Source organism: Oncorhynchus mykiss, chromosome 26, assembly GCF_057628025.1.
Source record: "Oncorhynchus mykiss isolate SJ-2025 chromosome 26, ASM5762802v1, whole genome shotgun sequence".
In the NCBI taxonomy this organism is placed as follows: domain Eukaryota; kingdom Metazoa; phylum Chordata; class Actinopteri; order Salmoniformes; family Salmonidae; genus Oncorhynchus; species Oncorhynchus mykiss.
The window spans coordinates 36610603-36721623 of record NC_143047.1 but is presented as its reverse complement, the minus strand read 5'-3'; the positions used below and the strand labels follow the sequence as shown (position 1 = coordinate 36721623).

At 43.9% G+C, this 111021-nt stretch overlaps 4 protein-coding genes and 1 pseudogene across 8 annotated transcripts; 2 read left to right on the top strand and 3 right to left on the bottom strand.

Moving 5' to 3' along the window:
- The first annotated feature begins 12681 nt into the window (after positions 1 to 12681).
- Positions 12682 to 14838, top strand: LOC118944461 (uncharacterized). Its single transcript, XM_090222897.1, has 2 exons — positions 12682 to 12933; positions 13490 to 14838. Exons 1-2 carry the CDS (start codon positions 12855 to 12857, stop codon positions 14398 to 14400), a joined length of 990 nt encoding a protein of 329 aa, XP_090079023.1. The 5' UTR covers positions 12682 to 12854; the 3' UTR covers positions 14401 to 14838.
- Positions 14839 to 20928: 6090 nt separating this feature from the next.
- On the top strand, positions 20929 to 23302 carry LOC110506917 (uncharacterized). Its single transcript, XM_021586787.3, has 2 exons — positions 20929 to 21114; positions 21663 to 23302. The coding sequence occupies exons 1-2, from the start codon at positions 21036 to 21038 to the stop codon at positions 22571 to 22573; spliced, it is 990 nt and encodes a 329-aa protein (XP_021442462.3). The 5' UTR covers positions 20929 to 21035; the 3' UTR covers positions 22574 to 23302.
- Positions 23303 to 25914: 2612 nt separating this feature from the next.
- Positions 25915 to 84926, bottom strand: LOC110506186 (uncharacterized). 5 transcript variants are annotated; one of them, XM_090222892.1, is made up of 29 exons: positions 84695 to 84909; positions 82544 to 82606; positions 81183 to 81353; positions 79904 to 80059; positions 79627 to 79740; positions 75915 to 76085; positions 74545 to 74733; positions 73248 to 73370; positions 72770 to 72883; positions 71643 to 71940; positions 70889 to 71004; positions 70451 to 70568; positions 68619 to 68710; positions 62002 to 62152; positions 58828 to 58943; positions 58380 to 58512; positions 57476 to 57609; positions 56090 to 56137; positions 55498 to 55607; positions 55007 to 55175; positions 54817 to 54921; positions 42500 to 54583; positions 41795 to 41907; positions 38362 to 38566; positions 38056 to 38196; positions 37693 to 37793; positions 37226 to 37339; positions 31782 to 31896; positions 25915 to 29179 (listed from the first exon to the last, which is right to left on the bottom strand). In XM_090222892.1, exons 2-29 carry the CDS (start codon positions 82586 to 82588, stop codon positions 29021 to 29023), a joined length of 15705 nt encoding a protein of 5234 aa, XP_090079018.1. In that variant the 5' UTR covers positions 82589 to 82606; positions 84695 to 84909; the 3' UTR covers positions 25915 to 29020. The 5 variants fall into 5 exon arrangements, with proteins under 5 accessions (XP_090079018.1, XP_090079020.1, XP_090079022.1 ...); XM_090222894.1 differs by lacking the exon at positions 56090 to 56137 and having other exon boundaries at positions 58413 to 58512; positions 84695 to 84926; XM_090222896.1 differs by lacking the exon at positions 56090 to 56137 and having other exon boundaries at positions 49697 to 54583; positions 58413 to 58512; positions 84695 to 84926.
- Positions 84927 to 85602: 676 nt separating this feature from the next.
- Positions 85603 to 89358, bottom strand: LOC110506185 (guanylyl cyclase-activating protein 2-like; annotated as a pseudogene).
- A 14687-nt stretch (positions 89359 to 104045) lies between these two features.
- Positions 104046 to 108423, bottom strand: LOC110506183 (guanylyl cyclase-activating protein 2-like). Its single transcript, XM_021585592.3, has 4 exons — positions 108232 to 108423; positions 105924 to 106073; positions 104934 to 105030; positions 104046 to 104167 (listed from the first exon to the last, which is right to left on the bottom strand). The coding sequence occupies exons 1-4, from the start codon at positions 108421 to 108423 to the stop codon at positions 104046 to 104048; spliced, it is 561 nt and encodes a 186-aa protein (XP_021441267.2).
- Positions 108424 to 111021: the final 2598 nt, after the last annotated feature.

The window sequence follows — 111021 nt, the reverse complement described above, 5'->3', positions numbered from 1 at the left end:
AGGCGTCTCATCGTTGTCGGTGATCAGGCCTACCAGTGTTGTGTCACCAGCAAACTTAATGATTGTGTTTGAGTCGTGTTTGGCCACGCAGTCGTGGGTGAACAGGGAATACAGGATGGGACAAAGTACACACCCCTGAGAGGCCCCAGTGTTAAGGATCAGTGCTACAGACGTGGTGTTGCCTACTCTTACCACCTGGGGGCGGACCGTCAGGAAGTCCAGGATCCAGTTTACATGAGTTTTCCAGGTCACCAATGACCTACTGTATCATTTATCATCATGTCTCCTTCCTTTATGAGAAAAGTCAGGATTATCTACAATACTGTATCACTGAAGCCACAGGTCTTACATGTATGATGTATGTATGATGCCTTGCTGCAAATTTTATTCTGATAAAGTAACTTAAGTGATAATGCCCGAGAAGCAAGTGTTTGGAGGATATATTGGCACGGGCGTTGTTAGGCCCAAAACAAAGTGGAGGTTTATATATTTTCATAAAAAACATTATTTTAATGAATTTCTTCAAACTTACACTTCATAATGTCCTGAAACAAATCTATGGTTGCTACCAGAACTGGCTGGTCATTTGTATCGTTTTGGTTGCTGGAGACACAGCCCAGTCGTTTATTGTTCTGTATCTATGGACGTGACTCGGACGTTCGTTCTAAATGTTCCATTATCATACTGGCTGGCAACGTTCTTATCCCTTGCTTGCTAGCTAGCCAACTATGAATTTCCACGACAATGTAAACATCTGTATTTTTAGATAGCTAATGGTTTACATGAGATGTTTAGTAAAACACTTTAATGACAAAGCACAGCTCAATGTACCCATGAAATGGACCAAGGACCATGACAAGAAGTTTCAACTGTGAACTATAGCCAGTACAATGTCAGACATGTATTTTTCAAAGAACACTTTGGTCACAACAATAAAACAAATGGATTCTAAAGTTGGATTCTATTGTATGTGGCGTTTCGATGTCAGTTGTTGTTGTTGTTACTATGTACATCTGTCACTGGCAGAATGTAGTGTCAAAGGAGATCAAGGTCTCTTTTCCAACGGAGCACTGCTTATCACAATTCTACAACAATTCAACTAAATGGAAGGATAGTAGCATAGGAAATACACCAAAGAAAATCCCAAAATACAAAACCCAATCATGAAAAACAACCATTGGGAAATGTCATATAATATCTTAACAGTGCTCTCATCTGCATTGCTTCTAATAGATTCTCCCAAGTGGCGCAGTGGTCTAAGGCACTGCATCTCAGTGCTAGAGATATCACTACAGACCCTGGTTCAATTCTAGGCTGTGTCACAATCTGGCCATGAATGGGAGTCCCATAGGGCGGAGCACAATTGCAGAGCATCGTCTCGGGTAGGCTGTCATTGTAAACAATAATTTGTTCTTAACTGACTTGCCTAGTTAATTAAATAAACAATAATTAACACAATCCTGGTGGACATGTGTTTTGAGATTTCAACACCATCCCCTGAACTTCCAAGTAACCAAATGCACCCCAGCCAACTTTTTTAGAAGTCATGTTATCCAATATTTAATTAAAAACGTATCTGGCATGGATTCTGGTCATAAATAAACCCTTTGTTTGCTCAGGAGACATGAAACCTTTAACAAAGGACAAATATGAGGAAACAGGTCTTTGAAACTTTGCACTTACAGGAAATGCTCTCCCTCTTTCAGACCAACTGAATAGCTGAGGTTAAGAGAGAGTTCCCATGAAAGCTGACATAAGCTCTACGAAAGTACACATGTCTCTGATGTACACACACATACACACTCACCACTTTAGCACTAGACTAACTGTACAGACCAGGGTTAAGCAGTTCTTTTGAATATAACAGGTGAAAGGGGTCAAATCCAAACATTAGTCTGTTGGCCTACTCTGAAATAAATACATTTCATATGCTTTGGATTTAGAGTCTCTGTTATCTCCTATGCCTACTAATCATTGATTTTATGTATTACAATATGGTTGTATTCTTACATGTGAATGCAAAAATCAATATCAGGCTTTCTTTTGTCCCATATCAAATACATAATGTTTTCAGCAGAGATGGCATGTGTACACCACAATCCTTGTGACCAAGATTGTTTCACATGCACACGAAAGAGACCGAGAACCAAGTTGGCGACAATACAATCCCTTTTGATGGGAGTTTATGTAGGCCAATTGTACATGTATGAGGGGTGAGGAGAGGGGAGTGGGGTTAGGAGAAGGGGGTGGGGTGAGGGGAGGAGGAGGGGAGTGGGGTGAGGAGAGGGGTTGGGGTCAGGAGAGGAGGAGGGGAGTGGGGTGATGAGAGTAGAGGGGGGTGGGGTCAGGAGAGGAGGAGGGGAGTGGGGTCAGGAGAGTGGGGTGGGGTCCGGAGAGGAGAGGAGGAGGGGAGTGGGGTGAGGTGAGGGAGTGAGGAGAGGAGAGGGGGGTGGGGTCAGGAGAGGGGGAGGGGAGTGGGGTGACGAGAGAGGGTTGGGGTGGGGTCAAGAGAGGAGAGGGGGATGTGGTTCAGGAAGGGAGGAGAGGAAAGGTAACAGCCACACATCAAATCATATTTTATTTGTCACATGCGCCAAATTCTTACCAGCCCTTAACCAAAAATGCAGTTAAAGAAAAGACTTACTAAATAAACTAAAGTCAAAAAATAAATGAGCAACAATAAAATAACAATAACGAGGCTATATACAGGGGGTGCTGATATTGAGTCAATTTGCGGGGGTACAAGTTAGTTGAGGTAATTGAGGTAATATGTACATGTACAGTTGAAGTCGGAAGTTAACATACGCCTTAGCCAAATACATTTAAACTCAGTTTTTCACAATTCCTGACATTTAATCCGAGTAACAATTCCCTGTTTTAGGTCAGTTAGGATCACCACTTTATTTAAGAATGTGAAGTGTCAGAATAATATTAGAGAGAATGATTTATTTAATATTTTATTTCTTTCATCACATTCCCGGTTGGTCAGAAGTTTATATACACTCAATTAGTATTTGGTAGCATTGCATTTACATTGTTTCACTTGGGTTAAACGTTTCGGGTAGCCTTCCACAAGCTCCCCACAATAAGTCGGGTGAATTTTGGCCATTCCTCCTGACAGAGCTGGTGTAACTGAGGCAGGTTTGTAGGCCTCCTTGTTTGCACACGCTTTTTCTACCCACAAATGTACTATAGGATTGAGGTCAGTGATGGCCACTCCAATACCTTGACTTTGTAGTCCATATGCCATTTTGCCACAACTTTGGAAGTATGCTTGGGGTCATTGTCCATTTGGAGGGGTCATTGTCCATTTGGAAGACCCATTTGCGACCATGCTTTCACTTCCTGACTGATGCCTTGAGATGTTGCTTCAATATATCCACATAATGTTCCTTACTCATGATGTCGTCTATTTTGTGAAGTGCACCAGTCCCTCCTGCAGCAAAGCACCCCCACAACATGATGTTGTTACCTCCGTGCTTCATGGTTGGGATAGTGTTCTTGGACTTGCAAACCTCCCCCTTTTTCCTCCAAACATAACGATGGTCATTATGGCCAAACAGTTCTATTTTTGTTTCATCAGACCAGAGGAGATTTCTCCAAAAAGTACTATCGTTGTCCCCATGTGCAGTTGCAAACCGTAGTCTGGCTTTTTATGGCGGTTTTGGAGCAGTGGCTTCTTCCTTGCTGAGCGGCCTTTCGGGTTATGTCAATATATGCACTTTTCACACCAAAGTACGTTCATCTCTAGGACACAGAACGCGTCTCCTTCCTGAGCAGTATGACGGCTACGTGGTGCTATGGTGTTTATACTTGCATACTATTGTTTGTACAGATGAACATGGTACCTTCAGGCGTTTGGAAATTGCTCCAAAGGATGAATCAGACTTGTGCAGGTCTACATTTCAAGCAAAGAGCCACTGAGTTTGAAGGTAGGCCTTTAAATACATCCCCAGGTACACTTCCAATTGACTCAAATGATGTTAATTAGCCTATCAAAAGCTTCTAAAGCCATGACATAATTTTCTGGAATTTTCCAAGCTGTTTAAAGGCACAGTCAACTTAGTGTATGCAAACTTCTGACCCACAGGAATTGTGATACAGTCAATTATAAGTGATAATCTGTCTGTAAGCATTTGTTGGAAAAATTACTTGTGTCATGCACAAAGTAGATGTCTTAACCAACTTGACCCTTGGCATTTTTCCTATTTTGTTGCCTTACAACCTGGAATTAAAATATCATTTTTGTGGGTGTGTATCATTTTATTTACACAACATGCCTACCACTTTGAATATGCAAAATATTTTTTATTGTGAAACAAAAAATAAATAATACAAAAAAACAGAAAACTTGAGCATGCATAACTAACCCCCCAACGTCAATACTTTGTAGAGCCACCTTTTGCAGCAATTACAGCTGCAAGTCTCTTGGGGTATGTCTATAAGCTTGGCACATCTAGCCACTGGGATTTTTGCCCATTCTTCAAGGCAAAACTGCTCCAGCTCCTTCAAGTTGGATGGGTTCTGCTGGCGTACAGCAATCTTTAAGTCATACCACAGACTCTCAAATGGATTGAGGTCTGGGCTTTGACAAGGTCCTTCCAAGACATTTAAATGTTTCTCCTTAAACCACTCGAGTGTTTCTTTAGCAGTATGCTTGGGGTAATTGTCCTGCTGGAAGGTGAACCTCCGTCCCAGTCTCAAATCTCTGGAAGACTGAAACAGGTTTCCCTTAAGAATTTCCCTGTATTTGGCGCCATCCATCTTTCCTTCAATTCTGACCAGTTTCCCAGTCCCTGCGATGAAAAACATCCCAACAGCATGATGCTGCCACCACCATGTTTCACCTTGGGGATGTTGTTCTTGGGGTGATGAGAGGTGTTGGGTTTGCGCCAGAAATAGTGGTTTCCTTGAAGGCCAAAAATCTCTATTTTAGTCTCATCTGACCAGAGTACCTTCTTTCATATGTTTGGGGAGTCTCCCACATGCCCTTTGGCAAACACCAAACATGTTTGCTTCTTTTTTTCTATAACCCCACTCACTAACATTGAGTGGCTGCTGCCAACATACTGACTCAAATCTCTAGCCACTTTAATAATTCAAAATTGGATGTAATAAATGTATCCCTAGTCGCTTTAAACAATGGCACTTTATATAAAGTTTACATACACTACATTAGTCATCTCATATGTATATACTGTACTCTATACCATCTACTGCATCTTGCCTATGCCGTTTGGCCAACGCTCATCCATATATTTATATGTACATATTCTTATTCATTCCTTTACACTTGTGTGTATAAGGTAGTTGTTGTGAAATTGTTAGATTACTTGTTAGATATTACTACACGGTCGGAACTAGAAGCACAAGCATTTTGCTACACTCGCATTAACATCTGCTAACCATGTGTATGTGACCAATACAATTTGTTTTGCTTTGATTGATGACGGCCTCTGCAGAGAGCCATATCAGGGATTGATAATGATCTGAAAAAACATATCATATTGCTCTTTCCTCATCTACCATTGAGAAGGATTGGGTTCACAATACTTTCTCTGTCTCTCTCTCTCTCTCTGTCTGTTATTGCCCATGTGACCTCCCCTATCCTCAACATGAAACGGGTTCCATTTCCCCCTCTGTCTATCTGTTATTGCCCATGTGACCTCCCCTCTCCTCACTGGTCTCTCCTCTGTATGGAATGTTATTGTTATCCATGTTTGTCTGCCTGTTTCAACCAGATGCCTTCACGCAGTGCCTTTTTGCAGAACCAGTGTAATTTAGAAACCGTTTTCTGAACTGAATGTATGGCTGGCGTTGAGTGGACACAGCTCTTCTCTTTCTGATCTTTCTTTGATTAGTTTTGTGTAGAATCAGACACTCATGCACATCTCATGTCCACATTCTAAAGTCACCCATAAGTAGAGTTCAAACGCTCAGTTTGAATCAGATATTCATTTACAATATATATATATTTCTTGCTTTCCTCATGTGAGTTTGATCCCAATGTGCTTGTGTATATTTTCCCTTGTTTTCCCTCATTTGAATATATGTGAAATACGTGGAAGAGAGACAATGTTCACCCAGCAAACTTATCCAATAATGATAATACCTTTTGAATTTGAAAAAAATAACCAGAAACAAAGAAAAAAAAAGAACTATATTCTGGTAATCCGACCAGTTAAACATATGCTGTGGTACTTAATGAATATAATGTCAGTTCGGTTGTCATCTGAGACATTCTCATCAATGATAAGATGACATAAACTCTACAGTGGAAAGCCTCTCTGTTTTCCTCTCTCTCTCTATCTGTCTCTCTCTCTATCTGTCTCTCTCTCTATCTGTCTCTCTCTATCTGTCTCTCTCTCTATCTGTCTCTCTCTATCTGTCTCTCTCTATCTGTCTCTCTCTATCTGTCTCTCTCTATCTGTCTCTCTCTCTATCTGTCTCTCTCTATCTGTCTCTCTCACTGTCTTTCTCTCATGGTGGGAAAATACCACTTTGCTCTGATGTGTTTCACGACCATGCTCTTATTTTGGAGTCAGTCATCTCTTCTTAACGAGGACTCTAAAGTTACATTACACCACCTGTTCATTTACATTGAACATATGTCATTCCCACATCTAAAGACTTGTACTAATGAAAGATGAGTGTTTCTCTAACCAAGACAATAACCTTAGCAACCCACAGAGGAGTATGAAACAAAATCAATACATGAACAACAATTGATGAGGCAGAGGGTGTCGTCATATGTTAGTGCACAAAGGTCGAAACACTTCAGAAGAGTTGTGGTTAGATCACAATGTATATATAAGCATTGTAGAGGGATGCCAAGTATCTTAGCTCCATTTCAACTAAAAGACTGACTTCTGTTTTGTTGTCATCTCCAATGGCCCTGGGTATTCCATCCACTGACTGAGAGGTGATTTACCTTGTTATGTTCTTCAATGATAATTGAGAACTGAGTCAGATTCCCTTTTCCTGTGCTCAGCCATGTCTTCTACGTCTCATTTCAAGCAGTTTGAAAACATGATCTGATTGTAATATTGGACCACACATTAGGTACAATTGAAGTCAGTAGATTTAAAGAAGGGTGTTGATTTTCTCCAAAGACAAGGAGGTGCTGGTATTGTATATGAATAGTGAGTTGAGATCTGACACCATGTTTGGAGGAAATACACTTTTCAGAACAAGTGCCTCAAACTGTGATTATTGTGGCAACAAATAATGAACAAAATCATCAATCCAGTACTGTAGCCCTTTTCTTGGACACAGTAAAGTTGGACTGGGTTTAACACAACTGTAAATACACCACTAGTAAATAATGTGTTTCTAAACAGAAAGGAGAGAGGACACTTTAAACTCTGATGCAGTGATTAATAAGAGTTCTCTTTTCTTTAGCACCTGATACGAGTCAAATTAAATCATAAATTGGCCACAGAATCAACTCAGCAAATGTTACAGAATGTATGTATTGCACTGTAAAAATCTACATAAGTAACAGAGTGTCATATCTGTGTTCTACACAATACATTTCTACATTCTGTAATGTTTTTTTCTTCTAGTAATGATCACATGACAAAAACCAGGCTGACACTGACATTTTAGGACTGGAGTTGTGCATCTCTGGTTTAATGCACAAAATCCCCAGGATTGATTGGCACAAGGTCCTCTAGTAATTATAATGATACGATACTGTTACGTTGGACAGTGGTGGACTGGGACACTGTTAACTACATAGAGATTGGTTTGAACTTTGCAGACTGTTACGCACGCCTCTATGAAGAGGGAACGCAACACCCTGCTACAACTAAACTCTCTGAATTGAAAAAGGTATGGACTTTAGGTGCAAGTAAGAATGACAACAGACAGAATGTGGTACCGTTTACAAGGACTTTATTCCTTTACACGGTAATATGGGGAAAAGGGGCTGGACGGAACCAAAGCAAAGAAAGTAAATCTCAAAGCCCCCTCTCCTATCTTACCTGCCTACCCACTACTTACCTAATTTAGCACCACCTGGTGCCCTAACCAAAATACAGGGGGTGGTCCGCCCAGGTCTTACCTAGTGTGCCTAGACAGTGAATATACTACGGGTATATGTATGCCCGCGGGCCTCTTGCCTAAGCACTCCCAAGGTGCCTTCCCCTTCCCCCCTGGGAACAAATGAATGAAAATATTAAACAATTTCACAAACAAACTAAGAAACAAAGGACATCAAATAAGCTCTACCTGAGCAACAAACTCACAGAACATACCACTTCCCAGCAATGAACTCCCAGCAAAATCAACCTCTAGCAAAATCTCTCTATCACAAACAATCGCTCTGCAATGACCTCAGCAAAATCTCTCTAGCAAAATCTCTCTAGCAAAATCTCTCAGCAATCCCTACCTCCAAATCTCTCTCAGCAATCCCTACCTCCAAATCTCTCTCAGCAATCCCTACCTCCAAATCTCTCTCAGCAATCCCTACCTCCAAATCTCTCTCAGCAATCCCTACCTCCAAATCTCTCTCAGCAATCCCTACCTCCAAATCTCTCTCAGCAATCCCTACCTCCAAATCTCACTCTCCTGAACAGAACACTGGCTTTTATATAGCTTCAGAATGAATGTAACTGGAGACAGCTGTGTCTTGACGAGGGGGCGGGGTCAGCTCTCCAATTAGCCCTGGAGTCGACCAATCAGCTGCTTGAGGATTTCAGGAAGCCATTTCCTGAAATAAAACACATGCAAATACACAAACTACAACACAAACTGGGGAACGTAACACAGACCAAGGTGCTCTGTCAGTAGTGCATTCTTTTCATCATATTGTGAATGTCGATCCCAAAGAGTTTGATCTCCTCCTTGATTGTTGTACTTCAAATCTTTGTTTTTAACGAGAACCAGTTGAAATCATTTTATCCTATACAGTGGGGAGAACAAGTATTTGATACACTGCCGATTTTGCAGATTTTGCAGGTGTCTTTTATACAGGTAGAGTTCAAACAGGTGCAGTTAATACAGGTAATGAATGGAGAACAGGAGGGCTTCTTAAAGAAAAACTACCCGTTCTGTGAGAGCCGGAATGGTTGGTAGGTGATCGAATACTTATGTCATGCAATAAAATGCAAATTAATTACTTAAAAATCATACAATGTTATTTTCTGGATTTTTGTTTTAGATTCCGTCTCTCACAGTTGAAGTGTACCTATGATACAAATTACAGACCTCTACATGCTTTGTAAGTAGGAAAACCTGCAAAATTGTCAGTGTATCAAATACTTGTTCTCCCCACTGTAGGTGGGGAGAACAAGGACAACAGAAACAACATTGTAGACCTGCACCAGGCTGGGAAGACTGAATCTGCAATAGGTAAGTAGCTTGGTTTGAAGAAATCAACTGTGGGAGCAATTATTAGGAAATGGAAGACATACAAGACCACTGATAATCTCCCTCGATTATCAGTGCAAGATCTCACCCCGTGGGGTCAAAATGATCACAAGAATGATCACAAGAACGGTGGGCAAAAATCCCTGAACCACACGGGGGGATCTAGTGAATGACCTGCAGAGAGCTGGGACCAAAGTAACAAAGCCTACCATCAGTAACACTACACCGCCAGGGACTCAAATCCTGCAGTGCCAGACGTGTCCCCCTGCTTAAGCCAGTACATGTCCAGGCCCATCTGAAGTTTGCTAGAGAGCATTTGGATGATCCAGAAGAAGATTGGGAGAATGTCATATGGTCAGATGAAACCAAAATATAACTTTTTGGTAAAAACTCAACTCATCGTGTTTGGAGGACAAAGAATGCTGAGTTGCATCCACAGAACACCATACCTACTGTGAAGCATGGGGGTGGAAACATCATGCTTTGGGGCTGTTTTTCTGCAAAGGGACCAGGACAACTGATCAGTGTAAAGGAAAGAATGAATGGGGCCATGTATCGTGAGATTTTGAGTGAAAACCTCCTTCCATCAGCAAGGGCATTTAAGATGAAACGTGGCTGGGTCTTTCAGCATGACAATGATCCCAAACACACCACCCGGGCAACGAAGGAGTTGCTTCGTAAGAAGCATTTCAAGGTCCTGGAGTGGCCTAGCCAGTCTCCAGATCTCAACCCCATAGAAAATGTTTGGAGGGAGTTGAAAGTCCGTGTTGCCCAGCAACAGCCCCAAAACATCACTGCTCTAGAGGAGATCTGCATGGAGGAATGGGCCAAAATACCAGCAACAGTGTGTGAAAACCTTGTGAAGACTTACAGAAAACGTTTGACCTCTGTCATTGCCAACAAAGGGTATATAACAAAGTATTGAGATAAACTTTTTGTTATTGACCAAATACTTATTTTCCACCATAATTTGCAAATAAATTCATTAAAAATCCTACAATGTGATTTTCTGTTTTTTTTCTCATTTTGTCTGTCACAGTTGAAGTGTACCTATGATGAAAATTACAGGCCTCTCTCATCTTTTAAGTGGTAGAACTTGCACAATTGGTGGCTGACTAAATACTTTTTTTTGCCCCACTGTATATGTATGTTATGTTAACTGTTGCTGGACAGGAAGGTGAAAAGGTTAGGGCATCTCCCAGTCCTAAGTTTGGTCCTCTACATGGAGTCTGGCTTATATTCTATCATTCCCAGTGAGTGAACACACCTTGTCTGAAGGTTGCTCCTATTCAGTAGAGTATTCATACAGCGGATCTATGTATTATAATGGGTGGACATGGCATGCATGAGTCTACACATGGAACCCAAGACTGAGATGAGCCTGGTTTGATTATCTTTGATATGAGGAACTAGTGACAGGGGAAAGAGTGGCCTTTTTTTTTGTCACAGTAAACCAAAAGATGGGGGTTGGAGCATATCACCTCACACATCGTAGGTGGTATTGCAACACAACAATATACTTTTAATTCCCAAATTACTGTAATGCTAAGATGAAAGAGAAAGAGAACTGTTAAAATGAAGAGTTGTCTGGGAGATTAGGTTTTCTAGCCCGTCCATGTGTGTCTGAATGGAACTAGAAAATGAATGCTCTCTCTTACTGTAACTCCAAACCAGAACTCTTCTGTTCCCAGCATTTGTTTTGGTTGGATGGTTATGCTACCATTCAGACTAGGGGAGGACCGGGACAAAATATACACTTTGAGCTTTTTTCCTTATTACCCTGAGATTGATGGAGCAAGAGACAACATATTTTATAACAAACAACTTATATATGTCATATACCATTAGCAACTTTAATTTAATTTCTATGGTAAATAAGTTTAAATTAAATAGACCGAGAACAGAACTACTGCAATGTTACTTTGTACCTGCCGGTGGTGCTTGGGATAGAAGTAACAGCTGGCGAGAAGTGTACTATATCTGTCTTATCTCAATGATTCTAGTTTGTAATGCTTATTACTTTCAACAAATGCACTATCAGACATCCTTTCATGTTTCTGTCAATTTGAATAATTCATGATATAGGTTAAACATTTATGAAAATGAATCATTTGTCAAGATCTCAATGTTTCGAAATCAAAATGTTTTGCATTACAATATTAATTGGACTCAAATGGATCTCATAATAGCTGTATTAACCATCATTATCTCACCTAACTTTTATTTGATTGTAGTAGGAGATGTTTTTCACCATTTTCCATGACTATTCATGCTTAGTCCTACCAATCAGGTACGCTCCAGTCAGGTACGCTCCAGTCAGGTACGCTCCAGTCAGGTACGCTCCAGTCAGGTACGCTCCAGTCAGGTACGCTCCAGTCAGGTACGCTCCAGTCAGGTACGCTCCAGTCAGGTACGCTCCAGTCAGGTACGCTCCAGCTATACTTGTCTTGCGCCCTTCTCATGTCTCGGTAGGATAAAAGTATTTATTCTCGTCACAAACGGCAAAGCCAAGATGCTTATCGATAGCCGCGGGAACCACTACCTGGAGCTAACTCTGCAAATATCACTGCTGGTTGATTTAAAAGTCATAGTCAATCAATCAATAATATAATAATACATACTTTTAGCAAAATGTTTGTACATTAAAGATAATCTGTAGAAACTATGAGAATGGAAAGGTTCATAACCTTCATCAAACATCACAGCACAGTTGAAAAATATATGGCAAATAGAAATGAAAATGTGATGGTCTTCAGAGATAGATGAGAGGAGTTTTGAGTAGCTTAATGGTGGGACAAAAAGATAACTCATGTAAAATGTTTATATTATGTATAAGCTGGAAGTAGAGTTGTCCATTACTTTACTCCAATTTGGAGTGGGGTGGTAGGCTTAGGGGAAAATAATAAAGTCAGAAAATACAATAAACATATATATATGGGGTATTGGAAATGGTGCAGATAATTACATTGATAGAAGCCACAATCTCTCTGCAATATTAAATGAGATCTACCATCTAAAAGAAGATGTATATCTAAATAAAATAAATACATCATAGTACATACTCTCCAATTTTATTTTGTCTTTGTTGTTTGAATTCATGTCTTTGTTGTAAATCGCAAACTGAGGTGGCAGTTTCACCTCTATGGATGCCAACGTTCAGGTCAGGGTCAGAAGGAGACATGAACTGGGTACTGGACGGACAGGTTGAGACATGACTAGAGGAGGGGTGTGGTCTGTGGAGGAGGAAAGATACAGTTCCTAGTAATATGTATTCTGTAGAACTCTGATAGGTTAATAATTTTACACCTTAATAATGAACTGGGTACTGGATGGACAGGTTGAGACATGACTAGAGGAGGGGTGTGGTCTGTAGAGGAGAAAAGATACAGTTCCTAGTAATATTTATTCTGTAGAACTCTGATAGGTTAATCATTTGCCACCTTAACTGGACAAACTGTATAAAAGAGACACTCAGCTCTTTGATGTGTACACTTTCTCCCAGAGAAGACACTTTCTCCCAGAGAAGACACTCCAGAACAGAGGAAGAGCACAACATCACTGGTAACGAAATTACTTGCAATTAAGAGTCCTGATGTGAATATGAGTATGTCTGTGTGTTAGGTGGTGGTGGGATACATGGGTTGCACACTTGCTCCACTAGCACCATAACACCTGATTCAGATGATCAAATAATCATAGTCTTCAATTTAGATCATAATTGATGTAAAGCTGAGGAGCAAAACAAATATGTGGCCAATGCTGTCCTCTAGGGGGCGTTGTTACCGCTCCTGGTTTATGTGATTATGTGTTGTAGTGGTTCTTTTTCTTTTTCAGTTAACTTAGAAATTAATATTTGTATAATTATTCATTTGACTCAGCCGAGCCCATGTTTCTGTTTTAGTATCTGTTCAGGGCATTTTTCGTGCTTCCTTGAAGTTATCATTTTGACAAGCCATGTTTCCCCTTTAGAACAGCTGGAGACAATGCTTAAAAAAGCTAGCCGTTAATTCTTTCATACTTTATACTCATCAAATGTTCTGGTCTTTGGTGTATTTAGTGTTGTTTCTTGCATCATATGAGGTGTTGACCAATTTCACTATTGATTCTTACTTTACAGACACTTGTCTCCAACTACCCAAAATGGCTTCTAAATACATCACAGAAATTGAAATCTCCATTGACTCTAAAAAGGAAGAACAGCTTCGTGGCCAAGGCTTTCACATGATGGATGTAAACCTCAACCAAGGCAATTCATCCACCACTAGAGTTTACATGTGGTACAAAAAGGGCAATGAAGAACCCATCACCAGAGTCCAGTTCTCATTCACTGATGAAATGAAAGATGGCCCGAGGAGTGCAGGGTACACTGAGCTCCCAGAAAACATCAACTCTGGAGCAGAGGGAGATGTCATCCATCTGTGGTACTTTAGTGGTGCAAACCCTAAGTATGACATTCCCATTGTTGATGTCCTACTCACCACTAATGTGAATGCAGAGGCCGCTCAATTCAAATACGGCTGGGAAAGGCTACCATGTGATCTGAACCGCGGTAACTCAGGCGATCACATCAACCTCTGGGTGAAGAGAGAGAGTGAGACCTACATCTGTGACGTTGCTGCCACCACCTCATTCCAAGAAGACATCAACCTTTTCAACAAGGGCTACATCCGGATGGATGAAGATCTCAATAGAGGTGCTGAAGGAAACTGGATCTTCCTCTGGTACCGTCAATCCACCGATAACAAAAGCGGGGTCTTCAAGATGGATGTCTCCATCAACCATGAGCAGGATTTCAGCCTACAGCAGCGTGGTTTCTCCGTGGTGAATGTTAACCTCAACGAGGGAACATCCGGTCGGCCAGTGTTTGTCTGGCTCAATAAAGATGGATCTCTCCCTATCAAGGCCTTGACCGTTACATCCAACCACAAGGCAGACGGTCCTTATGAGGAGGCCGGCTTGGTTTCCATCGCGAAAAGTCTGAATACTGGCAACAACGGTGTCCCCCTCTTCCTCTGGTATGGCAAGTAAAAACCTGAGGTGGAGAGGAAGTGTCAGACTAAAAATGTGGAAGATGTTAGCTTGTGCATGGCAATTTCTCTGTCTATTTTCTGTTAAAAAATATCTTATCTTTCCCGTCAAAAAATAGAAATAATTAAATGACACTAAATGTTAGCATCATGTAATAAAGTCACTGTCATAGATCATTAAGGAACGTTAAGGTTGACTTTAATGTTCTTTCCAATCTATTCACAATTGAATTATGGTTTCAATTTTACTATAACATTTTAGCAGCAGATTTATATTTTTTCTGACTGTTTCAAGGGCTTATAAGGTATTATATCTCATTGTGCCAAATGTGATTTAGAACAACTTTAGTACAGTAATATGAATAAAGTCAAATGATGAATGATTTCTGTGTAACACTGAGAATCCCAGTCTGTTCATCAATAAAGAAAGCATTGCAAATCTTGTTGTACCTTTTTAAATAACTGCCCAGTGAAAATCTCACTTTTAAAAGTTCATTTTCTATTAACTCATGTGCAAATAATGTTGTTGACTCATCTTATACTAGTATTTGTGGCCAAAGAGAGGGGCTGTAAAATGGTGGGTGTCAAAGGTCACAAGAGTGGAAGGAAATGGGTCGATGTGTTAAGGAGTAGGGTGATGTTGACCCTAGACACTGATCTTTGGTCAGTTTTGCACTCATGATTGGGGAAGGGGAAGCTGATCCTAAATCTGTACCTAGGGGAAACTTCACCCCAGACAGTGTGTTCAGGAGGATGGGGGGGGGGGGGGGGGGGGGTCATCTGTTGGTTAGAATGGGATGCGTTGGTGGAGGGAATGGTGTTTAGAAGCACTTCCTGTGGACGATGGAGGATCCAGTCTCTGTGTATTCATCCTTACTGATATACATCTGCAAGAAGGTGGACAGGGAGACCACAGAGTACACTCACTGGGAGCAAGTATCTACACAGGGGGAGATGAGAGGTTCAGTATTTGTAGTATTTATTTTATACAGTATATTTTTCTCATCTTTATCGAGCGTGGCAATAATATTGGACCTAACTGTATATAAAAAAACATGAGCTGACGCACACCCAGAATAATAGTTTGTGTGGAGGTGCTGACTAATGGCCAATAAACTATTAACTATCAAAATAAATAAAGTTGCAAAGTCCATGTATAATCTCCCAACAATATAATGGGTACTTACCAAGTTTCAGCATCACTGTGCCTTTCTCAGGATAATGTCATGAATACTTGAACCAGGTTATGTAGACACACAGTGCAATTAGTGCAACCAATGACAGTAGTGAGGGGTGTGTCATAATGATTAAGTTAATTCAAATTAATTAGTGAAACTGTTAAAAAAAAAGTATATGGCATATATATTACGCTATTGTTATCATATAGAAACATATGGAATATTGTACATCATATTAGCATCAACATACGTTGTTTCATTCAATTTCACATTATAATGTCATATTTAATTTTTGGTCTGAATATTTGTCACGTCCAGACTAGGTGGTCTGAATATTTGTCACGTCCTGACCTTAGTTATCTTTGTTTTCTTTATTATTTTGGTTAGGTCAGGGTGTGACGAGGGTGGTTTGTTTAGTTTTGAATTGTCTAGGGGGTTTTGTATGTCTAGGGGTTTTTGTAAGTCTAGGTGTTTATATGTCTGTGGTTACCTAGATTGGTCCTCAATCAGAGGCAGCTGTTTATTGTTGTCTCTGATTGGGGACCATATTTAGGTAGTTTATGGGGTCTTAGTCTATGTTTAGTTGCCTGTCTGCACTAGCCATATTAGCTTCATGGTTAGTTTTGTTCAGTGTTTGTTCTTACAACGCTGCGCCTTGGTCTCCTCATTGACAATATTGACTTTGATCTCAGGCTCTTCTTATGAACACATTTTCCTTTAAGCTCAAGTCTGGTTTTCCAGCCCATCCAGTGTGTCTGAGTGTAAATAGGAGAGGAATACTCTCTCTTACTGTAACTGCAAACCAGAACTCTGTTGCTTTTCTGTTTCCAGCATCTCTTTTGCTGATGGACTGACAACACTCATGGTTGAGGATGGACGGTTATGTTACCATGTAGCTGCAGTATTGTAAAATGAAACCCTTTCTGTCTGTTCTGTAGATGCTGACCAGTTTTGTGATGAAATGAACACTTTTCACATGTGAATGCTGATACATCAGTCTGAAGAGAGAAACAGGATGGCAGATTATGTGATCTGAATCTTTGCAGATTAACTCAATAAAAGGGATGACAGATTGGCTGTTTGATGAAGAATGTGGTTTGTGACTTTAATATATTATTTATTTATGAACATAAATAGTTGTTAGTCAAGGTAATTCTGATACAATCATTATAGTTTTTTCCCTGATTTGAATCCTTCTCTTCTCAGTTGTTGGATGACAGATGTATGAAGGTTGTTTAGGAAGTAATCTATAATGGGAGGGAAAGAGAATCAATCAATTTATAAAAGTGTTGGCACTAATTTTCCATAGAGGTCTAACATTGTAATAGACAACAGCATCAGACGCCCCAAACTGTCTGTCTGTCACATAGACCTACTAGGTCTACAACACGAAACAGCGCGTTGGAAGTCAGATTGTCATATGAAAAAAATAGCACTGTATTTTACATCTCCCGTGATCTAAAGGCTCTCCCATCTGCTCTCCCAACTCCAACTCCATCATCAGGATAGCCAGCTCGTTGACTTCGTCCATTTCGCTCCTCCTGGCTACATGGATACCGGTCGGAGGACTAAACACCTCCAGAGGTTGGTAGTTGTTCACCAGTAGGATGCCCGTGTCAGGCCACCGCTCCGTGTCTCTAACAGGCTGCTGCTGCTTCTGCTGCGCATTGCAATGATTATGGTCCTGCAAAATGGAGGTCCAAATATCCCCGCATGCGTTGGACTGGTCATAGAGAGAGGGGAAGAATCTGGATTTGTTGGCATTCATCTTGTTTTCACTTTTCAGTAGGTCATGAAATCAGGTTTGTTTGGATTTGAAAGATTTATTTATATGTAAACACATGACATTAACACGTTCAAATGACTGAGGATCAGCGTCAACAACCCAGGAGGCCAAAGATATCATGTCACAATATTACTGTTGTAAAACACAGACATTCTTTGGAATTACACAGAAGGGAATTTCACATAACAAAAGAAGGTTCCTTTGAATCACTAATCAATAACTGTAGAATTGTTGGTTTAGATTCAAATGAATTGTGCAGTTCCAGCGAACCAGACCTGGCTGACTGGCCTTGTCACGTACATGAAAGATAAATGCAATCACCCACACACACACCATGTCATTAAACAGTAGGGCATGAATTCAGATGAAAGCCTGATATTGATTTTTGCATTCAAATGCAAGTAGAAAACCGTATTGTACTGGATCATATGAATGATTAGTAGGCATAGTAGATAACAGAAAGACTAAATCCAAAGCATATGGAACAATGTATTTATTTAAAGATTTGTAGGCCAACAGTAGGCCTAATATTTGTGTTTTACCCCTTTAATGTGTAATAATATAAATAATTGTTTAGTGGGGGGGGGGGGGGGGGGGGGGGGGGGGTCCTAGCAGATGTCCTTGCAACTTTATCTTAATCTCAAATATTGAGTAATGAAAGATAGTGAGGGCATTTCCTGTAAGTGTTAATTTTCAAAGACATGTTTTGTCATATTTGTCCGTTAAAGGAGCAATCTCTCCTGAACAAACACATTCATTTATTTGCCGGGATCCGAACCAGATACAGTGCCTTGCGAAAGTATTCGGCCCCCTTGAACTTTGCGACCTTTTGCCACATTTCAGGCTTCAAACATAAAGATATAAAACTGTATTTTTTTGTGAAGAATCAACAACAAGTGGGACACAATCATGAAGTGGAACGACATTTATTGGATATTTCAAACTTTTTTAACAAATCAAAAACTGAAAAATTGGGCGTGCAAAATTATTCAGCCCCTTTACTTTCAGTGCAGCAAACTCTCTCCAGAAGTTCAGTGAGGATCTCTGAATGATCCAATGTTGACCTAAATGACTAATGATGATAAATACAATCCACCTGTGTGTAATCAAGTCTCCGTATAAATGCACCTGCACTGTGATAGTCTCAGAGGTCCGTTAAAAGCGCAGAGAGCATCATGAAGAACAAGGAACACACCAGGCAGGTCCGATATACTGTTGTGAAGAAGTTTAAAGCCGGATTTGGATACAAAAAGATTTCCCAAGCTTTAAACATCCCAAGGAGCACTGTGCAAGCGATAATATTGAAATGGAAGGAGTATCAGACCACTGCAAATCTACCAAGACCTGGCCGTCCCTCTAAACTTTCAGCTCATACAAGGAGAAGACTGATCAGAGATGCAACCAAGAGGCCCATGATCACTCTGGATGAACTGCAGAGATCTACAGCTGAGGTGGGAGACTCTGTCCATAGGACAACAATCAGTTGTATATTGCACAAATCTGGCCTTTATGGAAGAGTGGCAAGAAGAAAGCCATTTCTTAAGATATCCATAAAAAGTGTCGATTAAAGTTTGCCACAAGCCACCTGGGAGACACACCAAACATGTGGAAGAAGGTGCTCTGGTCAGATGAAACCAAAATTGAACTTTTTGGCAACAATGCAAAACGTTATGTTTGGCGTAAAAGCAACACAGCTGAACACACCATCCCCACTGTCAAACATGGTGGTGGCAGCATCATGGTTTGGGCCTGCTTTTCTTCAGCAGGGACAGGGAAGATGGTTAAAATTGATGGGAAGATGGATGGAGCCAAATACAGGACCATTCTGGAAGAAAACCTGATGGAGTCTGCAAAAGACCTGAGACTGGGACGGAGATTTGTCTTCCAACAAGACAATGATCCAAAACATAAAGCAAAATCTACAATGGAATGGTTCAAAAATAAACATATCCAGGTGTTAGAATGGCCAAGTCAAAGTCCAGACCTGAATCCAATCGAGAATCTGTGGAAAGAACTGAAAACTGCTGTTCACAAATGCTCTCCATCCAACCTCACTGAGCTCGAGCTGTTTTGCAAGGAGGAATGGGAAAAAATGTCAGTCTCTCGATGTGCAAAACTGATAGAGACATACCCCAAGCGACTTACAGCTGTAATCGCAGCAAAAGGTGGCGCTACAAAGTATTAACTTAAGGGGGCTGAATAATTTTGCACGCCCAATTTTTCAGTTTTTGATTTGTTAAAAAAGTTTGACATATCCAATAAATGTTGTTCCACTTCATGATTGTGTCCCACTTGTTGTCGATTCTTCACAAAAAAATACAGTTTTATATCTTTATGTTTGAAGCCTGAAATGTGGCAAAAGGTCTAAGTTCAAGGGGGCCGAATACTTTCGCAAGGCACTGTAAGTTTGTAATCAAACATTGGATAACATTATGTATTTTGTCTCATCTAAAAAAGTTGTCTGGGGTGTACCGATTCCATGGAACATGGTTTATGAACTGATACATAAAATGACGCTGGATTAAACACTTTGAGTTTTTCAATTTAAATGATTATACAAAATTATTGCAAACAGTAGAGTGTTATATATATATATGGGGAATACAACCATCCCAGCTCTGCAGAATTTGCTGCGTAGAGACAATCATAATATAACTTATTTTTGGTACTGCCCATATGTAGCTTGTTTTTGGTCACAAGTTCAGGAATGGCTGAAGGTTTGCAACATTTACCTGGAGTTAACTCTGCAAATATCACTGCTGGTTGATTTAAAAGTCATAGTCAATCAATCAATAATATAATAATACATACTTTTAGCAAAATGTTTGTACATTAAAGATAATCTGTAGAAACTATGAGAATGGAAAGGTTCATAACCTTCATCAAACATCACAGCACAGTTGAAAAATATATGGCAAATAGAAATGAAAATGTGATGGTCTTCAGAGATAGATGAGAGGAGTTTTGAGTAGCTTAATGGTGGGACAAAAAGATAACTCATGTAAAATGTTTATATTATGTATAAGCTGGAAGTAGAGTTGTCCATTAGTTTACTCCAATTTGGAGTGGGGTGGTAGGCTTAGGGGAAAATAATAAAGTCAGAAAATACAATAAACATATATATATGGGGTATTGGAAATGGTGCAGATAATTACATTGATAGAAGCCACAATCTCTCTGCAATATTAAATGAGATCTACCATCTAAAAGAAGATGTATATCTAAATAAAATAAATACATCATAGTACATACTCTCCAATTTTATTTCGTCTTTGTTGTTTGAATTAACGTCTTTGTTGTAAATCGCAAACTGAGGTGGCAGTTTCACCTCTATGGATTCCAACGTTCAGGTCAGGGTCAGAAGGAGACATGAACTGGGTACTGGATGGACAGGTTGACACATTACTAGAGGAGGGGTGTGGTCTGTGGAGGAGGAAAGATACAGTTCCTAGTAATATGTATTCTGTAGAACTCTGATAGGTTAATAATTTTACACCTTAATAATGAACTGGGTACTGGATGGACAGGTTGAGACATGACTAGAGGAGGGGTGTGGTCTGTAGAGGAGAAAAGATACAGTTCCTAGTAATATTTATTCTGTAGAACTCTGATAGGTTAATAATTTGCCACCTTAACTGGACAAACTGTATAAAAGAGACACTCAGCTCTTTGATGTGTACACTTTCTCCCAGAGAAGACACTTTCTCCCAGAGAAGACACTCCAGAACAGAGGAAGAGCACAACATCACTGGTAACGAAATTACTTGCAATTAAGGGTCCTGATGTGAATATGAGTATGTCTGTGTGTTAGGTGGTGGTGGGATACATGGGATGCACACTTGCTCCACTAGCACCATAACACCTGATTCAGATGATCAAAGAATCATAGTCTTCAATTTAGATCATAATTGATGTAAAGCTGAGGAGCAAAACAAATATGTGGTCAATGCTGTCCTCTAGGGGGCGTTGTTACCGCTCCTGGTTTATGTGATTATGTGTTGTAGTGGTTCTTTTTCTTTTTCAGTTAACTTATAAATTAATATATTTGTATAATTATTAATTAGACTCAGCCGAGCCCATGTTTCTGTTTTAGTATCTGTTCAGGGCATTTTTCGTGCATCCTTGAAGTTATCATTTTGACAAGCCATGTTTCCCCTTTAGAACAGCTGGAGACAATGCTAGCCGTTAATTTTTTCATACTTTATACTCATCAAATGTCCTGGTCTTTGGTGTGTTTAGTGTTGTTTCTTGCATCATATGAGGTGTTGACCAATGCCACTATGTATTCGTACTTTACAGACGCTTGTCTCCAACTACATAAAATGGCTTCTAAATACATCACAGAAATTGAAATCTCCATTGACTCTAAAAAGGAAGAACAGCTTTGTGGCCAAGGCTTTCACATGATGGATGTAAACCTCAACCAAGGCAATTCATCCACCACCAGAGTTTACATGTGGTACAAAAAGGGCAATGAAGAACCCATCACCAGAGTCCAGTTCTCATTCAATGATGGAATGAAAGATGGCCCAAGGAGTGCAGGGTACACTGAGCTCCCAGAAAACATCAACTCTGGAGCAAAGGGAAATGTCATCCATCTGTGGTACTTTAGTGGTGCAAGCCCTAAGTATGACATTCCCATTGTAGATCTGCTACTCACCACTAATGTGAATGCAGAGGCCGCTCAATTCAAATACGGCTGGGAAAGGCTACCATGTGATCTGAACCGCGGTAACTCAGGAGATCACATCAACCTCTGGGTGAAGAGAGAGAGTGAGACCTACATCTGTGACGTTGCTGCCACCACCTCATTCCAAGAAGACATCAACCTTTTCAACAAGGGCTACATCCGGATGGATGAAGATCTCAATAGAGGTGCTGGAGGAAGCTGGATCTTCCTCTGGTATCGTCAATCCACTGATCAGGGCTGCGGGGTCACCAGGGTGAATGTCTCCATCAACCATGAGCAGGATTTCAGCCTACAGCAGCGTGGTTTCTCCGTGGTGAATGTTAACCTCAACGAGGGAACATCCGGTCGGCCAGTGTTTGTCTGGCTCAAGAAAGATGGATCTCTCCCTATCAAGGCCTTGACCATTACATCCAACCCCAAGGCAGACGGTCCTTATGAGGAGGCCGGCTTGGTCTTCATTGAAAAAAGTCTGAATTCTGGCAACAACGGTGTGCCCCTCTTCCTCTGGTATGGCAAGTAAAAACCTGAGGTGGAGAGGCAGTCACAGTAAAAATGTGCCAGATGCTAGCTTTTGCATGGCAATTTCTCTGTCTATTTTCTGTTTAATTTTGTATTATCGTTCTGAAAAAAATGTGTAATTAAATTAAACTGAATGTTAGCTTTTATGTCATCAACTCACTGTCATAGATCATTTAGAAATGTTTTAAAGTTGACTTTAATGTTCTTTCCAATTAATTCACAGTTGAATTATGGTATTACATTTTAGTATTGTCACAGCCGTCAAAGGAAGTGGACATGAGCGTACATATTCCTTTATTCAGGTGACGCCAACAAAAACAATAAACAAAGTTAACTTCCCACACAGAAAGGAGGGAAAAGGGCTACCTAAGTATGGTTCCCGATAGACAGCTGTCCCTGATTGAGAACCATACCAGGCCAAAACAAAGAAATACCAAAACATAGAAAATAGAACATAGAATGCCCACCCAAATCACACCCTGACCAAACCAAAATAGAGACATAAAAAGCTCTCTAAGGTCAGGGTGTGACAAGCATTACATTTTAGCAGGAGATGTATCTTTTTTCTGACTGTTTCAAGGGCTTATAAGGTATTATATCTCATTGTGTCAAATGTGATTTAGAACAACTTTAGTACAGTAATAGAAATAAAATCAAATGATGAATGATTTGTGTGTAACACTGAGAATCCCAGTCTGTTCATCAATAAAGAAAGCTTTACAAATCTGAATGTTGGACCTTTTTAAATAACTGCCCAGTCAAAATCTCACTTTTAAAAGTTCATTTTCTATTAACTCATGTCCAAATAATGTTGTTGACTCGTCTTATACTCGTATTTGTGGCCAAAGAGTGTGTTTTTAAGACGGTGGGTGTCAAGAGGTCACTAGAGTGGAAGGTCATGGGACGGTGTATTAAGGGGTAGGGTGTGCCCCTAGACACTGATCTTGGGTCAGTTTTGCACTTACGATTGGGGAAGGGGAAGCTGATCCTAGATCTGTAGCTAGGGGAAACTTCACACCTTCAGCAAAATGACCCCCTCTATCAGGAGGATGGTGGGGTCATATGCTGGTTGGAGTGGGATACAGGGGTGCAGGGAATGGTGGTTAGAAGCACTTCCTGTGGACGATGGAAGCTCTAGCCTCCTTGTATTCATCCTTACTGATCCACATTCGCTGGAAGGTGGACAGGGAGGAAAAGATGGATCCACCGACCCAGACTGAGCACTTATTCTCAGGGGGGGTCAATCATCTACACGAGGGGGAGGTTTAGAGAGCAGCGTTCCATATGTTTGAAAGTTCTCTCTATTTTACATGTCCTTTCTTCAGTTTCATTCTTTCATGTAGTTTTGTAATCATAAGAAATAGCTCAAATGTCAGGTCCTGTGCCCCCCCGTGTGTGTGTGTGTATCGTAGGCCTGTTCCCAGCCATTTACCTTGATTTTAATGGTGCTGGAGACCAGGGTACATGGTGGTACCACCATATAGAATGTTGTTGGAGTACAGGTCCTTACTGATGTCAGTGTCACTTCATGATGCTGTTGTATGTGGTCTCATGAATGCCACTGACTTCATACCTGGGAGGGAGCGGCACAGCTTCCTTATTTCAACACCATACCCACCACCGGTTTGCGTGGCCAAGGAGATAGATTTTAATGTTATCTGACCGTAACTCCGGTTCCAGTCCAAGTACCAATGCCGTTTAGCAAAATCCCTGTCAGCAAACGCTCTTGTATGACATGAAATAAATCTCTTTGTTCACGCACACCAGTGGTGGATTTGGTGTTGAAAGAAAGATGCATAAACAGAAAATAACCCCCTACTGTAAAGAAATGGTGGTGGATCAATATGTTTTGGGGCTATTCTGCTTCCACTGGTTTTGTGCTCTGGGCAATTCCATTGTTCCTTCTCAAGCCAAACAAATGTTAAGGAGTTGGCATGATGGCACAGACCGTCACTCAGGCTACATATTTCCTAGTGCAGAGCGGTAATAAACACACTTGTTATTAGTATGACATTCTCCATGCTAAATATGAAACAGCTAGTAGGTTTTTCTGACCATGCAACTTGACCAGGACAAAGTCTAGGTTCCAGTTATATCCTATTACTAGGGTCCAGATAGACCCTATTACTAGGGTCCAGTTATATCCTATTACTAGGGTCCAGTTATATCCTATTACTAGGGTCCAGTTATATCCTATTACTAGGGTCCAGATAGACCCTATTACTAGGGTCCAGATAGACCCTATTACTAGGGTCCAGATAGACCCTATTACTAGGGTCCAGATAGACCCTATTACTAGGGTCCAGATAGACCCTATTACTAGGGTCCAGATAGACCCTATTACTAGGGTCCAGATAGACCCTATTACTAGGGTCCAGATAGACCCTATTACTAGGGTCCAGATAGACCCTATTACTAGGGTCCAGTTATATCCTATTACTAGGGTCCAGATAGACCCTATTACTAGGGTCCAGATAGACCCTATTACTAGGGTCCAGATAGACCCTATTACTAGGGTCCAGATAGACCCTATTACTAGGGTCCAGTTATATCCTATTACTAGGGTCCAGATAGACCCTATTACTAGGGTCCAGTTATATCCTATTACTAGGGTCCAGATAGACCCTATTACTAGGGTCCAGTTATATCCTATTACTAGGGTCCAGATAGACCCTATTACTAGGGTCCAGATAGATCCTATTACTAGGGTCCAGATAAATCCTATTACTAGGGTCCAGATAGATCCTATTACTAGGGTCCAGATAGATCTTATTACTAGGGGCCAGTTAGATCCTATTACTAGGGGCCAGTTAGATCCTATTACTAGGGGCCAGTTAGATCCTATTACTAGGGGCCAGTTAGATCATATTACTAGGGTGCAGATAGATCCTATTACTAGGGGCCAGTTAGATCATATTACTAGGGCCCAGTTAGATCATATTACTAGGGTCCAGATCAGTATTTCCTTATCAGGACACGTGGTCAGATAAAACTCCTGGCCCTACATTATGTTGAATATCTTTGCTGAAGGAGAGAAGGGAAAAAAAACACCCCCTGATGTGAAATGAGATGCATACAATTGGGAGTTTTAGTGCATAGCTTTGAATGCAGCAGTCTTGTATAACTAAGCTTGTGGGGCCAAAGAATTCAGTCCCATTCAAAATCCTATTTTCCCTAACCCTACCACTAATTCTAACCTTAACCCTAAACCCCCTAGAAATAGCATTTGCCCTTGTGGGGACAAACAAAATGTCCCCAGTTGGTGAAATCTTTGTTGTTCGTTTACTATTTCTGTGGGGACTTCACGTCCACACACATCAAAAACAGGTAACTTGAGTCGTGTTTTTCAAACAGATTTATTAAAATTCCTTTCTTCGTGAAAGTCAACCTCAAGGTATTGAACCCATTAATGCCTGGATAGGATAGTAATTGCTGTCCAAACGATTTGACTTCTAAAAAATAGAGCCTATTTAGAAAATATGACAATTCGGTTTCACTCAGTAGCATTTCCTCTTATAAATAGATGTATTTTGTCATCCTTTCCTCAATCACAACATATATACAGACCATCAGGACCACAACACCAACGTTAGAACAGGGTGGTATCCATTATCTTTGTATCTGTGCCATTACAGCGTCTGACAGCATGGGCAGTGCCATTGAAGTAGTCAATCTTCTTCTTCACAATTAGCTGATCCCTCCTAATGACCCGGTTGGACATGACTCCAACAGGGTCACCAGGAGGGATCAGCCAATGAAGTTGGAAGTCCAACCCAGTTGACTACATTAAAATGGTGGAAGCCCTCAATGGCGCTGCCCATGCTAATTCAGCCTTTTGGCCACTAGAGGCCTCTATCATTCTCTATGGTGGTATCCCACAAAGCAGGAGCAATGTTTTTAGCTCAGCTGGCTAACTACCGTAAATATTCTGAAACACCAGATTTCCTATCCTGGTCCCAAATCTGTTTGTGTTCTGGCCAACTCCATTGCTCATTGTCAAGCCAAACGTGTTTGGTATAACAATGAGTGAGAAAGAGTTGGCATGATGGCACAAACAAACAGCTTGTCACTCAGGCTTCATATTTCCTAGTGCAGAGGTAAAACACACTTGTTATAAGTATGACATTCTCTCAGTACTTCCCATTCTAAACTTGAAACAGATGAGATACGAACCAGAGAAATACGAATTATATCCCAAATTGTCTCAAAGTAAGATGGCTGACATATTGTCTCCTGCTTTGTGAATTGCCACCCTGCACTATCAATCAAGTGATTAAATCAGCATGTAATCAATCAACAGATGAAGTAGAAATGTACAGTGAACAACAGAGCATTGGGGGGCACAGAGCAACAAATACAGATACATAAATACACACAGTAGACTTTCAAGGGTGCACACTCGCACCCTTTTACACTCCACCCTTAAATACAACATCTTACTTACACACTTACCAGGGTACATGCTCACAAACGGGGTAGGAGGATATTCTTCAGACCATGTGATCTGACAAGGTAAAACCTTTAGGTTCCAGTTAGATCCTATTACTAGGGGCCAGATAGATCCTATTACTAGGGTCCAGTTAGATCCTATTACTAGGGTCCAGTTAGATCCTATTACTAGGGGCCAGATAGATCCTATTACTAGGGTCCAGTTAGATCCTATTACTAGGGTCCAGTTAGATCCTATTACTAGGGTCCAGTAGATCCTATTACTAGGGTCCAGTTAGATCCTATTACTAGGGTCCAGTTAGATCCTATTACTAGGGTCCAGTTAGATCCTATTACTAGTGGCCAGTTAGATCCTATTACTAGGGGCCAGTTAGATCCTATTACTAGGGTCCAGTTAGATCCTATTACTAGGGTCCAGTTAGATCCTATTACTAGGGTCCAGTAGATCCTATTACTAGGGTCCAGTTAGATCCTATTACTAGGGTCCAGTTAGATCCTATTACTAGGGTCCAGTTAGATCCTATTACTAGTGGCCAGTTAGATCCTATTACTAGGGGCCAGTTAGATCCTATTACTAGGGTCCAGTTAGATCCTATTACTAGGGTCCAGTTAGATCCTATTACTAGGGTCCAGTTAGATCCTATTACTAGGGTCCAGTTAGATCCTATTACTAGGGTCCAGTTAGATCCTATTACTAGGGTCCAGTTAGATCCTATTACTAGGGGCCAGTTAGATCATTTTAATAGGGTCCAGATCAGTATTTCCTTATCAGGACACGTGGTCAGATAAAACTCCTGGCCCTACATTATGTTGAATATCTTTGCTGAAGGAGAGAAGGGAAAAAAAACACCCCCTGATGTGAAATGAGATGCATACAATTGGGAGTTTTAGTGCATAGCTTTGAATGCAGCAGCTATAGAATAGACCTTAGAATTGTGCCAAGGCCACCACGAGACAGTTATTACCCAGGAGACACCAGGGGGTGCCAAAGGGAACATTGTGCCATGGCCTGGTCGTGCCAGGTTGAGCACACAGTGGGTTTGGTATTGGGGAGAAGGGTTGAGCAGCAGTGCAATTACATAGGCATCTTTGCAGAAATAGTACTATTGGCTTTTTCCACCCTTCTCTCCTGAAATACCGTATCTGTGTCTTGCCAGACATCAGCATCAGTCTGAGTGGGGCAGTTCCATCATGTTGTTGATGAATCATCTTAGACTTACACCAGTCTTTGTTCTCCAAGGGGAATCTAAATGAGGTTACAGTGGACTAGTGTTTATTTCTTGTACACGTGCAAATGAACACACACACCTGCGCACACAAATGTGTTTCAAACACACACACACACGTACGTACGTACGCACGTCTTAGGCTAGCGTTCATGTAGAATGGATATGGCTTTCTGTTCCGTCTCAGGCTTTAACACATAACAGACAGGATTGAAACGGCACTTTCTCCTGAGACACTCCAAAAGCTGAGTCTTAATAGTCAATAACAGTCTTCTTCCTCTCGCCTCCGTCTGCACTGATCTGACAAAAAAATGGGTGAAAACAAGAAGGTAGGATCTAACCAAAGGACCCACTTTCAGCTGTCCATTTTCTTTTCAGACCAGTGAGAACCAAGGGAAGGAGGCGAGGCGAAGAAGCTACAAGACTTGAGACACACCCCAAAAGCCCTCACTCTTATGAAAACTCTGGATACTAGACAAAAACCTGCAGCTTATTCTGAAAGGTGGAATAACATTCCAGGGGAAAAAGACATGGTTAACTACCTCGAAATGGAGTAGAACAGACATTCCTCTTTGTCGTGGAGGAAACGGGCCATGGTGTCTTGTCTACACATGACATTTGTATCTGCAATGTTAACACCCCCAGCGTCAAGTGAACTACATAGAAAAACATTGCGCAGAACAAACCGTCTTTGTCATGGAGGAAACGTGCCTCAGTCTGCTCTATAAATTATATTTCTATCTGCAATTTGTGATTGTTTTCACCCCACAGCACTAGAGGGCGCCGGTGAGGCACATGAGGACAGCCACGTGCAGAATCAGCAGGTAGCCAAGGAAGAGGTAGCGCGAGCGGGCCCGTGATGTCAGCAGCTTGGAGCAGTACAGGCTCCGCCCCCGAAGCCAGCGCCTGCAGGCCAGCATCCCGCCTTTCACCTGGTTAGGAGAGGGTATGGATGTGGGGAGGGGAGGAGAGTCATTCGTCAAACAGGCATTGGTAATCATATTGGTTACCATTGGTCATCATCATCATGTGATTGATGATTGGTGAGTCAAGAAGAACAGTCCTAGCCTGAGTGCCAGTCTGCTTGTGCCATCATGTCAACTCCTTGTCATGCCAAACACGTTTGCCTTGCAATGACAGTAATGGAGTTGGCCAGAGCACATAGTAGAATGAGGATGCACATGTCAAAAAACACACCTTTCAGCTTGATTCTTTTTACATTTGTTGAATTCAATATCTAAACCAGCCCCAACATGATTTCTGCCTTTCTCCAGGGGTGCTGACAAGAGCACAAACAGATCTGGGACCAGGTAGTTCTGCATCGGTGGCGGCCGGTGCCGTTTAAGATTAGGGAGGATGTTTGTTTTTTGGTGCATGGCCTTATTTCTATTACATCATAATGGATGATGTCATTCATATTCTAGTCACCCAGCTCAATGTAACATCCATAGGTTTAGGCTCCTACAAGATACTCAACTTTGCCGTATACGTATCATGATGTTGCTACACCCTCCTAGCCTACAAATGAAAGTTTATAACGTAGTTGCACAGGTCGAGAGACACATTTTGGTAAAATGACAGACAGGCTGCATATAATCACACAAAACAGTGTACAGCAGCCTTGAACAGTGTACATGCAGCCTTGAACACACCTGCCTGCGTTTAGCCGATCTGGGCTGTAATCATTAGTCCAAACAGTTGCAAAATGGAAAACTACATTTTCTTTGGACAAAGACTCTCCCTATTTCATTTGCTTCCATTTTATTTTCTTCCTTTTCTTTTTTTTTACCGTTTTCTCCCCAATTTCGTGGTTTCCAATTGGTAGTTACAGTCCTGTCTCATCGCTGCAACTCCCGTATGGACTCAGGAGAGGCGAAGGTCGATCCCTGCCGGCCAAACCCTCCCCTAACCCGGACGATGCTGTGTGCCGCCCCATGGGTTTCCCGGTCGCGGTCGGCTGAGACAGAGCCTGGACTCGAACCCAGAATCTCTAGTGGCACAGCTATCACTGCGATGCAGTACCTTAGACCACTGAGACAGAGCCTGGACTCGAACCCAGAATCTCTAGTGGCACAGCTAGCACTGCGATGCAGTACCTTAGACCACTGAGACAGAGCCTGGACTCGAACCAAGAATCTCTAGTGGCACAGCTAGCCCTGCGATGCAGTACCTTAGACCACTGAGACAGAGCCTGGACTCAAACCCAGAATCTCTAGTGGCACAGCTAGCACTGCGATGCAGTACCTTAGACCACTGAGACAGAGCCTGGACTCGAACCCAGAATCTCTAGTGGCACAGCTAGCACTGCGATGCAGTACCTTAGACCACTGAGACAGAGCCTGGACTCGAACCCAGAATCTCTAGTGGCACAGCGATGCAGTACCTTAGACCACTGAGACAGAGCCTGGACTCGAACCCAGAATCTCTAGTGGCACAGCTAGCACTGCGATGCAGTACCTTAGACCACTGAGACAGAGCCTGGACTCGAACCCAGAATCTCTAGTGGCACAGCTAGCCCTGCGATGCAGTACCTTAGACCACTGAGACAGAGCCTGGACTCGAACCCAGAATCTCTAGTGGCACAGCTAGCACTGCGATGCAGTACCTTAGACCACTGAGACAGAGCCTGGACTCGAACCCAGAATCTCTAGTGGCACAGCTAGCACTGCGATGCAGTACCTTAGACCACTGAGACAGAGCCTGGACTCGAACCCAGAATCTCTAGTGGCACAGCTAGCACTGCGATGCAGTACCTTAGACCACTGAGACAGAGCCTGGACTCGAACCCAGAATCTCTAGTGGCACAGCTATCACTGCGATGCAGTACCTTAGACCACTGAGACAGAGCCTGGACTCGAACCCAGAATCTCTAGTGGCACAGCTAGCACTGCGATGCAGTACCTTAGACCACTGAGACAGAGCCTGGACTCGAACCCAGAATCTCTAGTGGCACAGCGATGCAGTACCTTAGACCACTGCGCCACTCAGGAGGCCCATATTTGCTTCCATTTATTAAGAAACGTTTTGAAACAGAATCGGTGGAATGAATACACCCGATCACACAGTTCACTTTCATAGTATCCACATACAGCATCAAACACTTTCCTTCTGGCATCTACAGGCTCTCCTCCTCTCACCTTTTCCCTTCGCTTGTGGACTTCAGTGCATAACAGTGGTCTGTGACCAGGTGCAACAACAAAAAACGTCTCCAAGCCAAACCGCTACTCAGCCTTCATTATTGTCACCATATTAAGGTTAACGTCAACCTAGAACTAACACGTTAGTAAACCCACAATCCAATCCATGTGTATAATCACACAAAACAGTGTACAGCAAGCAGTTTAGCAGTTACACCGACGGGCCACGGTGTCAAAAAAAATAAAAATGAATTGGATTGAGATGCAGCCCATGCAAAGAAACAGACATCCCTGGCTTAAACAGACCGATTTGAATGGGGATTTTTAAAATTATGCCAAATAACTTTCCACAGGATTGCGGACATCGACTAATTTAAGTTTTGTGAATAACACTGACCTTGCGTGTGACCAGGGGTTCGTTGGGGTTGAGGATGAGGGCCTCCCACTCCTCCTCTGTATCCAGCTGGATGCTGAAGTCTCTCTGGGTCGTCCTGGATGGACTGGAGTCAACGCTGGAGAGGAAAGAGACGCCTTTACTACTATGTGTGTGTGTGAATTCAATTCATCGGTGGAATGAATACACCCGATCACACAGTTGACTTTCATAGTATCCACATACAGCATCAAATGACTTTATTCATGTGCTTCTGCAACAACAAGAAAAACTACCACAGTGACAACCATTCACATCATCATCAAATCATCATGAACCGTTACCAGCATAACAACTACTGACCGGTCTATTTAAAAAGCACCTGTGTCAGAAAGTAGGAACATGTGCCAAAGATAAAGGGTCTATTCTCATTGATGAGAATTAAGAATCATTTTGAAAGATTCTCGAGAGTAGGAGCTAAGGGTCTATTCTCATTGATGAGAATTAAGAATCATTTTGAAAGATTCTCGAGAGTAGGAGCTAAGGGTCTATTCTTATTCACCAGAATTAAGGAGAATTTCTAGAGATTCTTGAGAGGTATTGATTCTCGAGAGGTATTGATTCTCGAGAGGTATTGATTCTCGAGAGACATTACTGTAATGTAAAGTTAAGTATTTCTCACGTCTCAAACGATACCTCCGGAGTTCACGCACAGCACTCACCCCACAGCTGCACCCCTCTAAGCAGGACAGTGTAAACAGCATTTTCAATGTATAGTTTATTGAGTTTTCACCTGAAACTGCAGTAACAGCCTGCTACATTCTGAAATGATCGCTGTATATTTAAGAAAGTGATGCTCAACAGTGTTTTTCCTCCCTTGGCTGCTCTGAGCCAACATCCAGGCAAGGAGCTGATTAACTCACTAGGAGATTTATCAAAGTACTCAGTCGCAATGTTGCATTTACCACATATAATAACCTCCACGATATTGATAAAATGAAGCCTGGTTTGTTCAAAGGTGACTTTAATATGCTGAAACTATACTTTTCGTATGAGAGGGGTAAACGTTAACGTTTGATATGCTAACGTTACTAGCTAGCATAGCTGACTAGCTGTATTATTGTCTTACATTTTAGACAACTTTTTTTTTATCCAGAACGACTTACATGAGCAATTAGGGTTAAGGGCACACTAGCAGATTTCTTTCACCTAGTCGGCTCTGGGATTCGAACCAGCAAACGCTTGGTTACCTGCACAACGCCCTTAAACGCTGGGCTACCTGCTCCCCATTGCAAGCTACATCTTGCAAGCTAAGTTTAGTTAATACGCGTAAGAACGAGAAAAAAAAGCTTTAATTGTCTGCACATGCTTGTGAATTGTTGCATTATTCTAGAGTGTAATACAGTTTGGTTGCATTATTCAAGTGTGATACGGTTTGGTTGCATTATTCAAGAGTGTGATACGGTTTGGTTGCATTATTCAAGAGTGTGATACAGTTTGGTTGCATTATTCAAGAGTGTAATACAGTTTGGTTGCATTATTCAAGAGTGATACGGTTTGGTTGCATTATTCAAGTGTGATACGGTTTGGTTGCATTATTCAAGAGTGTGATACAGTTTGGTTGCATTATTCAAGAGTGTAATACAGTTTGGTTGCATTATTCAAGAGTGTGATACGGTTTGGTTGCATTATTCAAGAGTGTGATACAGTTTGGTTGCATTATTCAAGAGTGTGATACAGTTTGGTTGCATTATTCAAGAGTGTGATACGGTTTGGTTGCATTATTCAAGAGTGTGATACAGTTTGGTTGCATTATTCAAGAGTGATACGGTTTGGTTGCATTATTCAAGAGTGTGATACGGTTTGGTTGCATTATTCAAGTGTGATACAGTTTGGTTGCATTATTCAAGAGTGATACGGTTTGGTTGCATTATTCAAGAGTGTGATACGGTTTGGTTGCATTATTCAAGAGTGTGATACAGTTTGGTTGCATTATTCAAGTGTGATACGGTTTGGTTGCATTATTCAAGAGTGTGATACAGTTTGGTTGCATTATTCAAGTGTGATACGGTTTGGTTGCATTATTCAAGAGTGATACGGTTTGGTTGCATTATTCAAGAGTGTGATACGGTTTGGCTGCATTATTCTAGAGTGTGATACGGTTTGGTTGCATTATTCAAGAGTGTAATACAGTTTGGTTGCATTATTCAAGAGTGTGATACAGTTTGGTTGCATTATTCAAGAGTGTAATACAGTTTGGTTGCATTATTCAAGAGTGTGATACGGTTTGGTTGCATTATTCAAGTGTGATACGGTTTGGTTGCATTATTCAAGAGTGTGATACAGTTTGGTTGCATTATTCAAGAGTGTGATAAGGTTTGGTTGCATTATTCAAGAGTGTGATACGGTTTGGTTGCATTATTCAAGAGTGTAATAAGGTTTGGTTGCATTATTCAAGAGTGTGATACGGTTTGGTTGCATTATTCAAGAGTGTGATAAGGTTTGGTTGCATTATTCTAGAGTGTGATACAGTTTGGTTGCATTATTCAAGAGTGTGATACGGTTTGGTTGCATTATTCAAGAGTGTAATACAGTTTGGTTGCATTATTCAAGAGTGTAATAAGGTTTGGTTGCATTATTCAAGTGTGATACGGTTTGGTTGCATTATTCAAGAGTGTGATACAGTTTGGTTGCATTATTCAAGAGTGTGATACGGTTTGGTTGCATTATTCAAGTGTGATACGGTTTGGTTGCATTATTCAAGAGTGTGATACAGTTTGGTTGCATTATTCAAGAGTGTGATACGGTTTGGTTGCATTATTCTAGAGTGTGATACAGTTTGGTTGCATTATTCTAGAGTGTGATACAGTTTGGTTGCATTATTCAAGAGTGTGATACAGTTTGGTTGCATTATTCTAGAGTGTGATACGGTTTGGTTGCATTATTCAAGAGTGTGATACAGTTTGGTTGCATTATTCTAGAGTGTGATACAGTTTGGTTGCATTATTCTAGAGTGTGATACAGTTTGGTTGCATTATTCAAGAGTGTAATACAGTTTGGTTGCATTATTCAAGAGTGTGATACGGTTTGGTTGCATTATTCAAGAGTGTGATACGGTTTGGTTGCATTATTCAAGAGTGTGATACGGTTTGGTTGCATTATTCAAGAGTGTGATACAGTTTGGTTGCATTATTCAAGAGTGTGATACGGTTTGGTTGCATTATTCAAGAGTGTGATACAGTTTGGTTGCATTATTCAAGAGTGTGATACAGTTTGGTTGCATTATTCTAGAGTGTGATACGGTTTGGTTGCATTATTCAAGAGTGTGATACAGTTTGGTTGCATTATTCAAGAGTGTGATACAGTTTGGTTGCATTATTCAAGAGTGTGATACGGTTTGGTTGCATTATTCAAGAGTGTGATACAGTTTGGTTGCATTATTCAAGAGTGTGATACAGTTTGGTTGCATTATTCTAGAGTGTGATACGGTTTGGTTGCATTATTCAAGAGTGTGATACAGTTTGGTTGCATTATTCAAGAGTGTGATACAGTTTGGTTGCATTATTCAAGAGTGTGATACAGTTTGGTTGCATTATTCAAGAGTGTAATACAGTTTGGTTGCATTATTCAAGAGTGTAATACAGTTTGGTTGCATTATTCAAGAGTGTGATACGGTTTGGTTGCATTATTCTAGAGTGTGATACGGTTTGGTTGCATTATTCAAGAGTGTGATACAGTTTGGTTGCATTATTCAAGAGTGTGATACAGTTTGGTTGCATTATTCAAGAGTGTGATACGGTTTGGTTGCATTATTCTAGAGTGTAATACGGTTTGGTTGCATTATTCAAGAGTGTGATACAGTTTGGTTGCATTATTCAAGAGTGTGATACAGTTTGGTTGCATTATTCAAGAGTGTGATACAGTTTGGTTGCATTATTCAAGAGTGTAATACAGTTTGGTTGCATTATTCAAGAGTGTAATACAGTTTGGTTGCATTATTCAAGAGTGTAATACAGTTTGGTTGCATTATTCAAGAGTGTAATACAGTTTGGTTGCATTATTCAAGAGTGTGATACGGTTTGGTTGCATTATTCAAGAGTGTAATACAGTTTGGTTGCATTATTCAAGTGTGATACGGTTTGGTTGCATTATTCAAGAGTGTGATACAGTTTGGTTGCATTATTCAAGAGCGTAGTTAATATATTTTAGAGGAAAAGTTGCTCGCATTGTTGAATAGTTTCAAAGCTTACTGGCTAGTCAGTGGCTACTGCCATACTGATATTTACAGTAAATTTGGAGCCGCAGAGCAAGAATATCACGTTGCCAGTCTCAACGAGAGGTAAGGCAAGCTTGTAACGTAAATTGAAAAGTTGATGTACATATTATGTCAATTGAAATCTTGTCATGCTGCCTCTCCTTAAATATTTGTCAATGAGAATAGCCTCTAAGTGAATTTGTGCGTGTGTATTACACCATGCCCAAACCGGGCACATGCGCCATCGATTTTGTCCCTCCACACGATCACGATACACAGGTTGAAATATCAAAACAAACTCTGAACCAATTATATTAATTTGGGGACAGGTCGAAAAGCATTAAACATTTATGGCAATTTATCTAGCTAGCAGTTACTAGCTAATTTGTCCTATTTAGTTAGCTTTCTGTTGCTAGCTAATTTGTCCTGGGATATAAACATTGAGTTGTTATTTTACCTGAAATGCACTAGGTCCTCTACTCCGACAATTAATCCACACATAAAACGGTCAACCGAATCGTTTCTAGTCATCTATCCTCATTCCAGGCTTTTTCTTCTTTGGACTTTATATGGCGATTGGCAACTAACTTTCATAATAAGATGTATTACCACAACCAACCGACCGACCTCTGTTCATATTTCAATCACCCATGTGGGTATATGCTTCTAAAAGCCAATGAGGAGATGGGAGAGGCAGGACTTGCATTGCGTTCAGTGTCACAAATAGAAGCAACTTCTATTTTAGTGCCTGGCAACGCAGACGCTCTTTGGCGCGCGCGAGCAGTGTGGGTGCAATGATTGAATAACATTATTATTTTGCAACGCTCGCACATGCGGTCGGTTTGGGTAGCATGATAGAGTGTGAGAGACAGAGACAGAGTGTGTATGTTATCAATAGTCAAATTAAAGTTTATTAGCTACATTTCCTGCCGTCTCCCCTAATGTCAGTGATGGTGTTGACATTGAAGGCTGTAGTGAACGTTGAGAATGCTGTGAGGCCAGGCTGCTGTTTGGCATGACAATGAGTTGGCATGGTAACTCAAACAGACAGGCACCCACACATAGTGTGAGAATAGCTGTGTGTGTGTGTGTGTGTCCAGTTGTGGAAAAATCTTTACCTATCCCAGTACTACAGAATACATGGTATCCTCCTCCTCAGACCAGAACCCTTCCCTAGGCATGTCTCAACCCTGCATTAGTGTGTGTGTGTCACCTCTTGGCTCTGTCCTCAGCCAGTCCCAGAGCTTCCTCGGCTGCTTCCCTCCTGGTCCTCTCTTCAGCCAGACTCTCACTTAGCTGAACCACGCTCTGCTCCACCTCCACCAGCCTGCAACACACACACACACAATGTAGTCATTCTGACACTCCTTCATGCCAAACAGTCTGGCATCACGGTATTCTCAATGTTCACTATGAAACCGTATCTATGAGAGGTCACTGATTGGTTGTCGATATATATGAAGACTGGCAGACTGTTTGGCTTGACACTGACAGCAATGGTTGGCAAGAGCACAAACAGATCTGGAAACAGGCTAACCATGCATGGACACAGAGAGCGAGAACAAGGGAGAGAAATAAAGAGAGAACATAATAGAGAGAGAGAGAGCAAAGCATATCAAGAAAGTGAGAGAGCGAGAGAGAGTTTGAGAGAGAGAGACAGACGATGGGACAGAGAGTCACCTGGTCCTGAGCTCGCCGGCCTCCAGTGCTTCCATGTCTACCACAGCACTGCTCCTCTCCTGGGGAGCTCCCGGAGGCACTTCTACAGACACCGCCCCCTGCTGGACGGGAGAGCAAACAGCAAGACATTTGAGCTGATTCACTTCAGTAGGATGAGCATGTGTCCAACGTTATATGCAAACATAAATATAGTAACCTACTGACACAGAGTACATCCAGGCTACTATTCATTAAAACACACACGGACAAGGATACACACACAGTCAGACATAGATACCAGACAAACACACACAAACACACTATGGTCATTCAGACACCAGACAAGCCTGAGACACACACACACACACACACACGACTTTCTACCTTTGCAAGGCCCTGGTGGTGCTGGTTAGGCAGGGCCTGGTTCTCCAGCCAATAGCAGCGGTTCTGGGTGTCTCTCAGCGTCTGAGACACTGCCCTCAGCTGGGCCGACACACCCCCTTTCTCCTCCACCACCTGCTGCAGCTGAGATAGGGAGAGGACAGAGGAGCGGTTGGGAGGAGAGAAGATGTGTTGAGTATGGTGAACTTAGTGGAAACTGATTCAATACCTGTGCGTTGGTTTCTGTGTTCAGCACTTTGGTTGCAGAGCTGATTTGGGTTGTTTTGTGAGTGCGTGCGTGTTCAGTACCTTGGCGTTGAGCTGCTGGCAGTGCAGATCTCTCTGCTGGATCTCATAGAGGCAGCGCTGCAGGTGACTCTGCAGCTGAGTTCTCTCTGCCTGGAGCTGGGTCAGTGACGGGTCATCAGACACATCCTTCCCCACCAGGGCCATGGTCTCCTTCCTCTCCCCAGCCAGACGCTGGCACTCAGCCTGCAGCCTGCTACTCTCAGACCTGGGGAAGAACAGAGGTCAGAGGTCATTGCAGCAACACTTGAGTGACCCACTGGTGGACCCAGTCAGTAGTGTGGTTTCTTCAGTAGCCTCTGTTTAGTAGCAGACAATCAATCTATTTGTATGGCTGTAGTAAGCAGTGAACCACTACTGGGCAAACCAAGGAACACACATGGAGGCGTGGGTCAGGGGAGATTCCAAATCCACTTCAAACACAGTCAATATAAGAGGTGTATTGAAAATAGATGTGTCTTTTTTTTCAATTCTCTAACTAATGGAATTGAGACCTGGTTTGTCTTGGAGATGGGATTGGCAGGAGATCTAGCAGCTGAAGGGGATTGTCACCACGTGACAACTCATATAGTGCTTGACCATAGGGACCTGCCAGGGCATGTGAGCGAGTGGGGGTTGGGAGAACTCTGTGTGGGTGGGGAGACAACCTGAAGGGACACCATGAGGACAGATAGATGGGCTGTCACCTGCTGGTGAGCTAAAGACTTTGTCTGGTGCATCAACACAGTTTCCACTCTGGTAACTAGATGCCATCTGTTGCATAACAATTAAACAATTAGCAATTTTTTTGTGAAATGTGAAGCGGGGCCTTTGTTCACCATTTACACTCAGGGGAATTGGCATATATGAACATGGCCAAATTGTAATTTTTCTAACAGAAAATAATATGAGAAGCATAGGGCTATGTACAATCATGGTAGCAGTTGAAAGGGAACACCTTGGAGATTATGGGGAAATGATCAGAACAAAGGTGAGGAGACAACATTTCATCTGACAAGACCGAATCCAAAAATAAACTTGTTCATTTTATGTGATTTTTACATTTACTCTACTTTTCGCAGCATCTGTATACATTTGGTAACATGATAACAATATTCACGCAACATTTGGGGTAATTGCAACATAAGACAATAAAATGACAAGTGAGAGGTCTGACTGGTGTCTCCATGAGGCCTCACACCTCTCCAAACTGTGGGTTTGAGTGAGAGGTCTGACTGGTGTCTCCATGAGGCCTCACACCTCTCCAAACTGTGGGTTTGAGTGAGAGGTCTGACTGGTGTCTCCATGAGGCCACGCACCTCTCCAAACTGTGGGTTTGAGTGAGAGGTCTAACTGGTGTCTCCATGAGGCCTCACACCTCTCCAAACTGTGGGTTTGAGTGAGAGGTCTAACTGGTGTCTCCATGAGGCCTCACACCTCTCCAAACTGTGGGTTTGAGTGAGAGGTCTGACTGGTGTCTCCATGAGGCCACGCACCTCTCCAAACTGTGGGTTTGAGTGAGAGGTCTAACTGGTGTCTACATGAGGCCACGCACCTCTCCAAACTGTGGGTTTGAGTGAGAGGTCTGACTGGTGTCTCCATGAGGCCTCACACCTCTCCAAACTGTGGGTTTGAGTGAGAGGTCTAACTGGTGTCTCCATGAGGCCTCACACCTCTCCAAACTGTGGGTTTGAGTGAGAGGTCTAACTGGTGTCTACATGAGGCCACGCACCTCTCCAAACTGTGGGTTTGAGTGAGAGGTCTGACTGGTGTCTCCATGAGGCCACGCACCTCTCCAAACTGTGGGTTTGAGTGAGAGGTCTGACTGGTGTCTCCATGAGGCCACGCACCTCTCCAAACTGTGGGTTTGAGTGAGAGGTCTAACTGGTGTCTCCATGAGGCCTCACACCTCTCCAAACTGTGGGTTTGAGTGAGAGGTCTGACTGGTGTCTACATGAGGCCTCACACCTCTCCAAACTGTGGGTTTGAGTGAGAGGTCTAACTGGTGTCTACATGAGGCCACGCACCTCTCCAAACTGTGGGTTTGAGTGAGAGGTCTGACTGGTGTCTCCATGAGGCCACGCACCTCTCCAAACTGTGGGTTTGAGTGAGAGGTCTGACTGGTGTCTCCATGAGGCCACGCACCTCTCCAAACTGTGGGTTTGAGTGAGAGGTCTAACTGGTGTCTCCATGAGGCCTCACACCTCTCCAAACTGTGGGTTTGAGTGAGAGGTCTGACTGGTGTCTACATGAGGCCTCACACCTCTCCAAACTGTGGGTTTGAGTGAGAGGTCTAACTGGTGTCTACATGAGGCCTCACACCTCTCCAAACTGTGCACAGTTCCTAAGTCATTTCAATACATGTATCAATCAAAGAAAGAGCCTTCAAGCTGTGCAATTGAGGAAGTTACATAATAATAATAAAATAAAGGTTAAATAAATAAAAAAAATATATATTTAAAATAAAATAAAAGTGAAGCAAGCGCAGTGGAAGTTTTTAGTTTGGAACACAGCCCTGCATCCCCACCATTACACAGCCCTGCATCCCCACCATTACACAGCCCTGCATCCCCACCATTACACAGCCCTGCATCCCCACCATTACACAGCCCTGCATCCCCACCATTACACAGCCCTGCATCCCCACCATTACACAGCCCTGCATCCCCACCATTACACAGCCCTGCATCCCCACCATTACACAGCCCTGCATCCCCACCATTACACAGCCCTGCATCCCCACCATTACACAGCCCTGCATCCCCACCATTACACAGCCCTGCATCCCCACCATTACACAGCCCTGCATCCCCACCATTACACAGCCCTGCATCCCCACCATTACACAGCCCTGCATCCCCACCATTACACAGCCCTGCATCCCCACCATTACACAGCCCTGCATCCCCACCATTACACAGCCCTGCATCCCCACCATTACACAAGTACTGTCTCAGTCTAGGTCAGGTGGACATGCTCATTCTATTGCCAACAAGACTAGCCAAGTTCTAAAAAACTATTATACGGAGTTAGGATTTCACAAGGCACTTCAGAGAAACACACACATTTTGATGAGCAAAGAATGGAGTCGTGAGGGCATTCAGGTGCGTGTTCCACTGCACATTTTCTTCACAATAAAGCAAACATTCTGTTTAGAACAACCCAGGGTATGATGGCACGCCATCCTTGTAATTCTACATCAAACAGAGATCATACGTTTCCATACTGTGAATTTTGAAATGTGAAGTGCACATTTGGAGTGTGTGTGTGTGTGGTTTGCTTGTATTACATCAAAGACATATTTATTATAATCCTCGACGTCTCATCTTTCAGAACACATTGAGTGCTTTCGATTTACTGCATTGACCTCACCAATGTGCAAAAGTAACCCAATTGGCAGAAGTAATACAATTTAAATGGCCAACTCAAATCTTTGTAGGTGCAGTTAGGATCTTACCTCAGTTCAGCCAGCTCTGCCTGGTACCCGCTGACTTCTGCTTCAGTCTGCAGTTTGAAGGCCTGTGCCTGCTGCAAGGCGCTCTGCAGCTCATCCACCCTCTGTCTCGTCTCCTTCAATAGACAAAACATACCACTAGAGACACAACAACAACGCACATTGAGGAGACTCATTTGAACACTTCACAAAAAAACTGCATTCCTGCAACACAACCAAATTGTCATGCTTGCACACACCAAAGCCATGACAGGTAGATTAGCTTTTTGACTGGTCCCCCTGCATGCTGTCAGGAAGTTCACACACCAAAGCCATGACAGGTAGATTAGCTTTTTGACTGGTCCCCCTGCATGCTGTCAGGAAGTTCACACACCAAAGCCATGACAGGTAGATTAGCTTTTTGACTGGTCCCCCTGCATGCTGTCAGGAAGTTCACACACCAAAGCCATGACAGGTAGATTAGCTTTTTGACTGGTCCCCCTGCATGCTGTCAGGAAGTTCACACACCAAAGCCATGACAGGTAGATTAGCTTTTTGACTGGTCCCCCTGCATGCTGTCAGCAAGTTTACACACCAAAGCCATGACAGGTAGATTAGCTTTTGACTGGTCCCCTGCATGCTGTCAGCAAGTTCACACTCACAGCCTAAACCAAAACACAACCAAATGACAACCAAACAACAAGCTTTGAGTCACAACTGGTGACTTACCAGCCCATCTCTCCCAGTCTGAAGGGCCTGAATACCACTGCTTCTATGGCTATTTGACTCCCCTGTGTTGGCGATGTCTACTACCTCTGGACCTAATCCTTGCCTGGACTCGAATGCCCTCTTTGCCCCAGCCAGCTCCTCCATCAGCCGGTCTCGGTCATCTTGGAGGCTGGCCATGGACCTAGAGAAAGCCGACACCTTACTGCTATACGTGTCGTTTTCCAGGGAGACCCGTTGGAGCTGCCCTTCCTTCTCTGACAAGGCCACAGACAGCTCGTCTACCAGTGAAGTGAGCTGGGAGGGAGCATCTTTGCTCTCTAGAGCAGAGAGTTTCTGTACCAGTATGTGTCTCTCTTTGGCCAAGGTGGCCAGCTCCGAGGTCGTGTCGCCTAGATGTCTCTCCACCTTGGTCATGGCCCCCTGGGTCTCTCGGAGCTCCTCGTCGTATCGGTTCCGGAGGATCTTGAAGTCCTCGATGAGCTGGTCGCGGTCGTTCTGCAAGGCGGCCATGGCTTTACCCAGAGACTCGTTCTGAGACTTCAGGTCCGTGCTTTGGACTCTAGCATCGGACAGCAGCTTCTCAGTTTGCATCAGGTCCCTGGCCAGCTCAGCAACCCTCTGGTCAGCGGTCTCCTTCTCGTTTCTCATCAGTTCGACTTCTTGTTCAAAGGCATCGAGCTCGCTGTTGTACTTGTCCTCTGCCTCTCCCAGTTTCTTCTCAGTCTCACACTCCAGGAGCTGCAGGCTGCCTTTCCAGTCATCCGCTGCCACTTTCTGAGCAAACAGTTTTTGCTGGAGGTCGTTACATTCCGCAGATTTGGCTGCCACGGCATGCTGCAAGTCGGCAATCACTTTTCCTTTATTCGTTTCTTGCATTCCCTTATTCAGGGCAAATATGTTAGCTTCCAGATCAGTGACCTGTGTTTGAAGTTTGGAATTCGCAGCTTTTAAGGCATCGCTTGCCTCTCCTTCCCTCTCGAGTTCCAGAAGGGTCTTCCGGTTCTGCTTTTCAGCTGTGGCTTTTTGGTTTTCCAGGTTTTTGATGGCATCTTGCTGCTTCCTGAGCAACTCTTTCAACTGGCTGTCCTTCAAGGACAGGACCTGATTCAAGTCTTCTCTATATCTGATCAGCTGTGCCTTGAGCATGGCATTCTCAGAGTTCAGATCATCCATCTGGTGAAGGAGAGTCCTAATCTCGTGTTTAAGGCCCTTGGTTGCACTGAGGTCTCCTTCAGCCGACCCCTCCTTGCCTTGCATTACAGTCTGATTCCTTGCCTCAGACATCCTATATTCTGACATCAAACGCTCTCTCTCTGTCTGCAAGGAGACCATGGAGTTCCTGAATGTTTCCATCTGAGCAGCCATTTTTTCCTTTTCCTGAATGGACTTGTCAACTTTCATTTGAAGGGATTTTACTTTGTTCTCCAGCCTTCTGAACTCCTTGTCAGCTTTCTCCCTTTCATAGTACAAGGCAGATAGTCTGTCCTCGTAGCCTTCAACCTGGGCACGGTGATTAGCTTGCAGCTGTTCTAGATACCCAGACATCTGTCCATCTCTGGAGGACAGCAGAGAGGAGATTTCTGCATCTTTGTTCTGCAGGAGTGACTTCAGGTGCAGTGAAATGGCCTCCTGTTTCTCAAAATCAACTTGAAGCATGTCACTGTGAGACTGCGAGAGGAGTAGCTGAGACTCTGTGTCTAAGAGTGTATTTTCCAGCTGCTGGAGATCAAACTCCATTTTAGATGTGGAATCTACACTGCCAGTGAGATGTCTGTTGAGTGCACTCCTATCCTGTTCTAATCTCTCAACCTGGTCACTCAGTTCCTGCAACTGTTGATTCAGGAGCTCCACGGTTTCGTTAAGCTCTCTATTGCTGGCACCCATTATAAACAACTGCCTCTGCTGAGCTGTGGCAGCTACTGTGTAATCACCAAGTGTCCTTTCGAGCCTTGACTTGGTTACCTGCAGTTCAGTTATCTCCTTCTCCTTCACTCGAATGTCTTCAAGGAATCTCGTTATGACAAAGCCCTGTTCTAGAAGCTGGCTGTCCTTCTCATGCAAGGTATTTAGGAACATATCATTCCACTGTTTCACAGCATCGGTACCCTGAGGACTAGAGGACAGGGCTGCTAACTTAGCCAAATTAGTGTCAGCCTCTCTCTTCAGAGTATTCATCTGTAAATCTTGAGAATCTATTTTCCTCTTCAATTCTAAAACTACCTGACTCTCCTTCTCCTTGGAACCCAGAAGTTCCTCTATATGTTGCTGTAAAATTACCTCCCTCTCCATGAAAATACTCTTTTGCTGCTCAGCTACATGCTGTAGTGCTTTAGTTCTCTCCATGACCTGACATTCTGATTGATTGTTCTTTTCTGATACTACCTCAACCAATTGGTCTTTTTCAGAGCTAATGTTTGTCAAATCTTTCTTTGCCTCATTGAGAAGGTTCTTGTGTGTGGTAAGCTCAGCTTCAAGATGCCTCCTCCCTTCTTCTAGACAAGATATCCTTTCTGTCATTTCCCTCAGCTCCTTCTCCACCTGTTCATGCGCTGACTCTGAAGCCTTCAGAGACCTTTCTAGGTCTAAAATCAGCTCCTGGTATTTGATGGAGTCATGTTGCAAATGATTGATTTCATGATGCTTTTCTTTCAGCAGTTCCTGTAGCTCCTTCTTTATATTTCTGGAGCCCTCATTGCCTCTCTGGAACATTTTGAGTTTCTCCTCAAACTCCTTAACCAACTTCAGCTGCTGTTCCTCCTTCTCCTGGCAAACCTGAGTAGCCTTCTCTTTGCTCTCAGTCAATTGAGAGGAGAACTGTGTGTTCTGGGCTTGGAGAACATTGACTGTCTCTGTCAGTTCATCAATTCTTTCAGCGTTTTTGAGGATCACTATCTCCAAATATTCATTCTCATTTTTTACTTTGTCCGAGATCTCTTGGACATTTTCAAGCTCCTCTTGTAATATAGACTTGTCGTCCTCCAAGATCCTGACCTTCTCATTTAGGCTGGTGGTCTCTTGGCTGTGTCTGTTGATAATTTCTTGGAGCTCTGAGATTGCATCGTCTTTTTCTCCCAATTCCTTTTCATGCTTATTCTGCATTTGTTTAATTCTTTCAGAGAGAGTTTCTTTCCCCTTTTGCGTTAATTTATTGATTTCCTGTTGGGAAGCAAGTTCTGTCTTCTGTGACTCAATCTGGGCAGTCAGTGAATTATTCAAAATGAGTGCATCATCTAGTTTAAGCTGCATGTTTTGCTCACATGCTTTTGATTCGGTGGGCCACTTTTCTAATGAACAGGTTGCTTCTTTGAGTGCCTCTGCGAGACTGCCATTGTTGAGCTGAATCTCTGTTAGCTTCCTTCTGAGTGCTTCTGAGGACTCTACAAGGCTGTGGATCTCTGCTTCCAAGTGGTTGTTTTTAATAGTCAACTCTTCAACTGTGGCTTTCTGCTTATCATCAAACTCTAGCAAGTCTATTCTGATTTGTTTATTCTCCTCCTCCAGCTCTTCCATTTTCAGCTGCTTCGCCTTAGTAAACTTTCTCATCTTCTCTTTAATTTTCTCATTTTCATCCTCCATCTCCCCAACTTGTTTCTCCAGATTCTCCCTCTCAGCTTCAGATTTGTGTGCTTTAACGAGCGCTTCTTGTCTCTCTCTTCTTGCCCCCTCCAATAGTTGTCTCATCTTGTCCATTTCGCTACTGACATTCTCGTACGCTTGTAAAAGTGACTCATACTCCTGTTTCAGCTCTGTATGCTTAGATTCCCACTCTGACAACTCATCCGTCTGCGAGTCTTTCAGGGACTCAAGCTGACACGAAAATGCCTGTTTCTGTTGGGTGATATTTTCTATGGTGAGTTTGAGGCTTTCACAGGCTGCAGATAAATTGTGATTATCATTGAGGATGCGATCAACCTCGGCAATGAGCTTCTCTTTCTCCCTGCTCAGGGATGATACAGAACTCTCCAGGTCCTCTTTTTGTTGTTTCAACTTGGCAACAGACATTTCCAGTACAGTGGATGATGCCCCAATTTCTTCATTTTTAGCTGAGAGTATACGCATTTGTTCCTTCAGAGAGCTATTATCTTTCAAGATTTCTTTCCTGGAAACTAAGGCTGCTTGAAGCTTCCTGGTGAGAAGTGCTGTTTTGCTTTGGTTGCCCTGATCCTTTGTTTTGATGGCATCTTCTTGAGACCTCTGCTGAAGCTCATCAACTTCAGTCCTCATCTTTTCCATGGCAACTTCGTGAAGGTGAATCTGCCGCTGCAGTTGCTGTTCCAAGGCAGCAATAAGCTCTTCCTTTTCCGTGGCCAGAGACTGAGAAATCACCAGGGCATCATCTCTTTCCTTGAGACTCATCTCATGTTCTTCAGGGGATATCTTAAGATACTGGACCTCCTTCCCAATTACCCCAATCTGTTCAGAGGATTTATCCTGCAAACCAGATATCTTTTGAAGAAGCTCCTCATGTACTTTTCCAGCTTCCTTTAGCTGAGCATCCAGCATGGCAACTTCACAGTTTAATTGTTCTATGACCATGAAGGCGCTTTCTTTTTCCTGCTGTAGTGATTCCATGTGCAGCTTAAGACTTTCCATTTCAGCCTGTGACTCTGCAGAATGGGACTGTGCTTTTTCAAGCTCCACTTTTAGCTGTTCCTTTTCTTCACAGAGTTGCTGTTGAGTTTCAGCCCAAGTGTTTTGGAGGATTTGAAGTTCAGACGATTGCTGGGCGATGGTAGTGAGTGCATTCTCCAGCTCTCCTTTCATTTGATCCCTGTCCTCTATTAGTTCTTTGCTTTCACTTATAAATTTGTGCGACTGGGATTCTTTCTCACCAACAAGTGCTTCTAAGGTGTGTTTTAGCTCCTCCACTGTGGTTTGTAATGGGCCCAACTGGTTATGCAGCACCAGGTGGTCATCTACCATAGTTTGTTTTTCCTGCTGGTGCAGCTGCTCGGCCATCTCCACTGCTTGTTGCTGTCTTGCGAGCTCTTCCATCTTCTCCTTTATCTCTGCATGGGCTTTTTCAAGTTGACTTTCTGTGCAGCTCATTCGCTCAGATAATGCTTTGGACTTCTGTTCCAGTGCTATGAGAACCTTGTCCTTATTTGCCAACTCAGAGGACATGCTTTCCAGTTTGAAGTGAAGGGTTTCTAGCTCTGCTTGATATGATGAGGCATGGACTTGACTCTCCCTCTCTGATAGGGATATGTTGAGGTCTTGAAGAGTTGTATCCCGTTCCTGTACAAGCAGTCTTAGGGTCTCCAATTCACCTAGCTGAGAGACTGAGGCCTGACTGATTTCTTCAAATTTCCTGACCTTCTGGTCGTAACTTAACTGGACAGCATTAAGGTCATTGGTCTGCTGACAGTGTTGTTCCAGGAGTGCTTTATAATCATCTTTTAATTCTGAAAGCTCTTGGGTGAACTTTTTCTCACTTTCTTGAGACTTTTTTATAGTCTCTTTTCGTGCCAGTAAAGCAGCTTGAGCCTTTTTCTGCATCATTGCCTTTTCTTGCTTCACCTTCGTTAACTCGTTTTCAATGTCAACAGCTGTCGCACTGGAGCTTGACATGTCCTCCTTCAAACTCTCCTCGCTCTTTCTCATATCCTCCTGAAGCTTCTCTAACCTCAGCATCATACCACTTTTCTCCTGTTCAAAAGCCTCGTCTTTCTCAGAGATTATGGAATTAAGTTGATCAATGATGATGCTCTTTTCATTGAGATTATGCAGAGCTGTTGTCAAACTTGCTTCTTGTTCATCTAGTTTCGCTTGCAAAGTTTGCATATTTATTTCAAAATGTTCTAAAAGACTGTCTCGCACTGTTAAGACCTTGGCCAGTTCTAGGAGTTCACCCTCTTTCTGATTAACTTGCCATTTAATATCTGCAACAATGTCTTCATGCTCTTTTGTAGTAGCTTGAGCTTGTAAAGTGAGTTCTTGCAACCTATCCTGTAAGCCTGAAATCTCAATTCCTTTATTCACATTCTGCTCTATTTGATGTTCATGCTCCTCTATTTTCTTCAATAGTTCTTTCCTTACAACCAGAGCAGCTTGGAGCTTCTTTTTCAAGACCTCTTTTTCTTTGGTTAACTTAGTGAGCTGAGTGTTGAGATGATCCTTTTCTTTAACCAAATCTCCATTCTCCAAATCCTTGGTCTCAAGTTCACTTTGAGAGCGTGACAGATGAGCTTTGCTCTCTTCTAGTTGCGAGAACATATGTTCAAGCTGTTTCATAGAGCTACTTTGTGCATTTTCCAAGCTTTCCAGCTGCGAGAGGAAATTACTATTTTCCTCTGCGTATTTCATTCTTTCGTTTGAGGCGGATTCAATTACCTGTGCTACTGAAGCATCTTTCTCCCTCAACTGTTGACTGAGACCTGCTAGCAATTCCTTCTGGTGACTTATTTGGATGGTCATGCAGCTGACCTGCTCATCTTTCGTTTGGATGTCACTAAGTAGAGCTGTCTGTTTAATACCTGCCTCTCTCAGATTTTCAGTCTTAGTTTGGAGCTGTGCATGAAGGTGCTGTATATTTTCTTTAAATAAAACATTCTGTTGATTCTTACCTTGATAGCCCATTTCTTTATCGTTAAGGGTACACTCTGTCCGTTTCAACAATTCCGAAACTTCATTTAATTCACCCCTCAAAGAATCTACCTCACACTGATGTCTTTCTCTCAACTGTTTGAGCATAGTCTGTAGGGAGACATTTTCCTCCTCTAAAGCAACTAATCTATCAGACATGGTTAGTGACAATACAGACAAATCTTTGTCAGAACACTCTTTGCTGACCTCTAATTGTCTTAACTCACTTTCCATATCTTGAAGAGCCTGCCTCAATTCAATATTATGCTTGTCTTTTTCCTTAACAGATACTAAGATGTTTTCAGTCTGAACCCTGGATGTGGATGCCTCTACCTCTTTCGCTTTAAGCAGATCTGAACCCTGTCTAATTGCTGTTGCTGCCTCTGCCAACTTTTCATGCAAACTATCTAGGTCTTGTTTCAATGCTTGAACTTTAAAATCTTTTGACTTCATTTCATTTTCAACACTTTTCAACTGCTCCGCAATGAGATATTTATCCTGCGTCTCTCTATCCAGGACCGATAGCCACTCCTTCTCAGAGTCCTGAAGAGTTTGCCCTATCTTTTGAATGTCTGATTTCAATCCGGTGATTTCTTCACCTTTGACACTAACCTCAACCTGTAGTCTTTCCTTCTCAGCCACCATTTTCTCCATGACTTCATTCATGCTGCTGGATTGCTGCTGCTTTTGGAGATGCAACTGCTCCTGCATTGTTTGTATCTGGCTGCTGTAGCTCTTGCCGTGTTCATCTCTCTCAATTATGAGTTTCTGAACTTCTTGCTGCAGACGTTCTTTTTCACTGATTGCTGCATCCAGCCGCTGTTGATTTTCTTGCTTTGACAGAGCTATCTCCTCTCTTAGCTTCTTATTTTGCTCTTCTAGTTTCTGCATTTCTGACACTACGTGCTCTGCCTGTTTCACCTGGGCTGTGTACTGACTGTTAATGGCATGAAGAGACATCTCTCTCTGCTCAAGATTTTCTGTCAGTGCATTTACCTGAGCAGCCACATGCAAATACTGAGATTTTAGTCTCTCAATTTCGACAGTGAATGTTGAGGTGCTCCTTTGATGGGTAGCAAGGGCGTCTTCCTTTTGTTTTGAAAGGTCGACATTCAGTGTTTGGATTTGCCGAAGGTCTTGACGTAGCAAGGAAGACTCATTCCTCAGCACCTCTATGGTGCTTTCTGCTGCCTGCACTGTGCTGTTGCTTTCACTGAGGGACTTGTTAAGACTGGACATCTCCTCGGCCCTTTGAGAAAGCATCGTCCGAGCTTCCTGGAGCTCCTCTAAATGAGTAGCATACTTCTCCTGAAGATTTACAAAGGCACTTTGGTTCTCCTCTGCCGACTGGCTGAGGCTTGCAGACTTAGTGGAGAGTTCCTGAATCTGATCCTGCAGTTGTGACACCAACTCTGTGCTCTCCATGAACTGGGTTTTGAAGAGGGCTGCTTCATCTGCCCTTCTCTGCAGCTCCTGAAGGGCCTTTGACTGGTCCTTAACGGCAGTCCCTCTTTCCTCTAAGGCTTGTTGAAGTCGTGCCACTTCAGAGGACTGGGCACTGAGGCTACTATTGAGCTTTGAAACAGACTCTTGGAGATGTGAAAGCTGCTCTTTTAAGCACTCACATTCTGCATCTTTGGTATTGAGCTTTGAAACAGACTCTTGGAGATGTGAAAGCTGCTCTTTTAAGCTCTCACATTCTGTATCTTTGGTTTTGAGTTTTGAATTTAGGCTTTCACTAACAGCTGAGGAGGTGCTTTGTGCCTCAAGGATGAACTTGACTTTCTCTTTCAGGGTCTCTTTTAACAGAGATGACTCAGAGGTCAGGCTGTCAACTTGACCTCTGAGCTGTGTGGTGGAATCCTCCAGCTCTGAAACATATGTCCTTAAACTCACATAATCATCAACTTTCTGCTTAAGCTGTGCCTCTTGTTCTTCAAGCCTCCCACTGAGCTGATTACTCTGTTCCACCGCATTACGCAGATCACCCTGAAGCTGTTTCATTGTTTCCGCACTTGAATTCAGCTGGGTTTTGAAATCCTCAGATTCTAAGGTGAACTTCTCTCTGAGCAGACTCAGCTGTTTCTCCGCCTCATGCAGCGAAACATCTTTGTCTTGAAGGCTTTTCTGAAGACTCTGAGCTTGTGTCTGCAGCTCAGTGATGGCCTGGCTCATCTGACCCTCCCCCTCTACTGACTTAGTTTGCAACTGCTTAATAAACATCTCCTGCTGTTTTAGGGACTCACCTCTCTGCTGCAAATTCAAACCTAAGCTATCCCTGTCCGAGCAGGCTGCTGTCAGTTGCTTTGTTAAATTAGACACATAACTGTCCCTGTTAGAAATCTCTGCCTTGAGAACTGAAATCTCTTCAAGTTTCTTGGATGCCTCTGTGACAGAGTTTTTGAGTTCGGTTTTTAGTCTGACATTCTGTTCATTCAATGCTTGGATGTTGTCCCTAAGATCTAATATCTCAGTTTGCCTCTGTTCCATCTCTTCCCTTAGCTTCTTGTTTTCTGCTGCGTGGTTCTCCAGAGTGGTCTTCAGCTCTGTATTTTCAGACTCCAACTTCGCACTGCTCTCGTTTATGACACCAAGCTGACTGCTTAGTGACTTCAAAGACTCGTTCCTCTGGTTCAGCTCATCTTTGTGGTTTTCACAGTCCTGTGTCATTTGTCTGAAGGTCTCTTCTTTTTCTTCCAGATGCTGAGTCAGTTGTGAGCATTGTCCTTCAAGTGATTTAGTCTCGCCCTGCAGTTGATTAAGTTTATTCTGTAAAGAGCTCCACTCCTCTGCTTTCTGCTGCAACATGGTGTCTTTCTCTGATAGCCCAGATTTCAGTGCGGTCCCCTGCTCCTGTAATAAAGCCAATGTCTCCTGGAGTTGCGACAACTCTCTCTGCTGGGCCTCTAATTGTGAGTTTTGATTTCTGATAGTCTTCTCTTTTTCGGTTATGTTGTTGTTCAGTTGATCAAGTTGGGTGTTCAAGCTGTCAACTTGGTCTTGTGAATGTGCAAGTGCCTCTTCACTCCCTCTAAGCAATTTGGTGAGATTAGTACATTTATTTGTTTTGTCCAGCAAACTCTCTGAAACAGTCTGTTTGTTTTGCTCTAGGACATTGTTGAGTTCCTCTACTGCTACACTGAGCTCCTTTTTGTCTTTCAGTAGCCCTTCAATCATTTTGCAGTTTTCTGAATGTTGCATTTCAAAATTGGAAAGTTTATCTTTCAGTAAGTTCTTCTCCTTGCTTAATTCAGAAATGGACTCCGACTGTAAAGCTAATTCCTGTTGCAGTATCTGCTTCTCCTCTGTCAGACTGTTCAGTTGTGAGCACAGGTTTGTGTTCTGCTCAAGAGTCACATTTACCCTTCTATCAAGCTCAAGTTCCTGATCTCTTATCTCATAAGCAGCTCGGAGTTGTTGGTTTTGCTCACTCAGTGCCTGGATGTGACTGTGGAGGCCAACCACCTCAGCTTGCCTCTGTTCCATCTCATGCCTCAGCTTGTTGTTTTCTGCTCCGTGGTTCTCCAGAGTGGTTTTCAGCTCTGTATTTTCAGACTCCAACTTCGCACTGCTCTCGTTCATGACACCAAGCTGACTGCTTAGTGACTTCAATGACTCATTCCTCTTGTTAAGCTCGGCTTTGTGGTTTTCACAGTCCTGTGTCATTTGTCTGAAGGTCTCTTCTTTTTCTTCCAGACACTGGGTCAGTTGTGAGCATTGTCCTTTAAGTGATTTAGTCTCACCCTGTAGCTTGGATAGAAGCTTTTTCTGCTGCCCAAGTTTATTCTGTAAAGAGCTACACTCATCTGATTTCTGCTGCAATACGGTGTCTTTCTCCGTGAGCCCAGTTTTCAGGGCAGTCTCCTGCTCCTGCAGTAAATACATTGTTTCCTGGAGTTGCGAAAGCTGGCTCTGCTGTGTCTCTACTTGTGAGTTTTGATCAGTGACAAACTTCTCTTTTTCAGCAATTTTGTGATGGAACTGCTCCACTTGAGTGTTCAAACTGTCAATTTGCACCTGTAAACGGGCAACTGTCTCCTCCCTTTCCCTGAGTGTTTTAGTTAGAAGAATACATTCATTTGTTTTCTCAAATAGACTCTCGGAAATTGACTGTTTATTTTGCTCCAGGACCCTGTTCAGTTCATTGGCTCTAACACTCAGCTCCTCCTTGTCTTTCAGAAGCCCTTCAATGACTTTTCTGTTTTCTGAATGCTGTGTTTCGAAGTCAGAGACTTTGTTTCTCAGAGAATCCCTTTCATCTGTCATCTCTGAAATGGATTTCTGCTTTCCAGCTACATCCTGTTGCAACCTCTGATTCTCCTCTCTGAGGCCATTTTTTTGAGAGTTCAAACTGCTGTTAAGTTCAAGAGCTGCCGTAGATGTTTTATTAAGCTCATCTACAAGCTGCTTTTGAGACTTAAGTTCATCTGCCTTCTCCTTCAGGTCAGCTTGCAGTTGTTGTTTTTCAGTCTTCATGTTTTTCAAGAGCTTCTTCATATTTGAGATATTTTCCAATTTAACCTGCAGGTCTTTCGCCAACTTCTCCTTTTCAGAATCTCTGACTTGCAGTTCTGTGTTAAATTTCTGTTGCTCTACTTCGGCCTCTTCCTGGATGGCCCTGAGTTTTTCCTCAAGAGAGGATATTGTCTCCAGTTTTTCTTGCATATCTTTTTTCAACTGTACCTGACACTCTGTCTGCTTCTCTAGCTGGTTGGACAGGGTCTTAAGGTCATCATTGTGTTTGGACACCTCTGCGTTAAGCTTGTTCCGTTCCTCCTTGACCGATTTTAGTTCTTTCTCATACGTCTGCTCCTTGTCCTGGAGCTGGTCTTTCAGTGTCTTGCTGGATGTACTTGCTTCCCTCAACTGAGAGATGAGACCCTCGGACTCCTGTAGTTTCTGGGAAGCAACAGTCACATGCTCCTTCAGTGAAGAGATCTGAGTTTCGCACTCTAAGAGATGATTACGATGGCCCACGTTGTGCTGCTGGATCTCCCCTCGAAGTTCCAGGATGGTCCGCTTGTCCTCTTCCACTTGCTTCCTCAGCTCCTCCACCTCTACTGTCCTCGACTCCTTCTCCTCTTTGGCCTTGCTCAGCTCAGTCTCTGCATCCTTCAGCTGTTCCACCAGCTCTGCCGTCCTGGTGTACAGAGCCTGCTGGTCCGAGTTCTGAGAGTCTTTGATGATCTCTGCCTCCCGCTCCGATTTAGTGAGGGCGGTCTCGATGCGAACCAGGTCCTCCTCCTTGTGCTTAATCTCCTGCTTCAGCACCATGATCTGCTCTGCGTACTCCGCCATGTTGCCCGAGAGGGCTAAGATCTCCTTGTCCTTGTCTGAGAGGACATCTCTGAGGTTATCAATCTCCCGTTCACAGCTTTGAAGGTTGTGGATCAGCTGAGACCTTTCTTCCAGATGGGTGGTGTTCAACTTGTCCAGTTCATCGTTTGTCTGATCCAGGTCATTTTGAAGAGTGTTTATTGTGGCCTCTTGTTTCTGTGTCTATGGGTTTGGAAAAAATACAAATATGTTACTGGAGGAAGAAATCTCCTAAAGTACTGTCAATATCACTGCCATTTAATGAGTGTGAAGGTAATAGTTTGCATAAAATATTAAATCTGAGATAAACATGTCTTCAGGTTTCTTATATGCAAAAACTCTAACCTGAATTCCGATTAATATTAATATTTCATCACAGTATTTAAGCCATGGTAGTCATATCCCGAAAACCTTACCTTCTCTTTAAGCACACTCAGCTTATGTGTGAGATCTGCAACCGATGTCTTCAGTTCTGAACACTGTTTTTCAAAGGTACTGCATTTTGTGGAGACTTCAGTGAGCTGAAAGAAGAAAAGAAGATGTCATGACTTACTATAAAACAGATTTGACTATTAATTGATCGCCAAAACAGGCTACTGTAGTTACATTGTTCTCAGATTGAAGCAGATTGTCGGCGACCTCTTTGTGCTGCGCCTCCTTTTCCATTAAAGAATCTCGGAGGCTGTCGATGAGCTCCAGTTTCTCAGAGGTCTTGACTAATGTGTTCTCCTTCTCTATAAGAGAGGTTTCGAGACACTCTTGGGTGTCACTCAGTCTAAAAGGCATCAAAGAGAAAGGAGATGTTTTAAAGGTTACAAATGAGGACATGATGATAATCTTACATTCTCCAATGCAAAATAGCACAAACACATGATCATCATCAGTGCACAACTTTACCCATACTTGATGGTATTTGTTTGTTAGTAACTTGCATATGACTGCAGTTAGATGCATGGAGCCAAACCTTTCAGTACAAAAACCTTACATTCCTTTTTACCCTTAAATGAGTAACTGGCACTGGATACAAATTTGGGAAATGAACCAGTTTACCAGTTGTGTGTGTGACCCGTGACCTTTTTTGAATTGTGTGGGGTTACCCTTTGAGCTGCTCGTTGAGGCTGGTGACCAGGAGATGGTGTTTATCTGCATCCCTGCTCTGCTGGCTCCGAAGGCTGGCCAGCTGACCCTGTAGTCTCTCGGACTCGTTCTGTGGGGAGGAGAGGGAAGGTTTAACATGGTTTGGAGAAAAGCTCAGAGTAAAGCCGGTAGGAAGCTCACTCCATCTCACTGCACACATATTGACCCAAAATACTACTCTCTTTCTTCTATGTACAGTGTTAGGGTTAGTCCAAACACAGCATAAAAGGAACATTTCAGCTTTCAGGACATTTTGGCTTAGTATCATTTCTATGATCTATTTGGCCTTTCTTAGGGTAAAAAAAATGCTTTGAACTTGGCCTGATTAGAATTGTTATATACTTTTGTATGCTCCTTACATGATGGTTGAACAATTAACCAACCAAGTGAGTTTGTTCTCCACACCGAGTGAATTTGTGGCCAAAATATGCTCAACATAGCACTCACTTATTAGAAGACTGATTGCAAGCCGTGAACACAGAACAGACAAGCCAAAGGATTAGCCTTCACCGCCGGAGGTGCTCTCTCTAGCGCACACAAACACTAACACACCTGGGAAACCCAAAATGGACTCCTTTCTTCATCTACATCAAACGTCACCTGTGTTAGAGGGGTCTGTTACAAACTCCTAGTCCTCGGGAGGAAACATGCAATGAACTGAATAGTACAAATGAATTCAGTAAAAAGTCAATCCAAAAGCAAAACAAACTCCCAAACACAAAGGAGAACTTATCAGATGCAAAATGTTGATAATGGGAGCAGCTGACAAAGTTACAATATAAAGGGGTTAGATTTCCACTACCTCAGGAACTGGCACAGGTAAGTAAACCCCAGTTTACAGTTTACAGGTAAGTAAACCCCAGTCAGTTATGTGCTTCTTTTTATTAACAGACCAGGAGGTATAGGAGGGTATAAGAGGGTAATATATGGTGAGTGGTATGGAAGTGTGAGAGGGGAGAAAGAAACATCCCTTAAGTCAGTGGTTCCTAAACAGTGGGGTTCGTAAACTGTGGGGTTCCCCCCCAACATTTTTTTTTTTATATATTATTTTTAGGGAACTCAGTCCGGCTATCAACTTACTCTTGAAAGTTGTAATTATAGAATGGACAAGGGGACATTTCGAATTGGGTAGTAAATTATCAGTATTCCTCTTGTCATGTCGGTCATTGTATACCTTGGAGATCTATTTATAACAGAAATGTCCAGATCAACTAGCAAATGTCAGCTAATGTTTTTTTGCTAGGTGTTTTAGCACAGATTTTGTAGTAATGTTCGAGTCACTCAAATATTACATGAAATGACATTAGACATGGCAGTGGGGCAAAAAAGTATTTAGTCAGCCACCAATTGTGCAAGTTCTCCCACTTAAAAAGATGAGAGAGGCCTGTAATTTTCATCAGACAAAATTAGAAAAAAAATCCAGAAAATCACATTGTAGGATTTTTTATGAATTTATTTGCAAATTATGGTGGAAAATAAGTATTTGGTCAATAAAATAAGTTTATCTCAATACTTTGTTATATACCCTTTGTTGGCAATGACAGAGGTCAAACGTTTTCTGTAAGTCTTCACAAGGTTTTCACACACTGTTGCTGGTATTTTGGCCCACAGCAAGCAAATTAGCTTTAAAACCGCAACATTTTCTCTACAACCCATGACAAAATGTGTAGAATTTCAGGAAATAAGCTTTAAACCTGCAAAATGTATGAACAGTTTGTGTCATGAACAGTACTTGTGCCAATAGAAACAGACGTGGGATGTTCCCCCAATGCTGGAACGGGGACCTGAGTAAAAAAGTTTAGGAACCCCTGCTTTAAGTGTCTTTATGGAGGCTATCTTGGTACAGTGTGGCATTCTGCAAGGTGCATGTGGTTCTGAAACGTATACAAGGCGTGAGATATCAGTGTCCAACCAGGTCTGTGAGACATGAGAGTTTACCTGTAGGGACTCGATGCGAGCCTGCAGCTGCAGCCGGTCCTCAAGGTCCTGACAGCGGTCCTCCAGTCCTAGGATCTGTTCCTGCAGCTGGTTCCTCTCCAGCTCCAACTCCTCCACTACCGACCGCAGGCCACCTGCAAGGGCAGTCGCATAGACAAGAAAGAGAAAAATCAACTCAATGGTTGAGAAATCTGGTAATTATCTATCATGATCAACAATAGTTAGCGAAAATGGATGCAAATTGTAATCATAGAAACAGCCCTTTATACAGTCACAACTGAAACATTTCCATGCAAACATATTGTTGTGATGGATTACAATGTTTATGATAGTTGGCCTGCTACTTGCCCCATGCAAGGTCACCGGTTTTTGGACATTTATTTCTATTTTTTGTCCCATTAAAAACCATGAACCTTTCAACACAGTGAATGTGTCAAACACAAGGGGAGATAAGAGGAAAAAGAAGAACAGACAGGGCATGCCAAACACTTACCACGGACGGGGGGAAACTCTCCACCTAAATTCATATGAACTGACAAGAGTTCAATGCATTCCACATGGACCAACATCGTAGCCAAATACTAGCCAGTTCAACCAGCATGCACATGTTCAAATAATAACCACCTCAACTTGTGATGAGATAACACAAAAGCCCACAGATGAGTCAACCTTAGGGAATGTATCCACTCTGGGGTTGAATGTGTTAGACTGGAGGGAGAACAAACACCCACATGTAAAACCCCCAAAACGGCAGAGGAGTGTTAGGCCTACGTTGACAGAATGACAAAAAAACAACCCAAATGACTACAACATCTCAAGCTCCCAAAATGGTGGTGGCTGGGTGACAAATGCACAAAAAGCGACAACGTGCATGCCAGCGTAGACTGACTAGTGGGTCTCACACCTGTGTTGGGGGAAGTGTACTCAGGCCACCAACCTCCCATGTTCTCCCCCTCCTCCATCGGGGTGGTGCTCTCAGATCCGCCACTGTGTGGGTCCTGGTGGAACGCCTGCTTGCCATCAAACTCAAAGTCCTCCTGCGTGGGGGTGAGGTGACAATACTCATTTTAGTCTAGTGACTGAAGTACATTTTGTCTGGGATGTTACAGAGGACAGCGTACAAATCTAATGTTAGACAGAACTACAGTAACATTTAATCTCCCTTGTTATACTGATCATCTACAGGTATCCTTGCTGGCCGTGACCATGTGACCACACTCTCCGAGTTATTATTATTGCTGTCTTATTCCTTCCCAGCTCTGAACTCACCACACCCTCCTTCTGCCAAATCACTCACCCATCTTGCCACCTCCCCTCCATCATTCATTCTCCCTCTCCCTTTTACTCCGTACCTGCAGGCTGTGTTGGTGGGCGGCGCCTCCCATTTTCTTGCCGCCCCTATGTAGCCCTGTGAGACCCCGGGCCTGCACCAGCTCCTCCTCCAACTCCTGCTGCCGGCTGGCCAGCACTGGATCGGAGCAGCCGGGAAAGAACCAGTCATCCTCAATCAGTTTTGTGCCACAGGGAAGGGGAGGGAGCGATGAGGGGGGTGTTTTTGGGTTACAGAGTTGAACCCCAGAGATGCATTACAGGAGGGGGGTAGAGAGATGGAGGTAGAGAGATGGAGGTAGAGAGATGGAGAGACAGAGATGTAGAGACAGAGATGGAGAGACAGAGATGGAGAGACAGAGATGGAGAGACAGAGATGGAGAGAGAGATATGGAGACAGAGATGGAGAGAGAGAGATGTAGAGACAGAGATGGAGACAGAGATGTAGAGACAGAGATGGAGAGACAGAGATGGAGAGACAGAGATGTAGAGACAGAGATGTCGAGACAGAGATGTCGAGACAGATGGAGAGACAGAGATGGAGAGACAGAGATGGAGAGACAGATGGAGAGACAGAGGATGGAGAGATAGAGGATAGAGAGACAGAGATGGAGAGATAGAGGATGGTTTAAGAAAGACAGATGATACAGGGAAAGGAGGGAGTGAGACAGAGATGATGGATAGGGAGAGACGAGTGAGAGAGGGTGAAAGACAAGAGGGAAAGACTGCAAAAAGGTACGCTCACCCAGTGGATGAACACACAACAGCAGCATTGCACACAAGGAAACGTGCAGACTCACTCCAGAGAGGAGAGAAAGAGAGCACTCCAGACTCCTATGAGTGTGTGTTCTTTACATACGTGTGTGTGTGTGTGTGTGTGTGTGTGTGTGTGTGTGTGTGTGTGTGTGTGTGTATGTGTGTGTGTGTGTGGATTGTGTGGCTGTGTAGACTTTCCTAAAAGCAGAGTTTCTGGTCAAAGCCATGCACAACTAATAGGGAGGGAGACAGGCAGCAACCAAACACGAGGAGGATGGAAGGGGGGCGGGCTGGGGCAGTGGTTGCAATGTCTTTACGGCTCAAGGAGACTGTACTGCAACAACATTTTCAATGGTGATTTGGCATACTGGAAAGCAGGGAGGTCACAGCCATTCCGACTGAAAGCTGCCCACATTGTGATTGGACTGTGATCAGTGGTCACTACATTTTTAATTATCAGTGGTATTGGACCATCAAGGGGAAGGGGGGGGGGGGGGGTAGCAATCACATTTATGTCAAATTGATCAATCAGGGCCAACAATTTGCACAAAACTCATTCCCATCTGTTTTGTGATATCAGGTAGATGTGGGAGGGGTGGGGGAGGACTAGCTAAAAGCAAAGAGTGACAGAGAAAGGGGTTTCATTGGGTGACAGAGAGAAGGGTTTCATTGGGTGACAGAGAGAAGGGTTTCATTGGGTGAGGATTGCAGATGTGGTAGTGCAAAGTGGTCAATGTAGCCAAGCGAATAAAAACAATTGTCATTTATTTTCAATGAGGACTCTTTAGATTCTTGAATTCCAAGGAATCTCCTTTAACAGAATGAACTTATGGAATTGACTCCATATAATTTATTAAGTGATGAGCAATCATTGAATGGACATGACAATATTTCATTGACAGCCAGTTGTTGTTTAGATGTTAAGATGAGCTCCAGAAACCAAGTTTGAGTAGGAATGCACCAATCAGATATTGCAACAGTTAGCTACTTCAGCAACTAAAAGCAGCAAGGGTGGCAGCGTTACACAGGCAAATGACAACAATGAGGTTAGCAAGCGTTAGTAAAGATGGGTAGATGATTGGAGAGGACAAAAGTGTTGAAAAACAGCACCACTTGCAGTGTGCGCGTGTGTGTGTTAGAAGACACAAAACTCCCTCAAGCTATTATGTCAGTATATTATATAATTCCACATCATCTGTCAAGTAACTATGCTCACAATGACATCACAACTGTGGCCTAGAATTTTCACTTTAGTGTTATTAGTGGTTTAGATATAGCCTCATCTTTCTATGAATTAAACAATAAGGATATTTCACAATTCTATTAGAGGAGAGTCTTCTAGGGCTCTTTTGATTGGTTTATTAATTCTTTATAAACAAGATCATTGGTTTCTTTATTTTTTATAAAGAAGATCATTGGTTTATTTCTTTTTTCCATACAAGCTCCGCCCTCAGTTAGTCCTAATTCCAGTGTTAGCGTTAGCATTCCCACCACCATTGAAGCCTTGTCATTTTGTTGTGTTAATATGTTTTGCAGATCAGTTCAAGGACAGTGTCATTATGAAGTCAACGGAGTCCGAAAGTGGCAGGGAAAGTTGGGGGAGGGAGAGACGGAAGGAAGGAGAGAGGGAAGGAAGGAGAGAGGGAAGGAAGGAGAGAGGGAAGGAAGGAGAGAGGGAAGGAAGGAGAGAGGGAAGGAAGGAGAGAGGGAAGGAAGGAGAGACGGAAGGAAGGAGAGAGGGAGGGGAAAGTGGGAGGGAAGGAAACTTAAAAAGAGAGGAAGATACTGAAAGAAAGAAACACTACATGGAGGAAGAGGGACAAATAAAAAGCACAGGACTCCACTGTACTGCCTCCAGTTTACCCCGGAGGAGGTGAAAAGGATCCTGGGAAACTGAGGACAGTACAGTGGGCACAGGCTTTTGCTGAGGGGGATGGGCCTGCATGCACAAAACTGATGGGAAACAGGTTCTTGTTGGCTGCCCCCATCCCAGGAGCAGGGAGCGGAGGAGGAGGGGGGGAGGACATGGGGTAGGGGTTGGGGGGGGCGCAGAGCCAGAACGAAAAGCTCGCCGGGGACGGATGGTTGGAGGGAAAAAAATGAAACAAAAAATAAACATGCTCAGTTGGACAGTGAGGGGCTCTCAAACAACAACAGAAGACATTGAACTTTAACAGATAACTTCTCTAGAATTCCCTCCCACCTTCCTTCCTCCCTGTTTCCTTGGGTAAAAGATGTATGCTGTTTGACAGTATATAACAAAAGGTTTGGACGGAGTGGTAGCTGTGTTCTGTGTTGTCGAGGGAGGCGGGTTAGCGGCTTCTGGGTGATACGACTGTTGCATTTCGGTCTGAGGTGAGGTTTAGTGTCTGTGGTGTGTGGTAGTGCCAGTGCGCCCTGTGTGTGTGTGGATCACCCACCAGTGGTGACAGGGCCCTTACCCTCTCTCTCCTCCTCCATGTGGCTCATGCGCAGGGCCATGGTGGCCTTTTCCTCGCGGGCACGGTCCCTGGCCGTCACCGCCTCCGACACCATCTCCTGCCAGTCCAGCACCTGGCTCTGGGCGTCGTCGGCGCTACCTGACTCGCTGGCCTAGTGTGTGTAGGATCAGAAAGACATGGGAAGCAGGATATTGGTTTGGGGGTGGAGGAAGTATTGGGTCCAGAGATAAGGTATTTATTCTCATCCAGGGATTACTCAACATAGGAGAATGTGGTGTTTGATTTCATCTGAGAACAAGTGTCTTTCCATCAGAGAAGTGAAGTGGTCAATAGGATAGATGTGTCAGATGTGTTTGGTGTACGGTGCCAGCAGGGTTTCTGTGAGGAAAATGAGGCGCCAGACATTTACCCGATCATTTTGAAATGTACCGGACCCATTTGTATTGGGTGCGTAACCTGATTACGTCCTCCACCCAAGGTGCTGAGAAATCCCATTTAGATTACGGTAATACATCTGAACAGAACATACAACTGGAGGATACAACGCCATGAATCCTCCTTCTTACTTTGTAGATGTTAGAATAACTGTCCACGTTTACTGTTCCTCAGTCGACAAGGAGAAACCAACAGCAACATCACTAGTCTATGACAATCTACTATCCCCCACAGTAGAAAAGTTACCCTGTTCTATTGTTCAGCTTATCTTTCTTTGTGAGAAAGAAATAGCCTTTTCCAAACAGACTCTGGGACAGTTGTGGGACGATAGATCCCAAAATCCTACAACAAGTAGGACTAGGATACATCAAAAAAACGTTAAAAAGCAATGAGGATGATGCAACAGATCAGAACATTTAGCTTGAAATGTTGATAAACTATTATTTCTTCACATTAGAAGTGCAGCAACGCGCACAAGGCAGTAGGCTACAGGCGAATGTTTGTTCCCTAATGCAATTAACGGACCGCACCAGACAGCAAGTTCATGAGACAGAGACAAACATTTAGCAGGGAGATCTTGTCATGTACTGTCATGTTGTGTCTTGTCTCTGTCCTTTCCCTTCACCCTGTCTCCCTCTGCTGGTCGTTGTTAGGTTACCTTTTCTCCCCCGCTTTCCCCCAGCTGTTCCTTGTCTCCTCTTGACTACCTCGTCACCCCTTCTCCCACCTGTTCCCCTTTTCCCTCTGATTAGTCCCCTATATCTCTCTCTGTTTTTGTTCCTGTCCTTGTCGGATTCTTGTTTGTTGTGTTTCATGCCTGAACCAGACTGTCGTCATGTTTGCTGTAACCTTGTCTTGTCCTGTCGGAATCTGCCGGTCCGTCTGAGCCTACCTATGTTTGGTAATTAAAGAAGCTCTGTTTAAGTTAATTCGCTTTTGGGTCCTCATTCACGCACCGTAACAGAAGAATCCGACCAAGAATGGACCCAGCGACTTCGGATCCTCTCCACTCAGCCGTCGGGATCCAGGGAGCGATGCTAGGCAGACACGAGCAGGAAGTGTCTGCTGCTCGACATGCCGTTGAGACCCTGGCCACCCAAGTCTCCAACCTCACAGAACAGGTTCACCATCTCCGCCTCGATCCACCGGCCACTTCCAGGGCTTTCGAATCTCCGGAGCCCAGAATCAATAACCCGCCGTGTTACTCTGGGGAGCCCACTGAATGCCGCTCGTTCCTCACCCAGTGTGATATTGTGTTTTCTCTCCAGCCCAACACTTACTCCAGGAGCACTGCTCGTGTCGCCTACGTCATATCTCTCCTTATTGGACGGGCTCGTGAGTGGGGCACGGCAATCTGGGAGGCAAGGGCTGAGTGTACTAACCAGTATCAGGACTTTAAGGAGGAGATGATACGGGTTTTTGATCGATCTGTTTTTGGGGAGGAGGCTTCCAGGGCCCTGTCTTCCCTATGTCAAGGCAATCGATCCATAACAGACTACTCTATTGAGTTTCGCACTCTTGCTGTCTCCAGTGGCTGGAACGAGCCGGCCTTGCTCGCTCGTCTTCTGGAGGGTCTCCGCGCAGAGGTAAAGGATGAGATTCTCTCCCGGGAGGTTCCTTCCAGCGTGGATTCCTTGATTGAACTCGCTATTCGCATTGAGCGACGGGTTGATCTTCGTCACCGAGCTCGTGGAAAGGAGCTCGCGCTCTCCGTCGCTCCCCTCTCCGCATCACTACCATCTTCCTCTGCCGGCTCGGGTGCTGAGCCCATGCAGCTGGGAGGTATCCGCATCTCGACTAAGGAGAGGGAACGGAGAATCACCAACCGCCTCTGTCTCTATTGCGGTTCCGCTGGTCATTTTGTCACTTCATGTCCAGTAAAAGGCCAGAGCTCGTCAGTAAGCGGAGGGCTACTGGTGAGCGCTACTACTCCTGTCTCTCCTTCAAGATCCTGCACTACCTTGTCGGTCCATCTACGCTGGACCGGTTCGTCAGCTTCCTGCAGTGCCTTAATAGACTCTGGGGCGGAGGGCTGTTTTATGGACGAGACCTGGGCTCGGGAACATGACATTCCTCTCAGACAGTTAAAGGAGCCCACGGCCTTGTTCGCCCTGGATGGTAGTCCTCTCCCCAGGATTCAGCGTGAGACGCTACCTTTAACCCTCACTGTTTCTGGTAATCATAGTGAAACCATTTCTTTTTTAATTTTTCGTTCACCTTTTACACCTGTTGTTTTGGGCCATCCCTGGCTAGTTTGTCATAATCCTTCCATTAATTGGTCTAGTAATTCTATCCTCTCCTGGAACGTCTCTTGTCATGTGAAATGTTTAATGTCTGCTATCCCTCCTGTTTCCTCTGTCTCTTCTTCACAGGAGGAGCCTGGTGATTTGACAGGGGTGCCGGAGGAATATCACGATCTGCGCACGGTGTTCAGTCGGTCCAGGGCCACCTCTCTTCCTCCACACCGGTCGTATGATTGTGGTATTGATCTCCTTCCGGGAACCACCCCCCCCCCGGGGTAGACTATACTCTCTGTCGGCTCCCGAACGTAAGGCTCTCGAAGATTATTTGTCTGTAGCTCTTGACGCCGGTACCATAGTCCCCTCCTCCTCTCCCGCCGGAGCGGGGTTTTTTTTTGTCAAGAAGAAGGACGGGTCTCTGCGCCCCTGCATAGATTATCGAGGGCTGAATGACATAACAGTGAAGAATCGTTATCCGCTTCCTCTTATGTCTTCAGCCTTCGAGATCCTGCAGGGAGCCAGGTTTTTCACTAAGTTGGACCTTCGTAACGCTTACCATCTCGTGCGCATCAGGGAGGGGGACGAGTGGAAGACGGCGTTTAACACTCCGTTAGGGCACTTTGAATACCGGGTTCTTCCTTTCGGCCTCGCTAACGCTCCAGCTGTCTTTCAGGCATTAGTCAATGATGTCCTGAGAGACATGCTGAACATCTTTGTTTTCGTTTACCTTGACGATATCCTGATTTTTTCACCGTCACTCCAGATTCATGTTCAGCACGTTCGACGTGTCCTCCAGCGCCTTTTAGAGAATTGTCTTTTTGTGAAGGCTGAGAAGTGCACTTTTCATGCCTCCTCCGTCACATTTCTCGGTTCTGTTATTTCCGCTGAAGGCATTAAGATGGATCCCGCTAAGGTCCAAGCTGTCATTGATTGGCCCGTCCCTAAGTCACGCGTCGAGCTGCAGCGCTTTCTCGGCTTCGCGAACTTCTATCGTCGTTTCATCCGTAATTTCGGTCAGGTGGCAGCTCCTCTCACAGCCCTTACTTCTGTCAAGACGTGCTTTAAGTGGTCCGTTTCCGCCCAGGGAGCTTTTGATCTCCTCAAGAATCGTTTTACATCCGCTCCTATCCTTGTTACACCTGACGTCTCTAGACAGTTCGTTGTCGAGGTTGACGCGTCAGAGGTGGGCGTGGGAGCCATTCTTTCTCAGCGCTCCCTCTCTGACGACAAGGTCCACCCATGCGCGTATTTTTCTCATCGCCTGTCGCCGTCGGAACGTAACTATGATGTGGGTAACCGCGAACTGCTCGCCATCCGGTTAGCCCTAGGCGAATGGCGACAGTGGTTGGAGGGGGCGACCGTTCCTTTTGTCGTTTGGACTGACCATAGGAACCTTGAGTACATCCGTTCTGCCAAACGACTTAATGCGCGTCAGGCGCGTTGGGCGCTGTTTTTCGCTCGTTTCGAGTTCGTGATTTCTTATCGTCCGGGCTCTAAGAACACCAAGCCTGATGCTTTGTCTCGTCTCTTCAGTTCTTCAGTAGCCTCCACTGACCCCGAGGGGATTCTCCCTGAGGGGCGTGTTGTCGGGTTGACTGTCTGGGGAATTGAGAGGCAGGTAAAACAAGCGCTCACTCACACTCCGTCGCCGCGCGCTTGTCCTAGGAACCTTCTTTTCGTTCCCGTTCCTACTCGTCTGGCCGTTCTTCAGTGGGCTCACTCTGCCAAGTTAGCCGGCCACCCTGGCGTTCGGGGTACGCTTGCTTCCATTCGCCAGCGTTTTTGGTGGCCCACCCGGGAGCATGACACGCGTCGTTTCGTGGCTGCTTGTTCGGTCTGCGCGCAGACTAAGTCCGGTAACTCTCCTCCTGCCGGCCGTCTCAGGCCGCTTCCTATTCCCTCTCGACCGTGGTCTCACATCGCCTTAGATTTTGTCACCGGACTGCCTTCGTCAGCGGGGAAGACTGTTATTCTTACGGTTGTCGATAGGTTCTCTAAGGCGGCTCATTTCATTCCCCTTGCTAAGCTTCCTTCTGCTAAAGAGACGGCACAAATCATCATCGAGAATGTTTTCAGAATTCATGGCCTTCCGTCAGACGTCGTTTCGGACAGAGGTCCGCAATTCACGTCTCAATTTTGGAGGGAGTTTTGCCGTTTGATTGGGGCTTCCGTCAGTCTCTCTTCCGGCTTTCACCCCCAGTCTAACGGTCAAGCAGAACGGGCCAATCAGACTATTGGTCGCATCTTACGCAGTCTTTCTTTTCGCAACCCTGCGTCTTGGTCAGAACAGCTCCCCTGGGCGGAATATGCCCACAACTCGCTTCCTTCGTCTGCGACCGGGCTATCTCCTTTTCAGAGTAGCCTCGGGTACCAGCCTCCGCTGTTCTCATCTCAGTTCGCCGAGTCCAGCGTCCCCTCCGCTCAGGCTTTTGTCCAACGTTGCGAGCGCACCTGGAAGAGGGTCAGGTCTGCACTTTGCCGTTATAGGACGCAGACTGTGAGGGCTGCTAATAAGCGTAGAACTAAGAGTCCTAGATATTGTCGCGGTCAGAGAGTTTGGCTCTCCACTCAGAACCTTCCCCTTAAGACGGCTTCTCGCAAGTTGACCCCGCGGTTCATTGGTCCGTTCCGTATTTCTCGGGTCATTAATCCTGTCGCAGTTCGACTTCTTCTTCCGCGATACCTTCGTCGCGTCCACCCGGTCTTCCATGTCTCCTGCATCAAGCCCGTCCTTCGCGCCCCCGCTCGTCTTCCCCCCCCCCCCCCCATCCTTGTCGAGGGCGCACCCATCTACAGGGTCCGTAGAATTTTGGACATGCGTCCTCGGGGCCGTGGTCACCAGTACCTCGTAGATTGGGAGGGGTACGGTCCTGAGGAGAGGAGTTGGGTTCCCTCTCGGGACGTGCTGGACCGTGCGCTGATCGAGGATTTCCTCCGTTGCCGCCAGGTTTCCTCCTCGAGTGCGCCAGGAGGCGCTCGGTGAGTGGGGGGGTACTGTCATGTACTGTCATGTTGTGTCTTGTCTCTGTCCTTTCCCTTCACCCTGTCTCCCTCTGCTGGTCGTTGTTAGGTTACCTTTTCTCCCCCGCTTTCCCCCAGCTGTTCCTTGTCTCCTCTTGACTACCTCGTCACCCCTTCTCCCACCTGTTCCCCTTTTCCCTCTGATTAGTCCCCTATATCTCTCTCTGTTTTTGTTCCTGTCCTTGTCGGATTCTTGTTTGTTGTGTTTCATGCCTGAACCAGACTGTCGTCATGTTTGCTGTAACCTTGTCTTGTCCTGTCGGAATCTGCCGGTCCGTCTGAGCCTACCTATGTTTGGTAATTAAAGAAGCTCTGTTTAAGTTAATTCGCTTTTGGGTCCTCATTCACGCACCGTAACAGATCTAATGATGCAACAACTAGCACGGGCTGCTAATATGACGAGGGTTGAAGTTTGGCAACTGGTCAATGAAACAAAGTTGATTTGAAAACCAATAGAAGATGAGAGAAACAGGCTGCTGGTTTCAATGGCATAAGGAAGTCTTTCTAAAATACTTTAGGCTACTTTGATGCAAGGTAAGACATGCCTCACAATATGAAGCAAAACATTCAGGTTTCAAACAATTAAGTATACATCTGCAAAATGCATACTGCTTCCAGCTCATTGCAAAGTGGTGTGGGACATGCTGAAGCCTGCCTATGCACTTGATTGGTGAATGTAAAACGCGCTTCAATTACCAGATGGGGGGGTAAAGCCGGCGATTACTGGTTAATGGAAACCTTGAGTGACAGTCAAGGTATGCATCCATAGATGAACCCATCTACCCCTCACTGGTTTCCCCAACATTGAGTATCAAGTATCATGACTCGATACCACTACTGCACTGCATGCCGGGATGTAGGTGGTACTTCCTCGTTGCAGTGCATGTTGGGGGTACCGTCTGGTGGGGTTTGAACTCTGACCTGAGAGGCGGCTCTCTTGGTGACCTGCTCCAGGTCGGAGGCCATCTTCCTCTGCTGCTCCTCGTACACCACCAGCTTGGCCTCCAGTACATCTACAGGAGGACAGAGGACATGTTAACATCTACATAAGGTCAGAGGGCATGTTAACATCTACATAAGGTCAGAGGACATGTTAACATCTACATAAGGTCAGAGGGCATGTTAACATCTACATAATGTCAGAGGACATGTTAACCACCTCCAGCACATCTACATGAGGACAGAGGACATGTTAACCACCTCCAGCACATCTACATGAGGACAGAGGACATGTTAACCTCCTCCAGCACATCTACATGAGGACAGAGGACATGTTAACCTCCTCCAGTACATCTACATGAGGACAGAGGACATGTTAACCACCTCCAGCACATCTACATGAGGACAGAGGACATGTTAACCTCCTCCAGTACATCTACAGGAGGACAGAGGACATGTTAACATCTACATGAGGACAGAGGACATGTTAACCTCCTCCAGTACATCTACATGAGGACAGGGGACATGTTAACCTCCTACAGTACATCTACAGGAGGACAGAGGACATGTTAACCTCCTCCAGCACATCTACATGAGGACAGAGGACATGTTAACCACCTCCAGCACATCTACATGAGGACAGAGGACATGTTAACCTCCTCCAGTACATCTAAAGGAGGACAGAGGGCATGTTAACCTCCTCCAGCACATCTACATGAGGACAGAGGACATGTTAACCTTCTCCAGTACATCTACAGGAGGACAGAGGACATGTTAACCTCCTCCAGTACATCTACAGGAGGACAGAGGACATGTTAACCTCCTCCAGCACATCTACATGAGGACAGAGGACATGTTAACCACCTCCAGCACATCTACATGAGGACAGAGGACATGTTAACCTCCTCCAGTACATCTAAAGGAGGACAGAGGGCATGTTAACCTCCTCCAGCACATCTACATGAGGACAGAGGACATGTTAACCTTCTCCAGTACATCTACAGGAGGACAGAGGACATGTTAACCTCCTCCAGTACATCTACAGGAGGACAGAGGACATGTTAACCTCCTCCAGTACATCTACAGGAGGACAGAGGACATGTTAGAGACAGAACACAATGTAAACAGATTCTGAATAACACGCTGAAGGTACATTGACAAAGATCAAACAGAACAAGCGACCAAAATAACATACAGATGTACAAGGCTGAAACAGATCACTTGTAAACATGGGGAGCCGTTGCTCATTTAGATGGTCTTCAAACCTCTTGTAAATCCTCACCAGACGACACAGAGATTAGTTTCAGTACAGAGAACATCTGCAGTAGAAAAGCCTTTTGTTAAAGAGAAAATAAAACCCTTTTCACTTTGAAAAGGGGCGGCAGGGTAGCCTAGTGGTTAGAGCGTTGGACTAGTAACCGGAAGGTTGCAAGTTCAAATCCCCGAGCTGACAAGGTACAAATCTGTCGTTCTGCCCCTGAACAGGCAGTTAACCCACTGTTCCTAGGCCGTCATTGAAAATAAGAATTTGTTCTTAACTGACTTGCCTGGTTAAATAAAGGTAAAATAAAAAAATAAAATGCTTTTTTTTCTAGCGTTGCTAAATTCTCCAAAAACGCTAGACAAAAGAGGGGTGGGGTGTTTGCTAAATACCCAATTAACACATCATTTTTTAAAGAGTTATAAATGATAACACCAAGGAGAAGTCCACAATAAGATAACGTGCTAGCTAGTTTTGTAAGTGTTAAGTTCATTACACCATGGTCCAGATAAGTGTAGTCAGGTGATTGATGATAGTTGAAGACTCTCCTCACCGTTCTTGGCCTTGATCTCGTCGTACTGCTCCAGCTTCCACAGCGTCTCCTCCCGCTCCTCCTCCAGATCCGTGACGCGGCTACGCAGGGACGTCACGTCAGGGCCCACTCTGCCAGACTAGGAGGAGGGTCAAAGTTCACAGGTCAAGGGAAGCTCAGCGCAACATGTCTGGTTCTTGAATGAGACTAAACGTGTACGACATTCAGGGCAACATTTTCGCTCTCCCAAAGACACGTGCCCTCTGAGCATACTAATCATAGAAGTCTAAATAGATGGGAGCTCTGAATTAAACTCTGCTAAAATAATTGCCCTCTTCTCACAGACCATTGTTACAGAAAAGTTATAACATTGATCATCACGCTGCTGATTATAAATGTACTCATCCCGCCTATTTAAAATGTTACAATTAGTTTGCTAGATATAACTGGATCTCTTACCTGGCTTTTCCTCAGCTCGTCCTCCAGCTGTCGAATACGAGACTTTGACCAGGCTTTTATCTTTAGGAACTTGGCTTCCGATTTACTGGCCTCCTCAGATTTCAGCTTGGCTTGTGCTGCGAGAGACGAGAAAGAAGGGGGGAGACAGAGAGAGAAAGAAGGGGGGAAGAAAGAGAGAGAAAGAAGGGGGGGAGACAGAGAGAGAAAGAAGGTGGGGAGACAGAGAGAGAAAGAAGGTGGGGAGACAGAGAGAGAAAGAAGGTGGGGAGACAGAGAGAGAAAGAAGGGGGGGAGACAGAGAGAGAAAGAAGGGGGGGAGACAGAGAGAGAAAGAAGGGGGGGAGAGAGAGAGAGAAAGAAGGGGGGGAGACAGAGAGAGAAAGAAGGGGGGGAGACAGAGAGAGAAAGAAGGTGGGGAGACAGAGAGAGAAAGAAGGTGGGGAGACAGAGAGAGAAAGAAGGGGGGGAGACAGAGAGAGAAAGAAGGGGGGGAGACAGAGAGAGAAAGAAGGGGGGGAGACAGAGAGAGAAAGAAGGGGGGAGACAGAGAGAGAAAGAAGGTGGGGAGACAGAGAGAGAAAGAAGGGGGGGAGTCAGAGAGAGAAAGGAGAGTGACAGGAGAAAAGCAGATCATGAGATCTTCACAAGACCTGAAGAAGAGCTTAACATCCCAGGAAGCCCATCAACATTATATAAGCATCCTATGGTCTGCAGAATGTGTGTGTATCTGTCCACACCTGTACCGACTACCTACCTTCCAGCTCGTTCATCCTCTGGGCCGTGGCTGGAGAATCCCCGCCGCTCCCTGCTTGCGTTTGGGTCTGAAGCTCGGCGACAGGGGTCCTTCCCAGCTCCTCCTGTAGCTGCCCGCGAAGTGCCTGCTCCCGCTCGGCCAGCTGGGCCTCGTGGCACTCGGCGGCACGGCGCAGCTCGCCCTGATGCTTCTCCAAGAGGTCACGCAGCTGAGCCCGCATCACGTGCTTCTCAGCCTCCATCTTGGACCCGAGGCTCTCGCGCTCCACCTGCAGCCGCCGCGCCCGCTCCACAAGGTCCTGGGAGAGAAAAGGAGGGATGAGGGTAGAGCAGGAGGAGGGGATAGAGAGGGATGGATGAGGGAAGGAGGGACAATTGGTGATCACTGTTCTAAGCTAGGGTTGTCGCGAGAGAGATTCCATCATAAGGGGATTGGTCTCCCTCATCTGAAGTTAATTAGTCCAGGGTCACCGTTGATAGTGGCAGACCCTGGCCGTCACGCCACTCTCCGAGGGTGTCCGGAGAGATGGGATACGCAAAAAACACATTTAGAATTCACACAGGCGTATTAATACACACTTGTATGTGTATGAAATAGGACAAATATAAGCACCAACCAAATTATTATTCATTATAGTAGTAGCCATCACCAAGACTGTATCCTTGATTCTCCACCCTCTTCCTAGTAGTGTGCACTTGCACACTCCCTGTAAGGGATCTAATAGCATTGGAATGATGTAAGAGTAGTCTGGAGAGAGTTCTCGTCATTGTTAAATGTATGCAGGAAGGTTTGGAAGTGGACACACACTTTGGGAGAAAGAAAGAGAATTGGAACGTAGTCCATATTGTTGTGGCCCACCCTTCCAATGGGTATAGCTGTTAACACCCATGTGGTTCCTTATAATATATCATAATATATGCCTTTTAGCAGAAGTTTTTATCCAAAGTGACAGTGTTAACAGTGTACAGTCATGTGTGCATACATTCTTCATATGGGTGGCCCCAGCGGGAAACAAACCCCCTGGTCCAGGCGGTGCAAGCGCCATGCTCCACCTGAGACACAAAGAGGACCCCTTAAAGGGATAGTTCACCTTAAATAAAGTTTGACCTATTTAAATAACCCCTCACCTTGATCTGCTGGTCTCTGGAGTCCACCTCCCCCTGGAGGACATCAATCACCTGGTTTTTACCCTGCAGCACCTCCTCCTTCTCATGTAGTTTCTGTTTCAGAGCCTTCAGGAGCTGGGGAGGACAGACAGCCATGTCAGCAACTACACTACCCACGGTGCACAGCAGTGATACTGTATATCACAACTTGATCTTGTGGTCACACTAGGACATTGCATGTTGTAACTGGAAATGTTTCACTTTTGGTACAATTCGCTGGATGTATAACTGTTTTGAAACAGAATGTTCCTTCCAATGACCTAAGATAGAATAATCTATAGTGTATCTACAGCTAGCATGCAGCCGGGTTACAGAGTTCAGAATGAATAGAGTAACTTCACGGAATAAGGACAATTTAAAGTGGGTTCATAGTAGATTTTACTGGTCATTTTAATGGTAAAACAAAAGTAACAGTGGTAAATCCTCTAGTCTAGTTTACCTGTTCCAGATCAGCACTGGCGTCAGACTTGGCGGCCAACTTGAAGAGCTCCTGCTCATGCATCTGGTTGACCTCCATTAGCTTGTTGTCTTTCTGCAGAATAATGTCTTTAAACGTCTGGATCTGAAACGATAGTTCATTCAGAAGACATTTGTGAAGCTTGAATACATGGCTGGTCACAGCTGGTCTGACGGAAGCTTGAATACACGGCTGGTCTGACAGGGAAGCTTGAATACATGGCTGGTCACAGCTGGTCTGACGGAAGCTTGAATACACGGCTGGTCTGACAGGGAAGCTTGAATACATGGCTGGTCACAGCTGGTCTGACGGAAGCTTGAATACACGGCTGGTCTGACAGGGAAGCTTGAATACATGGCTGGTCACAGCTGGTCTGACGGAAGCTTGAATACACGGCTGGTCTGACAGGGAAGCTTGAATACACGGCTGGTCTGACAGGGAAGCTTGAATACACGGCTGGTCTGACAGGGAAGCTTGAATACACGGCTGGTCTGACAGGGAAGCTTGAATACACGGCTGGTCTGACAGGGAAGCTTGAATACACGGCTGGTCTGACAGGGAAGCTTGAATACACAGCTGGTCTGACAGGGAAGCTTGAATACACGGCTGGTCACGGCTGGTCTGACAGGGAAGCTTGAATACACAGCTGGTCTGACAGGGAAGCTTGAATACACGGCTGGTCACGGCTAGTCTGACAGGGAAGCTTGAATATACGGCTGGTCTGACAGGGAAGCTTGAATACACGGCTGGTCACGGCTGGTCTGACAGGGAAGCTTGAATACACGGCTGGTCACGGCTGGTCTGACAGGGAAGCTTGAATACACAGCTGGTCTGACAGGGAAGCTTGAATACACGGCTGGTCACGGCTAGTCTGACAGGGAAGCTTGAATATACGGCTGGTCTGACAGGGAAGCTTGAATACACGGCTGGTCACGGCTGGTCTGACAGGGAAGCTTGAATACACGGCTGGTCACGGCTGGTCTGACAGGGAAATAGAGCGTTTGCGATTTCTTCAGCTGATGAGGTGAACAGTGATGTGATTGGCCAAGACACAGAAAACATGAAAAAGCTGATTTTACAGGGACGGGGGAGGAGTTGAGTTGTAACTGGATGTTTTGTTTTTGTTTTAATGTTTATCTGTCATTAATAAATGTGACGATAAATGTGATGATTTAAAAAATAGTACATCTCTTGTAATCTAAAGTCAAACAGATTTGCTGATAAATCACGTTAAAAAAAATCACATCTGCGAAATCTGTGATTTTTCACCATAACCTACGTTTTGCTTGTACATGTTCTCCTTGTCCTCGAAGGCGGCCTTTTCTGTGACTAGGAGCTCCTTGAGGCTCTCAGTCTGCTCCTGCAGCAGGCTGTAACGTTCATCACCCTCGCCCACCTTCCTGGTCAGACTTAGGACCAGCAGCTGCAGCTCCGCCAGGGAGCCCGCTCCGCTCTCCTCCGGCAATGCCTGGAAAACCACCCAAAAACCTTGTATTAGATTGTGTGGTGGGATACCTTGTATTAGATTGTGTGGTGAGATACCTCGTATTAGATTGTGTGGTGAGAAACCTCATATTAGATTGTGTGGTGAGAAACCTCGTATTAGATTGTGTAGTGTGATACCTCGTATTAGATTGTGTGGTGTGTGGTGAGATACCTCGTGTTAGATTGTGTGGTGAGAAACCTCGTATTAGATTGTGTGGTGAGAAACCTCATATTAGATTGTGTGGTGAGAAACCTCGTATTAGATTGTGTAGTGTGATACCTCGTATTAGATTGTGTGGTGTGTGGTGAGATACCTCGTATTAGATTGTGTGGTGAGAAACCTCATATTAGATTGTGTGGTGAGAAACCTCGTATTAGATTGTGTAGTGTGATACCTCGTATTAGATTGTGTGGTGTGTGGTGAGATACCTCGTGTTAGATTGTGTGGTGAGAAACCTCGTATTAGATTGTGTGGTGGGATACCTCGTGTTAGATTGTGTGGTGGGATACCTCGTATTAGATTGTGTGGTGGGATACCTCGTGTTAGATTGTGTGGTGGGATACCTCATATTAGATTGTGTGGTGGGATACCTCGTATTAGATTGTGTGGTGGGATACCTCGTGTTAGATTGTGTGGTGGGATACCTTATATTAGATTGTGTGGTGAGAAACCTCGTGTTAGATTGTGTGGTGAGATACCTCGTATTAGATTGTGTGGTGAGATACCTCGTATTAGATTGTGTGGTGGGATACCTCGTATTAGATTGTGTGGTGAGATACCTCGTATTAGATTGTGTGGTGAGATACCTCGTGTTAGATTGTGTGGTGAGATACCTCGTATTAGATTGTGTGGTGGGATACCTCGTATTAGATTGTGTGGTGAGATACCTCGTATTAGATTGTGTGGTGAGATACCTCGTATTAGATTGTGTGGTGGGATACCTCGTGTTAGATTGTGTGCATGAGGTCAAGAATAATATGACTGTGCTGGTCACACCCCATGTATCTCCAGGACCAGGGCTGGTGACTACTGTTTCTGGTACCCCCAACATCTCTCTGAAATCCGTAGTGTCCCAATAGCAGAAGCATCATTGTTGGGTCGTGCCAATTTGTCCATGTGATGTATATTTCAAAGACAATAAAGCTTCTGGAATTTGTATTTACCATGAGCTCCGTGTCGGGTTGGGCTGGAGGCGTGGCCGTCTGCTCTCCGGTGGCCATGCCAGTCTGCAGGTGGACTATGTAGGCCTCCTTCTCTGACAGCTTCCTGTTTCGCTCCACCAGCATGGCGTCCATGTCCGCACCACGCTGCCTCTGGGCCTCCAGCTCTCGTGACTGGTAGAGGGAAAGACGTGGGCATGGGTCAGATGCACATCGGTGCACACACACCGTAAACACTCAAACACAAAAAATATATACTCATTCACACACACAGCAAAATTCAAACACAAAAAATATACTCACTCACACAACAACACTCAAGCACTAAAAATATATACTCATTCACACACAGACACAGTAGACACAACAACACTCAAACACAAAAAATATATACTCATTCACACACAATTTTGAGAATTTTCCACCAAACACCTTGAAGATACTGGATCAGGTACAACTAAGTATGAAAAGACAGACACACTATACATACACACTTGATGGACAAAGCAACCTGAACCACAAACATAACTAAACACCTATTCTCTACGTAACAGTGTAGGCCTTGGTTACAAGATCGACCTGGGATGGATCGACCTGGGATGGATCGACCTGGGATGGATCGACCTGGGATGGATTGACCTAAAAATGGATTGACCTAAGATGGATTGACCTAAAAATGGATTGACCTAAAAATGGATTGACCTGGGATGGATTGACCTAAGATGGATTGACCTGGGATGAATTGACCTAAAAATGGATTGACCTGGGATGGATTGACCTAAAAATGGATTGACCTGGGATGGATTGACCTAAGATGGATTGACCTGGGATGAATTGACCTAAAAATGGATTGACCTGGGATGGATTGACCTAAAAATGGATTGACCTAAAATGGATTGACCTAAAAATGGATTGACCTAAAAATGGATTGACCTAAAAATGGATTGACCTAAAAATTGATTGACCTGGGATGGATTGACCTAAAAATGGATTGACCTGGGATGGATTGACCTAAAAATGGATTGACCTGGGATGGATTGACCTAAAAATGGATTGACCTGGGATGGATTGACCTAAAAATGGATTGACCTGGGTCTAGATGAAAATGATAAATTGTATTACATGTTATCAGGTAATAATATGAATAAAGCACACCACCTTATCCTCCAAAGGAGACATGTCTTTATAAGGGCCCAACTGTCTACTGTACATCGTTTTCTGTTTATGCATACATGTGTATAGATGATGTAATGCATTATAGATGATGCCTCTACCATGTTTGACTAGGATTGTTTTTAGTGTCTCAAAACTGAGTGGTCCACATTGTGGTTTGAAAAATCTGTATTTTTTATCATTGTGGAGTGACACTAAAATACAATTTTCTAAACTCTAGGACACAACCCCTCATATCTCACTGACAAGGCCACACTGTTTAAAAACATAGCCATGGGACATGAACATTCCCATAGTTAAGGAAACGAGAGCTGAGCACTGTGAGACATTCTGAATAGGCCTAGTAGGAAAAATGACTTCGTAGATAAGAGGATGGAGGAAAACACCTCAGTCACATTCATTAGGGCATGACGTAACAAAACGGTTTGCACAGAAAACAAGTCCAGGCAGTACTTCTCTGTTCCAGTCCGTTTTCTTGCACTTGGTGCCTAATGAACAGGACCCATGTTAGCTGTGGCCTGAGGGCACCTTGCAGGAGATAATAACACTACGCCAACTCATTCCTCACATCCTTGCAGGAGGATTTTGGCTTCCCTTATCTGTCCGCTGGCTAAGGAAACATGGACCTGGGCTTTCTGCTCAGGAACAAGGTGATGTTTCTATTTGGAGTGGTGACATTCTCTTGTTACTACAGTTATGTAGGCAAAAAAATAAAGGGTTGTTTTAAAAAAGTTAGTTCACAATCACACTGGATTGACGAAAGCCATGTTCTATACAACTCATACACAGAGTATTAAAGCATGTTTACTGTGGAATGTTTTAGTTGTGACACACTAAAGTCCACTGGAACACTAACAGTATTGTCATGGCCTTAGCTTAGGAACACAGTATTTATGTATTTGTGTATTGTTTGTGTATGTACACTGCATTGGGAAAGGATTCAGGCCCCTTCCCTTTTTCAACATTTTTTTACTTTACAGCCTTATTCTAAAACCTTATTTACATAAGTATTCAGACCCTTTACTATGAGACTCAAAATTAAAATGTTGAATCAAAATTTCCATTGTTCATCCTTGAGATGTTTCTACAACTTGAATGGAGTCCACCTGTGGGAAATTCAATTGATTGAGCATGATTTGAAAAGGCACACACCTGTCTATATAAGGTCCAACAGTTGACAGTGTATGTCAAAGCAAAAACCAAACCATGAGGTCAAACATTTCTGCAACATTGAATGTCCCTAAGAACACAGTGGCCTCCATCATTCTTAAAAATGGAAGAAGTTTGGAACCACCAAGACTCTTCCTAGAGCTGGCCGCCCGGGTAAACTGAGCAATCGGGAGATGGGCCTTGGTCAGGGAGGTGACCAAGAACCCGATGGTCACGCTGACAGTGCACCAGAGTTCCTCTGTGGAGATGGGAGAACCTTCCAGAAGGACAACCATCTCTGCAGCACTCCACCAATCAGGCCTTTATGGTTGAGTGGCCAGACGGAAGCCACTTCAGTAAAAAGCACATGACAGCCTGCTAGGAGCTGCCAAAAGGCATCTAAAGGACTCTGACCATGAGAAAAAAAGATTCTCTGGTCTGATGAAACCTAGATTGAACTATTTAGCCTGAATGCCAAGCGTCACGTTTGGAACAAATAAGGCACCATCCCTACGATGAAGCATGGTGGTGACAGCATCATGCTGTGGGGATGTTTTTCAGCGGCAGGGACTGGGAGACTAGTCAGGATCGAGGGAAAGATGAACGGAGAAAAGTACAGAGAGATCCTTGATGAAAACCTGCTCCAGAGCGCTCAGGACCTCAGACTGGGGCGAAGGTTCACCTCCAGCATATCAATAACCCTAAGCACACAGGCAACGCAGGAGTGGCTTCAGGACAAGTCTTTCAATGTCCTTGAGTGGGCCAGCCAGAGCCCGGACTTGAACCCAATCGAACATCTTTGGAGAGACCTGGAAATAGCTGTGCAGTGACGCTTCCCACCTAACTTGACAGAGCTTGAGAGGATCTGCAGAGAAGAATGGGAGAAACTCCACAAATACAAGTGTGCCAAGCTTGTAGTGTCATACCCAAGAAGACCTGAGTCTAATCGCTGCCAAAGATGCTTCAACAAAGTACTGAGTAAAGGGTCTGTAATATTTTAGTTTTTATGTTGTATAAATGTGCAGAAATGTCTAAAAACCTGTTTTTGCTTTGTCATTATGGGGTATTGTGTGTAGATTGATGAGCGAAAAATTATTTTTAATCAATTTTAGAATAAGGCTGTAACGTAACAAATTGTGGAAAAAGTCTAGGGGTCTGGATACTTTCCAAATGCACCGTATATAGCAACTAAGCTTTAAACTGCAAATGTGTACATTCCCTAAACCAAACCACATTTCATAAGGCATTATAAAGCTAGTATGAATGCTCATAGGAATGCATGTACAGTGCCTATAGAAAGTTTAAACCCCTTTGAACTTCCTTCACATTTTTCTGCCTCAAAATGCATTCTAAAAGGGAATAGATGAGATTTTGGTGAGGGTGTAGGTAGTACCTTGACTTCCAGTTCCTCATCTCTCTGTGACAGCTGATGCTCCAGCTCCTCCACCTTCTTCCTAAGGAGGAGGATCTTCCCACGGCTGGCCTGCTCGCTTCCCTCTGCACCTCCCTACAGGGGTCACATGCAGGGAAAAACAGGGTCAAAGGTCAGAAGGGTTACTGTGGTTTCCTGTTGCTATTGCTCACTGAACTTGGATGGGTGTGCCTGTCTGTCCGTCTGTCTGCGTGTGTACGTGAAAACATATGTGCATGCGTGTGTGTGAGCGTGTTACCTTCTTACTGTGGGTGGGAGTCCCCTGGCCCCCAGCTCCACTCCCGGCAGCACCTCCTTTCTTCAGCTCCTCCAGCTGGGCGCTGAGGGAGGTGACCTTGGCTTTGTTCTGGAGACGCATCTTGGACAGCTTGGCCTCGCACGCCTCCTTCTCTGCCTGTGTAGAAAATTAGGAGGGGGGAGGGGTAGACATGGTACCTTTAGTTAAAGCTAGGGATGTCACACATTCAATGTATGTCTTGCTCCGATATGGAGGGGTAGCCTACTCTTTGGAGTTATCGTGTCTTTAGCATCGTCTTAATAAGCATAACTGTAAAAGCTCATTTGGGCTAACTGTGCCTTTAAAAGGCCATATGGACACTGAGTTTGTGAGCTGTTTTTTTATGTGATGCACTGTGCTGTGATCTCAGACTGCCTGAACACCTCTCACATATTAGCCAGTCTGTTTCTTTATTCATGCACCTTGGTTGGACTGTGAGTTAGCGATAGTAGTCTATACTATTCCCTGTGGACTCCAATCCTGTTTTACTATATAGTCTATCTATGGAGCCTCTCAGGTAGACTAAGCTATGGCTGTAGTATCAGCAGAGACCACAATGTTTCAATTGGACAAAATTAATTGGTTGTAAATTCCTCAGCAGCCCTCTTGTAGACATGGGGTGCATCCCAAATTGCACTCTATTCCCTATGTAGTGCAATACTTTTGACCAGGGCCCATCTATTCCCTATATAGTGCACTACTTTTGACCAGGGCCCATCTAATCCCCATATAGTGCACTACTTTTAACCAGGGTCCATCAAATCCCTATATATTGCACATCTTTTAACCAGGGCCCATCAAATCCCTATATATTGCACATCTTTTGACCAGGGCCCAGTAGTGAACTATACAGGGAATAGGGTGACATTTGGGATGCAGAAATGGTGTCAGCACTCTGTGCAGCACAAGTGGACTTTGACTTGTAAATGAATAGACAAAAGTAACTAAACCACTCCCTGCCATTGAAACAGGATGAGTGGTTCTATTGTCTTGAATTAAAAACAAACTGACAGCATATGGGCCTCACTCTGCCGTGGCCGTGTTTGCATTGCGCTTTCTGATAAATGCCTCTACTTTGTCCATCACCAATCCCGGTGGCTTTAGGCCTTTAGGCCACAATGTTGCAGTTGGTAAGACCTGATCTACGGTCAGTTTAAAAATGTTCACCTCTTAATGGTTAGGGTTAGGCCTTCGGGAGAGTGTCTAGGAGCATCATCAAACTGGAGCACACAGGACGTACCTTGAGCTGCTCGTCCTTGTTGCGCAGCGAGCCATCCTTCTCACGGATCAGCTCCTTCAGCTGGGCCACCAGCTGCTCTGTCTGGGCCAGCCGCTCCGCCACCTCCACCAGGGCTGCCTGGCCTCCTTCTCCTCCTCCAGCACCACCACCACCCTGGGGAGAGCCGAGCGCCTGGAGAGAGACCGGGGACCGAGGGTAGGATGGGGGAGAGGGAGATATGGTAGAGAGCCAGGAGAGGGAGACAGACAGACGACAAGAGAGACGAGGAGAGAGAGAGACGAGGAGAGAGAGAGAGAGACAAGAGAAAGACACAGATAGCGAGACAAGGTGAGAGAGAGGCGAGGAGAGAGAGCGAGAGAGACGAGAAGAGAGAGAGAGACGAGGAGAGAGAGAGCAAAGAAGAGAGACGAGGAGAGCGAGACGGGGAGAGCGAGACGGGGAGAGCGAGACGGGTAGAGCGAGACGGGGAGAACGAGACGAGGACAGAGAGACGAGGAGAGCGAGACGAGGAGAGCGAGACGAGGAGAGCGAGACGAGGAGAGCGAGACGAGGAGGGCGAGACGGGGAGGGCGAGACGGGGAGGGCGAGACGGGGAGAGCGAGACGGGGAGAGCGAGACGGGGAGAGCGAGACGAGGAGAGCGAGACGGGGAGAGCGACGAGGAGAGACAAGGAGAGACCGAGACAAGGAGAGACCGAGACAAGGAGAGACCGAGACAAGGAGAGACCGAGACGAGGAGAGAAAGCAACGAGGAGAGAGACACGAGAGACAGACAAGGAGAGAGAGACAATCTGTTAGTGAAAACAGAAAGCTAGCCTTCGCTGGAACAGAGGAGGGCATGGTATGGATGAGAAAGAGATGGGGTATACACAGGGGGACAGCTCCATGTCTTCACTATGGTAATGTATGGAGGGATTCTAGATGTGTGAGGACGGGATAGTTTTCAGCTAATAACATAGCCTCAATCCAATAAACGTATTATACAAACAGCTAAGGGATAAGAACAAGGAGAATGGGCTAGGCTAGGGACTGAAAGGAAAAGTCTATGGGGTTGTTGTTAGGGGTCGATTGTCGTGAATTGGGGCGGATGTGTGGGGAGGGGGGGGGGGGGGGGGGGGGGTAGCTGTGGCTTCACTACAGGAAGTACGATTTCTGATCCTCACACAGTAAAAAGCTGTGTGCTCAGCACTCTCCCTAATCCCCCCCCCCCCCCCCCCATCTATGGGGTTATGGGCTGATGGCTTTGGAAGAACACACACGACATTGCACACACGTGTATACACACATACACAAATGGGCATACTACATGTACATAGCACAGGTGCATTCCTTCACAAACAGACATGCTGGTTTAATACTTACTCCCTGGCCAGGAGTGCCATCTTCATTGGAAAACCACTTCAGCATGGTTTAGAGTGCTACTTCCTGGGGTCAAATAAACAACAGGGACATTTAGTCCACAACCAAAGCATTTAAACAAATAGGCTACCCTACACATAACCATGACAACTAACACAGGACATTCAATGGAATTCGGGATAATGATGACTAAAATTCATCTTAGCTGGAAGCACTACTGCGGCTAGGCTAAAACTTAAGTGGCCTATCAAATTCAAGCTTCAGTGAAACTCTGAAGGTCTTGCATCAGAAGTTGCGTCACTGAGCTTTCTTGAGGGCTGTTTTCAACAACAACAAAATCATAGCAATGTCAGTTTCAGATCCTGGGGCTTTTTGAAGGCCTGTGCCACATAATTAATTTGTGAACACCAAACATATCCCAGAAATGTTGGAATGTCCCCCAAGAGGTTCCTCAGGCTCTAGGACCCAATACTAGCCTAGGTATTGTGAGTAGTGTGGAATGTATGAGTGAAAACAAGCATGCAAGCTTACATATAGTAGATTTTTTTACATGTTTTAAAGCTAACTCTAAAAAAATGTTTTTATTTGTTTTCTTCTTGTGACAGCAAATCCGTTTGCTTTTAAATTTTCACAACTACACTAGGGTGTCAAATAGCCCGTTTGTGAAAGGATGTCGATCCATAGCCTAACTGACATAACGCAAGACTAAGATAAGACATTCACCCCCTGTTGCGAGACGCCGACTAATGAATACACCCATGTGTTAGGCTTCTGCACCTTCGAGTGCAACACAGTGAGGCTACATTGGTTCCCACTCACAGACTAGCCTATTCCATGAACAGCTTGTTTCATGCCAGGGATAAAGCGTTTCAGAGTAGGAGTGCTGATCAAGGACCCCCCCTAAAACTGATCCAAGATCAGCACTCTGAGACTCGTTGTCAATACAGGCCCAGGTCTGTAACCGGTGCCCACGCACATTGACTCTGTACCGGTACCCCCCTGTATATAGTCTGGCTATTGTTATTTTATTGCTGCACTTGAATTACTTGTTACTTTTATTTCTTATTATTATTAATATTTTTTTAAACTGCATTGTTGGTTGGGAGCTCATAAGTAAACATTTCACTGTAAGGTCTACTACACCTGTTGTATTCAGCACATGTGACTAATACAATTTGATTTGAGATCATGTTAGTGGAGAGGAGTTAGGAATCACTCAATTCTGGCTGCTACTAATGACAATGAGCAGTGGGTTGTTTATGATTCTGCAATCTAGACAGGTAAGGCGAGTTGTTATATTGCACAACAAGGGCTGGAAGCCAGTCATTTAACTGAGTGCCCTGAGATGCTGGCAGCCAAAAGCACTTAGCTGTTTGACGCACATGTCACATGACATACAGCCAGGAGAAAATCAGGCCAAACCAGTTCACTCATGCATTCAGCAAGTCCTGCCACTCCCTCTGTGCCCAGCTGCCCAAACCTCCCTGTCTCATTCCTCGGTTCCACTGGCCCGTAACAGAACAACGTTAATAATCTCAAGCAGAAAAATGCAGGGTTGGCCCTACGAGGTTTATTACATTATCAGCCGCAGGCACCGCTGGATAGCAACGACATTATTAGTAACGTCGGTGCTGACTGCGCCATTGTAACGTTATATACAGTCATCTTTTGGCTGCTGGTTTGGAAATCCTTAATAGCATGGTAGTTAGTAATGGCTTTGAAAGATAGCCGGTTGACTGTTCACGTGTTTGTACATGTCCGCAAACCATTGTAAACTAGCTGAAATGGAGGTACTTGTTCTGTTCATTTGGCTTACACTTGCTAACTACATTTACATTTGTCATTTAGCAGACCCTCTTATCCAGCGCGACTCAGCCTGTGACACAGGAGCTAACGTTGATGTAACATGACCATTTACATTTTAGCTAGCTACGTTAGCCAGCTCGACTTGGCATGCCAAATGCATCAGCATGCAAAACATGTTCTATAACGTTGCCTCCACTATGTAACTAAAGGCTACTTAATGAGTAGTATAATATAATTAATGTCAGCTATGAACCTTATCTAAGCCAGTCGGCAGCTGACAATTTTGCTAACGTTAGCTAGCATTAGCAGCTGCTTGCACTTGTCAGACAGCAAAACCCAAACGCTTACCCAATTTATCGCTTCATAAAGATGTTCATTCACATATTATACAATGAAATCGTCAAATGGCGCATGTTTATTGCTCAAGTTAAGAAATCACAAGAGATCCGAGGTATCCTTCAATCATCAGCGGCCATGTTCGTCAGGTGAATAAAAACAGCGAAGGGACGCAACGACGCTCCTACTGCGATGCTGCGTGCGCGTGCCCAAGGTCCGCGTGCCCACGAATAAGGTACGTATCAGGGAGGACGAGGTATATCATCTTTATAAGTACAGTATGTGTAGCCCTTCATATATACAGTGAGTCATTGGTGTAGTCCAGGGATGGGCAACTTTGATGATGGGGGGGCACAAAAAAATCTGAGCTCATCATGCAACAATTGGCTGTTGAGACTGTTCTGTTATCTGTTTTATTTTATTAATTGTAATTCACTACAAAGCTGTATTCTGTTTTGGGGGGGGAATTGATCTAAGGGCCTTCAAAAGGGGGTCAGTTGCCCATCCCCGGTGTTAATTTTTTTTATTTAACCTTTATTTTTTAAAAATTAACACCGGGGATGGGCAACTGTCGACTAGGCCTTTTGAAGGCCCTTGGATCAATTCCCCCTCAAAAACAAGTCAGTTAAGAACAAATTCTAATTTACAATGACGGCCTACACCGGCCAAACACGGACGACGTTGAGCCAATTGTGCACCGCTCTTTTGGATCCCAATCACGGCCGGTTGTGATACAGCCTGGATTCGAACCAGTGAAATGCAGTTCCTTAGATCGCTGCGCCACTTGGGAGCTTATCTAGGTTTCTAGGGTCCAACTTTGAAGGTTTATTTTTGTTTTATTTTGGAATTTTTACCCTCTTTTCTCCCCAATTTCGTGGTATCCAATTGTTAGTAGTTACTATCTTGTCTCATCGCTACAACTCCCGTAAGGGCTCAGAAGAGACGATATGGCACCATGTGTTTTGTTAATAGCTCTGTCCTTTGTCCATATCAATATATTGTCTATATATCTTACAAATATCATTGTAGGAATCCAATCCCTTGAAGGTCACTTGTTGTTCTTCCTCTGCAGTTCTTCCTCCACATTATTCCTCTGCTATTCTAGGAACCACCCACAGGGCCTTATGTCCAGCTGAAGCTGGTCCAGCACCCACTGGTCCTTCTGAGCCCCATCCAGGAACTCCTCCAGGGAAATCTGGCCTGAAAACGGGAGAGATAGAGAATGAAAGGAATACCTGTATATATGTGTGTATAGATATATAGTGTACATATATACCGTATACACAATCAGTTTATCAGTACCAGTTTATTAGGTACACCACCCAGGTCACAAAAATGGTACGCTCCAACAGACTTTGAGTCACGTGGTCATGGCTTGCTATATAAAGCAGGCAGACAGGCATCAGGTTATTGTTTGATTGAACATTAGAATGGGCAAAACAAGTGACCTAAGCGACTTTGAGCGTGGTATGATCGTCGGCGCCAGGCACGCCGGTTCCAGTATCTCAGAAACGGACAGCCTCCTGGGCTTTTCACGCACAACAGTGTCTAAGGTTTACCAAGAATTGTGCGAAAAACAACCAGTTAGTGGCAATCATGTGGGCGAAAACAGCTCGTTGATGAGAAGTCGAAGGAGAATGGCATGAATCGTGCAAGCTAAAAGGCAGGCCACAAACAGGCAAATAACGGCACAGTACAACAGTGGTGTGCAGAACGGTCCTTGTCACGGATGGGCTACTGCAGCAGATGACCACACCGGGTTCTACTGCTATCAGCTAATAACAAGAAGAAGCTCCAGTGGACACGCCATCACTGGACAATTGAGGAGTGGAAAAACTTTGCCTAGTCCGATGAATCCATCATGCTGATGCTACAGGAACAGGGATCAGGATTTGGCGTAAGGATTTGGCGTAAGCAGCATGAGTCCATGGCCCCATCCTGCGCTGGTGTCAATGGTACAGGCTGGTGGCAGTGGTGTAATGGTGTGGGGAATGTTTTCCTGGCACATGTTAGGTCCCTTAGTACCGATTGAGCAATGTTTCCATGCCCTGAAGAATTCAGGCTGTTCTGGAGGCAAAGGGGGATCCGACCCAGTACTAGATGGGTGTACCTAATACTCCAATGCTTCCCACAGTTGTGTCAAGTTGGCTGGATGTCCTTTGGGTGGTGGACCATTCTTCATACACGGGAAACCGCTGAGCTTGAAAAACCCAGCAGGGTTGCAGATTTTGACACAATCCATATCTCAATTATCTCAAGGCTTAACCATCTTTCTTTAACCAGTCTCCTTCCCTTCATCTACATTGATTGAAGTTGATTTAACAAGTGACATCCAAAAGGAATCATAGACTGACCAGGTGAAAGCTATGTTATGAAAAGAGCAAGTGTTCTTAATGTTTTGTACACTCAGTTTATATATACAGTCGGTACCTTAATGATTGACACCCTCGATAAAAGTGAGCAAAAATTACTGTATAAAATAAATATTTCAAATACTGAGCTAGATTGTATGCTAGAGAACATTTTGTAAATTGTATTATTTTAATACAATTGCTCAGAGAAAGCAATTTTGTTTAACAAGCAATATTCTTTTCTCAACAAGGTAGGGGTCTTACTTATTCACACCCCTGTTTTCAAAACCTTTCAATACCTCATCTTTGAGAGGATAACGCTATTGTCTTTTTCAATAACAAAAACTATGAGTTGGAGAACATATTGGGAAGGATCTTAGACCATTCCTCCACACAGAATCCTTTCAGATCCTTGACATTCTTCTGTCTGTGCTTATGGACTGCCCTCTTCAATTCAAACCACAGGATGTCAATGGGGTTCAAGTCCGGAGACCTTAACGTTCCCCAGGACCAATAGGGATGAGGTATTTTCTGCAGATGCATTGTACTTTCGAAGGCAAAACCCTCCGCTGGTGAGCGAGGTCAAATACCTCTATTTTCGTGTCATATGACTATTAGCACCGGTTCCGATCCAAGCACCAATGCCGTTCAGCAAACTTCTGGTGGTGCTATGGTCAGATGCCATGAAAATAGAGCTCTTAGACCACGCACACCAATGGTGGGCACAAATGTTTGCGCTCTCGTCATCTCAACATTGCTGGCTCTGCGCATATACCATCATTTGCAGAGCCGAAATGTTTTAGTATTTCCTTACTACACCCACAATGTAATGAGTGGATTGCACAAATACAGATACTACCCAGATACTACATTTCTATTGATAGACAGACACCTCCCACCTTACCATCTTTATTCTTATCCACCAGGTCAAAGATCCGGTCAGTGATTTGATCAGGGGTCAGGTTCTCCGTTTCAGATGGGTTCCCAGGCCTCTTGATATTGTAGATGATCTGCAGAGAGAGGAAGACATGAGAACATGTATTTACTATGGTGAGTGGAAGCAGGGTACATACACACATTTTGTCTAGATTGAAGCAGATGATGGTACACTACACACAAAGGTGTTTTTAATGGCTCAATATGCTGTATGTCATATCATATCAAATGTATAGTGTCATATCCCTACATATAATTAGGCTTGCTGGTTATGTGGTTTTGGTATGCACAGTTCATTAAAAAGGAGTACAATTAGCATGGGAAAATGTTGAGGCATCTCAATTTATGAGAGGATTATACACAGTATATTGTTTACATACATCACGTTCAGAAAGGATCTCTGGCAGCATACACGCTGTTTAGCTTCAGGGTACTTCAAAATAATAAGAAAGAAACCACATCTAAACATGAAACCCCTATACACTTACTTTGACAACTTGTTTTAGCTCCTTTTTGTCAAGGTGTCCGTTTCCATCTCTGTCATAAAATTTGAAAGAAGACCTCAGTCGGTCCTCGAGCTTTCCTCTAAGAACGAGGTGCACTGCTGCCACATACCCCATAAAGTCTAGTGTGTTGTCCTATGGACAAAATAAATAAATCATTTTAGAGGGAAAAACAAGGAATTAAATAAACTAAACACCAATGAATGTGATGTAGGTGAGGATCTCTGTGTGACGTTGTTACATAGTTGAGCGTTTCAGCACCAAGGACAGCGCGCGGGGATATCCAAAACAGAATCTGCGTAGAAGCCAGGGCAGACGTTTACATTTTAGTCATTTATATTTGAGCCACTTATCCAGAGCAACTTGCAGTTGCTATTAGGGTTAAGTGCCTTGCTCAAGGGCACATCAACATATATATCACCGGCTCGGGGATTGAACCAGGCTAGCGACCTTTCGGTTACTGGTCCAAAGCTATTAACAGCTAGGCTACCTGCTTACCTTTAATTAATATCTTTAATGTTGTGTTTCTCTAGGCTATATAACCAAGATATTATCACAATTAATGACTCGTTTTATAATATACAACTGTCTCAGCTTCTGACAAAGTCTACTAGCCTACTGATGTCCATGATCCCTTCCTCTGAAGATACTTAGCTTAATAAATCAGTACAAAGGTACCTAAAAACGTACATGGTTTGCATCAAACGATCGAAACACATTGTCCATGTATGCGGAATCCTCTATCGAATCGCTGTTAATTCCAGATTTTCTTGAATTTGTGTAAATGCAGGTTGCCACTGGGACACTCGCTGGCGAACTTTCGGTAAAGTTCCTGGATATGTGTGAGGGCCACCTCGTCGTCTAGCTCACTGTGCGACTGACCCATGGTTGAGCAGATCCAAGTCCTTCAAAGGTAGTCTATGAAGTTTCAATTAATAACTTGAATTGATTTCAATCGATGGTAAAGTCATCTACCACAGCCATTAATTCAACACGCTCAGAGACCACACACCAGGTTTGCGCCCACGTCAAAGAGTTTGAGGATTAACCCAACATTGCAACATTTGGCGATATTTTAGATCCGTTATAAAGCAATCCAATCAAGACAGGCGGGAACAAATCAAGATGCATCAAGCGTCAAAACCCGTGTTTATTTATCCGTTATTTTACCAGGTAAGTTGACTGAGAACATGTTCTCATTTGCAGCAACGACCTGGGGAATAGTTACAGGGGAGAGGAGGGGGATTAATGAGCCAATTGTAAACTGGGGATTATTAGGTGACCGTGATGGTTGGAGGGCCAGATTGGGAATTTAGTCAGGACTCCAGGGTTAACACCCCTACTCTTACGATAAGTGCCATGGGATCTTTAATGACCTCAGAGAGTCAGGACACCCATTTAACGTCCCATCCAAAAGACAACACCCTACACAGGGCAGTGGCCCCAATCACTGCCCCGGGGGATTGGGATTTTTTTTTAGACCAGAGGAAAGAGTGTCTCCTACTGGCCCTCCAACACCACTTCCAGCAGCATCTGGTCTCCCATCCAGGAACTGACCAGGACCAACACTGCTTAGCTTCAGAAGCAAGCCATCAGTGGTATGCAGGGTGGTATGCTGCTGGCAAGATAAGGTACTATTCCATTCTTTGGATATTTGAGGGGATTATTTAACAATTCACCAATATTAATGACTGGTGAAGTCACCCGATGACCCTCCACACTGAAAAGGGTTATACCTAGAACCAAAATGATTCTATCTGGAACCAAAAAGGGTTCTTCAAAGGGTTGTCTTATCGGGACAGCCGAATAACCCTTTTCTAAGAGGGTATAGCTACTCAGACCACAAAGTCATTTAATTAGCCTCATGTTGCCCACTCCACATTTTCCTCTGCTCTTTATCAGACAAGTCACCAAAGCTAACATGAAGTTTCATTTGCTTGGTATTTATTCAACCTTAGTTTAAATCCAGGACAGTCTCATTGGAATACATCTATTTTGCAAGAGCGACCTGAGTAGATTCATGTTGAAGCATATGGATATATTCATTAAACACTGAATACCACATGCCAATGACCTGGTATGTGGGTAAATAGCTAGGATTAATTGAGTGTATTCATTCATTAAACAATTTGAGATGACTGAATAGCCTAAACAAGCACTTTGTATATGTGTTTCAGAGTGTTTGCCTGTAGTTAATATATTAATTGACTTAGTGGATTGAATTAACTTCAGGTGTGTGTCCCAGGTCACGGTGTAACTCATACCTGTGCTCACTGATACATGAACAAGACAAAGCCTGCAACTTTACATTCCAGAAAAACAAATGTGAAGTAGTCATTAGATCCCACATTCACATTTAGCAGCGACACTGAACAAAAATGGTGTGTGTGTGTGTGTGTGTGTTGTGTAATAATTAGCCTTAGCTGTGAAATCCAGTTAAAGTATTAGCTGAACACTCACCTTTCACCGTCTTATCAACCTACTGTAGTCTGACCCCAAGAGGACAGTTAACCTCAGGGGAATCAATCACCTAAAAAAACAGACTGGGGGTGAACGGACGGACGGATGGAAAAGGCATACAGAGGTGTCTCACAACACATGTTGCATAAGGAAGTGTGTGTGCATGCGTGTCTGTGTGTGTGTGTTAGGAGGATACATCCCTTCATTAATTGCACAGGGGATGAATTATATGAATAAAGTGGAATGTGGTCATCAAAAACCTACAGGTGATCTAAATCCACTTTATATTCTGTATATGGACATACAGCCCTAAACATATGGATAAAGAGAGCCATACGACAGAGAATCCGTATAACATATGGATAAAGAGACATACAGCAGAGAATCCGTATAACATATGGATAAAGAGACATACAGCAGAGAATCCGTATAACATATGGATAAAGAGACATACAGCAGAGAATCCGTATAACATATGGATAAAGAGACATACGACAGAGAATCAGTATAACACATGGATAAAGAGACATACGACAGAGAATCAGTATAACACATGGATAAAGAGACATACGACAGAGAATCAGTATAACACATGGATAAAGAGACACGACAGAGAATCCGTATAACATATGGATAAAGAGAGACATACAGCAGAGAATCCGTATAACATATGGATAAAGAGAGACATACTGGAGAGAATCCGTATAACATATGGATAAAGAGACATACGACAGAGAATCAGTATAACATATGGATAAAGAGACATACGACAGAGAATCCGTATAACATATGGATAAAGAGAGACATACGACAGAGAATCCGTATAACATATGGATAAAGAGACATACTGGAGAGAATCCGTATAACATATGGATAGAGAGACATACAGCAAAGAATCCGTATAACATATGGATAAAGAGAGACATACTGGAGAGAATCCGTATAACATATGGATAAAGAGAGACATACGGCAGAGAATCCGTATAACATATGGATAGAGAGACACGACAGAGAATCCGTATAACATATGAATAAAGAGACATACGACAGAGAATCCGTATAACATATGGATAAAGAGAGACATACGGCAGAGAATCCGTATAACATATGGATAAAGAGAGACATACTGGAGAGAATCCGTATAACATATGGATAAAGAGAGACATACTGGAGAGAATCCGTATAACATATGGATAAAGAGAGACATACGGCAGAGAATCCGTATAACATATGGATAAAGAGAGACATACTGGAGAGAATCCGTATAACATATGGATAAAGAGAGACATACAGCAGAGAATCCGTATAACATATGGATAAAGAGAGACATACTGGAGAGAATCCGTATAACATATGGATAAAGAGACATACGACAGAGAATCAGTATAACATATGGATAAAGAGAGACATACTGGAGAGAATCCGTATAACATATGGATAAAGAGACATACGACAGAGAATCCGTATAACATATGGATAAAGAGAGACATACAGCAGAGAATCCGTATAACATATGGATAAAGAGAGACATACAGCAGAGAATCCGTATAACATATGGATAAAGAGACATACAACAGAGAATCAGTATAACATATGGATAAAGAGACATACGGCAGAGAATCAGTATAACATATGGATAAAGAGAGACATACAGCAGAGAATCCGTATAACATATGGATAAAGAGAGACATACTGGAGAGAATCCGTATAACATATGGATAAAGAGAGACATACTGGAGAGAATCCGTATAACATATGGATAAAGAGACATACAGCAGAGAATCTGTATAACATATGGATAAAGAGAGACACGACAGAGAATCAGTATAACATATGGATAAAGAGAGACACGACAGAGAATCCTTATAACATATGGATAAAGAGAGACATACTGGAGAGAATCCGTATAACATATGGATAAAGAGACATACGACAGAGAATCCGTATAACATATGGATAAAGAGACATACAGCAGAGAATCCGTATAACATATGGATAAAGAGAGACATACAGCAGAGAATCAGTATAACATATGGATAAAGAGAGACATACTGGAGAGAATCCGTATAACATATGGATAAAGAGACATACGGCAGAGAATCAGTATAACATATGGATAAAGAGAGACACGACAGAGAATCCGTATAACATATGGATAAAGAGAGACATACAGCAGAGAATCCGTATAACATATGGATAAAGAGACATACTGGAGAGAATCCGTATAAAACGACATTGTAATACAGTAAGTCATCACAGGTCCACAATACAGTGCATCTGGAGCGTCTAAAAGGTTCACAGTGAATGTACTGTACACACATTGGAGAGCATAGAGAAGACCGCTCATGAACCCTGGACACTCTCTCACTTCCCCTCTTTCTCACTCTTCCATCCTCACAGTGAATGTACTGTACACACATTGGAGAGCATAGAGAAGACCGCTCATGAACCCTGGACACTCTCTCACTTCCCCTCTTTCTCACTCTTCCATCCTCACAGTGAATGTACTGTACACACATTGGAGAGCATAGAGAAGACCGCTCATGAACCCTGGACACTCTCTCACTTCCCCTCTTTCTCACTCTTCCATCCTCACAGTGAATGTACTGTACACACATTGGAGAGCATAGAGAAGACCGCTCATGAACCCTGGACACTCTCACTTCCCCTCTTTCTCACTCTTCCATCCTCACAGTGAATGTACTGTACACACATTGGAGAGCATAGAGAAGACCGCTCTTGAACCCTGGACACTCTCACTTCCCCTCTTTCTCACTCTTCCATCCTCACAGTGAATGTACTGTACACACATTGGAGAGCATAGAGAAGACCGCTCATGAACCCTGGACACTCTCTCACTTCCCCTCTTTCTCACTCTTCCATCCTCACAGAGAATCAGACAGCTGGGTGTGATTTCTTGTTATAAAATGGGTAGTTTGGATCCTGGATGCTGATTGGATCCTGGATGCTGATTGGATCCTGGATGCTGATTGGATCCTCGATGCTGATTGCTCGGTATTTGTATGCATGTTGTGACCCTTTTTTTAAAAGCAGTAAGGCACGTGATACTACACTATAAAGAATATAGTCCCAGGTAAATGGTTTGAAAGGCCTTCTACTAGCACTATCATGACACAAGGCAAGAACAAGATGCAGACACAGGAGGAAGATGGTTGGCGTTTAAGATGTTTAATAATCCAAAAGGAGTCGGCAAGAGAATGGTCGTGGACAGGTCAAAGGTCAAAACCAGTTCAGAGTCCAGGAGGTACAGAGTGGCAGACAGGCTCGAGGTCAAGGCAGGTAGAATAGTCATGCAGGTCGGTACAGAGTCCAGAAACAGCCAAGGGCCAACACCAGGAGGACTAGAAAAAGGAGACTAGCAAAGACAGGAGAACAGGAAAAACCGCTGGTTGACTTGGAAACATACAAGACGAACTGTCACAGAGAAACAGGAAACACAGGGATAAATACACTGGCCCAGAGAGACAGGAAACACAGGGATAAATACACTCGCACAGAGAGACAGGAAACACAGGGATAAATACACTCGCACAGAGAGATAGGAAACACAGGGATAAATACACTGGCCCAGAGAGACAGGAAACACAGGGATAAAAACACTTGCACAGAGAGACAGGAAACACAGGGATAAATACACTCGCACAGAGAGACAGGAAACACAGGGATAAATACACTCGCACAGAGAGATAGGAAACACAGGGATAAATACACTTGCACAGAGAGACAGGAAACACAGGGATAAATACACTGACCCAGAAAGACAGGAAACACAGGGATAAATACACTGGCCCAGAGAGACAGGAAACACAGGGATAAATACACTGGCCCAGAGAGACAGGAAACACAGGGATAAATACACTGGCCCAGAGAGACAGGAAACACAGGGATAAATACACTGGCACAGAGAGACAGGAAACACAGGGATAAATACACTGGCCCAGAGAGACAGGAAACACATGGATAAATACACTGGCCCAGAGAGACAGGAAACACAGGGATAAATACACTGGCCCAGAGAGACAGGAAACACAGGGATAAATACACTGCCCAGAGAGACAGGAAACACAGGGATAAATACACTGGCACAGAGAGACAGGAAACACAGGGATAAATACACTGGCACAGAGAGACAGGAAACACAGGGATAAATACACTGGCCCAGAGAGACAGGAAACATAGGGATAAATACACTGGGGAAAACAAGTGACACCTGGAGGGGTTGGAGACAATAACAAGGACAGGTGAAACAGATCAGGGTGTAACAAGTACATCAAGATGAACAACGGCATTTACCTGTGACTATATTCATGATATAGCATGGACTCTTGTGCCTTACTGTTTGAACAAACCTCTGTTCTGAGACAACGATGCCTTGTGCATAGAAATGTCATGTAACAGAGTGAAGCAAGAGTTCAAAACAATGGTCCTCTTGAATGTGGGTTTTCAGCTGAGCCAATCTTCTAGCTGCACTCTGACTATTGATTTGGACATATAACCTGCATAATACCCTAGAGTGGTAGGCTACATGAAGACCAATGCTGGGAACCCTTGTCATGGATGCAAGGAGGTTTTTCCATTGGGACACCCCACCCAAGAAAATACTAGTGGAAAGCTTCTTTCTCCCTGAGGTATGCCTACATGGCTGGGTGGCTTTGCAAATCAAATCCAGTTTATTTGTCGTGTGCACAGGATACACTTGGTGTACATACACAGTACAATTAAATGCTTACTTACAGGTACACCTCTCAGCTATGCGACAACAATAAGCATGTGGTTTATCGTGATGGGTGCATCGATTGTCAAATAAATGAACAAAGAATGGTTGCTATGGTGAGACCACTTAATGGGACATGCTTGCATTAGATTAAACAAAATGGAAATATAGATATTTGGTGTAAATGTGTTGAATGCACATAATTCTATACAAAATTCAACATGTTTTGTATGAGGATTGTTCTATCTAGAATGATCTGTTGTGTTATCTTTAGTCATTACTTGGATCTAATATCACAGCACTTGCTGACTAGATGTTGATCAAAAGGTGAATTCTTAATAATGGTTAATTCTTCATCAAAGGGTTGATTTAAGTATCTCAAATACAATTTATGGAATCGTGATGTGTAGACAATAGTAAAGCTTAAAAATGGGTAAAGATATTCCAAAATGTAGACTACATGAAATAAATTACCATAAAATACTTAAAATAACCTCTTTGGGAACTTGCAACAATGGTACAGTCGTGGTCAAAAGTTTTGAGAATGACACAAATATTAATTTTCAGTTTGTATGATGGCAATTTGCATATACTCCAGAATGTTATGAAGTGTGATCAGATTAATTGCAATTAATTAATTGCAAAGTCCCTCTTTGCCATGCAAATGAACTGAATCCCCAAAAAACATTTCCACTGCATTTCAGCCCTGCCACAAAAGGACCAGCTGACATCATGTCAGTGATTCTCTCATTAACACAGGTGTGATTGTTGAAGAGGACAAGGCTGGAGATCACTCTGTCATGCTGATTGAGTTCGAATAACAGACTGGAAGCTTCAAAAGAAGGGTGGTGCTTGGAATCATTGTTCTTCCTCTGTCAATCATGGTTACCTGCAAGGAAACACGTGCCGTCATCATTGCTTTGCACAAAAAGGGCTTCACAGGCAAGGATATTGCTGCCAGTAAGATTGCACCTAAATCAACCATTTATCGGATCATCAAGAACTTCAAGGAGAGCGGTTCAATTGTTGTGAAGAAGGCTTCAGGGCGCCCAAGAACGTCCAGCAAGCACCAGGACCGTCTCTTAAAGTTGATTCAGCTGCAGGATCGGGGCACCACCAGTACAGAGCTTGCTCAGGAATGACAGCAGGCAGGTGTGAGTGCATCTGCATGCACTCACAAGACTTTTGGAGGATGGCCTGGTGTCAAGAAGGGCAGCAAAGAAGCCACTTCTCTACAGGAAAAACATCAAGGACAGACTGATATTCTGTAAAAGGTACAGGGATTGGACTGCTGAGGACTGGGGTAAAGTAATTTTCTCTGACAAATCCCCTTTCCGATTGTTTGGGGCATCTGGAAAAAAGCTTGTCCGGAGAAGACAAGGTGAGCGTTACCATCAGTCCTGTGTCATGCCAACAGTAAAGCATCCTGAGACCATTCATGTGTGGGGTTGCTTCTCAGCCAAGGGAGTGGGCTCACTCACAATTTTGCCTAAGAACACAGCCATGAATAAAGAATGGTACCAACACATCCTCCGAGAGCAACTTCTCCCGACCATCCAGGAACAGTTTGGTGACGAACTATGCCTTTTCCAGCATGATGGAGCACCTTGGCATAAGGCAAAAGTGATAACTAAGTGGCTCGGGGAACAAAACATAGATATTTTGGGTCCATGGCCAGGAAACTCCCCAGACTTAATCCCATTGAGAACTTGTGGTCAATCCTTAAGGCGGGTGGACAAACAAAAACCCATAAATTCTGACAAACTCCAAGCGTTGATTATGCAAGAATGGGCTGCCATCAGTCAGGATGTGGCCCAGAGGTTAATTGAAAGCATGCCAGGGTGGATTGCAGAGGTCTTGAAAAAGAAGGGTCAACACTGCAAATATTGACTCTTTGCATCAACTTCATGTAATTGTCAATAAAAGCCTTTGACACTTATGAAATGCTTGTAATTATACTTCAGTATTCCATAGTAACATCTGACAAAAATATCTAAAGACACTGAAGCAGCAAACTTTGTGAAAATTTATATTTGTGTCATTTTCAAAACTTTTGGTCACGACTGTAGCCAACAGTTTTGTTATGGTGAGTGAATGAGGACCCAAAAGCGAACTAACTTAAACAGAGCTTCTTTAATAACCAAACTTAGGTAGGCTCAGATAGACCGGCAGATTCCGACAGGACAGGACAAGGTTACAGCAAACATGACGATAGTCTGGCTCAGGCATGAAACACAAACAAACAAGAATCCGACAAGGACAGGAGCAGAAACAGAGAGAGATATAGGGACCTAATCAGAGGGAAACAGGGAACAGGTGGGGAACGGGTAGTTAGAGGAGACAAGGGACAGCTGGGGGAAAGCGGGGGAGAAAAGGTAACATAACAACGACCAGCAGAGGGAGACAGGGTGAAGGGAAAGGACAGAGACAAGACACAACATGACAGTACCCCCCCACTCACCGAGCGCCTCCTGGCGCACTCGAGGAGGAACCCTGGCGGCAACGGAGGAAATCCTCGATCAGCGCACGGTCCAGCACGTCCCGAGAGGGAACCCAACTCCTCTCCTCAGGACCGTACCCCTCCCAATCGACAAGGTACTGGTGACCACGGCCCCGTGGACGCATGTCCAAAATCCTGCGGACCCTGTAGATGGGTGCGCCCTCGACAAGGATGGGGGGGGGGGGGGAAGACGAGCGGGGGCGCGAAGAACGGGCTTAATACAGGAGACATGGAAGACCGGGTGGACGCGACGAAGGTATCGCGGAAGAAGAAGTCGAACTGCGACAGGATTAATGACCCGAGAAATACGGAACGGACCAATGAACCGCGGGGTCAACTTGCGAGAAGCCGTCTTAAGGGGAAGGTTCTGAGTGGAGAGCCAAACTCTCTGACCGCGACAATATCTAGGACTCTTAGTTCTACGCTTATTAGCAGCCCTCACAGTCTGCGTCCTATAACGGCAAAGTGCAGACCTGACCCTCTTCCAGGTGCGCTCGCAACGTTGGACAAAAGCCTGAGCGGAGGGGACGCTGGACTCGGCGAACTGAGATGAGAACAGCGGAGGCTGGTACCCGAGGCTACTCTGAAAAGGAGATAGCCCGGTCGCAGACGAAGGAAGCGAGTTGTGGGCGTATTCTGCCCAGGGGAGCTGTTCTGACCAAGACGCAGGGTTGCGAAAAGAAAGACTGCGTAAGATGCGACCAATAGTCTGATTGGCCCGTTCTGCTTGACCGTTAGACTGGGGGTGAAAGCCGGAAGAGAGACTGACGGAAGCCCCAATCAAACGGCAAAACTCCCTCCAAAATTGAGACGTGAATTGCGGACCTCTGTCCGAAACGACGTCTGACGGAAGGCCATGAATTCTGAAAACATTCTCGATGATGATTTGTGCCGTCTCTTTAGCAGAAGGAAGCTTAGCAAGGGGAATGAAATGGGCCGCCTTAGAGAACCTATCGACAACCGTAAGAATAACAGTCTTCCCCGCTGACGAAGGCAGTCCGGTGACAAAATCTAAGGCGATGTGAGACCACGGTCGAGAGGGAATAGGAAGCGGCCTGAGACGGCCGGCAGGAGGAGAGTTACCGGACTTAGTCTGCGCGCAGACCGAACAAGCAGCCACGAAACGACGCGTGTCATGCTCCCGGGTGGGCCACCAAAAACGCTGGCGAATGGAAGCAAGCGTACCCCGAACGCCAGGGTGGCCGGCTAACTTGGCAGAGTGAGCCCACTGAAGAACGGCCAGACGAGTAGGAACGGGAACGAAAAGAAGGTTCCTAGGACAAGCGCGCGGCGACGGAGTGTGAGTGAGCGCTTGTTTTACCTGCCTCTCAATTCCCCAGACAGTCAACCCGACAACACGCCCCTCAGGGAGAATCCCCTCGGGGTCAGTGGAGGCTACTGAAGAACTGAAGAGACGAGACAAAGCATCAGGCTTGGTGTTCTTAGAGCCCGGACGATAAGAAATCACGAACTCGAAACGAGCGAAAAACAGCGCCCAACGCGCCTGACGCGCATTAAGTCGTTTGGCAGAACGGATGTACTCAAGGTTCCTATGGTCAGTCCAAACGACAAAAGGAACGGTCGCCCCCTCCAACCACTGTCGCCATTCGCCTAGGGCTAACCGGATGGCGAGCAGTTCGCGGTTACCCACATCATAGTTACGTTCCGACGGCGACAGGCGATGAGAAAAATACGCGCATGGGTGGACCTTGTCGTCAGAGAGGGAGCGCTGAGAAAGAATGGCTCCCACGCCCACCTCTGACGCGTCAACCTCGACAACGAACTGTCTAGAGACGTCAGGTGTAACAAGGATAGGAGCGGATGTAAAACGATTCTTGAGGAGATCAAAAGCTCCCTGGGCGGAAACGGACCACTTAAAGCACGTCTTGACAGAAGTAAGGGCTGTGAGAGGAGCGGCCACCTGACCGAAATTACGGATGAAACGACGATAGAAGTTCGCGAAGCCGAGAAAGCGCTGCAGCTCGACGCGTGACTTAGGGACGGGCCAATCAATGACAGCTTGGACTTTAGCGGGATCCATCTTAATGCCTTCAGCGGAAATAACAGAACCGAGAAATGTGACGGAGGAGGCATGAAAAGTGCACTTCTCAGCCTTCACAAAAAGACAATTCTCTAAAAGGCGCTGGAGGACACGTCGAACGTGCTGAACATGAATCTGGAGTGACGGTGAAAAAATCAGGATATCGTCAAGGTAAACGAAAACAAAGATGTTCAGCATGTCTCTCAGGACATCATTGACTAATGCCTGAAAGACAGCTGGAGCGTTAGCGAGGCCGAAAGGAAGAACCCGGTATTCAAAGTGCCCTAACGGAGTGTTAAACGCCGTCTTCCACTCGTCCCCCTCCCTGATGCGCACGAGATGGTAAGCGTTACGCAGGTCCAACTTAGTGAAAAACCTGGCTCCCTGCAGGATCTCGAAGGCTGAAGACATAAGAGGAAGCGGATAACGATTCTTAACTGTTATGTCATTCAGCCCTCGATAATCTATGCAGGGGCGCAGAGACCCGTCCTTCTTCTTGACAAAAAAAAACCCCGCTCCGGCGGGAGAGGAGGAGGGGACTATGGTACCGGCGTCAAGAGCTACAGACAAATAATCCTCGAGAGCCTTACGTTCGGGAGCCGACAGAGAGTATAGTCTACCCCGGGGGGGAGTGGTTCCCGGAAGGAGATCAATACTACAATCATACGACCGGTGTGGAGGAAGAGAGGTGGCCCTGGACCGACTGAACACCGTGCGCAGATCGTGATATTCCTCCGGCACCCCTGTCAAATCACCAGGCTCCTCCTGTGAAGAAGAGACAGAGGAAACAGGAGGGATAGCAGACATTAAACATTTCACATGACAAGAGACGTTCCAGGAGAGGATAGAATTACTAGACCAATTAATGGAAGGATTATGACAAACTAGCCAGGGATGGCCCAAAACAACAGGTGTAAAAGGTGAACGAAAAATCAAAAAAGAAATGGTTTCGCTATGATTACCAGAAACAGTGAGGGTTAAAGGTAGCGTCTCACGCTGAATCCTGGGGAGAGGACTACCATCCAGGGCGAACAAGGCCGTGGACTCCCTTAACTGTCTGAGAGGAATGTCATGTTCCCGAGCCCAGGTCTCGTCCATAAAACAGCCCTCCGCCCCAGAGTCTATTAAGGCACTGCAGGAAGCTGACGAACCGGTCCAGCGTAGATGGACCGACAAGGTAGTGCAGGATCTTGAAGGAGAGACAGGAGTAGTAGCGCTCACCAGTAGCCCTCCGCTTACTGATGAGCTCTGGCTTTTACTGGACATGAAGTGACAAAATGACCAGCAGAACCGCAATAGAGACAGAGGCGGTTGGTGATTCTCCGTTCCCTCTCCTTAGTCGAGAAGCGGATACCTCCCAGCTGCATAGGCTCAGCTCCCGAGCCGGCAGAGGAAGATGGTAGTGATGCGGAGAGGGGAGCAACGGAGAACGCGAGCTCCTTTCCACGAGCTCGGTGACGCAGATCAACCCGTCGCTCAATGCGAATAGCGAGTTCAATCAGGGAATCCACGCTGGAAGGGACCTCCCGGGAGAGAATCTCATCCTTTACCTCTGCGCGGAGACCCTCCAGAAAACGAGCGAGCAAAGCCGGCTCGTTCCAGCCACTGGAGGCAGCAAGAGTGCGAAACTCAATAGAGTAGTCTGTTATGGATCGATTACCTTGACATAGGGAAGACAGGGCCCTGGAAGCCTCCTCCCCAAAAACAGATCGATCAAAAACCCGTATCATCTCCTCCTTAAAGTCCTGATACTGGTTAGTACACTCAGCCCTTGCCTCCCAGATTGCCGTGCCCCACTCACGAGCCCGTCCAATAAGGAGAGATATGACGTAGGCGACACGAGCAGTGCTCCTGGAGTAAGTGTTGGGCTGGAGAGAAAACACAATATCACACTGGGTGAGGAACGAGCGGCATTCAGTGGGCTCCCCAGAGTAACACGGCGGGTTATTGATTCTGGGCTCCGGAGATTCGAAAGCCCTGGAAGTGGCCGGTGGATCGAGGCGGAGATGGTGAACCTGTTCTGTGAGGTTGGAGACTTGGGTGGCCAGGGTCTCAACGGCATGTCGAGCAGCAGACACTTCCTGCTCGTGTCTGCCGAGCATCGCTCCCTGGATTCCGACGGCTGAGTGGAGAGGATCCGAAGTCGCTGGGTCCATTCTTGGTCGGATTCTTCTGTTAAGGTGAGTGAATGAGGACCCAAAAGCGAACTAACTTAAACAGAGCTTCTTTAATAACCAAACTTAGGTAGGCTCAGATAGACCGGCAGATTCCGACAGGACAGGACAAGGTTACAGCAAACATGACGATAGTCTGGCTCAGGCATGAAACACAAACAAACAAGAATCCGACAAGGACAGGAGCAGAAACAGAGAGAGATATAGGGACCTAATCAGAGGGAAACAGGGAACAGGTGGGGAACGGGTAGTTAGAGGAGACAAGGGACAGCTGGGGGAAAGCGGGGGAGAAAAGGTAACATAACAACGACCAGCAGAGGGAGACAGGGTGAAGGGAAAGGACAGAGACAAGACACAACATGACAAGTTTGGTTCACAGTTTAAACTCTGCTGATATTTAAAGGTTATTAAAGCTTTTTTTGTGATGCCTCATTGTTTTTGACAGGTATGACGAAAGGATTTGAAGTACTTGACATTGAATAATATAACATATCCCCATTCTAAGTTCTGTTGGGGAATAATCAGAATTGGTTGGTAACATAGGTAAGATGTTTTATATTCATCATGCTTCTCATCAGAATGTTATTTTTGTATAATACTGTGGCAGGGTTGCAGTATCTGTTCTATGTCAAGACTAAGTTGTTTGGGCCGGAGAGAGGGGAGAGGTCAAGCGTGTATCTCTTGGCTCCACAATGTCTGTGTGCCAGTCAGTGTGTCTCTGTGATCTTGTCAAGATAGGATGGATTTGATATATGCCTGTTGATATGGTGGATTGGTTTATGGTTCTGGGTTTGAGTAAGGAGACAAAGCTGAACAATTTATTATGTCTATGCTGTCTGACTATGTGTGTTTTTTGCTATTAAAGGATCTCAGCTGCAATGTGTAAGGGGCTCTCAGAGAATTCATTGATAGACACTGAATTGATCTGAGAAGTCACAGGGTTGTGATAGAGCTCATATAATTAAAAATGGACTTTGTGATAACTAACTCTGACTTGTGTGTGGTTTGCTCCCATGATTTGGTAAATAGAGGAAATTTCCACGACAGTTCTCTGATGTGATATAAATTCCTTAAACATAATAGGTCAAATAAATATGGGTAACATAACATGATATATCACATTTAGGTTACTAACGGTATGATATTTGCATTGATATAATGTTTTGAAATATTACTTCGTACTTGAAAGTATAAGGTTGTGAAATAATTATTTGGATTATATAATATTAATAATATGATACTGAGTATAGAATTCCATAATTTTTTACATTTGAATGCAACGTAAATACTCAAACTGCGGATAGTGACCCTGTGTAATATCATATCACACAATATGACCTTTGAACTCTGTTTGAAATCTACCAGAGTTCCAGTGATCTATGACAGTCATGTGCTGAATGAGACTCCATCCTGTCAGCTGGTCCCAACTCAAAAAGAGAACGCCTGTTGTTCCGACACATCAACGTGCATGGACAGCATGTTAAAAGAACAACTACAAGAAGTGATACGGAGGAAAGGGCTCCATGTCTATGCCTGAACCACCACAAGAGCCAGATCTTTAGGCCCAAGGCATCAGGTTTCTTGTGAGAAAAAGGCAAAACTCAGATGCCATTTGAGGGACACAACCACTCTCTGTGTAGATGGGAGAGCCTGTTTGGAGGGCTCAGGTCATTTTTACACAGTTCTGCATGACCCAGCCACTAGCGTTGACATCCAGCTTGAGCATATTCATGACCCACTCGTCCTTCTGGGCCCCCTCCATGAACTCAGTAAAGGAAATCTGGCCTGTAATAGAAGGAAAAATATATACATTTTTGGTGGGCAATGATTCAAGATCTTTCTCAGGTTAAGGTTACTGACATAACTCGGATGTAGTGCCAACTTAGTAAGAAAGTAGGAAGACATTCAGACTTATTAAATGTAGGAAGACATTCAGACTTATTAAATGTAGGAAGCCATTCAGGCTTATTAAAAGTAGGAAATCATTCATGCTTATTAAAAGTAGGAAGCCATTCATGCTTATTAAAAGTAGGAAATCATTCATGCTTATTAAAAGTAGGAAGCCATTCAGGCTTATTAAAAGTAGGAAGACATTCAGGCTTATTAAAAGTAGGAAGCCATTCCTGCTTATTAAAAGTAGGAAGCCATTCCTGCTTATTAAAAGTAGGAAGCCATTCATGCTTATTAAAAGTATGAAGCCATTCCTGCTTATTAAAAATAAAACAACAAAAAAATGGCAAAACCGCCATCTTTCCTCTGTATAATGGGCCAGGTAGCACCTGACCATGAGGATGCAAGAGCAAAGTCCCCGTCAAATGGACCACCAATTAGCACTAGCATTACCTAATCCTGGTCATTACATCAGACTGACCAGTGTGTAAAGGTAGTGACAAAGGCATATTGTCTCTCGCTGATGGAAGATGGCATTACATGTAAGCTCTTAGAGAACAGATTGTTCATTGTGGTGGTTTGATGAAAGTACTGTATATTTGGTACAGATTTGAATGCATGTTCTGCCGTATATATGAATATATCTTAACCGGGCACTTACCGTCATGATTCTGGTCGACCAGCTCAAAGATCCTGTCACAGACTTCATTAGGTGTCATGTTTATGGCAGTTGTATGAATTTTGATTTTGTAAATGATCTGCAATTGTATGAGATACATTTCATTACATACAGTGTGGTATTTGACAGAAGTGTTTTTACACAGTTGTCCTATCTCAAATGGTATACATTTAAAAGGGTTCAACATAAAAAGATGGGTTTATCCCATTGACGAAAAATCTAAAGTTGTATAAACTTTTACATGACAGAAATAATATTTTGTCTAGTGTTGTTTATCTGAGCTTAATTTACTGAGTTCACATAAGGTAACATTTAAGGCAGATGGGCAACAAAATTATAATATAATATATATATATCCTATATCATATCATCAGTGGGGTAACACATCTTTAGAAATGGGATTTTTGTTTTTTACATTGAAACAATAAAGTGACATTAGGCCTTTTTAATTGACAAAGGAAAAGATTGAGGTCCTATATATACAGTAAATACCAGAGCCGTGAACTCAGCTGACCTATGGGTTCAGTTCAGAACCAGATAAGCTATAGGATCAGGGCTAGGTGTTCCCAAGAATAATTGGTATTAAAGCCACTTGCTCCTCCCATCCTTTCATCCAATAACATGTACGAACGGAATTAGATTTGTGAAAACCCCAGTCATCCCACGTAGTCGCTTCTCCTGACCTGATCCTAATCCCTCACCTGATCCTAATCCCTGACCTGCAGCATATTAAGGCACTGCTCTAATAACATTAGTTTTATACAAGTATTATACAAGTTATACAATTGAGAAAACTTCAAACTGAGTATTGCAGATTATACTACCAAAATGTGTCCAGCTGTTCTTACCCTTAGAAAAGAAGGTGCATAGCCTAGCCTAACTGATCTACAGCTACTAGTAGCCAACTGCAGGCCCAAACGAAGCAGCCAGTCAATAGCATAATGCAGAGGAAGATTATGTGTAATTTCTTACCCGAATGAGGTTTTTCACCTCTTGTCGGTCTAACTTGCCATTCCCGTCCTTGTCGTAGATTTTAAAGGACCACTTTAACCTATCCTCAAGATTCCCCCGCAATATCAGGTGAAGAGCGGCCGTATACTCCATAAAATCCAACGCGTTATCCTGTGAAAACAATACATGGATTTATTGCATGTTTACCTTTTGAATGTATATTGATAACTGAAGCTAATGCAATTAAAGGGATTGTTCACCCAAATTACAAAATTATGTCATGATACCGGTATTAGCATTATTCGTGCATTATGTCCAAATCGAAAGTATCTCAAATTGATTGTGAAGCTCAGCAAAGTAATTTCTTCTGTGCCCTCAGAAAGGATTCACACCTCTTGACATTTTCCACATTTTGTTGTGTTACAGCCTGAATTTAAAATGGATTCAATTTAGATTTTTGTCACTGGCTTACACACAATACCCCATACTGTCAAAGGGGAATCACATTTTTCCATATTTTTACTAATTCATTAAAAAATCTGCCGAAATGTTTTGAGTCAATAAATATTAAACCCCTTTGTTATGGTTTGTCTAAATAAGCTAAGGAGAAAAAAATGCTAACAAGTCACATAATAAGTTGCAATAATAGTGTTTAACGTGATTTTTTAATGACTACCTCATCTCAGTACCCCACACATACAATTATCTGTAAGGTTCCTCAGTCGAGCAGTGAATTTCAAACACAGATTCAACCACAAAGACCAATGCCTTGCAAAGAAGGGCACCTATTAGTAGATGGGTAAATATTTTAAAAGTAGACATTGAATATGGTGAAGTTATTAATTACACTTTGGATGGTGTAGCCTAGTGATTAGAAAGGTTGCTAGATCAATTCCCTGAGCTGACAAGGTAGAAATCAGTCGTTCTGCCCCTGAACAAGGCAGTTAACCCACTGTTCCTAGGCCGTCATTGTAAAGAAGAATTTGTTCTTAACTGACTTGCCTAGTTAAATAAAGGTAAAATAAAAAATATGTAAAAAAAATCAATACACCCCGTCACTACAAAGATACAAGTGTCCTTCCTAACTCAGTTGCCGGAGATTAAGGAAACTGTTCAGGGATTTCATTATCAGGCTAATGGAAACTTTAAAATAGTTACAGGGTTATACAGGTTTAGTTTGGGGTAAAACTGAGGATGTATCTATTATGTTGTAGTTACTCCAAAATATGAACCTAATTGACAGAGTGAGAAGATGGAAGCCTGTACAGAATGAAACATATTCCAAAACATGCATCCTGTTTGCAACAAGGCACTAAAGTAATACTGCAAAAAATTGGCAAAGCAATTCCTGAATACAAAGTTAAGTTTGGGGCAAATCCAATGCAACACATTACTGAGTACCACTGTACATATTGTCAAGCATAGTGGTGGCTGAATGTTAAGGGTATGCTTGTACTTGTTAAGGACTGGGAGTTTTTCAGGATAAAAAAAACATACAGAATGGAGCTAAGCACAAGCAAAATCCTAGAGGACAACATGTTTCAGTTTGCATTCTACCAGACACCGGGAGATGAATTCACCTTTTTGCAGGCGATAACCTAAAAGACAAGGCCAAATCTGCCCTGGAGTTGCTTACCAAGATAGTGAATGTTCCTGAGTTGCCGAGTTGCAGTTTGGACTTAAATCTGCTTGAAAATCTATTGCAAGACTTGAAAATGGTTGTCCAGCAATTATCAACAACATATTTGACAGAGCTTGACATTTTGAAAATAATAATGGACAAATATTGTACAATTCAGATGTGGAATGCTCTTAGAAACTTACCCAGAAACACTCACAGCTGTAACCGCTGCCAAGGGTGATTCTGACATGTATTGACTCAGGGATGTGAATACTATTGTACATTAAATAGTTATATATCTGCAAACATTTCAAAACATTTAATTATGGGGTATTGTGTGTAGATGGGTGAGAGGAAATATATATGTAATCCATTTTGAATTCAGGCTGTAACATAACAAAATGTGGAATAAGTCAAAGGGTGTACATTCTTTCTGATGGCACTGTAGATGATTTGAATATGATGCACAACATTTTTTAATATCAGCACCATGAGATTAGCATTTGGAAACAGTGCCAGGGAAACTAAACCAAAGCATGGATTGTTGTCATACCTTGCCCATAGACTGCTTACAGTGTAAGGAAACCAACATTACATTTCGTAATTTGAGTGAACTGTCCCTTTAACAGCACAATGGATGAATGGAATGGATGACATTTTTTTAAACATTATTTCCTGATTGTAAATTGTTCTACCCCCTTCACTTACCCTGTTTGTGTCGAATGAATGGAAGACAGTCTCAATGTACAAAGTCTCTTCCTCGCAGCTGGCTGGTATACAAAAGATCCGTTTTAATTCATGTAGGTGCAAAGCCCCGCTCGGGCATTCCTTCATAAAAGCCATACACAGCTCCTGAATTTGCTCCAAATCCATCTCATTGTGGCTCTCTGCTTGACCCATTGTTGCAGTTCACTTTGATGGTAGAAAATATTTTCTACAAGAATTCAAGCAAATATAGTTCAACATAAAGGTTATAAGTTAAAGTCTGGCTACTACAAGTGGCTACCGAAGCATCTGCTGACACGGTCCATCAAACTAAATGCCTTTACTCCACTTGTCAGATACCATGGCCTAATGGGGGACTGGACAGCGGTGTATATTTAACCTTTCAATCACATTAACTAAGAAATCTCTCAATCTTTTGCCAAAAGAAAGGTGAGCTGTCACCTGACCATTCAAGAATGCATGTCCTAACATACTCCCTAGGCATTTCCTGACATACTCCCTAGGCATTTCCTGACATACTCCCTAGGCATTTCCTGACATACTGCCTAGGCATTTCCTGACATACTCCCTAGGCATTTCCTGACATACTCCCTAGGCATTTCCTGACATACTCCCTAGGCATGTCCTGACATACTCCCTAGGCATTTCCTGACATACTCCCTAGGCATTTCCTGACATACTCCCTAGGCATTTCCTGACATACTCCCTAGGCATTTCCTGACATACTGCCTAGGCATTTCCTGACATACTCCCTAGGCATTTCCTGACATACTCCTTGGCATTTCCTGACATACTCCCTAGGCATGTCCTGACATACTCCCTAGGCATTTCCTTACATACTCCCTAGGCATTTCCTGACATACTCCCTAGGCATTTCCTGACATACTGCCTAGGCATTTCCTGACATACTCCCTAGGCATTTCCTGACATACTCCCTAGGCATTTCCTGACATACTCCCTAGGCATTTCCTGACATACTCCCTAGGCATTTCCTGACATACTCCCTAGGCATTTCCTTACATACTCCCTAGGCATTTCCTGACATACTCCCTAGGCATTTCCTGACATACTCCCTAGGCATTTCCTGACATACTCCCTAGGCATTTCCTGACATACTCCCTAGGCATTTCCTGACATACAGTGCCTTCAGAAAGTATTCAAACCCCTTGACTTTTTCCACATTTTGTTGTGGTACAGCTTGAATTTAAAACAGATTAAATATAAAGATGTTGTATCATTAGCTTACACTCTTAGAAAAAGGGTTCCAAAAGGGTTCTGCGGCTGTCCCCAAAAGGGTTCTACCTGGAACCAAAATAGTTATACCTGGAACCAAAAGGGGTTCTTCAAAGGGTTCTCCTATGGGTACAGCAAAATAACACTTTCTGGTTCCTGATAGCACCTTTTTGTACACACAATAACCCATAATGTGTAATTATTTTTTTTGACATTTTTACAAATGGATTAAAAATGAAAATCTGAAATGTCTTCAGTCAATAAGTATTCAAAGCCTTTCTTATGACAAGCCTAAATAAGTTCAAGAGTAATGTGCTTAACAAGTCACAAGTTTCATGGACGCACTCTGTGTGCAATAATAGTGTTTAAAATTATTTTTTTATGACTAGCTTATCTCTGTACCCATACATACAATAAAATGTCAAATGTTTACATTTTAGTCATTTAAAACAGACACTCTTATCTTAAGATAGCTACACTATCTATACAAAAGTATGTGGACACCGCTTCAAATGAGTGGATTTGGCTATTTCAGCCACAACCGTTGCTGACAGGTGTATAACATCGAGCATACATAGACAAACATTGGCCTTACTGAAGAGCTCAATGACTTTCAACATGGCACTGTCACAGGATCCACCTTTCCAACAAGTCAGTTCGTCCTGCGAGAGCTGCCCCGGTCAACTGTAAGTGCTGTTATTGTGAAGAGGAAACGTCTAAGAGCAACAACGGCTTAGCCGCGAAGTAGTAGGCCACACAAGCTCACAGAACGCGACCACAGAGTGCTGAAGCGTGTAAAAATCATCTGTCCTCAGTTGCAACACTCACTACTGAGTTCCAAACTGCCTCTGAAAGCAACGTCAGCACAATAACTGTTTGTCGGGAGCTTCATGAAATGGGTGTCCATGGCCAAACAGCCGCACACAAGCCTAAGATCACCATGTGCAATGCCATGCATCGGCTGGAGTAGTGTAAAGCTCGCCTCCATCGGACTCTGGAGTAGTGTAAAGCTTGCCTCCATTGGACTCTGGAGTAGTGTAAAGCTCGCCTCCATTGGACTCTGGAGTAGTGTAAAGCTAGCCTCCATTGGACTCTGGAGTAGTGTAAAGCTCGTCTCCATTGGACTCTGGAGTAGTGTAAAGCTCGCCTCCATTGGACTCTGGAGTAGTGTAAAGCTTGCCTCCATTGGACTCTGGAGTAGTGTAAAGCTAGCCTCCATTGGACTCTGGAGTAGTGTAAAGCTCGTCTCCATTGGACTCTGGAGTAGTGTAAAGCTCGCCTCCATTGGACTCTGGAGTAGTGTAAAGCTCGCCTCCATTGGACTCTGGAGTAGTGTAAAGCTCGCCTCCATTGGACTCTGGAGTAGTGTAAAGCTCGTCTCCATTGGACTCTGGAGTAGTGTAAAGCTCGCCTCCATTGGACTCTGGAGTAGTGTAAAGCTCGCCTCCATTGGACTCTGGAGTAGTGTAAAGCTCGTCTCCATTGGACTCTGGAGTAGTGTAAAGCTCGCCTCCATTGGACTCTGGAGTAGTGTAAAGC

What these genes read in the sequence shown, in the direction of transcription:
- LOC110506186 (XM_090222892.1), bottom strand. Translation starts at nt 82,588, where the DNA reads ATGCTGAAGTGGTTTTCCAATGAAGATGGCACTCCTGGCCAGGGA. An exon ending in CCAAGAGAGCCGCCTCTCAG is followed by an intron (nt 62,153 to 68,618) that starts GTCAGAGTTCAA and finishes TACACACACTAG; the next exon opens with GCCAGCGAGTCAGGTAGCGC. An exon ending in CTCAACGAGCAGCTCAAAGG is followed by an intron (nt 55,176 to 55,497) that starts GTAACCCCACAC and finishes GATGCCTTTTAG; the next exon opens with ACTGAGTGACACCCAAGAGT.
- LOC118944461 (XM_090222897.1), top strand. Translation starts at nt 12,855, where the DNA reads ATGTGTACACTTTCTCCCAGAGAAGACACTTTCTCCCAGAGAAGACAC. An exon ending in GGAAGAGCACAACATCACTG is followed by an intron (nt 12,934 to 13,489) that starts GTAACGAAATTA and finishes CTTACTTTACAG; the next exon opens with ACACTTGTCTCCAACTACCC.
- LOC110506183 (XM_021585592.3), bottom strand. Translation starts at nt 108,423, where the DNA reads ATGGGTCAAGCAGAGAGCCACAATGAGATGGATTTGGAGCAAATTCAG. An exon ending in ATTCATTCGACACAAACAGG is followed by an intron (nt 106,074 to 108,231) that starts GTAAGTGAAGGG and finishes TTGTTTTCACAG; the next exon opens with GATAACGCGTTGGATTTTAT. An exon ending in GGTCGACCAGAATCATGACG is followed by an intron (nt 104,168 to 104,933) that starts GTAAGTGCCCGG and finishes CTTCTATTACAG; the next exon opens with GCCAGATTTCCTTTACTGAG.
- LOC110506917 (XM_021586787.3), top strand. Translation starts at nt 21,036, where the DNA reads ATGTGTACACTTTCTCCCAGAGAAGACACTTTCTCCCAGAGAAGACAC. An exon ending in GGAAGAGCACAACATCACTG is followed by an intron (nt 21,115 to 21,662) that starts GTAACGAAATTA and finishes CGTACTTTACAG; the next exon opens with ACGCTTGTCTCCAACTACAT.